The 144179-nt window shown below is 35.5% G+C and overlaps 2 protein-coding genes and 2 long non-coding RNA genes across 7 annotated transcripts in view; 3 read left to right on the top strand and 1 right to left on the bottom strand.

The window, feature by feature from the left end:
- The window catches only part of pcdh17 (protocadherin 17), a 147296-nt gene extending 128845 nt beyond the window's left edge, over positions 1-18451 (top strand). The window contains exon 5 of one of the 3 annotated variants that reach the window (XM_087272540.1): positions 16238-18451. In XM_087272540.1, coding sequence (XP_087128666.1) covers positions 16238-16938 — 701 coding nt within the window. In that variant the 3' untranslated portion in view covers positions 16939-18451. 3 annotated transcript variants of the gene reach the window in all.
- On the bottom strand, positions 18068-23208 carry LOC148679636 (uncharacterized). Its single transcript, XR_015944904.1, has 3 exons — positions 22322-23208; positions 19791-20847; positions 18068-19466 (listed from the first exon to the last, which is right to left on the bottom strand). It is a non-coding gene; the product is annotated as an uncharacterized LOC148679636 (long non-coding RNA).
- Positions 23209-29894: 6686 nt separating this feature from the next.
- On the top strand, positions 29895-103838 carry LOC141376633 (uncharacterized). Of its 2 annotated transcripts, none has more exons than XR_015502761.1 (3): positions 29895-30130; positions 54885-54969; positions 103703-103838. It is a non-coding gene; the product is annotated as an uncharacterized LOC141376633 (long non-coding RNA). The 2 variants fall into 2 exon arrangements; XR_015502760.1 differs by lacking the exon at positions 103703-103838 and adding an exon at positions 56206-56436.
- A 27375-nt stretch (positions 103839-131213) lies between these two features.
- Positions 131214-140215, top strand: LOC147841824 (uncharacterized). Its single transcript, XM_087273934.1, has 2 exons — positions 131214-131282; positions 136814-140215. Exon 2 carries the CDS (start codon positions 136945-136947, stop codon positions 140041-140043), a length of 3099 nt encoding a protein of 1032 aa, XP_087130060.1. The 5' UTR covers positions 131214-131282; positions 136814-136944; the 3' UTR covers positions 140044-140215.
- Positions 140216-144179: the final 3964 nt, after the last annotated feature.

The raw sequence follows: 144179 nt of genomic DNA, 5'->3' as shown, positions 1-144179 counted from the left end.
GATTCAGAGCACTCACACTTGTCAAACAAACAAGGAAATGGAGGCCAAACTTGCCTGGGCATGGTTTGGAGACCCTAGTGAGAGTAAACTCTAACTTAATCGATTTGTGTTGGGACAACATGAAGGAATTGTGCGGAATCCAGCATTGTTTACACTCAGAGTTTGTTTTTCAGACTTTGACATTTCCTGTTTGTACAACATACTTATTTAAATTAAGCTGAAACAACACAATTCTTGAGTTTTTTAGTAGTCCCAACACAAATTGATTATGTGTAACCCAGCATTTTTTACAGATTTTGTAAGCTTTGTTTACTTGAGCGAAATATCCACAGAGCTAGAACATTTACACAGAGCTATTTTGAACTCTGACTGTGGCATGCCGGAAGGGGAGTGAAAAACAGTGAGGCTTTTTTTTTTTTTTGGCTCATGTTGAAAATTCAGTGCATCCTAATTAGTATTATTACTGTATATAGTGTGAGCTCAAACTGAAGTATGTGTATTGTCAACTAAAGTGACAGATCAAAGATGCTGAGATGTGAGATGCCTTTTTTTTCACTGCTGAAGAGCCTGACGATGCAGGTGAATCATTTGGGAAGCTTTTAGAAACTAGTCGTCAGCCAGAAAAACACGTAAACACACTCAGGGTGAATCGCAAAAGCACACTAAACTATACAGCATGTAATAGAGCTAATTCCACCCCATATAAATCCACACTGGAACACTTACACAACCGAGTTCGCTTTTGTTGAAAACCCCGACATCCAACAATCTATAAAAGCAGCCCCGGCCCTCCACCCCCAAAGTCTCTTTTAAGTGTGTGTTGTGAAGGTTAGCACATTCTCTTTGAAAGGCCAACAGATCTTTCCCCCGCAGGTGAGCGCTAAGGCCCGTAAGCCCCGCGTAGAGCTCCTGCTGCGCCAGGAGAAAAACATCTCTCACCGAGCTCTCTCCTTCTCTTCTCTTCATGCACTTTTGTCTCATTTCGCCAAGTTCCGTCTTCAAGGAGGTCCTCGTGTGAATGGCCATTGATTGGGCTTTGTGTGTTTGTTTGGACTCGTCTCCTTCGGCGAGTTACCCTGAGGCCTCGGCTTACAGCAACTTAACCAGGCATTAGCTGCCTGCTGCTCAGCTGAGAATGCATAATGAAAAGCAGCGTTTGATCGAAAGACATTTGTCCTTGGCTTAGTTAAAGCGTCTCTGCGTTCCCTTGGCGTTTCTCAGGAGGCTTGTCGATGAGCCTCCCTGGAGTCCATTGGTATTTGCTGCAATACCAGCCCTCCCAACTGGTCTGAACTTCAGAAAAACAGCATAGGTGCACAAAAAAAGACTCCAAAAGAAGGTTTTCGCAATAATGCTCTATACTCTTAAAACTTGTTTCTTTAGTCTGAATCTGCTAAGAACTGTCCACCCAAAGGTTTATTTTAGAAACCAACATTGGTTATTTTTTGGCACAACAGTGAACTGAAAATTTCTACAGGGAGCCAACAATATATCTTCTTTGGCATCACTGTGGACCCCCTTAGGCAGGGTTTTCAATCTTTTAGGACACATGCCCCCCAAGTTTGTCCAATTTCAATAAAAGCGTAGCATTAATTACATTGAAACATATATGTATACAGCTTTCCTGATTCAGTGTGATGGCTGAGCCTGTTTCTGTGAGGACAACATGCAAATCAGTGGTTGGATTTCTGACGTGACTAACCGTAAATCATCTTCCATTGTCAATAAGCATGAGCCATAGCACACTTGCTTTTGATGGATGTGCATATAGAAAATGCTGCTTCGCAAAACTAAGTTTACAGAGCCCTCACAAGTGTGGGTGAGTTGAACACTGAGGACGTTTACATAGACACCAATACTTTAATATGATTTTAATATGATTAAGACAATACTCCACGTATTTAAGAGTCCACGTAAACACCTGAAAACAAAAGCCTTTGAAAACAGTGATGTTATTTGCATGCTTAATACGTGTTGAGCAAACTGAGGATTTACTTCACATTACAAGCAGAAATGGAGACACATCTTGACAAATAGACACAGAAGAGCACCAAGCCACCGGTGGCACGTTGTCACTTCTGGGTCACTATTAATACTGTTTACTAACAAGGTGACAGCGCAAAATACTGGCCTGACATATGCAGTACAGCATTTTTGCCCCTTTTCACAGATATAGTATGTGTAAATATGGATAATTTTTGAAACATTTTTTTAAAATGCAAAAAAGAAAAAGAAATGTTTTAGTTTTGGCTAGATCATCGTGATATAAACGTATCCAAAATGGTTCTTTTAAAAACTGTTTGCAAAATAGTTAGACTTTTAGAGGCCTTATTTTTTAGGACTGTGAAACCTTTCACACCAGACTGCATAATGTGAACAACCTTAAAGGACCATGAAACCCCCCTCTTTTGACCGAAGTGTCTGTACTTCACTAGCATATTCGAGCTACATCACCGATTTTGATCCCACCCCAAAAATTATTTTAAACCCGGAAGATGGAAATAGCTGAGAAAAGCTCAAAATTATCCACTATTAAAGCCAACAGGTACTAACGTCATCTTAACTGATGCTAAACACACACAAATCTGTTAAAATCTCAAAAAAAAAAAAAGAACTCCAAGGTGTCCTGAACCCTTTAATCCAAAATGTGTTCTAATGTGTTTTCTAACTATAAAGAACTTTTTTGTTAAATGGAAAGATTCCATAAACGTTAATAAGTTCTTCAGGGAATTATCAATGCTAGTAAGCAAGCTTTCATTGGCATATATTATTGTCGAATATTAAACCTGAGCAGAAGTGAGAGATTTATGGTGAAATAAACATGCTCACAGGTGCGGCATCAGTCTGTCATGAGGCCTCGAGGCCTGTTTCGGCTGCCCTTTAAGGTATGAGGCTGACAACACACACGCACACACACACACACACTTAGAACACACACACACACACAACTGCGCCTCAGTCTGCCGGGGCACAGGTGTGAGGCTCTGATGCTGCCCTGCTCACGCTGAGCAGACCAATCACACTGTCCACACTGAGCCTGTGTTGATCCTCACTCCACTGAGACTGTGGTCTGTCATGTGCCCTCACTCAACATCACCCCCAACATCACACCTGTCCAAATAGTACACTTCACTCATCACATGCACCACTACATGTCAGCATCTTATTTTATGTTTGATGTGACGCTCTAAAGAGTATTGGCTTTTTACTATTCATTTTAATTCATTTGATAATTTATTTATGCATTTTATTTTCATTCATATTGTCATAAAAAGGGGAGAGTTTATTATAGTTTTATAGTTTCATTAATATTGAAAGTGGTATACACCTTATACTTAAATTTGATTGTGAAACATCTTCAATGATGATCAGTTATAAAAGCCTTTAATATTACTGTGGTATATTTGAATATAAATATGACATTTATTTATTGTATTATTATTATTATTATTGTTGTTGTTGTTGTTGTTGTTATTATTTTAACTTTATTAAATCTAATTTAGTTTTATTTATTTATTTGTTAATTTATTTATTTATTTATTTGTTTGTTTGTTTGTTTGTTTGTTTGTTTGTTTGTTTGTTTATTATTATTATTATTATTATTATTATTATTTATTTTGATTTATAATTATTAATATTGTCAATTATTATTGCTATTATTATTAATATTTTTTATGCATTTTTGTTGTCCATAATATAACAATGTAAACATGTTTAATAATGTTTCTTGTTATAGTTGTATGATCTTTTATTTGTTTATTTTATTTTATGCTTTGTGTGCATTGTCATACAAATAATGAATAATAGATACTTAAATATTTAAAACCAAAAATTTAATTTGGCCATGATGCATTATTATTGATCATTCAATTATCTGTATTAACCACACTGGTAGCTTTAATGATTAAATATTTTATTTTATTTTATTTTATTCTATTCTATTTTATTCTATTTTATTTTATTTTAGCCCTTATCCCCTATGATTTTAATTGACTGCTTCCTTTTGCCTGTTGGCCTGATGTTGTTTCTTAATTATGACATGAAGGCAGATGTATTAATGTTATCTTGGACTTTCAGCCAATGTTGGTTTTGCGCCTGCTGGTGGCGTACAGCAGATTGAGAGATTGCGATGTTGGCACTGACCATTGTGAACCAAGCAAAGCAGGAAGCACTGAAAAAGCAGGCACTGAAAAACGACTTGCTAATAAAAGATTTGGCAGGAGGTCTTAATGCACCGAGTCAGAATATACTATCTGTTTCTCTTTCCGTCTCCTTCATTCTCCTTCCCAGCTGGAGAATCAAATAGGGCAACCAGACACCCAAATTCTTCTGGAGTGAGAAAAGACATAACGGCTGGCATTTGAAAGCTTTCTCTTTAACTGTGAGCATGAGGTGTTTGTTAAATGGCTTCAAACTCTTAAGTGGCCTGAATTCTCCCTGCTGTCTCCTTTCAGGCTCAAAGGGAAGTTTCTCTGGGTCAGAATGAATTGAGGGTGAGGACGAGGAGCATGTTCATTATGTCTGTGCTCATTAGACTGGCAAGACAGCATTCAGTGTTCTGAACTGGGCCATCCTAGCTCAAACTAATGTGGTCAGTCACAATGTTTAATGGCAAGATTTTAGACGAATAGTCAGTGGTAAATTCATGAGTCTGAGAGGATAGCAGTGAGCAATTAAGTCTATTTGTTTAAAAAAAAAAAAAAAAAAAAAGGATTGAAAAATAATTTCAATGACATCCTTTATGCCATGATCACCAGCCATCTAGCCAGGGCGGATCCCTGGAAAACTACACACCTGTCAATTTACATTGACATTTAAATTGACAGTTCTTTCACGTGGAAAACACACATAGAATGAGTTTTTTTCTTGTTTACACCAGAGATTGTATTTTTTACAGAGGTTACTTCTCTTTGGAGTTAACAAGAAGCTTATGATGTTGTTTTATAAAGCTTATCTTAAAAGCATTGGCAGGTATGACATCACAGCGTGGTTTGACAACCTATCTGTACAGTGTAAATCTGATGCACCTCTTAAAGACTTAAAGAGGTGGAAAGAATTCTAAATGATCCAACTCATTTTTTTTTTGTATCTAAATTATGAACTGCTTCCCTCTGGTAGTTTATCTTAATTATCATTATAATTATTGTACTTACGGTATTTTGTATTGTTTTTGTTGTTTGTTTTTATATATGTCTGCAGCAATATGGTGATGACCATAACAAATTTCCTGTTAAGGACAATAAAGTTTACTTACTTACTTAGTTACTTACTGAACTACAACTCCCATCATGCACATCACTCACACACCTGGCCCAGATTCCAGATTCAGTCAAGCCTGGAGCCTCCTTCAAGGACAGGAGTGAGCAGGTGAACTCATATATAAACTCGAATATAAACACAGCAGACAGACACATTGATGCCGAGTCTTGGTTACTGTAAGTGAAGTGCATGATGGGATCTGAAGTTCAAGCGACAGATTTGTAGTTCTTCAGCAAATCTGCAAATTCTAGATTACTGGTGATTATGACACCATATTAAAGAAAAATGGCAAAAATAAATATAATAAAATATACATTTTCTAAAGTAATTAGATACTCTTCCTAAAGTCAGTAAATCCACTGCCTTAAAGGCAAAAGCTGACTTTTTTTGAGTTGAGTTTTTTTAAACATATTTCCTTTTTTTAGACCATTTTAAGCAACAAGATCACTGTAAATTCATCTAAGGCCATATATACTTGCAAAAGAAAAGAAAGTTTTACAAACCAAAAATTAATTATAATAAAAAATAAATAAATAAATGCAAATCTCCAAAAATGCAGGTTCGGGCCTGTCTTAAATGCCCAAGTTCCCTTGACTCTTGACTCTTGTCAAATCAGGGTCAAAAACTGAAACTCAAAAAAGCAAATAAAAAGAAAAGTATTATTGCTTTTGACTGGACTTTTTTTGTAAAGGCAATGCTCTATATGCTCTCTCTCTCTCTCTCTCTCTCTCTCTCTCTCTCTCTCTCTCTCTATATATATATATATATATATATATATATATATATATATATATATATATATATATATATACATATATATATATATATACATATATATATATACATATATATATATATATATATATATATATATATATATATATATATATATATATATATATATAGCTTTTTTATTGCTTTTTATGTTTTTTGTTTGCAAATTTATTTTTTTATTTCTCAAAACTTAGTTTTCCTTTTGCCGTTCTTTATTTTTGTTAACAAAATTCATTTTTACTTCTCAAAAAAAATTACTTTGCAATTTTTGGAGATTTGCATTAATTATTTTATAAAAATGTTTTTTTGCTTAATACCTAGTTTTTTGTTTGCACAACTCTTTAATTTTGCAAGTATATATGGCCCTAGATTGACTCCATAGATTGCTCACTTTTTAAGTGGAGTCAAATAATCACTTTAAAAACTAATGGGTTTATTCAAGTTTATTTTTTAAGTAAATTCAACCAATTGCTTTTTGCAGTGTAGAGGTAAGAAACTGATGTAATATGTATAAATTTATGACATTAATTAAACTATATTGCATAACTGAAGTTATGATGACATTTTATAACGTGATTGTTAGTCAAATATAAGCATTTTTGGCAATCTTTATTTCTCATATCCATGATCCCAATGCATTTTAATGATTTCAATATACACAGTCACCTCTACAATCTAATTGCTAACAGCGTGATATTAATTCCAGGATTATAATGAAAATATCATTGGAAAGTGAGAGGTTGTGCTAATATTGTGAATAGATCAAAACCTTAAGGCATTGTTAAGCAAGCCATGCCGTATCTACAATCCTTTCAGGCGTGACTATAGTCACAATATATGACATCTCAGCTCCTTTTTTTCCCAGGGAAGTAGTGAATATGTAATGAGCTGACCTTCTGTTAGGACTGTCACTTAAATGTGGCGTTGTTTCGGGTATGCTGCATTGCCTTCGGGACTTCCGCAAAGTAAAATGAGATTTGTCATACACACATCATTAGCTTGATGAGCGGTGTGCTAGCAGAAGTCTCGCATTTTCAGACTCAAGTCTATGGATCCCGTAAATGGTGCACAGATACGGAGATTCTGCTTGCGATAATAATTGGACAGTTGATTTGACATTCTTGCAGAGCAGCCGATGAGCTGACCATTGAGCCATTCGATATAAAGATTTGTGCGTGAACTGTCAGAAAAAACACAGGCATGTCACACAATACGGTTATAATGAAGTGTCCCCATAACAGCTTGTAACCTTGTGAGCTGACTTTGCGTGAGGAGTGTTGGGGGTGGCAATAATTCACACTGTGCCTCCTGCTTCGGATCATCACCTGCCTCTTGTGAGGTCAAAATATGTCTTTTGAACACACACACACACATAAAAGGAACATCTGAGATACATTTGTGGACAAAGAAAGAAGAAAGCTATGGACGAATATTTGATTCTGAATCGGGCCTAAAATCGAATCGGTGCTCTGGTTTTCCCCACAGTCCAAAAACATGCACTATAGGTGAATTATATGATCTAAAATGGCTGTAGTGGATGAGTGTGTTTGAATGCCAGAGTGAGTGGGTGTTTCCCAGGGCTGGATTGCAGCTGGAATGACATAAAACATACTGAAATAGTTGGCGGTTCATTCCACTGGTGGCCCCTAATAAATAAGAGACTAACCTTAAGGAAAATGAATGAATGTTTGCATACAGTATTTGGAGGTCATCAAATTGGCATATCAATGCATAGAGCAGATTGATAGGCTTCTGAATAGGGCCTATGACTGATACACTCTCAGAAATAAAGGTATGCAAGTTGTCACTGGGGTGGTACCTTTCCAAAAGGTACAAATTTGTACCTTAAAGGTCCATATTAATACTTCAAGGGTACATATTAGTTCCTAGAAGGTACAAAAGTGTTCCTATTGAAAAATTTTAGGGACTAATATATTCTTTTGAGGTACCAATATGGACCCTTTAAGTACAAATGTGTACCTTTTAAAAAGGTACCACACCAGTGACAGCTCGTGTACCTTTATTTCTGAGAGTGTAGGGGTATTGTTAGTTATGTATGAACTTTTTGCATTTGGAGGGTCTTCAAGAACTTCTTCCTGACCTGAGGAGATCATACAGTTGATCATACAGTCATTCAGAAAACAGACCCTTGCGTGAACTGTCAGGAAATACAAGCCAGTCATACAATACAGTTATATAAAAGTGTCCCCAAAACAGCTTGTAACCTTGTGTGCTGACTGTGCGAGGAGCGTTGGGGGTGGCAATAATTCACACCGTGCCTCCTGCTTCAGATCTGGCGTCGAATTAGTGGCCTCAGTCGGTGTCACATGTCTTATTGTTAGTCATGGCGACCCTGCCAAGACTCAAGGTCACCTGTTTCACCCAGGCATGAATAATCTATTGAAGGATTGGTTCCTCCTCACTGGTTGCATGGAGATGTGTCAGCGTGGATTATTTATGCTTTATTGTGCCTCCATTCAACAAGCAGTTGGTCGTGAACATGCTGGAGAAGGCAAGTCTGGTTTGCTTGCTTCCTTTGCTTGGCTACATATTTCAGTTGTTTGTTTCAACTTGATGTGCTGTTTGAAAGGTTTGGGGTTGGTATGGTTTGTAGATGATTTTGATGAAATGAAACATTTTATGTTCAACTAGGCAGCTTTTCTCATGGGAAAAATACAGTAAAACAGTGAAATATTATCATCATTCAAAACAACAGAGCTCTTTTTTGATGGATTTAAGGGCTGCGCAATTAATTGAAATTCAGTTTCGATTTCAATTTTAGCTCCTAATGATTATGTAAAAACGTTAATTGAGATGAAATAATAATGAAATAATATTCCATACATTAGTTGCTCTGCAAAGCTCAGTTTCACATGAAAATTACTAAAAGCATGTGCTGATATGTAACTTTTGTAGCACGGCATGCTATCATTTGTTGACGAACATTCAAATCATTCATGTTTTGAAAAGCGCGAAAGAAATCGCATGCTGCTATGTATATGCACTCAGACTCAGAGATGAGCAGAACACACGTCTATTCATCCTAATAAGAGCACTTTAATAGTCAAATACATGCAAATTTGGGTCAAAACGCAGTGTTCAGTGATTATTCACATTAACCCTCATTTATTTAATAAACAAACGAGTTGAGGATCAAAGGACATGTGAAAGTGAAACCATAAATCAGAACCGTACTGTTCTTAAAGTGACAGCACGCAATATTCCTGCTGCCGACTGTTTTTATCATTAATCAAACAACAAAAGGACAAAATCACTCACTGCTCTTGACTGAACGTCTCTTGTAGCTATAATTAAAGTTTTTTTCTTACAGGGAAGATGCTTAAAGCACAGCTTGTTTTATATTTTTATTCTATTATATTTATTTCCCTTTCCTTATTTACAGGGAGGAAAAAACCTGTAAATACAGTTGAATTATTAGCCCTCCTGTATTATTAGCGGCCCTTTTTCCTTTAATTTCTGTTTAATGGAGAGAAGATTTTTTAACACATTTCTAAACATAATAGATTTAAAAACTCATTTCTAATAACTGATTTATTTTATCCTTGCCATCATGGCAGCATGTAATTTTGACTACATATTTTTCAAGATACTAGTATTCAGCTTAAGGTGCAATTTAAAGGCTTAATTGGGTTAATTATGCAAGTTGGGGTAATTAGGCAAGTCATTGCATAACAGTAGTTACTTCTGCAGATATTCAAAAAATATAGATATTGCTTAAAAGGGCTAATAATATTGATCTTAAAATAGTTTTTTTTAAGCCTGCTTTTATTCTAGCCAAAATAAAACAAATAAGACTTTCTCTAGAAGAAAAAAAATATTATAGGAAATACTGCAAAAAATTCCTAAATCTGTTTTTGAAATATTTATAAAAAAAAAGCAGGAAGGCTAATAATTTTGACTTCAACTGTATATTGTTTTAAATAATCATGATTACAATTATGACCAAAAATAATTGTGATTATGTTTTTTAATCCCATAATCGAGCAACCCTGACGGATTTTAAAATTCTAAAAAAAAAAATTAATTTAATCCAGTCTGTAAATAGTTGAAAATTATTATATTTTTAAGAAAAGCTGAAATGTGTTCAAGTGCACATAGTTTATTAAAATACACTTGTATATAATAAACAGTGTTGCCACCTTTTCAGACCCCCCTAGCGACAAATTTTCAAAAAAGCGACTAGCGATGAATCTAAAGACTTTTGTGGCTGTTATTTGAGGTTTTTGTAGACCCTCGTGTGTCTGTACTGTACCATTCATACTCTTCTCCACAAGCCTCGGGTGATGGCGTCTGCCCCTCTCCCACTTCAGAGCAACCGACAGCAAATGATTTAACACCGCGAGTGTGAGGTATTTCCCTGGTACAGTCAAATCGATCTGCATCTTCTTTGTTTTATATTCAACAATTTCATTTGACCGTTTATTCTTTTCTTATTCACAATCACAGATATCTTATTTAGAGTTTCATGAATTTATCTGAGTTTATTGTGTCTGAGAGATTACTGCAAATTCACTACACATCTATACTGATATACTGTATTTAGACGGTATTGAATTTAGCTCAATTGACATGCATACATAAAGCATAGTGCAAAAATAAATACCCCTTTATTAACCACAGGCTGTTAAATAAACAGAAACAGTTGGACATAATGACGTCAGTAATATGCAAATTGACGTATGACATAATCTAGCGACATTTAGCAACGTTTTAGACAGAGCTTAGCGCCTTTCCAATGAAAATAGTCGGCAACACTGATAATAATTATCTAGCTTTTGATCAATTTAATTCTCCCTTGCTGACTTAATATAGTCCTTTATTTAGACCACTGACAGTTTGTTTTGCTAGTCTTGTGTCTAAAGGTGAAATGGAAGTGTGAAATAGAAAGATATTCCTGCACAGACACTGTTTAGCATGCAAACCCACGCTTTATGTTTAGAGAAGATAAACAGCTGCAAAAAATAGTGAAAGCAGCTCACATTCAAAACCTGCACTGATCTGACGAGGACACTGTGTGTGTATGTGTGTGTGTGTGGATCTCATTATTTAAAGTGGACAGCATGTTCTTCCTCACCTTGTCACGCATGCTAGTTTGTGCCACTCAGGACCAGCCCTTGTCTTCCTCTCACACAACACAAGAGCACCACATGCTAAATGTCAAGCTCCCTCTTTCCCCTCTTATATGGTACTTGTCCCTGTCCTCTCACACTCTTGTTAAAAGCGTCCCCGAAGACGAAGCAGCATGCTGACCCTCCAAATATGCAAAGCAGATTTAATATATAGCACAAAACCATATATGTACCCCTAGGTTTGATCTTAGGCCCAATCGTGTATGACTTTCTTTCTGATTAGTCAAAATGTAGCCTGCTGAATCTCCAAATATGCACACATATTTTAAACACACCCCAGAACAACTGGTGTACCCCTAGGTTTGGTTTTAAATCCAACTTTCTTGTATGGCTTTCCTTTCTCTCTGTCCACAGATGCACCACAGATGTCTGTGTGTGAGTGTGTGTGTGTGTTCAAATGACATATTTTGACCTCAGGAGAGGCAGGTGCAGTGTACCGTTACCATTGAGAATGGGTAGGGGAGTTGGAAAACTTTTTTCAAGGTTAACAGAAACCCCACAGACCAGAAACAAACCGAAGGAAACCCCAGAGATAGGCTTTTGTTGGCCAGACACACACACACACACACACACACACACACAGTGAAATCTGGAACAATAGGGATTCTGGAGCCGAGTTGCAGAGGATCATTTTTCATGACATGGCTTGGCCTTTAGCAGAGAAACATCTGAAAGAGCAATTTAAAATATGATTAATGATGATAATAAGGTCAAGTGGTCATCATTTATACACGCCTGGCCTTGAAGAAAGAAAACCGATTGGCTACAACACTGCAAAAGTAAACACCGATATCAATTTAACTATGAACACTTTAGCGCAGAGAATTGATGCACTTTTACTGAATAAGCAGAAGGATCTGTAGTCTGAATATCCTGATTGTGTTTCGATGCGCGTTGTAAATGTCATCCATGGAAAATAAGTACATCTGTCTGAAAAATAATGCTCACAAACGTTAACTGGCTTTATGAATTACCGTGTCCTATTGTTTATTTCAGTGAAAGGGAAAAAAGAAGCAATGCGAAATATAGTAGATCATTGTAAAACATCTTATGATCAATTAGTCCTAAAAGTGTATGTTTTAGGTTACTGTAACTTATTAAACTAAGCTAATCGTGTTCTAAGTTACACAAGCTGTTTTAAGTCACTTTAACATAATATAAGTTCAGTGGACTCATAAAGTTGATTTGTTCAACTTAAAATGTAGGACAACCAGGATTTTTTTCAGTGCATGATTTTAGCGTAATAGAAAAAGTGGACCTTATAAAGAAAAAACTTCGATCTTATTTTTGCTGATAAATAAATAAATAAATAAAACTAAATATAAATAAATAAAACTAAATATGAACAAATAACTAAATAATAAATAAAAATAAAATAAAAATAAAAAGTAAACAAATAAATGGAAAATAAATAAATAAATATAAATAAGAATAGTAAAAAATGAATAAATAAAATAGAAAAATAATGAATAAATAAAATAGAAAAATTAATAAATAATGGAAAATAAACAAATGAATAAATACTATATAAATAAAAAAGTAATAATAAATAAATAATGGAAAAATAAATAAATAATTGAAAATAAATAAATAAATGGAAAATAAATAAATAAATAATAAATAAATTAAAGAATAAATAAATAAATAAATTAAAGAATAATGGAAAATAAATAAACAAATAAATAAAAGGAACATAAATAAATGGAAAATAAATAAATAAATAAATAAATAATAAGAAAAATAAAAAAATAATATAATAAATAATGTAAATAGCAATGCTAAATAGAGGGAAAAGAGGCAAATGTACAAAAAGGATAATTTCACTTGATCATGAAGCATTTGAGGGGAAGGAGAGATTAATAGCGTTCAGGAAATCTATAAGTTAAATGCAGCTCATCTCTCTGTTGATGCTAGAGCTGTTTCCTGATCTCATCTGTTATTCCAAAACACTTTTTGGGGTCTTAAACGAGCGAGTGATGACTGCTAGATTATTGAAAATGTTTCTTCTCATAAATTCATGAGGTTGTTTGTGTTTCCTTGTTTTGCTCTCCCAAAAGACAGACATCATCAAACAATTAAATATAGATGGAAGACTTCTGTTTGTTCTGCTCAAATCACTGCCCTTCTCTCGTCGAACGCACATAGAACCGATGGCACGGGTCCCGGTGTGTGAGGTCTGTGCATGTTTGTGACCCGGGTCTCAGCTTTACCTGAGCTCTTTTATATTCACAGGACAGCAGCTGTGCTTTCCTGTTCGCCTTGTTTTTTTTTTAAACTTTCATTTTTCATGTTTTCCCTTTTGTTCTTTTTTTTTTCCTCTCTTTCTTTCATTTCCCATTTTAAAATACATTATTTTTTTATCCTCTCTACAATCCTGCACCCATTTGACACACCATCAGTACAGCCCACAATAATCCAAAATGTGGTTTCTTCTGAGCTGAGATGAAAGGAGGGAAGACGCACACACACATACACGCACACACACTAGACTCTTGGCTCTGTGATATGGCAGGGCTGCTTTGGGATAGCTTCAAAGCCCAGTGACATAAATTTATGATTGCAGCGCCACACTTTTTGCCAAAACTGAGCTGTTGTTGTTCTGCTCAGAGGAAGGGTGAGGATGTATTATAGAATGCATGAGCATGATGGAAGAGAACGGGGTAATTCTCTGCCATCTTTTTGATCATGTTCATAGAAAACTCACTTATTTAGCCAGATAGCTTCCATTCTCTTCTGTGAGAGCCTGAAGCATGAGTTTATATAATGTAGGATGTTGGGTAAGTTTCTGATGTTTCACAAAAGTTCTTTCTTTTATCATTCAATTTCCTTCAGCTTTGTCATAAGATGTTAATATTAGGTTAGATTTACGTTGCCAGCATCTATAAGGACAATGGTATTATAACGTCCAATAACAATGTTATATGACGTTGATATTTGGTTGGTTTATGGTTGATATCTGGTGTTCGTCAGGTATGGCAACCAAAATCCAATGCCTAATAGACGTCATATTGGTAACATCCACACAATGTCAAGCTGTAACATCATTAGATGTTGATATTTGGTTGATTTTTGGTTGTGTTGGAAAGTGATCAAAGTCCAACGTCTGTCTGACATTGAGTTCTGACATCAACAGATTTTCATTTCCTATCAAAAAGCAATGTCCCCACGACGTTGGGGTGCAACGTCAATCTGACGTCCTGTTGACATTCTGTGCCTGTTGGGTTTATTTATCAGTAGTCGCCATAGCAGAGAAAACCCAGCGTATGCCCTTCCAGCTGCAGCTCAATACTGGGAAACACTTATACACACTCACATTCACACACATACATTATGTCCAATTTAGCTTGTTCAATTCACCTGTAGCGCATGTCTTTGGACTGTGGGGGAAACCGGAGCACCCGGAAGAAACCCAAACAAACACGGGGAGATCATGCAAACTCTACATAGAAATGCCAGTCGGGAATTGAACCTGTGGCTTTCTTGCTTTGAGGTGATAGTGCTAACCACTGAGCCACCATGCCGCCCTTTCTTCCTATCATTTAAAATGAATGTAAAAAGCCCACTTTCCTACTTTGTTGTAGTTTTGTTTTTATACGTTATTTTTTTAATGGCAATACTGAATCTTTATTATTTATAAATCATAAGTATTTAGTGTCATGTGATCTTTTAGAAATCAGTCTAATTTTTTATTATCATTATTATTATTTGGAGCTCAAGAAACATTTAAAAGTATTACTATCAATTTTAAAAATAATGAATATTTTGAGGAAATGGTTCTAGTTTTCAGGCTTATCAGATAAAACTAAGTTTTTACTGTCACTTTTGAGCTTAATGTGTTCTTGCTGAATTGAAAACATTACTGACCAAAATTTTTGATTAGAAGTCTATATTTATAATAATAATAATAATAATAATAATAATAATAATAATAATAATAATAATAATAGCCACAATAAAGTTTGATTAAGTCTTTATGAGTGGTTCAGTAAAAGCACCATCATTTGTATAAACACAAGTCATTTGAATGTAGTGGGATGATAACAGATTTCAAGGTATATCGCGGTTTGGAAAAGTCAAGGTTTTTAACTGCCAACGTTATCTGCTATATACTGTTAAGGTATATGTGAGATTTTACATTTACTTCAACAGTATCTCCAGCAGAAAAGATATCCAAAAATGCTGTTTTAAATTCTAAAGAAATATGTGTTTATGAAACTAATAAAGACAGCAGAAGTGAATGAATTATTTAAATTATATAGCCTGACATGTTTACTGCACTAAAGTATTTTAAAAGTTTCTCAAAATATAATATATTGTGTTCATAGGGGAAAATGTTTTTGTTTTTTTTACCCAGACATTAAAAAAAAAAAAAAAAATATATATATATATATATATATATATATATATATATATATATATATATATATATATATATATATATATATATATATTTTTTTTTTTTATGTCTGGGTAAAAAAACAATAACATTTCCCCCTATGAACACAATACATATATATATATATATACATATACATATATATATATATATATATATATATATATATATATATATATATATATATATATATATATATATATATATATATATAGCAGTAATCATCATACTGTCAAACTGATATTTTTATCCAAAGTTATCATACCGTCAGAATCCTCTAACAGCCCATCTATTTGAATGTAAATCAGTTTACTCCTTTTGTTGTGTGCGCATGTCTTTTATACTCGCCAATTTCAATTTAGACTGCAGGCTAGCATTCTCAACTTGGATAAATTTGGATTTTGTTTGAAGCGGCTCTGGTGATTCAGCTCAGCTGAAAATGGTGCAGAAAACACTGACTCAAGTGTTACGTTATGTCAAGCTGTTTTGCACTGATTACAGATTTATTCATTTGAGACAAATAATCTTTCATTTTGTGTCAAATGGGATGAAACACCTTTAATTTGTGACTCTTTCCCTAAATTGATTATTCAGAATTAGTCAGATTTTTATTGCTGAAATTCCAGCTAAATTAATCAGTTTCTCTTTCTCTTTCCAGAAGAGGATTGTTTGAACTGCACGGAGGAGTGTCGAGTGCTGGGTCACTCGGACCGTTGTTGGATGCCTCAGTTTCCCGCAGGCGCCGGAGGAGCAGGAACTCCCCAAGCCGAGGGTTCGGACTACCGCACCAACCTCTTCGTCCCTGCTGGCATGGAGGCGGTCGCTGTGGAGACTGAGACTTACGAAACGGTTTGCAACCCCAATGGAAAAAAAACTTTCTGCACATTCGGAAAGGAGCGCCGGGACCATACCATCCTGGTGGCCAACGTTAAACCCTATCTAAAGACTAAACGTGCCCTCAGCCCGCTCTTGCAGGAGGTCCCATCTGCCTCATGTAGCCCTACCAAAGGCTGCAGTACAGGATCCCCGTGCTCTTCGGCCAAAGGCATGGGCGACGGAGCCGAAGGCAAACCCAGCACTAGTCACTACGGACCCCCAGATGGACAGTACATTTCCCCAAACAAGCAGAACAAAGAGCAGGGCTACTCCACACTGCCTCCTTCTGATCCCGTGGCTAAAGTCCTGGCTGAAGCCCGTTCGCGGATCAGCCAGGAGACAGCGGTGGAGATGGACTGCGTCTTAGAGCAGGGTGGAGGAGAGATGGGACGGAGCACCATGGACGCAGACCAGGTGGTCAGAGACATCGACAAACTCCTGCAGGATTGTCGGGGAAATGAAAACACCCCCATCAGAAAATAAAACGCACTTTGAGCAAAAGGAAACATGGACCAAGTCGAGACGCTCTCCGAGAGAGTGCGAGTGGAAATCGGGACATATTTCAAGGACAAAAAAAAAAACATGCGTACTTGAAGACCTGGACAAATAAACATAAGGAGCAAAAAAACTGTTTGCTTTTGTTCGTCCGGACGCCGTGTTGTGTTTTGGGGGCAAGGGAGTTTCTTTTGGAGTTGCAGAAGGTGCTGCTTCTGGCTTCTTGTGAGCTTTTTCTTCTTCTTCAAGTGCCCACCAGCTTCAAACTCTTTCCTAAAGTGACGTCTTTCTGTCACTGACCCATAGATGGAGCGTCCCATCCTTCTCCTCCAGGGACTTATGAAGGGGAAGGGGTGGACGAAATATGGTTTGTTCTGACAATCGCTAGTCAAATGGGTTTGGGGTGCGTCGGACACCCAGAATTGTTGGACCACATCAAGACAGAGACTCTCTCTTTAACTTTTATTGGCTTTGTAATATCAGCATAAGAAGTGCAAACGATATCAGCAAACTCTTAAGTGGGTGTGAATCTTTCGGGTGGGTGGGGAGGGTTGATTATGAAATGTAACCATTCTTCACCTGTCATTTCTAGTCACGTGTAAAACTGTGTCCTCTCCCCATGTATACGTACATATGGAACATTCCAGAACGGTGAACCTGTTACTCTCACTTATTGGTCCTCTGTGATCATCTGTCTTCAGCTTTTCATTACTTTTAAAGTGACTCTCCACGTGTCCGACGTTAAGTTATAACAGTCACTCTCTTGTATATTAGGGACATTTTTCCTCAACTGTGAAAAGATATATCTATATATACATATAGATAAATATATATATAAATATATGAACTTATGTATAGTGTCCAGATAACAATGAAAATATTTATACATTTTGTAAAAAAAAACAAAGGTGGAAAAACTTTAATCTCAGAAAAAAAGGAGGGTGCGCACAGGATGAAAATGCAGTTGAAGATATTTATTAAACTGCAAAGGACACTGTTTCGATTTTCGATCAACAACGATGACAAAAAAAAAAAAGATTTTAAAAAAGGAAATGTCCCTTCACATTGTCACTTATACACAATATCATTTTAATGTGCAAAATGTATCCAATTTAATGTGTTTACATCAAAACAACATATTTTTATTGATTTTTCTGCAGTTTCTGTGCATTTGAGCCAAATTGTTACGTGTACAAGAGCTATATTGTGTATTTTATTAAATTAATATATGGTTGTGTTGTAATATACATGGGCTTATATTGTACTTGGCAACTGATGCCTTAGTAGTCTTCAAACTCTATGAGTTTAATTTCCATTCGGTTTCATTCTTGGTTCACTTTTCCGCTCTCGCTTTCTGCTTCGCCTCGCTGCTGTGCATTTGGACAGGTTATGTTGTTTTAAACACGTGTTGGAAAAGACTGCTTACATGACATGTTCACTACTTGCTGAGCAACTTGTTTTTGTCTACAAGAAAACTAAAAAACAGCCACACACGACTAAAGTTTGTGTAATTTCTTTTTACAATACAAAGATTGTTTATGGGCAGCTCATTTTACGAAAAATGTCCATTGTTTGGGTTCATGGATATTTTCCAGTGATATTTTTAAGTGATGTGACAGCCATGCAATTATTGAATTAATACCCTGCTCAAAGCAAGATGAGCAGAAATTAGGTGGTTAATTTGGTGCCGTGACCCATATGGGGGTTAATGTAATAGGAGTTGTGCAGATAAATACTACAGGCTAAGGTATTTAACATCATTGGTAGTGGAAAAACACAGATTCAACTTCCACTAAAAATGGGACATGTTAAACAGAAGGGTTAAATTGGTGCCATGACCCAGACGGGAGTAAAATATAGGGTAAGTGAAAGTAGTAGGAGTTTTCTAAGTAAATACTAAAGGCTGAGGTCTTTAACATCACAGATACTGCACAAACGAATATTCAACTTTCACTGAAATTGGCACGGGTTGAACGGATGGGTTAAATTGGTGCCGTGACCCGGAGGGGAGTAAGATTTAGGTGTAGGTGAATGTAATAGAAGTTATTAACATCATAAGTAATGTGCCAACAAAAATTAAACTACCACTCAAAATGGGACAGGTTGAACATATGGGTTAAATTATTGTCATGACCCAGATGGGAGTGAGATTTAGGAGTAGGTAAATAAATCATACGTTGCACTGATAAATACTACAGACTAAGATCTTTAACATCTTAGGTAGTGGAAAAACACAGATTCAACCTCCATTTAAAGTTAGACAGGTTGAACAGATGGGTTAAATTGGTGCCGTGACCCAAATGGGAGTGAGATTTTGGAGTTGGTGAATGTAATAGGATTTATGCGAGTAAATACTACAGGCTGAGGTCTTTAACATCATAGGTACTGTTCAAACGAATATTCAACTTTCACTCAAAATGCCACAAGTTGAACATATGGGTTAAAGTGGTGCCGTGACCCGGATAGGGGTGAGATTTAGGTGGTGGTGAATTAAAGAGGAGTTGAAAAGATAAATACTACAGACTAAGATATTTTATTTCTTAGGTAGTGGGAAAACACAGATTCAACTTCCACTCAAAATGGGACAGGTTAAACAGATTGATTAAATTGGTGATGTGACCAGGATGAGAGTGAAATATAGGGTAAGTGAAAATAGTAGGAGTTTTCTGAGTAAATACTAAAGGCTGAGGTCTTTAACATCATAGGTACTGTTCAAACGAATATTCAACTTTCAGTCAAAATGCCACAAGTTGAACATATGGGTTAAAGTGGTGCCGTGACCCAGATAGGAGTGAGGTTTAGGTGGTGGTGAATTAAACAGGAGTTGAAAAGATAAATACTACAGACTAAGATATTTAATTTTTAAGGTAGTGGGAAAACACAGATTCAACTTCCACTCAAAATGGGACAGGTTAAACAGATTGATTAAATTAGTGATGTGACCAGGATGAGAGTGAGATTTAACAAAGAAGAATAAATACTTTTTAAGATTAAAAATTAATTATACTTAGGATTAGCATTTCTCACTCATGATCTGCTCTGTGTGTTGTTTTCGTATTTTCAACCTAAAACAAAAGAGGCTTCGAATATAGAGCAATTAAATCTTTTGAAACAACCTTTAGAGTCTTTTCTATGCCAAACAGTTCATTTGTAGCAGTATTGGTAGCTTTATTCATCCAGTTTAGCTTATAATGCTCATAATGACCCTGTGCACTATTCTCATATCACGGAAAATGAGAATATAAACAGTGAATATATGAATATATATACGTCTGTATATTTATGTTATTAGAATGGTGCCCTGCCTACACAGTGTACTTTGGGATTTGATCTAAACCCAGGCGCAGCAATTTAATGAAATAGCAGTCCTCATAAACGAACTCCAGTTATATGTTATGTTTCCAAAGTTTTGCCGCATTGTGACTAAAATGAGCTGCCACAATCACAAAAGAAGCAGAAGAAACCCAAGGGGAAGAAAACTATTTTCATGATCGGCTATTTATGTCATCAGAAAGCGTTGGCCCGCGGTGTGCGTTAAACACAGGTCGCCCTGCACAACTTCCACAGGGAGCCGGGGAAAAAAAAACACCTCTCTCATCTCCCGTAAAGACACAATCGCGTCTGTTCTGTTATTTATTTATTTGTTCCTTTATTTATTTATTTATGCATTGTTCTGTTTTGTGCTTCAAAGGAGGCACTTCCAGACTTTCTCCTTTCTTTATTTGCATCCATTCTTTAGTTTCCACTCCGTGAGTTTATCAGTAAGAGAAAAAGAGACGGCAAAAAAAGTAGTTTGTTGTGAGAAAGTGAAAGAGACACACTGTGTTCATATCTAAATTAGTTTTTTTTTTTTTCAAACGTGGTGATGAGTTTGACATGCCGACACACTTGACACAACTGCAACAAATAACAATACACAGCGCAGCGGTTGCGTCTCAGATCTGGCTGTGGTGTGTGACACAAGCACCTTTTATTTTCTGCAAGCCGATTCTCCTTGATCAGCGCACTGCCACGGTTCAGTCTGTTTCATTTACACCAACAACGCCTTCAAGAGACATCGAGGTTCTTAAGAGTGCTTTAGCCTCAAGCCACACAGATTGAAATAACTTCCCTGCTTGTCGCTCTTCTCAGTTTTCTTCTTTCTTATATCTTTGGTTATGATTAAATGTTTAGTTAATCTAAACCTAATTACGTTTATCTGTTCTGTCTGTCTCTCTCTGTGTGTGTACATGTTTATGTGGTTTGCAAGGGCTTGTATAATGAGGATGACCTAGTTGTACTCTCTTAAGGTTGTTTACAAGGACATGACTTGTGTACTCTTCATTCAAATGCTTTACATCATACTTAACGGGCTCTTCTGAAGTTAACCACAGGTTTCTTGTTAGGGTTGTGTTAAGGCAGGGGTGTCCAAACACGGTCTTGGAGGGTTGGTGTCCTGCAGATTTTAGCTCCAACTTGCCTCAATACACCGGCAAGGATGTTTCTAGAAAGCCTAGTAAGAGCTTGATTAGCTAGCACAGGTGGGTCTGATTAGGGTTGAAACTAAACTTTAAAGGACACCGGCCCCCCAGGACTGAGTTTGGTAACCCCTGGGTTAAGGAGTATAGGGGTGGCTATAGGCCCATATAAGGCCCGTGTATTGTATCACCTGCTTCAAATGTTATCACTCGAATAAATGGGTTATCAGTGGTTATCAGATGATAGATATGGGCCAGTAGGGGCCTTCTGTGGGTTGGGGTATACGTTAATAAAATACAATTATTGGAAAATTTAATAAATAATTCTCGTTAACTTCCGGCCACAGCCATATGTGATCTATAGCTGATGAACCATGTGGATGGATGATAACAACCTTCTGAGCCTACAAATAGGTGCAGAAGGGCCCTACTGGCCCATATCTATCAGCTGATAACCATTTAAAACGGTCAATTAATCAAGTGATAACATTTGAATTGGCTGGTTGTATAGTATAAAAAATATTACGCCTATGGAGAGTCCTTGTAAACCATATACACCAATGCAAACTCATGGCAATTCGCAACTTTTTGCTTTAGTGGCTAATTCGGATGAATTCACATGATCTAATTCGTACAATTTAGTGCGATTTGCTCATCACCCAATGACGGTTTGGGGTGGGGTTGGGTGCTACGCCTCCTTTATAAAATCGTACATTTTCATACGAATTTGTACCAATTAGCCATTAAACTGACAAAACGTAAAATACTTACGTTTCCTCGTAAGATCAGGCTGTATATACAGTAGTCAACATTTGAAGTCTATCAAAAAGGATTTTAAGACAAAAGTGGGTCTTGTTGAAGAGTTTTCGGAGAATATTGAATAACCATTTTGATCCACTTTAAATGTTGACTACTGTATGTGTGTGTGTGTTGTAAAAGGCATCTCTAAAGACAATTCAGAATGCTGAACCTCTAAATATGCAAAGCAGATTTAATATACTGTATACTTAGCACAATACCATAAGTGTACCTTAAGGTTCGGTATTAAGCCCAATTCTAAAAATGAACTTTCGTGCGCAGCTTTTTCTCTGATTTGTCTGTATAGATCCACTAACCTGCTAAACCTCCAATTATGCAACCATACTTCAAATACACCCCAGAACAACAGGTGTACAGCAAGGTTTGGTTTTAAATCCATATCAGAACTCAACGTTCTTGCATGGCTTTCCTTACTCTCTGTCCACAGATGCACCACAAATTTTTTTGTCAGGTTTCTTGAGCCAAATTAGAGGTAAGTCATGACAAATACTTCTATAGAAATAACCAAGAGCTGCAAGTCCAAGGGTGAAGAGAAGAGAAAGGAAAATCCATTTTAAAAAGCAAAATAAGAAAAGTATTTGCTGTACTCTACGATGATACAATACAGTACATTTGAAATGCTATAAATAAATGAAAAAAATTAAGTCAGTTACCATTTTACAATTTAGTCTTTCCTGCAATTCTTGTGAGAAAACTTTATTTTGATGAGATGTAGAAAAAAAAGTTCATAATCGCAAGATATGAACTTAAAGTCAGAATTCCAAGATGCAACGTTAGAATTCTAAGGAGAATTTCAAAGTTGCTAAATAAATGTCAGAACTGCATTTAGAGAGAATATAAAGATTTAAAATAAAACTCTTGATTGCAAGATTTTAATCGAAGTCTGCACAGCAATATATGAAAGTCAGACATGCATAATACTAAATTAATGCAATATTAGAATTCGAAGGAGAAAATGTTAAACTTGCAAGAAAATTCAATTCGGAAAAAAAAACTGACGTTCAAAATGCAAAATAAAAGTAAGAACTGCAAGATAAAAACTGAACTTAGAAAAAATGTAAAGATAAAAGTCTTGATTGCAAGATTTTAATCAAATCTAAACCGCAATGTGTAAAAATCAAACATGTAAAATACAAAATAAAAGTCAGAATTCCAAAATGCAGCATTAGAATTCTAAAGAGAAAATTGAAAGTTACAAGAAAACTAAATTTGGAAAAAAACTTTCAAGATTCAAATTAAAAGTCAGAACTGTAAGAAAAACTGAATTTAAACGGAATATAAAAATAAAAGTATCAATTGCAAATTTTTTATCAAAGTCTGAACTGCAATTGATAAAAGTCAGAATTAGTTGGACAAAATTCTGAAGTTGCATGATGAAAACTCAAATAAAAAAAAAAAACTCACACTTGCAAGATCTAGATAAAAGTCAGAACTGCAAGATAAAAGCTGAATTTGGACAAAATATAAAGATAAAAGTCTTAATTGCAAGATTTTAATTAAAGTCTGAATGGCAATATATAAAAGTCAGACATTTAAAATACAAAATAAAAGTCATAATTCCAAGACATAAATTAAAAGTCAGCATTATGAGATATAAACTATGAATAATGAAAAAACAACTCAGAATTGTTAGATGTAAAGTCAGCATTAAAAGATACAAATTCTGTATATAATGTCTCCCACAATGCAATGCACCTTGATGAGCAGCAACTGACATTATGTAATTGCGCTTCCAAATGTCAAAACAGTTCGACACTAAATTGGATTAAAATGCAATACGTTTCTTTTTTTCCTAAAGATAATTGTCTGTTATAATTGTCAAGTTTAATATAATATATATTGTCTGTATATTATATTAAACATGCGACATGACAAGTTATGTGGCATACTAATTTTGAATGCTTCACATAATTCTCTGAGTAGTATACAATATTAATATTTTGCAATGCTAGTACAGTTTTTCTTAATTACAATAGCCACAGTTATGTGTTGCTGGTTACCTGAGACACAAAAATTAGCATCAACGGCTGTACATGCAACGCTTCAGTCTCTGAAATGGAAGGCAGGCTTTATTATAGCAGCCTTGTGAGCTATTTGCTGTCTAATGGACTATAAGTTGCTGAGGTCAACACATAGTTTGAGATCCAGCATAAAGCAGTTTCCTCATTATTGTCTAATTACACTCAGTAGGCATGGAGAGAGATTGATTGCAGTATTAGTGAACAGGGATATTTCTGGATATCAAAGTCTAATGCGTAAATCCGTAATTGAATGAGGCTTCATAAGTTAGTCAGCTTTTCTTGTCTTGCAATTCTGGGATAATTGGCAAAAGCTGAGTTTAATAGCAGTCAGAATTGTAAGATGTAAACTATTACCTCAGAGTTAAATGGGGAAAAATGTCAAATAAATCAATAAAACTGTAAGATATAAATTAGGAAATCTGAGAATAAAGGGAAAAAGTCCAAATTAAGACATATAAACTGGTCATAATTGCGAGATATAAACTAAAGTTAGATTTAATTTTAACTTCAATATATACAAAATAATTACGAATTGCAGAACATAAATTAATGAAGAATACTGAGGATAAAATAAAAGTCTGCTCTTGTCAGATATAAATTCAGTATTCCGAGGGGGGAAAGGGCAGAATTGTGAGCTATAAAATAAGTCTAAATTTGTCAGATAAATTCAGAATTCTGAGAGAGAAAAAATGCAGAATTGAGAGATATAAAATAAAAGTGTGAATTTGAGGTAAACTCAGAATTCTGAGAAACAAGGCTAAAATGCGAGATATAAAATAAAGGTCTGAATCTGTCAGAGGTAAACTCTGAACAGGCTATATGCACAGTGTTTTTCAGCCAATACATTCAGTTAAATAGACATAAGCATCCATTTGGTTGTTAAAGCATAAAAAGATATGAAAGATCGTTTAAATGTAGGCACCGTCAGTAGCACCATAGCGCAGAAATTCCATTTGGTAAAATTAATTTCCATATTTTGAAGACATGGAGCGGAAAAATAATTTAATGCAGAGCTTCTGGTTTGGTTTAATACCCACTTTATATTGTATCTTAGCCAGGCAGTGAAGATCGCTGTTTTTTTGTTTTTTTTTAAGAAATCAGGGGCCTCATGTATTAACGCTGCGTACGCACAAAAACTTTGCGTACGCCAGGTTTCACACTCAGAATCGCACACGTTTGGATTTACTAACAATGAACTGAACGTGGGAATGTGCGCAGCTCCACGCCAGCTCTATGGCTGGCGTACGCACATTTTTTGTGCGTGTCTGTTTTATTTCCATTGGCGACTCCTAGAGGCAGTTGTGTTAAATTGCTCTCTACAAAGTGTCTGAGCCTTGCAAAGGCAGCTGTATAAGACGGGTTCATCTAGCAGGTATATAAGGTTTCCATACCATACAGTTGACCAGCTAAACCTTAAAGCACAATTTGCAGCGGTCGCCTGTTTTCCCAATGTAATCTGAGCTATCTACTGCACGCACATTTCTATAAAGACACTATCTGAAGATGAATTTGCATACGTGAATCAGAAACATTTCCATTCAATAAATGTGCAAATAAAATATGATGCACAGACTTATTAATTATTCCTACTTGTCTTTCTCGTGATAAAAAGTAGGCAAAATCTGATATGTAGCGGGGGAAAAAAGAGGAAAGAGTTCATCAGACGCTGGATTCGAACCTAGTTCATGCTCGAACATGTCAAAACATGATGACATGCGTCTTATGAGCACGCCACTGAGACTATTGTGGGAGCTGCAACATTTTACACCTATAAACCACACTATTTCTTTTCTAATTCACTCAGTGCGATGTTCAGACCCAACTGTGTTAACCGCATCAGCTAAACTCTCCCACTCAATCTTTTTCTTTTGTTGTTAATTCCGGAGAACAAACTTGCAAATAACACCGCTTTTCTCCGGTCTACCTCCGAAAGGAGCACCTACAATTCACATTCTGTTCAAAGTTTCTCTTTTTGCTTGCTTTTGCCATTGCATTTGGTTTTGCCAAAGTAGAGTCATTTGCATATTCATACGGGGGAGGAGGCAGGGAGGGGTTTTGTGCTCGTGCATGTTACGCTCAGTTTCACGTTCATTCAGATTTACAAATGAATATGCGTGAGATTCGGCGTACGCAGTGTTTCATCCATCTGAATTTTTTTCTGCGTACGCACATTTACAGCGTTGTGCATACGCAATGTTTTAGTATGATTTCCACCCAAGTCTTCGTACATGAGGCCCCAGATCTTAAAAGCTGTGATTTTGTATGGGATGACAATTAACCAAAAGCCCTGAGGCTGGCAGACTGAAGATAAAAAAAAGTCTGTGTGCATATACCCCATTGTCAGATATAAAAGAAAAGTCTGAATTTGTTAGAGGGAAATTCTGAACTGAGTAAAAAACAGCTGAATTGTAAGATGTAAAGGAAAAGTCTGAATTTGACAGATGTAAAATAAACTCTGAATAAAAAGGCAGAATTGTGAGATATAGAATAAAAGTCTGAATTTGTCAGGCACAAACTAAAAATTCTAAGTTAAAAAAAGCAGAATTTCGAGATATAAGTTGAAAGTCTGAATTTTTTGCGAAATAAATTAAGAATTCTGAGTAAAAATGCATAATTTTGAGGTTTAAAAAAAAGTTTGAATTTGTCAGAGGTAAATTCAGAATTCTGAGAGAAAAAAGGCAGAATTGGGAGATAGATAAAAGTCGGAATTTGTTAGACGTAGACTCAGAATTATGAGGGGGAAAGGGCAGAATTGGGAGATATTAAAATAAAAGTCTATTTGTCAGACAAACTAAAAATTCTGAGGAAAATAAGGTTGAATTGCAAGATATAGATTAAAAGCTTGAATTTGTCAAAGGTAAACTCAAAATTTTGAGTAAAAAAAATGCTAAATTGCAAGCTATAAAATAAAAGTCAGAATTTTTTTCATATTTAAACTAAATTCTGACTAAAAAAATCTGAATTGTGGGATATAATGCAACAATCAAGAATTGTAAAATATAAAAATAAAAATTATGAGAAATAAATTTGAAATTTACTGTGTGTAAACTACACTCATTCGGGGAAATCTGAATTAAACTATTTAAAAATGATAATAATAATAAAATTCTAAAAAGAGAATTCTTAAGGGCGTCACACACCGGATCCACCGCAACATGGCGTGCACATGACAGTTAAAAGTATCACACACCAAATGCGCACATTAGCATGATATTTAACATGGAACTGTTCAGATGGCGCTCTGTGGCTCGGCAGAAATATGAACAGTGTCCTGAGTCGTGGCTGGACAGCCAACCGAATTGCGGTGCCGGTGTGTGTACCCTGATAGAAGCCTATGTTAAGAATTCTGAAATGTATGGTGCTGCATGGCGCGACCTGCTTTAGGGGAAGAAATCTCAACAGACAACATACAAAAATGATTGAGCTGCTACTGTCATCAGTTGAATCATGCTTAAACACAAAATCTCTTTGTTTTATGCCATCACTACATAACAAAGAAATGCTTTTTTTGTTACAATCATCAAACAATGAGGTTTAATATATATATATATATATATATATATATATATATATATATATATATATATATATATATATATATATATATATATATATATATATAAAATATTACTCATTTTATCAATTCTCTCGTCATTCTTACCCTCCTCTTGTACACTGCTGCTGTAGCTCTTTTTTTGTCTCAAGAGCATGGCTGATATCTTTAAAGTTTAGCTTCAGGCTAATGATTGCTAATTTATCTCATTAGTTGACATTGGCAGCTCTCAGAGAGATGAAAGCGCAGAAGTAGCCGTCAGGCAGGAGTGTGTGGATGATCTGAATCACAGTTCAGCAGCTCCAGGCTCCCGGCCAGAGGAACCTACAGGCAGCTTTACATATCAGAGCAGCTTTACTAAAATCACACACAAGGGCTAAAACGTAAACATCATTCCTCTTTGCATAATGTGGAGTATTTTTTTTTTTTGGCTCAATATGGAAGTTTGTTATTGGTTTCTGGTTCCAGGTACACAGGGGGAAAAAGCAAACTTTTTAAAGATTTTAAGGAAAAGAAACTTACAAATTTTGGTCTATACATACAGCTCCTGTCTACATTCAAGGCAAAAGTGAAAAACTTTGGGAATATATATATTTTTTTTAATTATTCTATGTGGAAATCAATGTAAATATAATACAATTTAATAAAGTAAATAAAAATAAAAATAAATAATCAATTAACAAATCAAATTTTAAATCAATCAACTTACATGTAGATCTTTTTTTAAAGATTTCATATTTATTTTTATGTCCTTACTCTTCAATGTGGAAGTGTGCTCGTTTTTGCGATTGTTTTAGAACTTCCGATTGACAGTGGCCTCTGAATTCTTAATCCGGGCCTGCTAAGGCCACATACCTGGAATTGCGTTGCACCCCAAATCTTTCCACCCCTGATTTTATTATATTCTTTCCTGCTACATTAATACTGTTTAATATTTGTTCTACTCTTTTCTAGCAATATTTGGCAAATAAATATGAAATAAATCTTTGGGTCTGCTTAAATTAAATATTTTAAAATTCCCTTTTGTGAATGATTCAGATTTCAGAAATGTATAAAACTGTTTATTTAAAAACCTAGTTTTCCCACTTTGGGATTATTTGCAAAGGGTCAGAAAATAATTACAGCTTAATTAATTCAACTCAGTCGCCCCTTGAAATAAAGCACAGAAGTAAGGAATGCTTCCTGCATCTTAACCAATTAACGACTTCATGAAAATGCACAATACATGGTATAATATTTATTCCCTTTGTTTAAATAATGTTGGGCAGAAATTCATTTGCATTCCTAATCTTCTAGTCACTTAAATTTGCAGCTGCATTTCATGTGCGTTCCTTTTTGTTTGTATATATATCAGCAGCTTGAGGGCAGGTATTAATTAATGAGAGGGAGGATTTGGGGAGAAATAAAGTGTGGTCTTTTGCACAATGTTTTTGGTTGCCAAGCTCATTTAGCTGCAAGCTTTTCTCAGGGTGCCTGTCTGCTGTAAGCTCTGTAGACAGACCCCGAGCTATGGCTTAAACACTGGGCCAACTAACAAGCATCACTTGCTGAACTGCTTAACTTTACAAGTCATTAACAACCTAGCAGATTTGCAGAGTTTATTTAAATAAGATAAAGTCTTATTAGTAATCCACTGTGAGGTTCACACAAGCACAGGCTTGGCTTGGCAAAGGAGCACTTGCAGGCATGTAAAAGAGGCAAGATTAATCTCATGGTAGCCTACACACAAGAAAAAAATCAAGAAAGCATCAATCGTTACACACTGAAAAACAATATTCATAATATTACATTTATTTTCGTTTTTTTAAGGTGAGTGGTTGCAAACAATATGGGCTGAATTTTAGGAAACTAGTTTAATTTAGAAATGTTCAACTTGTTTTTATTATTATTTTATTTAAATGCAGCCCGTATAAATTGTTTGCAACCCCTAAAAATGTAAATATAATTAATCATTTTTTTAAAGCACCATTTTGGGCAATTATATTCTTGATAAACAAGTTGCTTTCGTCATTGTGAGTGAGAAACAAACTGATGGGGTGAAAAAAAAAAACTTGTTTCAAGTCACGTGATTGTAATGACGCGCGAAATTCAGATAGAGGAAAGGACATAGAAACTGAATGGAAGACTAGAGCAAAGTCCGCATTGTTGCGATGTAGAGCATATTGTCCGGGAGTAGCTTTTTTTATCATGTCAATTAACCCAGCTACATTCGAGGCTATGCCGCGCCTCTCGTTAACGGTTGTTTACTCTACTACTCCGCCTAAACGCCACACATGGATTATTGCAAAACAAGATGGAGACGTCATTGCAGCTTATTGATTGCACGGCAGGTAAGTTAGATGTTCGTCTGGATTTTGTTTAAGTCTGGTTTGTTTGTAGTAGACCTATCTGATTTTTTTAAATATGATTCGGAATTTTAGGATTTTTAAAAATATATTAGATAATATAATATTGAGGTAAAGTTTACACATTCGCACATTCGTTCAGTGACAACTTGACATGTTTACTATGGTAATTACTTTGAATATTCGGACTGAAATCACATGTAATTATGACTTCAAAACAACAGAAGCACTATTTTGACCGTGAACAATGTTGCACTTTGACATTCATTGGATGCTAATATGCTTTCACTATTTAGAGTTCTGAAAATAGGCTATATTATTAAGGAGAAATTCAGAATGTCAATTAAAAGAAAAAAAAACTATATATATATATAGATTATATATATATATATATATATATATATATATATATATATATATATATATATATATATATATTATTATATATATATTATTATGATGTATTAGAGCTGATGTATTAAATTTATTAATCACAATCAAAACAAATTATGAATGTATATTATATTTAACTATATTTGAGAACATTTTTATTTTATAAAAGGTAAAAACAGCGAATATGTAAATTTGGAATTCTAAGGAAAAAATACATTTTGAAAGAACCGAAAAATTATGACCATATTGAAAAAAATGTTAAGACTTTTGAGAATTGTTTACAATTTAGAGGAAATGGTGTAACATTCTACAACATTCTGTGAAAAAATAATAATTCTGTGAATAAACATAATTCTGGCAACGCGGTGGCACAGTGGGTAGCACATTTGCCTCACAGCAAGAAGTTTACTGGTTTGAGCCTTTACTGGGTCAGATGGCATTTCTGTGTGGAGTTTGCATGTTCTCCCCGTGTTCGCATTGGTTTCCTCCGGGTGGTCCGGTTTCCCCCACAAATCCAAATTAAAGACGTGGTATTGGGTAGGCTAAAATTGACTGTAGTGAGTGTGTGTGTGTGTGTGTGTGTGTGTGTGTGTGTGTGTGTGTGTGTGTGTGTGTGTGTGTGTGTGTGTGTGTGTGAATGAGTGTGTATGGATGTTTCCCAGTGATGGGTTGCAGCTGGAAGGGCATCCGCTGGCGCTGCGTTAAACAAATGCTGGATAAGTTGTCTGTTCATTCCACTGTGGCGACTCCAGATTAATAAAGGGATTAAGCTGAATAGAAAACGATTCATAAACATAATTCTGAAAAGCAATGACAGCTCACAAAAATATAGCATCAATAACTTACAACCAGACCCACACGGAATCTGTGTGCTCAGAATTCTGGAGATTTTTAGCCCATCGTTTATTCTGTTTTTTTTACTTGTTTAAATATGTGTAAATTTATATTTATTCAGTAACATTATTGACTATTATAAAATTATTCATATGATTTATTTACAATACTGTTTGTAAAGTAATATTTTCTCTCTTTTAGTAGAGAAATTAAATGAGAGACTAGTTTTGTTTACCAAATAAAATGGATCTAATTGGATTTGCATTTTAAACATTAAATACAAGTTTAAAAGTATTACTTTTTAGTTCATATTTTAAGGTCATTCCGCATATAAAATACAAAGTCACTGTGAGATAAACGTCTAAAATGTAGTCAAAAACATACTCCTACCATAATAATCACGTCAGTCTGAAAATAAAATAAATGTGGGCAACTAATACGCAGTGAATAAAACGTTTTCAGTCAAAAATGCCATGACACAGCAACCACTACAGTGACTATCAGGAAACAATGGTGTCAGCTTTATAAAGGACGACCAGAATAACCTTGTTTTGCACTAAGGTGACACGCCACACCATGAAGATGCTAACACAGGAAGAAACTGTAGCCACTTGGCGAAAAACGCATGTCATCAAACAGCCGTAACAGAAGCAGCGGAAATCCGACACGCCTCACTGTGAGCGAATGACAATCTGCATTCATGGCCTTTTCTGCTTCATGCTCCGCTGAGGCCTTGATTAAACCAGATGAGGAAAAGTGTCCTTTGACAAGAACTGTGCCTTGTTTTGCTGTAGGCATTTTAATGATATCTCTACAGGCGTCAGAACAAACCAACAGCAGATCAGAAATGGACAACAACGGCAAAAAAAAAAGTTCCAATTACCAATATCACATCATTGCACGGCAGCCATGTTGTTTTTTATTGGATTAAGTGAAATGTCAGGCGGCTAATTAGAGAAGTGGAACGGGTGGAGGAGGAGCGTCATATTTCCCAACATTACATTCAAAAGGTTAATCTCCAAACCCTTCGAAAATATTGTAGCCTGAGCGTTAAGTGCATTATCTGTCTGTCTCTGCTTGTCTGTCTCTCTGCTTTCTTTAGAAAGTGCCTTCCGTTAAATACATACCTGATATCTCTCTCGTTCTGCTATACAAGATAAACATGTGCTTTAGTGGTTATGGGAGAGCATATGCATTTAGGGAAAGAATAGTTAAATGGATTTCATAGATTTATTTCACATGCTGCTTTTATATTAGCATTAGTAATTTCTTTTTTCTTTCTTTCTTTCTTTCTTTCTTTCTTTCTTTCTTTCTTTCACTTCTGTTTTTTACTGTTCTGTTCTTCAGTCATTTGAGAATTACAATAGTGTACAAAAAAACTCTGCTGTGCTTCCATTACCCTTCAAATTGCAAACTCAAAATATGACTAATGGAAATGCTTGAATTTCTAGAAAAAACAACTTCCATTTAACACAAAAATGCTTTTACGCATAGGAGGTTTTTCAGGGAATTTAAAAATGGAATATTTTACAAAACAACAGTTTATTTTTTATTTTTTATTTAACAGTCATGCAAAGTTCTACAAAAAATTAACCCAGAAATATGTTTTAAACGTGCTAACAGTGTGCTTCTAGTTCTGCAGTCACATACACATTTAGGACCAAATTTGGACACAAATTGGCTTTTCACGCTGCATTTTACACTTACCTGACGTTCAGAATCCTGCTTTTAACCCCAAGTTAAAGAATGTTCATTCATTCATTCATTTTCTTTTTTGGCTTAGTCAAGCATAATATATTATCCAGCATATGTTTTACGCAGCAGATGCCCTTCCATCCACAGCCCAACACTGGGAAACACCCATACACACTCATCCACACACATACACTACAGCTAATTTAGCTTATTCAATTTACCTATACCACGTCTTTGGACTGTGGGGGAAACCAGAGCACCCGGAGGAAACCCACGCCAAGATGGGGAGAACATGCAAACTCCTCACAGAAATGCCAACTGACCCAGCTGAGGCTCAAGCCAGCAACCTTTTTGCTGTGAGGTGACTGTGCTACCCACTGTGGCACCTTGACGCCCCTTTAAAGAATGTTTTAAACTTTAAATAAGCATTGCTTTTATAACCTGGGGTTATGAACTTGCAGTGCCAAAAATATTCAGTGTAAAATGAGGCATTGCTTTAATGTTATAGCTTGAAGATTCAATGCAAATGACAACCAATTGCATGCTTCATATTCATATGATTAAGATCACAAAAACACTGTATTTTTATAAAAAGCTGTGTCAAAATGTCAAATGTATCATTTTAAAGTGAAGAACAGACCATTTAATTATTACCTTACTGTCAAAACAGTATTATATATTACAGTCAGTAAAGGATATGCGGTAATGAAGCTAGTTGCAGAGTTTATCCAATTAGTAACAATCCATCCAACTTACTTGCATTTTGGATATGCGTACAAAAAAAAACTATTGATGTACATGCTGCAAGTTTTGAAAACGCACATAAAAACAAATGCGCATAACTGAGTAGGATAAACTTTTTTTATTCTATAAGAAAAGATGCACATAAACTACAATGGAAACACTTTCAACGAACAAATTCCAGTATGTGCATTTAAATAATCATGTGATTTGGTTATAAGAGATCATGTGATGTTAAAAATGTGTGGGAATGAACAAACCAGCAGGCTGAGCACATTGTAAAGCATCTGAAATGCTGTTTTGGTCATTCTAAAATACTAGAACCATCTCAGTATTAGTGTTATTATATTATTAATTACCTCCAGAATCAAGAGTGTCTGTGTGTCTCACACCTTCAAACGCCAAAACGCATTCATTGCATGTCAGTGTTTGCCTTCTGATGCGCAAGTCGTTTATTAAATAAAGAAAAGATTCACACAGTTTCTCATACTGCGGCAAATTCCACTTTTCCTTTTGATATTTGTTGCCAGTTAATCAGGAAGTGACAATTTTGTTCTCTTTGACTCATTAGATGGAAACGCTGCTTTATTCACACGTCTTTTATGCCATATTCCAGTTTTGCACACATTTATATGCATCTTTAGATGGAAACAGCTACTGACACCGACGATTCAATTAAGGACATAAATTTAGTCTTTTTTTTCCAGCACGGTGCTGGGTTGCGGCTGGAGGATATCTGCATTAAACATATGCCAGAGTAGTTGGTGGTACATTCCGCCATGGTGACCCCTGATAAGTCCGTGACTAAGCTAAAGGAAAATTATTGCATGAATGAAGCTAGGCTTTAGGTAGGTAAAGTCTGAAAATAAAGTTAAAGAATACCCAGCATTCATTGTTATCCCTGGCTAAATTTTGAGCACTGTGACATGTAAGGGTAATCCAGGATTAAATTTACCTGAGCTTCTAGAATGACCCAGGGAATGAGAAAAACCATAAAGTTGCTTTCTTTCTCAGCAAAGTGGCATCTTTTGAATCTGTCCATCTTTGAATCGATTTATCAGCTAAATGATGTGCGCTTGCTATGATAGGAGGCAAAAGCTGTGAACCTGAGGGCTGTTATGACTCCCGTCTCCACCCAGTCACTCAACACACACACACCAGCCATCCGTGACAAACAGGGTGTGCTCCCGTGCCACCCCAGGCTCCTATTTTTTATGTCTTTGTTTTACAGACTATAAACGACAGCGCACAGACACACACATCTGCTCAGTAAAAGATGCTCTCTTTCCTAACAAAGCAGCAGTCAGAACATAATGAGTCCTGACAAGTCCATAGATGTGAAGAATCGCATATGCCAGAGAAAATGAAAAGGTCAGTAAGCAGTGAGGAAACTTAATATGAAGTAGACATATGAATACCATCCAAAGAATTATTGCCATTAGCAAAGACCAGCAACGCCGACACACACCGCCAAAGGAGGGCTTTGGTTAATGTGACTTGTACTTCTGAGTGTCACTCTTTATTGAAACTCTGAAAAAAAGAGCAAAACGAGAGCCTGTGATATTCTAACAATAATTCTGAACAGAAGAGCAGTGTGTTAAATTAAATAGCACATCCATGATGCAAATCTCCCATTCCACCATATACCAAATGTGCTCTATTGGATTGAGTTCTGGTGAATGTGGAGGCCAGTGAACTCATTTTCATATTCAAGATACCAGTCTGAGATGATTTAAGCTCTATTAAATTGGGCGTTATCTTGCAAACTATTGGTATATTATAATATGAAACACAAATTTCGTTCAAAGCACATACACACTAATGGAATTCTGAGAGTAGGGTTGGGTCGATAGACGATCCCATCGTCCATCACTGATGGCTGATAGACATCACGATGCTAAGCCGGCATCACCATCCTCCACCCTGCCCCCGTCGCAGTAACCCGCTTGCAAAAAATACACACTTAGGCCTTGTTTACACTAATAAGTCTTAGTTTTAAAATAGCATTTTAGAACGAAAGTGATCCAAGTCCACATTGGTCAACATAGCCCAACCCTACCTGAGAGTTGATCATTTATATTTCTCTTATCTATATTTCTTCTTATTCCAAGACACCCAAGACCTAATATAAAGTAGAAAGAAATCAAACTTAAATGAGGACTATATTAAGTCTCAAGGGAACCTCCACCTTGTCCTACATACTTGCATGGAGCTCTATTTTAACAAGCAATTTGCAGAAAATATGCACACGCTCATCAAATGATTACTCACCACATCACCTGAGGATAGATTATTGATGTGGTAATGCCAGAAGCACTTATATCATTATGAAACACATCTGGTACATGTTTATTTTGGCGATGTTACTGATATGAATTGGCACAGAGGCTCAGCCATGATTTACCGGTGTGGAAGTGGAGGTACAGTGGAACAGGTGGAGGTGTCATTTTTCATGCTGCGCTTTGTTCTGAGCACCAGCCAATGTGAGAACATTCCTCACCGGAATTAATAGTCTGTGGTCCTGGAGACCAAATGGAAGAAAAGCAAGAAGGTGGGGAGATAAATGGGGATGACAAACTTGAAGAGTTCACCCCCTCGAAAAACAAAATAAATACAAAGTTTTAAAAGTTAAAAGTGGTACATTAGTTTGGTGTGGGGAGCAAAGCAAACCACAATGTAAGTTAGTCACTAATATAAACTCACAAGCCTCTTTGGTAGTTGTCTCTTGATATTCATTTAGGTGCTGGTAATTTCTTCAGAGATCTCTTTTGACATGATGAAATCACTTGCTGCAGATTTGTCAGTGATCCTTCAGTTCGAATCTCGTGTTTCACCGCATCCCAAAGATGCTCTATTGGATTGAGTCTGGTGACTGGAGGCCATTTGATCTAGTGAACTTACTGTCATGTGCGAGAAACTACAGCTTTGTGATATGATGCGCTATCCTGCTTGACGTAACCAATCCAAGATGAGTATACTGGTCAAAAAACAATGGCCAAAAACAACAAAACCCAGATGCACAGTTGAATTTTTACTCAACTGGTACTCAAATGTGGCAAGAAAATGACTCCTAAAACCTTGAAATGATACAAGGCAAGATGGATCCTTGCTTTCATTCTGATTACACCAAAATCTGACACCACTGTCCAGATGTTGCAACAGAAATTGAGACTCAAGAAGACCATGCAAACTTTCCCGCTCTTAAATTATCCAGGTGTGGTGAGCCTGTGAGAATTGTATCCTCCTGACTGGAGTCTTCTGTCCTCTTCTGCTGCTGTAGCTCATCTGCTTCAAGGTTGGAAGCATTCAGAGAGATGTTACTTTAGACTATCAGGCTTTAATGAGTGGTTATTTGACTTACATTTTTTTCTTCTATCAATCTAAACCAGTCTAGTCAGTCTACTCAAACCTCAGGCAGCGTCAAGGTATTTTCACCCACAGAACTGCCGCTCTTTTTCAGCCCATTCTCTGTAAACTATACGCCTGTTTGTGAAAATCCTTGTAGATCAACAGCTTTTAAAACATGCAGATGAGCCCACTGGGCAAATTTGCCACATTCAAAGTCACTTAAGGGGCAATGATCATTCATGCTCTCTGAGGATCTACAACTGACAAACTCTTATGCCGAGTTCAGACAGCGCAATTTTCAAAGTAGTGGCATCACAGAAGTTTTCACACTGCATGACTATCTGAGGTAGCATTTCGTTGCTGTTTGTTTACATTGCAAGATGGATCTGCAACAAGGGGTTTCACCCTGCATGACTTTACAATATGAAGAATTGCTGACAACTTTGTCTTGATATGCAAACTAAATCTCACAACTTCTACCCCAATCTCCCGCTGGCCTGCAGATACCATACTAGTATATGATGCTGCTCTCTGCATTTCACATTGGGGGTTTTACGTTTGTTTTTGACATGTCTTATCAGGTTTGTTGTGTTAAATGTAGCCTTTTCCTTTCCACCTCTTGGAGTGCAAAGTTTACATATCTCACATTGTTGGCAATGGCACTATTGTTGTGATCAACTTTATAATACCTCCAGACGGCAGACATACTTGTGCTTTTCGCTTTAAGCTGCCTTTTTGTTCTTTTGCTTTTACCAATAGCGTCTCTGCAACAAAGTGATGTCATGCCGCATACATTGCTGTTTCTGTGTGAAGTCAAGAAAGAAGTCTAACTCTGTGCCACTGCATAACTATAGATGTTTTAAAAAAATAATGAGAATATAATATATATATATATATATATATACACACACATATTTATTTGAATCCCAATCAGGAAGTAACGTCCAATTCCAATCGAGTCTGAAACCACGTGATTGGACCCGATTTCCAAACACATGATCTGGATATCCCTAGTATCGGGGCTATTGTTTTTTTGGTTAGACCACCAGTATCTAGATAGCCTGCCAGGCACGCTGTTGATAAATTTTGGTAGCCTGACTGAAAAAAACATTAGTTTCGGAACTTCGAGCTACCAGATTTTGCGAGCCCTGTTTAACATGCCAAATATCTCGCAGGTACCGGTGACTCATCTGCGATTCTTTCAATCACATCTTTGATGGTTCATACTGTGTGATTGTCTTGTCATACTGTGTGATTTGTCTGATTTCAGGCATTTGTCGACGATTTTTCAAAACCTGTCGGGAGTCAAAATTGGAGCTAAAATCATGCAGAACTCGGCATTACTGAAGCTTTACTGAAGCAGCAGCAACCCGCTCGCAAAAAATACAAACAGCCCTGTTTACACTAATACGTCTTAGTTTTAAAATAGCATTTTAGAACAAAAACAAACTACGTCCACACTGGCGTTTCATCTAGCATTTCTGAAAAGCCCTCCTTCCACACTACACCGCTTAAAACGCACATCACATGACCACACACACACTTGCACAGTCTGAGCTCCAGGTGTTTTGAGAACAAAACCCCAGAGAGCAGTGGACGTCGCAGTTTATCAAGGATCTACCACTACCACTGCGTCTCACTATAGTTGTTAAACATTATATTTAATTAATCTTGTCTCTATCTAATGATTTTTCAGTTTTTTTTAATATATCAGATGTGTTACAGCATCAGTACACTGTTTCAGTCTTTGGCTGTAGCGCTTGTACTTAGTAATTTTAGCAAAAACCTCAGATACTGTGGGTTGGTTGCTGTTGGTCGTGCACATTTTTTACCAACCAAGTTTGTTAATGCCATTAAAAGGACATAGATTACTCTGCATACTTATGCCAGAATCCTGTGGTAAAAGTGATTGACAGGTGAAAATGTTTGTGTGTAACTTTATCTTTATTTATTTATGATTTGGTTATGGGTAAAACAAAGACCATGCGGGTCAGGTAGTTGAAACGGTAGGCTACAAATAATTGATTTGCTATGAATGAATGAAATATTAAAAAATAATTAATTCATCAACGCCTACAACGACGATACCACCATCCATCGCAATGTTTGACATTAGACATCGTACGATGCCAAATTGGTCGACATCGCCCAACCCTACTCTAAATTACCTTCCTTCCCCATTCTGAGGCATGGTTCTATCTTCAGGAGATTTTGTTGAACACATCTTCATGACTAAATTGCTTCTGAAATACTGTAAGCAGTTCATTTAAAAAAAAATGCAGACTTGGGAAATTTAAGTTCAAATGTATGCCAGAAATATTGCATATCAACAACGTAGGGACAGAAACTTGTGAATACAACAGTTTGACTGTCATTCATAAAATGCAAACCCACAGCGTAGTTGCATCTTCATCAATGATCCGAGCAGGGTAACCTGTCGCACCTTGCACACACATACTCACCCTTTCTAATTTCCCTTCTGGCACCAATATCTGGAATGCAAATTGAAGACGCATAATCACATTTAAATTAATACTTACTGCATTCTGCTCCCCCCCCCCTTTTTCCCATTTAAACTTTGTGTTGACACTTGCGCTGCTCTCCAGGAGACCACATCCTGAGACATCTAATTAAGTTTGCTTTGTTATGGAACGCAAAGGCAAACAACAACACAAGGTAATTAAAGCCCCCCATCACCACTCTTTTGTTTTGGCCCAAGTGACCCGCTATGAGGCCTTGACGGGATTTTAATTCTCTTTATCTCGGGACGCCGGCATTTCGCGTCTCGGCAAACGGGCTGACATGGTAGCTGTCACCCCTCGGAGGAGATTCTAGCCTGGCACGACACTGCTGACAGCACGATGTCTGTGGTAATTAGGAAGATTGGGCCGCGTACTGCACACATCAGCATGCAGCATTCACTGCGTGTCAGACGTACGGGACGAGCAATGCCCGAAATGATCCACTCATGGTAAAGCACTTGACAGAGACAGCACACATTATGGCAGAACTTTCTTTCACACTTTAACTCCAAGATCGACCTGTAATTATACAAATGGTGAAAGCAGTGTTGTAAGTGTCAATGCGAGTTTGATGACAGTGATGGGCTGATTTGTGTTAAGTAGGGAAGGCTAAGGTCAACAATTTTTATCTAGATTTATAATATAAAATTAAGGGTTTGTATAAAATAAACACATTATATTAAATCTCACAGAGGCTTCATTTATTTTCTTAATAATATGGTAATTAGTTATGTTTTATGTATATATTATAACAAAAATTATAACAAAAACAGCCATATTTTATTTTGTAACAATTATACATTATATTATTTTAATGTATTATTAATAGGGGTGTAACGATACACTCAGCTCACGATACAATGTGTATCACGATATAATGTTCACGATTCGATATGTATCACGATGTTTGGAATAAAAAAAAAATTAATTAAGCTGAAATGCAATTTTTTTTTAAAAAAAATGTAATTACCAAGTAAACTATTTTTTTATGTATTTCTTTTGTTTCAACTTGTTAAACTGAACCTTTTTTAAGAAAATAAATTAAACAAGACTGTCTCTGGAAAATAAAACAATTTAAAAACTTCTTATAAAATATTATTGAAATGATTCAATTCAATTGATTTTAACAGTAAGAGCTTAAATCTTTGCTTGGTCAAAAAAAAAAAATGGATGGCTGTCTTCATGTTGGGCATGATGAGTGACAGGGTGGCCGTCTTTTCATTATACAGGACAGCCGTGGCTTTTTTCAGCAGTTTAGGCAGGTTTACTATTTCTTCGGTGTTGCTGATGTCGGCGCTATCAAGTGTATCATGTTGACGTGCATTTTTGTGTACCTCTGTACTCAAAAGAGTTAATGCTCGCCGTAATCATAACTCTAAAAGGCGATATGATTATTTAAATAATGTGCAAGCTTTCGGTTTCATTTCCACTGCTGTTCATACTTCCCACGCGGCTCCTGAACGATCACTCTGTTCCACAAACTGAATGTTGTTTACTACTTTATTACCTGTTAGTCACAACCTGCAGGTTCTATCATAGTCCGCCCTCTGTAGTAACAGCTCACGGTCAGCTTACGTCATGTGTGATTTTGCGGCCGCCAATAAATCATTATATGAAGACAGAATGATATTTTAGGGTGAATTGTACCTTATAAATACAGTATGTGACTCTTTCAACACCATTAGGAGGTATCCATGTCGCTGTGCAAAGTATGTAAATCACTGTGAAGACTTTAAAACTTAGGATGTTTGACCCAGTATGCGTGTCAAAAAGCGGACGAGTCTAAAGCAATGACTGTACAACCGAAATGTTGCCAGACGTCTGATTTTGAGAGGATGGGCCATCCTCTATTTCAACTCCACTCATCTTGGTCTGCTAACATTACTGCTGCTGCAATCTGAACTCACATGCGACGGCAGGTGGAACGTAGCTCACGTGCAAACAGCTCAACTAATAAGAGAAAACGGACGTCATATCGTAATAAAATCGTCATAACGCCACGATGCATATTGTGACATTTTTGCATCCCAATAAATCGTACAACGATAAATCGTTACACCCCTAATTATTAAACATTATAATTAAAGTATATCAATTAAATATTAATAAATATTATTTATATTAACTTTTGATTTCTGAAATAATTATTACTTTTACTTTTACATTACTACATTACTTTTTAAAATTTTAAACACCATTTTAAGGTCAAAATTATTAGTCCCTTTAAGCTATATATATTTTCGATAACCATCATTATACTTAATTACCCTAACATGCCTAGTTTAACATAATTAACCTAGTTTAGCCTGAAAATGTTACTTCAAACTGTATAGAAGTGTCTTGAAAAATATCTAGTCAAATATTGTTTACTGTCATCATGGCTAATAATTCAGGGGGGCTAATAATTTTGACTTCAACTGTATACATTTTAACATCGATATCGCAATGTGTGTCCGCAATAGTCACATCACAGGATATTAAATGTTGAATTGGGATTATAGTTGATCAGCACAACAGTTGAGAATACATGAGATTTGTGGAGTCATTGCAAAGTGTATAATCATAACACACTGAACGTTTATTATTAGCATGTGCTTTAAAGGGATTTCAAGTGAATTTAAAGCATTCGGAAAAAAATAAATAAAAATTATTTCTTTAAAGAATTATTTTATTTAATACAGTGAAGACTATACATATTATCTCATTATTCAATTTCCATACCTTAATACTAATGACTCTCCGAAAAAGAACATAAAGCACTGTTTATTTTTTCTTTGCTCTATTGTAATCATTTTTGCTTGCAGTTTGTTTATTATTTTAAACTTGATTCACCCCCTCACAAAATCACCCTAATCAATCTAAACAAATTATTTATTTCCAAATGAAGCTATTTAAGCCATCTGGTGAAATTGCATTCATATCTCAATATATTTTGCAGAAAAGCTAAATATTTCTATGTCAGATTTTTCCAATATTATATTTATAGAATTACTCATAATAAACAATTAACTTGATACTTTAAAACAAAAAAAAAAAACTGTAATATTGTGAAATCATATTCATATTACCATTGCGATAAAACATTTTGGGCGAGGCAGTGGCGCAGTAGGTAGTGCTGTCGCCTCACAGCAAGAAGGTCGCTAGGTTGGCGGTTCGAACCTCGGCTCAGATGGCGTTTCTGTGAGGAGTTTGCATTTTCTCCCTGCCTTGGCGTGGGTTTCCTCCGGGTGGTCCAGTTTCCCCCACATTCCAAAGACATGCGGTACAGGAGAATTGGGTAGGCTAAATTGTCCGTAGTGTATCAGTGTGTGTGTGAATGTTTGTGTGGATGTTTCCCAGAGATGGGTTGCGGCTGAAAGGGCATCCGCTGCGTAAAAACTTGCTGGATGGGTTGGCGGTTCATTCCACTGTGGCAACCCCGGATTAATAAAGGGACTAAGCCGACAAGAAAATGAATGAATAAAACATATTTTTGCTTAACTAGACATAAAATGTTAAGTTTTTAAATTAAAATAACATTTTAATCGAACATATTTTATTATCATCATCATGTGTATCTGGTGTTAAATGAAGTGGTGCCAGTGAGATGGGCTGGGGGCACCCAACTTGTGGTCTGTGTTTTTTCGCTAATGACCCAGTAAAGGGATGGGGACTCTGTGCTCAGTGAGCGCCGTCTTTTGGATGAGATGTTAAACTGAAGTCCCCACTCTCTGTGGTCGTAAAAAATTCCAGGGTGTTCTTCGAAAAAGAGTAGGGGTTTCACCCCAGCATCCTGGCCAAAATTTGCCAATTGGCCTTTAACCATCCCCATATTATCATTGGCTTCATCACTCTGTCTCCTCTCAGTCAATCAGCTGATGTGTTGTGTGCGGTGGTATGGCTGCCGTCACGTCATCCAGGTGGATGCTGCACACTGGTGGTGAATGAGGAGACTAAGAAAATGAAAAGCTTTTATATTAAAAATAGCATTTTAATTAATCATATATTATTATCATATATCTAATATGACCATATTATGTTTTGATCATAACAGCAATACCATGTAGTTTAAGTAAAATGAACCATGACTCACTATAAATAAACATAATAACACATAATGTACTTTTTTTCCAACTCCTCAAACCATTTTTACCAACATTTTTATAATGCAACACAAGCAAGGCAATGAACAGGAAAAAAAAGCAATAATGAATATAAAAAGCTGGCTCAACACTTCTGGGATTAGACTGCTCAACAATGGTAACACACAATGCAATATTATACACAGATCTAGATCCTCAGCTAACAAATAATACACCTCTAAAACAGTTCCACATAAAGGTGCTCTGAAAATTACCCCTTTTTTGCATCAACTCTGAGAAGTATAAAACACAGGTAATGAAAATTGCTAAGTTAATTGTCCTTGTAAGACTAATGCGTCGGCTAAAGTGCATCGACTAAAGTGCAATTTTTAGTTTGACAAAGTTCTTTAGAGCTACTTTTGCAATAGAATTCTAATCAACCCTCATGGTTGTATTAAAGTGTCTGAGTCACCATCCTCGGATACATTTCCCTCTCTCTTCATATTACCAATAAACTTTCTGCCTATTTGAGGCTTGCGACCGAAACACAGAAATGCTAACAAAGCTGATTAAGCACGGCACAATGTCTCTGGTCTGATTGGTGGACCACCGCTCTCTGAAAGCTCCCGTGATGACAATGAAAGGCAAAACGAATTGATGAGACAGGCCAGCCTGAGCCCCGGTGGACCCACTATCAAAGCAAATCAGCAGGAGACAAACACAGAGACAAAGTGATGCTAAGCTAACGGTCTATGAACACCGATACAACTACCACCAAAAACAGCAGTTGGGAAAGGATGTTTCTGGTGTAAATGAATGCCGGTGACTGGGTAAACATTAGATCCTAATAAAACCCTGCATGGTTGACTTTCCCTCTTCAGTCAATACAGGAGATAGAACCAGCTGCCAATTTGCTATATGGATTCCTAAACTTAAGTATTAAAGGGATAGTTCACTCAAAACTGAAAGTTCTGTTCATTTACAAATTAATTTTCTCACACTTGACTTGTTCCAAACCTGATTGGCCTTCTTTGTTTTGTAGAATCCTAAAGAAGATATTTTGACGAATGCTGGAAACTTTTAGCCACTCACTTCCATAGTATTTGTTTATCTACTATGGGAGTCAGTGGTTACCGGTTTTCAGCTTTCTTCAGAATATCTTCTTTACTGTTCAACAGAATAAAAAGAAACTTATAAAGTTTTGGAAATGAAATAAAAAACATTCCAAAATGTAGACTAAAACATGAGTGTTATTTTAAGTTTCTCTTATGACCAAAGGCTGCATGAGCACAAACTAAGGATGGGTACTGTAAACTGTGACATAAAATATGAAGAAATAGATCATTAACATAACACAAGCAGTGCAGTTTCAGCGTATGAGCAGAATTGTAAGTGATCTTGATTTCACACAACAATTCCGTGACTTGAAAGCTAACATGCTGGATTGTTTCAACTCACTCTTGGGTCATATACACTCACCGGCCACTTTATTAGGTACACCTAACTAGTACTGGTTTTGACTTCCTTGTGCCTTCAGAATTGCCTTAATCTCATAGATTTAACAAGGTACTGAAAATATTTCTCAGAGATTTTTGACCATATTTGACGTGATGCTGCAGATTTGTTGGCTACACATTTATGGTGCAAATCTCCCATTCCACCACATCCCAAATTTGCTCTATTGGATTGAGATCTGGTGACTGTGGAGGCCATTTGAGTACAGTGAAATCATTGTCATGTTCAAGAAACCAGTCTGATATGATTCACACTTTTTGACCCTCGAATGTCACAGCAGAAATTGAGACTCCGCAGATCAGGCAATATTTTTTTCAATCTTCTATTGTCCAATTCTGGAGAGCCTGTGCAAATTGTAGCCTCGGTTTCCTGTTCTTTGCTGCCTGGAGTGGCAGCCAATGTGGTTTTCCGCTGCTGTAGCCCATCTGCCTCAAGGTTTGACATTTTGTGTGTTCAGAGATGCTCTTTTGCATACCTTGGTTGTAACGAGTGCTTACTTGAGTTACTTTTGCCTTTCTATCAACTCGAACCAGTCCGTCCATTCTCATCTGATCTCTGGCATCAACAAGGCATTTGCACCCACAAAAACTGCTGCTCACTGGATATTTTCTCTTTTTCTGACCATTTTCTGTAAACCCTAGAAATACTTGTAAGTGAAAATCCCAGCAAATGCTCAGGCCAGCCTGTCTGACACTAACCACCATGCCTTATTTAAAGTCACTTAAATCACCTTTCTTCCTCATTCTGATGCTCAGTTTGAACTGCAGCAGATCATCTTGATCATGTCCGCATCCAATTTATTGAGTTGCTGCCATGTGATTGGCTAATTAGGAATTTGCTTTAACGAGCAGTTGGACAATTGTACCTGATAAAGTGGCTGGTGATTGTATTAAATGTAACTAAAGAATAACTAAATATATCTGCTTCAAAAACTTTAATTTCATTCATTCATTCATTCCTTAGTCTCTGATTTATCAAATGTTGCCACAGTGGAATGAACCGCCAACTATCCCAGCGTATGTTTTATGCAGTGGATGCCCTTCCAGCCGCAACCCTATACTGGGAAAAAGACTTTAATTTTGTAAATAGTATATTATAATAATAAAATTAATAATAATATAAATATAATAATTCATTTATAATATTAAATAGATAATGGATAACCTGCTCTTGTAATTATGTTTTAAAAGGAATAAAAGTTCACATTTAGCTGTCACGATGAAAAAAAAAAAAAAAAAAGTTTTTTCTAGTTGGAGGTTTTGTCTTGTTTCTAGTCCAAATATCTAAAAACATTTAATTCAAAAAGAATTTTCTATACAAGTAAAAAAATAATTGTTTTTAGAAATGCCAAGTCAAAAATTGAATTTTTTCCTTGAGACAATCAAAATAATCTGCCTGGGGTGAGTAAAATATTCTTGTTTTTGGTTTGAATTGAGATTGTTAAAAATTTTAATGTTCAGACTAGAAACAAGACAAAAACTTTTAATTAAGGACAATATTATTTTGCATATTACCTGCCACTGGGTTGTGGCTTGAAGGGCATCTGCTAAATAAAACGTATGCCTGAATATAAAGTGGTTCATTCCACTGTGGCAACTCCTAATGATTATTAAGCCAAAGGATATAAGTGAGTGATATTTTTCTAGAGCATTCTAACCAGAAACGGTGTTACATTTTAGCTCCTTTTTAGGGGTACGGAGAAAAAGGTAACAAAAAAAAAAAAAAAAAAAATAGAATTAATTAGGATAAAAAAAAAATTTTAATGATCAAATTTTAATTTGATCGAATTAATAATAAATTAATATTTCATAATGTGGGTGGAGAATCTCCTTTTTCTTTATCCCAGATGTAACAAATGGTATTAAACCTGCATATTTGAAGAGTTCTTTAAAAAAAGAGTAAAAGCCATGTTTATCCAAGCTGATAGATTTGTGCTAACAGACAAGTTCCGGCAGTGTACAGGAGGATAAAAAGAGTCTTTGAAGGTTGAGAACCTGGATCATGTTCGTGTTGGTGTTAAGCTATGTTTGTGGCCAACACTGATCAGGATTTGACTGACAGCCGCGCAAAGGAACGTCTGTGATCGGTTGCAAAACACAATGTGTCTCAGTGGCTCGTGCCGATCGGGTTACATGTGCTACATCTTTCTCTCTTCCTCCCCCCTCTGCTCCTGTTGATGCTTCGTGTCAACGGAAAACTCAGGCCATTTAATCCACAAGCTCTATCGCCTCAGACAGGCAGTATTGTTGTTTGGCGAATAAATCTGATATGAAACTCAATCATCAGGCATCTGATAACTCGGAGCGCCGGTCATGCGATCACCTCTATGCCGCTGGAACTATTTTAGTGCTCTTTCATTCATCACAGAAGAAATGCATAATGCATCCCGCCAAAAGAGCGAGCAAATTATAACTTGAGTGATCTTCGAGGAGGTTTGTATGATCTAAAACCTCCTCATTAGAGCCAGGACTTCAACCCTCCAAGCATAAAAGAGCCCCTTTCTTCATTACCATCAATGCGGTTATCAAACGCCCTCTGAGGTGGGTTCATGTCTGATCATTGAGATCAGATTTTTGGATAATGATTTCATCCATTTTGGAGTCTCGCAGTGTTGATAATTCAGAGTCGAAATATATAAATACCTCCCAACCCAGATGGTAGACCATGCTGCCTTTTGAACTGTTCAATTTGCGTGTTTTTTTGCCTGTGCCATGGGTAGGAGGGCTACAGCTGGTGCAGGGTGAGGAAGAGGGAAGTATGTACATGTAATAGAGAGAGAGAGAGAGAGAGAGAGAGAGAGACAGACAGAGTCAAAAAATGAAGAGCTGGATGTGTGTGTGGGATTTGTAGACCACATCAGAGCCTGATGGTCTTTCGCAGAGATACTGGAGCAGAAAATTATCTCATGTGTTGGGCCACATTGCTAGAGCAGGAGGTCTGTTCTGATCCTCTGAAAGACAAAAAAACAAGGCCAAAGACTGTTATAATTAAAGATTTAACATTTGATGATAAAGGATTCCATCTGTCCATCTGGTTTGCATTATTTAAAACATCTTCACAAGGAATTTGCAATTACACACACAAACACAAAGGAAAAATGGAAACTTGATGGAATATACAAACATTCTTATAATGCTTTTAAAATTTCTATTTTTGGTTGGATTATTTTAATCCAGTTTTAAAATATATTATCTGTATTTTAAAGAAATGTTTACATTTTAGGTTGATTAATTACTACTTCACGTGTGCTAGAATTTTAGGTCACATTTTATTTTGATGGTCCGTTTGTTGAATTTAAGTTACATTGCATCTACATGCCAACTTAGTGAAGTTTATATATAAACTCATTTCAAGAGGAGCACGAGCTTATGAATGATAGCAGCTGGTCCCTTATTAGCTAATCATATAACTTTAAATAATAGGGCTAAGCGATATAGGCAAAATATCATATCCCAGTATATTTAGGAGGAAGGACGATATACGATATATAGCTGGTATTTTCCCATGAATGATTACTTGAGAGTTAACGTCTTTTTTTAAACATTTTTTTGAACAAAATATAATTCAAACACAAAGGTTTCCCCTCCCTGTTTACGAATAAAGAGCTACACAAAAAATAACAGCTGCACAATATCTTTAATAAATAAAATACAGTATAGGTTTTTCTCCTGCTTAAAACTGTTACACAACATTTCAAATTATATATATATATATATATATATATATATATATATATATATACACATTCATATATATATATATATATATATATATATATATATATATATATATATATATATATATATATATATATATATATATATATACATATATATATATATATATATATATATATATATATATATATACATATATATATATATATACATATATATATATATATATATATATATATATATATATATATATATATACATATATATATATATATACATATATATATACATATATATATATACATATACATATATATATATACATACATATATATATATATATATATATATATATATATATATATATATATACATATATATATATATATATATATATATATATATATATATATATATATATATATATATATATATTTATATATATATATATATATATATATATATATATATGTATATGTATATATATATATATACATATATATATATATACATATATATATATATATACATATACATATATATATATATACATACATATATATACATACATATATATATATATATATATATATATATATATATATATATATATATACATATATATATATATATATATATATATATATATATATACATATATATATATATATATATATATATATATATATATATATATATATATATATATATATATATATATATATATATATATATTTATATATATATAAAATCTTTGATAAATAAATACAGTGCAGGTTTGTTTTTTTTTCCTACTTAACACTATACACAGCACTACTGTGCTGTTGTGCAAATAACAAAGTAAACAGAACCATAGAAAACATGTTGTCAGAGATAAAAAAAGAACGCTCTTAAATAGTAACGCAACAAAAAAGTGTCGTATAGAAATGAGCCACACTGAATGTAAATATGAAACAGTATTTTGTCACATTGTGTTTTTATAATTAATCCTGTATAACACAGTTGTGTTATTTTCTAAACAAGAATTAAATCAGCTGTATGTTTTTTAGTTACACATTTACATGTATGTATTCTGTAGAATTAACATTTATGAATGTTCCTAGCAAATCTAATAAATGTTGGAGACATACTCGTTACATAAACACACTAAATCACACTTCAGCAGTGTTTATTTGAGAGTGCACAAGAAGATCTGCGCTTGAGCAGCTTATATTTTAAGGCGTGCAATCGTTTTTGTGCAGGAGCAAGGAAATCAGTGCACAACCAAGGAGATCCGTATGCTTGTATTACATAAATGCAATCTTGATTTACCATACTGCGCTCACGACATTTGTCATTGAAATAATGCCATAGGTAGTTGGTAGATCTGTGTAAAAAAAGGCCTGCCGCCACAGTTTAAAAAGATCCTAGAGGAAACACTGACTCGATATACTGCCTAGCCCTAATAAATAACCAGAGTATCTTACCTTTGCCATCTTCGTCTTGAAGAATCCCCCCTTCCGCCCCTACTCCTCCCCTTTTCTTGTTAGGGCAGTATGGAGGCCCAATGGCTAGCATCATTGCCTCATAGCAAGAATGTCACTGGCTCAGATCTTTACCTGGTAAAATCTGAACCTCTGTGTGGAGTTTGCATGTTCTCCCAATGTTTGCGTCCGGGCTCTATATATGGCTTCGCCACTCTGTCTCCACCAATTAGTTGGTGTATGGTGTAAAATCTGGCACAATATGGCTGCCGTCGTGTCATGCGGGTGGATGGTGCATGGTTTGTGGATGAGGACATGACACCCCCCCCCCCCCCCCATTGTGTAAAGTGCTTTGAGTGTCCAGAAAAGTGCAATAGCAATGTAAAAAATTATTATTATTATTATTATTATTATTATTATTATTATTATTATTATTATTATTATTATGAACAACATTTGGAAATTTTTTTGGAAAACAGGAGTTCTAATGATTTTGACTTGAACTGTACAGTACATAGTAGTGCACTTCTATATTTTCTGTGCACTTCATTAGATTGTAATAAAAAATAACCCTTATAATCTTTGATAAAATACCATATTATACTCTCCCCCCCATTGAAACAACTTTTTTTCTTTACTTCTGGTCACATGGAACGCCTTTAGGGTGGGGCTATCAAGGCGTCTCATTTCCGCTCTGCCTTCATCCATTCATCAATCTTCTTTCATTTTGTAAGCACCTGTCCAATGGATTCACAAAATAAATCGAGCACCAGCCTACATTTTTCTCCTCATTTCAGTACCATTTCAATTGGATGTATGTCACGCAATGGGAATAAAGAACAATCTTTTTTAACTTCTGTTTCATATCGACTTTAAACACAAAAATGCTTGCTGGAAAGGCATTGCACAAGTAAACTTAACTTGCACCAGTCCTGAGTGTGATATTGAATACAGTAGCAGAGCAGAATGGTTTGTGTTGGAATTGGTGATGAAGAGGGGAAAGCTGGGATGTGCTTGGCCCACTGAGCTCCACATTATGGATGTGTCCACGGCTGTGAGGCTGCATGTCTCCGTGACAGCTTTCTCTCTCTCCGCCGAGTTGCATTAGAAAGCCTGTTCTGCGTTCAGCTCCAGGACGGCCAATGCATTATGAACACCGCAGATCTAACCGAAGAGGAGAGAAGGGTGTTTGTCATATGTAGGACTGGTTATCCTTGCAAGCGTAGAGAAGAGCACTCTGCTGTGAGCTACGAAACACGGCGCCGTCGTAAATACTGCAGACGGAGGCTTTGTCATTCCCGGGTGCCGGAGTCACATTGCCTGAGACTTGGCAATATGCCTGTTGGCTCTATGGTGACAGCGCCATATATTGTGATGTATTGTTGTAAATGTTTAAACGCATTCGCGTCTAAGCTGGCAGAATTGCGCTGTAATGTAATTCCTTACAAGCTATAGGGAGGAAATAGTTGTGCTGTGACGTTTTTCGCGAATGTGATCGATTGTATTCCGCTTACAGGTGATTGATGTGCACGAGCAGAGCCTTCTGTATTACTGTGCATAATTTAGCCCGTTTGCTCTGTTGATAGAGTAAAGCTTTCAACCAGGAGATGGACGTTATCTGGGCGCCCAGTTTTCACAGTCGTTTATAGTGGCCTGTCGATAATATTATTTATAAAACTATGTGCAGGATAAAATAAATAAATAAATGAAATGCAGAACTCCGTACAACTCATTCATGTTTTCCCAACATAAACCAATTAAGGTAACAAATTTAAGTGGATTGAACCCAACAATTAAGTTTCCCAAAAACATCTAGAATTTCCTAAAAACCTCTAGTTTAAGCTCATTTTAAATAAGTAGTTTGAACAAGCAACAAAAATATATATTTTTTTGAGTGTGTGACTGCAATTATTAGTATTTTAATATTACAACAAATGTTGTTATTAATATTATGACATACAATAACATTAAAACAACATATATTTTCTATATTTCAATTAGCCTATCCCTAACCCTATTAGTTTTTACTTTTTTACTTTATATCTGAATATTATTCATATCAATATTACAAATCAAAATTAGCAATACATGTATTAGCAGTACATATTATAGAGTAGCTTGTCAAATTTTTAACTGTTTGGATGGATGAAAAAATATTTCTAAAAAAAAGAAGGTGTTTACACTTGAATCCAAATGAGCTGCTGCTTTTAGAAGAGGGTGGAGCCTTTGCTCTATTTTGACAGAAACAACCAAAGACTTCGGAAAGAGCAAAACAAACTTAACTCACAAATTACCAGTAGTGTATTAAGGCCTTCCAAGTTTAAACTGGAGTCAGGTGAGCATTTTTAGGATCAAGCTATTGACTAAGACATAGCTAACTTTAGCATGTTAATAAACATTTCAAGAGTTCAGACTTAGCTGATGATTGATAATAAAGCGTGTTTGGCATGCAGAATATCCTCAAGCCCTAGGGCTCCCTCCCGGTTAAGTGGCGAGAGGGCAGTTTGAGCTCAGGTAGGTCTTGAGAATTCCCATGAGTGTGAATGTGTTAGGAATAGCTAATAGATATAGCAGGCTAAGGGTTTGTATTATGATACCACTTTGGATCAGTCAATTTATTATATGGTATGTCTTTGGATGATGGGAGGAAACTTCACACAGAAACACCGACTGGCTTGGTATTGGCTCGAACCAGTTGCGTTCTTGCTGTGAGGCAACATTGCTAACCACTGGGACATCAGTAGACGTGGGAGGAGAAGGGGTGGAAGGGGGGATTCTTCAAGACGAAGACGTATTTATAATGAGTTTGTATTCATCTGATTGGTGCAATATATGAAGCAGATGCGGGACCAGCTGTGATCAATCATAAGCATGTGACAACCTCTAAATTTATAAACAAACAGCAAATTAGAAAAACTTATTAAAATATGCAAATACATACTTGTTCAGAACATAACTGTTAAAGGTTTGTTCAGCTAAACATGAAAGTGACCTCAAAATGTACACTCCCTTATATCAATATAAACCTTTATGAAATTCTTTATTTCTGTTGAACACGAAAAAAAGCTGATGTCAATGGACCATTGACAACATTGACTTTCAATGTGTAATAATTGAGTCTGGCAACGGACGTGCGGTTCCATGTGCAGTTTATTACTGAGTAGTCGTGCAGGCAACGGTCAAAAGCAGGAGCATAAATAAAATACAAAATATGAAAAGTAAGCACAGGCAAATGGCTAGGCTAGGCAGCAAAAATTCAAACACGGTAAACAAGCAAAAGGTCAAAAACACTGGAAGACTAGACAAGGGGGAAAAATGCTTAATGTTAGCAGGTAAACAAGACTCAGCAACGTGTACGTGAAAGTGAGTGGTGTATATATAGTCCATATAATCAGTGAAGATGAGTTTCAGTGTCTCTGTGTGAGTGGATTATTGTCAGCTGTGGCAGAAGTTGGTGAGTGCAAAGAGTTCTGGGAGTTGTAGTTTGGTAGGAGCACCGGAAGTAATCTCCAGCAGAGAAAACACCGCTGGCTATCACAACACAATGGGTGCCAGCTACCAGCATTTTTTAAAATTGTCTTACTTTGTGTTTAACAGAAAAAAAAAAGAAACTCGAACTCGGGTTTGGAACAAGCGGAGAGTAACTGATGAAAACATTTTCACTTTTGAACTATTCCTGAAAATATGAACCATTGTTATCCTTCAGAAACAGTAATGAACGCACCCTCATTGCTGAGGCAGTTTGGCGTAAAATGTTTTCTGCATATACGTAACACTTGACTAACACTATTCAGCACATTTCCATAAAAACTGAATTCATCCGCAATGTTTTAAGCAGCTCAGATGTTGGGAGTCTGTGGAGAGTTTTATCTTCAATGGTTTATCCAGCAAGAGAGTATTTATGTAATGTGTTTTTTTTTTTTTCCTATCACAGAAATTGTAAAGCTCCAGCTGCTAGAGCGAGTGGACAGAAATGCTGTCTTCTGCAGTGATACTATCAGTGTAAATGTGCAGATCAGGGAATGGTAATATGATAATTAGTTCTCCTTTCTACATCAGAAACAACGTAAAATCTCAGCTGCATGTTTTGCCACATTCTTGCAGAAAAAAATCTTACCACAACAAAGTTATTGGGTTTTCATTTTTCATATTTTCTGGGTTGCTAGATGCAGCAGGGACCTGATTATAACATACAAACATAGAACATTTCAGAGTTCTCAATAATAATAATAATAATAATAATAATAATAATAATAATAATAATAATAATTAAAAAATTACAATTAAAAAAATGTTTCTTTCATCTAAACATTAATATTAACGATAATAAAAATATCAGTTTAACTCATCCTTAACCTTAATATTTATAGTAGAATTGCACTGATATAGTGACACTGTCTTGATGTTTTTAAAGAACGATTGACTGTACAGGTCACTGATGGGCATGAGTAATATTGTGCATAACATAGCCTGTTTTTTTACATTCATAGAGTAAGCTTTCCACCAGAAGATGGACGTTATCTGAGCACCCAGTTCCTGCGATGGTTTGAAGTCGACTGCTTACAGTACAAGCAGGTGAGTCACTGTTAAAAAACCTGAGCTAAAGCTAACAAGCGTAGCACAAAGTGTCACAAAGTTTTGATGCGATGATCTGCCTGCCAGGCCTCTACGTTTGTTTACATGCGACTTGAAAATCCTCCTTATACCAGGAAGCCACCCAGTGCGTATGTTTGAATGAAAAATAACTTGTGCCCCTCTAAAATATTTGATTTGCATAAAAGCTTTCATTTAGCGCCGATGAACGCGGGAGGCGAGCGGGAGATTAGAGCAGTTCATTTGTCACATTAAGAAGAATTACGTGTGTTTGTGTCACTGAGCAGAAGGAAAGCGAGAGTTAAGCGTTGAGGAAAGAAACGACTGTGTTTGAATGAAATACAGTAGCAGCATGGGCAAAACAAATAAAGCAATAAAACGAGTAAACCGAAAACAAACAAATGATGAATACATTTGAGCCGGGAAGAACTGAAATGACAAGAGTAGCAGTATTAAGAAGATTTCAGGGGCTAATAAATGAGGGTGCTAAATGGTGGCTAAAAAGACAAGCAAATCTAAATAAAGCCTAATTTATGTGGAGGAGAAAAAGTTAATAAAGGTGCCATTTGTACATTTTTGACTCCTCTAAAGCATAAAAAATACTGTAAATATGCAATATGCAGATGTTTAAGACATCAGTGAACATTTTTGTTTATCTAAAAAACTATGGTGAAGTCAGATATTCTGCTTTGAAAATGTCCATTACATGTCTTAAAATATTCTAGGGTCTTTAAAAAGGCATTGAAATTACCTTTAGGATTTCTGCATTTACCCTGCACCCATACACTCTTGTATTCACACACTCATACACTTTGCCCAATTTAGCTTTTATACAATTCTTAATTGAATTATTATTAAATTCCAAAATAAAAAAAGGTATATAGTGGACACATTTATATATTTATATATATTTATATAAATAAATATATTCACATGAGGAAACTTATGCCAATCACTGGACTTATTTTAATTTATATAAAATTATTATTATTTGTATTTTGCTGTAGTTGTACAAAAACATTTACACACACCACTTCACCGAAACCATTCTAATACATTTGATAGAACCTTAACCAAAAACCTGATAAATTATTATTTTTTCCTTCTGTTGCATGGTCAGTGATGCATGTTTGTGTGTGTGTGTGTGTGTGTGTGTGTGTGTGTGTGTTTCTGATTAAAATGATTAATGAACAAACACACAACACTGGCGTCCTGCAGAACGGCAGACGTTTGAACAGATGATTGCTCTGACATTGACGGATGGAAGACAAACGTGTTTAATGTTCCAGGTTCAGACGAATCTACAATGCCCTTATTAGAGACTGCAAGGATGCCGCTCATCTTTTTACAGCGATGCAATTTATTTTTATTTTTTTTAATGGGGAGCACAAATGGAGAGAGAAATCCTTGTCCTTTTGTGTTGAATTAAAAAAAAAAATGCCGATTCAATCACCTCCCTCTTTGGCTTTTTGCTCTCTGGCCCATGGTGGGTGGAAAAAAGCAAGTTTTTGTGCACCTGGTTGGCATTTTCCTTCATTTCTCCAGCGTGGATGAAGGTCAGATGAATGCGACCGCTGCGCAGAGGTAGCTCGACATGGTTTGGTAGAGTGAACTTGATTTCGGAAAGACTTGCTGGACTTGGCTTTTGTTGCTTTATGTCTGGAGCCCTTGCCGCTAAACACAGGGGAGGGACAGGGCACGACAGGACCAGGGCCTTTGTGATTTTGTGGACAGAGCGACCCACAATTTAACAAGCAATGTCTTTCTTTTATGGGCCTGAAATTCACAGCACTGTATCAAATGGTGGCTCCTCAAACTGTGGCCTCCCGCTAAGATAACACACTCGCTGCTAAATGTATCTCTGTGCTCCATCAAAACTGTTGCAATCATATTTTTGTAATGTCTGGAAGTGTTTAAATGATGCTCAGCATGTCATCGCACGTTTGTATATTGCTAAACACTGAAGATGATACAAGTCGATGCAAGCAAGTTAGTTTTACTGTGTTTTGATACCTTACAGATGGACGGCTAAAATTACAGTGGCACAATGTGGAAATTGGAATCATTTACTCTAGATATGAAAAAGCAAATCAGATTTTGCATTAAACAGATTCTGTTTCAGAATTTCAATTGAATCAACTTTAGGATTTTACTGTAGACATAAAAACAAGAGCAAAAGAAAAGCAACAAAAGGAAAAAAATCTTGTCTTCACAGCGACCAATGTAAATAAATAGAAAAAAAAAATTACTTGAAGATATTGTGACAAGTATATTTACTGTACGGCAGAAAAATACTTGTCCATGTAATAGTAGTAATTAGGCCTGTCACATTCATTCATTCATTTTCTTGTCGGCTTAGTCCCCTTATTAATCCAGGGTCACCACAGCGGAATGAACCGCCAACTTATCCAGCAAGTTTTTTTTACGCGGCAGATGCCATTCCAGCCGCAACCCATCTCTGGGAAACATCCACAAACATTCACACACGCACACACACTCATACTCATACACTACGGACAAATAGCCTACCCAATTCACCTGTACCGCATGTCTTTGGACTGTTGGGGAAACTGGAGCACCCGAAGGAAACCCACGCGAACGCAGGGAGAACATGCAAACACACAGAAACACCAACTGAGCCGAGGCTCGAACCAGCAACCTTCTTGCTGTGAGGCGACAGCACTACCTACTGCACCACTGCTTTGCTGCCTGTCACATTAATCAATTTATCGACTTATCATGCAACACTTGGACCTGACCTTAATCATTTTAGGTGTGTGAATATATATTTACAAATATTGCACTCTTGCACTGGCCTAACTATGGAAAATTGGTTGCTCCTTGTGCTACCTAGATATTGCGTAAAGCACAGAAATGTTTTTTACATTTTTTTTATGAAAAGGCGGCATTTGCTGCTGCAGCATATCGTGTGACTGCACGTGACAAATTGCAGCATTGCGTGTGAAGAAATGCACAATTCAGTGGCTACACCTGTAAATAACAATAAGGATAAAAAGTTGTTTTGTACCTTGAAAGCATTTTAGGAGTATTTCCATTATAATACTGTTGTACAATCAGTGGCTTTTCATGATTGCAAAATGACAATAATATTGTTTATCGCAGCAGTTTCTGTGACAATATATCACATTACAAAAATTATTTATTGTGACAGGTAGGGTTGTAACGGTATGAATTTTTTACGGTATGATAATCGTCTAAAACAATACCACGGTTTGACGGTTTCGCGGTATACGGTATGTTACAAATGTTACAAAATAATAGAACGGTGAAGCAAATTTGACTTTTTCCAAATAATTTTTAGTTACTATAAACAACACCACTTACAATGAACAAATAAAAAAATAAGAAAATAATAAATAATGTGTCAAAGTCCAAATAAAGTCCAAATAAACATGGTGCAAATCCTCAGTAAAAAAAATAGATATAAATATTTACTATACTATAAATAGTTACATAACGAAACTAGATTCAATATGGAACATCCTTAGGTTTTATGTGCCAACATGGATATGGTTGCCTGTGGATATGGATTTGGATATGGTTGTCTGCAATGCAGACAAACAGCTGCACCTTCATTTGCGTCTTTTGAAAACAGCAAGAGCAGCAGTTCGTCTTTGCTGTGTCACTGTTTTGTCATGTTTCTGTGCTGCTGTGCATGCAAAAGTACTTAGTATGAGAATCATTTCATGCAAAACTTTTTTTTTGCGTTTTATTTAGCCGCACATAAATGTATGCCTATCTCTCATTCTGTGTTGTTCAAAAAGCTCATTGTTTGGTCCACAAACAAAAGCGAAACCTATGCTTATTGGTTGTGATATAGCGAGTTTGAACCAAGTGTGCCGCAAGCCTGCGTTTGAGTGAAGGACCGTTAGATCGCCCCCTGGGGGCTGGCTGCAGTACAAGTCATAAAGCCCGCCTCCTCCGTGTTAATGAAGGAGACTTGAGCCCAAATAAAAAAAATGATTACACTTGCAATAAAATGTCCCGAAAGATGGTTCTGGTCGATTAAGGCACTGGTTTTTGTGCTGAAATAGGTGCAGATCTTCATTTTTGTAAACAGTTTGTTTTTAGCAGTAATTTAATGCTGGGCGTGTCATCGTGATTGACAGCTGTGATTGACAGTTTCTCAAAGCAGCGCGTCTGAGCTTCGGCAGGAGACTGAAGTGTTATTATTTGATTTCTATGTTATTTCACCATGACAAAATGAGTTCAGCAGTAAACTATAGTTTCTGACATACATGATCCTGGTGGAACACTGTTTATTCGCTAAGGTCAGGGCTTTTTTCGGGCTTTATTAGTTTGCTGATACACGCCTAACCACCCAGATGGCAAATACACTCGGACCAGTTCGGCTAGATTCTCGCCTGCCGGAGACTTACCCCTCAGAGCTCAGACTGACTACCTCTGCTACCCTCAAGGCGTTCAATGGGAAAAGGGGCTGTCGCGTCGTCCATATTTTTTACAGTCATTGGTTTGAACCAATCTGGGCATGGAGGAGGGACAATGCATCAATGTATCATGTCTGGTTTGTCCGGAGACACAGTGACGAGCGTTTCTTTGTCAAATCAGCGTGGTCAAATTTTGATGACGTAACCGCACTGATTCCGGAGCCTCTGAAAGTCCGCGTGTTATGTGATACAGCACTGGAAAGCTGAGATTCTCTTCTTTATGCCAATGTTTGAATTGTATGAATCGGATCAGCGGATCAAAAGTTATTAAACATTTAAAAGCAATACTTATTTAATAATGTCTCGGTCTTTAAGGGTTAAAACCGTTGATATGCAATTGTTCATGGTATGATAATTGTGCACGTTCAAATCGTGGTAGATCGTCATACCGGTATATTGTTACAACCCTAGTGACAGGTCTAGTAGTAATGAAACCTAATGAAATACTGCATTTACAAAATTGTTAAAGTGAAGAAATATATTTTTCATAAGTTACTATTATTGTTTTTCTTTCTTTTTTTCGTTTTTTTGCTAAACTCTTAAGGTAATGTTACATTTTAGTACAGTTTTTCAATTTCTTTTAATTACATATGTTATGAATATCACAATGAATGTCAAAACATAAAAAAAAAAAAACTAATACTAATCAGGACCACAATGTGGAAATTGGAAAACTAGTTATTAAAAAGGATTGATTTTGCCTGAAGCAGATTGTGTATCAGAATTTCAGATTAGTTAATCGACATTAGGATTTTACTTGATACAAAAAAAAAACAAAAAAAAAAAACAATGTCTTCTCATTAACCAGTCAAAATAAAAGTTTGGTTCAACTTGAAAGAATTGTGACTACTTGCAGTACTGTTCTGCAAAAAATACTTGCCCAAGTACTAGTAATTATAAAAAGCTTAAGGAAATATTTACAAACACTTTCTTTCCTTTCTTTTTTTTATGTATTTGAGGTAAAATAAAATCTAAAAATATTTATTCGTTTTTTGCTAAACTCTTAAGTTATTGTTGAATTTAATAATTGCAATGATAACTGCATGTGAGTTTTGACTAACACAATATTAGCAAGTTGACATAACAGATTTATATATATATATATATATATATATATATATATATATATATATATATATATATATATATATATATATATATATATATATATATATAGGAATTCTTTTTTAAATATTTCCCAAATGATGTTTAGCAGAGCAAGGAAATTTTAATTTTTTAAAACCATTTTAGGGTCAAAATTATTAGCCATTATAAAGCATTTTTTTTCTACAGAACAAACCATCATTATACAATAACTTGCCTAACTATCCTAACCTGCGTAGTTAACCTAATTAACCTAATTAGGCCTTTAAATGTCACTTTAAGCTGTATAGAAGCGTCTTGAAAAATATCTAGTAAAATATTATTTACTGTCATCATGGCAAAGATAAAATGAATCAGTTATTACAAATGAGCTTTTAAAAACTATTAAGTATAGAAATGTGCTGAAAAAATCTTCTCCATTAAACAGAAATTGGAAATAAAATAAACGGGGGGTTAATAATTCAGAGGGGCTAATAAGTTTGACTTCAACTGTATATTCTATTTTTCATCAATAGCACACACAAAAAAAACTTTGAACATTTGAATTTGTGTATTTGCCAATCATTCTGTGTATTAAAAGTTAAATATAATTTATATTTTTACACTTATCTCATTATTTAATGAATACATTTTTTTTTTTTATTTGCCTTCACATTTCTTTTTCAATGGAAGAAATTCTGCTGCTCAAGGACTGCAAATACAAGACAAAAGAAAATCACACTTATGGAAAAAGTAATACTGTGCGTTTCATTTTTAGATTGAATAAGTTTATTCCAAAGATTAGCAAACCAGAACACAAAAATGTGTGTGAAATGTCCTGAAGCAAAGGTAGAAGCATTATCGCTTAATTTGGGAACAACAACCACAATGAAAACTTTTTGTTGTGGTAAACAATTTTGCTTTCCACAGACAAACATTTACACCTAAGCCTGAAGCAAGACTCTTTAACGCTTCCAAATTTTACTCTTTAATTTAGCAGTGCAAATAAATGCTGATATGCGGGTGGTGGTGAGCCTCCTCTAGACTGCAAATTGCCTTGCTGATGTGCATTTATAAGTGTGCGAATTGCTGCGGTTTTCCATTCTGATGTGTGACAGTAAAATAATGGGATTGTCTCACCTGTTTTAATGCCCAGAATGCTGAAAACACCTTGAGGGGTGGTACGTGCCAAGATCACATTGATCCATCACCCCTTATAAAAATAAAACAAAAATCATAAACCATTTTAAACACCGTTTTCTTACACTGCATATTATTTATTGCTTCATACCTCATTGGCCGTGGTTGATGACATAGCAGTAACTTGACATCTTTTTTAACCCCGTGTCTTCTTTCTGTCCGAGGGTGAAACTGTGTGAGAATGAAAGGCTTTTGCGCGTCTGCCAGAAGTGTTTCGCTGGAGCAGCTGGAGGTGTTTGAGAGAGAAGCGTTTTGGCTCGTCCTTGCTTGAGCAGCATATGGCAGCTGGCCCGCACCTGTAAGCCTTGACCTCCGCTTTCAGACTCAGTGGACAAACACTTACCGCTATATACAGCACATTAGAGCACTGGCGATCCCAGGCTGGAAACCCAAGAGTTCAAACCGCTGAAGGAGTGATCCAAGAACTGGATGAATGCTGGGTTTCTCTCTAGCCAGTGTGACCTTGAGTGAAAAGAGAAATCGTACTGTAAGGCAGTGTTTCTCAACCACATTCCTTGGGGACCACCAGTTCTGCACATTTTCCATGTTTCCTTAGCCAAACACACCTGATTGAGATTATAGGCTCATTAGCAGAGACTAAAAGACCTGTAAGGGGTGTTACAAAGGAGACATTCAATTTAAATCAATTCCTCTTTATTTCTATAGTGCTTTTACAGTGTAGATTGTGTCAAAGAAGCTTAACATAGAAGTTCTAGTAAATTGAAACTGTCGGGTCAATTTTCAGAGTTGAAGTTCAGTTTAGTTCAGTTCAGTACGGTTTATTTTCACTGCTGAAAGTCCAAACACCGAAGAGCAAATCCATCGATAGGCAGCTCAACAAGTCCCAAACCAAGCAAGCCAGTGGTGACAGTAGCGAGGAACACAACTTCACCAATTGACAAAAGTGAAGGAAAGAAAAACCTTGAGAGAGACCAGGCTCAGTTGGGCTTGACCATTTCTCCTCTGGCCAAACTTCTTGTGCAGAGCTGCACTCTAGGCACTGAAGGCTGGAGAAAGCTGGATGTCCATCATGTTGTTGGACATGTAGTGTTGGTGGTTCTCCAGGAACGTGGTTGAGAAACACTGCTGTAACCAAAGCTCTGGGATTGATTCTGATTGGTCAGTTTAAGTGTCACGCAGGTTTTGAAGATTAAAGTGCACAAAAAGTCAAGATATTTGCTTTCTTAACCCTTGTGTGCTGTTATTGATGTTTTCATTCACTCTGGGGTGATTTTGTGTCTTAATTTGGCCACAACTTTCTCTGCATTTCTGCCAATGAAATGATTTTTGGTGACATCTTATTTTGATGCATATTTTGGGAAAATGTTTTGACATTTTTCAAAATATTCAGCAGTATACTCTGGTAAAAGTTAGTATCCTTTTGTTATGTTTGGGGCAGTTTTTGCCCCATCGACATCTAGTATAATAACATTTTTTTTGACTGCGAAGCCATGACACCATATAATCATGCATTCTTGATTGTTGCAGGATTTACCTGTTGAGAAGAGGTAAAAAATCAACAAGCTTGAATTAAGTAATTTTACAGTTTTGGAGCTTTGTTTGATTAGAGTTGAAACACTGAAGTCACATGGAATGCTTTGATAATCCTTTTTTTTTTTTTTTTTACTCGAAATGTCCCTGAACTACTGCTGTATGTGGAGGATGAGAGAGAGAGAGAGAGAGCTCTTGGATTTCATCTAAAATATCTTATTTTGTTTTCCAAAGATAAATAAAGGTCTCATGCAATTGAAAAGACGATAGGGCAAGTGATTTGAGAGTGGGAATGGTCATTTTTGGTGAACTAATTTCTGATTATCTCTCATACTTTGATTCTGAATGGATAAAATAAGTCGACAGCAAATGTATGAGTATATGTACGCAAAACATTTGCATAATGTTAGCTTATGGTCTTTACAGTATACTTTGACCTGTCTTGCATAGAAAGACACAAAGTCCAATCACTTAATATGATGAACAGATTTAATTTAGGTATTAAATCACATTCTAAGTTTGACCACTGGGCAGTGTTTACAGAAACTTCAGCTGAAGCTTTAGGGGGAACAAACAATAAGCTTAGTTTTTGCGTATCCCAAGATATATTTGAGCTTACACATGAACCAGTGAGGGTTGTTCTCACACAGCAAGCAGGATAAGCTCGTGTTAATTCTTATAAATAATAAATGTCTTATATAAATCACATGCACAAACACACGCAAATAAATGAATGAATAAATAAATAAATACATTATATATTATATTAATTTTGTTTATTTCATTATTTGATCAATTTCTTTATATATTTGTTTGTTTCTTATTCATTTATTTATTCTTCTCAGTGGATAGAATTTAAATGGAGAGATTGGAAAATTTCAAATATCTACATTTAATAGATGAATACATTTTTATTTTATTTATCTAATTTTATTTATTTTATTTGATTGATTTGATTGATTTGATTTGTTTGTTTTTATTCATTAATTTATTTTTTATTTTATTTTTTTATTTATTCCTCTGAGTGGATATAATTTAAATGGGGTGTTTGGAAAATTACAAATGTCTACATTTTAATTCAATAAATACTTTATTTTTATCCTATTTATTTATTCGTCTGAGCGGATAAAATTTAAATGGATAGATTAAAAAAATTACAAATCTACGTTTTTATTCAGAAGATGAACACATTTCTCATGGGTTTTGGAATGAAATTAGAGTGATTAAATGGCGATCAGAGTTTAATTCTGGTGTGAAGTAAACCTTTAACCAAAAATATGAATTCAATCAGTTTCAACAAACATTTATTTATCGAGCAGTTGTGCATACACAGCGAATGTAAACTAATTAGAAAACTTCTTCTAAAGGGAAATCAGATGCACTGAGATTAATTTGTGTCTGTGAAACTCCCTTTAACACCAACCAAAAAATAATAATATTTTGGCATCTTCTACAGTGTTGTTATGCTATATTTTCTGAATTAGATTTGCATGCATTCGTCATACAGTGGAATTGTTTTAAAGATTCCTGTTGGGCTGCCAAATCAATACATAAATCAGACAGAAAGAGAAAGAGAGGAATAAATCAAATCAGAAAGAGAGAGAAAGAGAGGAATAAATCATAAATTAGAAAAAGAGAAATGCACAGTTTAGCAACAACAATTCTTGGAAAAGAAATGCCAAGCCTAGATTTGATGCAGTGTACAATATGAAAATGTGGAGTTTATGTTTTGGCAAGTGTTCCCTTCATCATTTTTTTTTTTTCACATTCATTTCATTGAGCTTTTCTGTGGTGTGGCGCCAGCCTTTGTGCCCCATGTGACCCCAATGCCATATTAGTGAGTTTCACAAAAGCAAAGCAAAGCTGGGAAGTTCACAAGTGCCAATGACCCATGTCAAAGCTGGTTTGTGTTCTTGTAGACTCTTGTAATGGCACAACATTTCTCTTTTTTGTTTTTGTTATTTATTTTCTTGTGCACTAAAATCTTAAACAGTAAAGGCTTGGCTCCTTTGGCTTGCCAAAATGATTTATAAGTTGCTCGTCTCTAACAATCTCAGCGTCTGTGCTCTGCATCTGCCACCAGTCCCCGGCATGCTGTACACAAAGTCAACGGAGGTTGCTTATGAATATCAATTCATTAAAACATATCACACTATAGAAGCAGACATATCTATTTCTGGCGGATAATATCATCTCATGACTCAAAGTGTAATTAAAATTAGAGTTTCTCATGTCTCTGCGTGTGCAGAGATGTCTTTCCCAGTAATAGCAGTGGTGGATTAAGTAAAAGTATAGAGATAACCTAAAAACATATCACTCCAGTTACAATATGAAGTCCTCTTCAATTTGACTTGATTCAGAGTACACAAGTAACACACTTAAACACCTATTAATGAATTTTTATTTATTTTGGAAGAAAAATTTTCATACTAAAACTTCTTATAACCATACTCATAATGAATAATAATCTGAATGTGTAAGAACATGAAAATATCAATAAACAAAAAACAATTGTCGCATAACAAGAAAACAATTTTAAAAAGATGTGAAATATGTAAACATTTTGAGAATAACACAGCCATATTACAGCACCTGGGAAAACATACAAGCGTTATTTTTTATTTGTTTAGTTATTTATATATGCTTATTAAAAAATTATCCCTGTGTCCGTGTGGGTTTCCTTCAGGTGCTCCCGTTTTTCCCACAAGTCCAAAATTATGTGGTATAGGAATTTTCTAAGCTAAATTGTAAATAGTGTATGTGTGTGAATCAGTGTGTATGAATGTTTTTCCAGTGATTGATTGCAGCTGGAAGAGCATCCGCTGCATAAAACGTATGCTGGATAACTTGACGGTTCATTCCGCTGTGGCTATCCCTGATTAATAAAGGGACTAAATCGGAAAAAAAAAAAAAAAGAATATTTCATTAAAAAAAATTACTCTGTTGATACGATAATGCATATGGGCATGTCTATATTCAAGTAATTGATTTGCACAGCTCCACCCTTTTACAGAAGACTTAAATATGATACTATTGAATAACTCCTAAAATAATTCACTCGCAACTTCCATTTAAAAATTAGCATTCATGCACACTAAATAATAATGGATCTCCTGTTTTTGATTACCTTTGAATCATTGTAGAATTTCAGTGAATCATAATGTCAACAACACTGCAATATGGTGGCCTTGATTGTTCTCACACCAAAGTGCCCTTAAGAGGACGATATGCCCTGTTTGGATCATTTGAATTAGGCTGTTGCTGACCCCAAAACATATTTAACAGTATCTGTCTTATTTATTATTCACATAAGTGAATCGTTCTGAACAATTTGTGAACCATTTTAATACGGACTGACAAAAATGACAGGATTCACACTGTTAGATCTTGCTGCAAAAACACCTCGTATATTACCACATACATTCTTTACAGTTCACTGCTGTAATAAACACTGTGGGTAATTTTAAATCTTTTACAGTAACTTACTGTATATTATGAATTTGCGGTATTCTACTGTAATCAAGGTATTCAAGTATTGCTACTGTAGTTGAGAGAATTGAGAGAATTGTTGAAAAATGCATTAACATTTTGTATCACAAAATGAATTTAAAATAGATTGATGAATGAAAATTATTTATATAAACCATTTAAAATGGATATAATAACAATAAATAATAATAATAAAATACTGTTGAATGGGATTTTGTCTCTTAAAAAATTTAAATTTATTAAATTCAATAGTAAGTACTAATACAAAAACAAATGGTTTTGTACTACTAGTGTAAAATGTAAGTAAATTACAGTAAAAGTACTGTAAAATTGTCATACCGTAAAATTCAAATGAGTTAAAGGTCATTTTACCATAGAAAGAAGTCGAGATATCGCTATTTTACTGTAAAATGAAATTGCGGTAAGGCCCTACTACTGTAAAACAAATTTACATGTAAGTTACTGTAAATTGGGCAGTTGTGATTAACTAACTGGCAGCACTGATCCCACTAAGTTACCGCAAGACACTGCAGCTCATTCACAACTATTGTTTTGGAATGTAGTGAAGTAAAAGTTTCCTAAAATAAGAAAAAGTATTACCTAAAAAAATGTGTGTGAAACAAAAATTTACCTTGTTTATTTTTGCTAGCACACTGTTATTCTTAACTTGAAAAATTAATGAGCGCTAGTTAATTATTTTGCTAATCTACAATCAAAAGTCTGACTATCCGCATTTGGAGTGACAGTTCTTCTGTTGATGGCTATCATAGCAGCTGGATATCAATAACCTTAACCATGCTTCTCTTACCATTTGCTATGACAGAATTACGCACATGACCGCCCTCTACTAAATATTCAATTTAAGTTGGAAGCACATTAACATACTTAAAAAATCTTGTCAACTTCCAGTTCATGCAGACTTTAAATACAGTAGTAAAGTAAAACCATTTCTGTTGACCACAGAATAATAGTAAGTACAGTATAGGATGACGCACTGTAATTACCCTTTAGTCTTTTGGGGTTAATTCCTGTATACGCCCTTGATGCAGGCAGATGAGGAAATGTACTGACCCTGCCGAGTGCCCTCTACCCTGGTCAAAGTGATTACCCACAATGCACCGGCTGGCGCGATCTCTGGGCCATCTGTGTGTGGCAGTGGCTCCTGTCCAGATGTGACACGATGAAGGGATTGGGGGAGGTTGAAGGTGCAGGGCGTCAGGACGAATGGGCTGTGTGGATGCGAGAGAGAGCAGGTCCGGCTGGAGCAGCTGGTCGTTTCCGTGTGTATGAGAATTAACCCAAGCAGCCACCCGGTTTCTGATATGGGCACACAGAAAGAGACACCTTGGTCGAGGGTAAATGGGACATTGTTGGGTAAAACACATAGGTACTTTCTAACATGCAAATAGTTCATATAGTTTTATAAAGTTTCAATCATCCAGATCTGTAAAGCAAGTGCACAGTCTTAAGGCTCTTTGGTGCATTTTGAAAATGGAAAAAAAAGAAGAATCATTGTTTGTATCCATTTAATAATAATAATAATAATAATAATAATAATGATACATTTTAATGAAACATTAACAGTAACTATAATAACAAATAATTGTCAAGCATATGCAAGACAAGTGTAACTTAATTATATACATTATTTTTTGCATATCTTGTAAAAATTTACCCCAAAGAAGCACAACAATAATTAATAGTATTATAAATCTGCTCAATTCCTATACAAATACTCATTAAACCATGAAAATATAGTAATAGTAATCATAACAATAATATTAATAACAATTATAACAATCCTCCCTGAGCAGTATAGAGTCCCCGTCAGTATACTGGGGCATTAGGACCCACACAGACAGCAGGTTGGGTGCCCCCTGCTGGCCTCACTAATACAACTTCCGGCAGCAACCTAGCTTTCTCATGTGGTCTCCCATCCAGGTACTGACCGGGCACAGCCCTGCTTAGCTTCAGTGGTTGACCATGTGAGAGTTGAAGAGAGCCAGCTGCCGGCATTACTGGCCTTGTACCGTTCCAATGACTTTTGGCCACACCTCACTCATCACAATGCTAAAGAGCACCAAATTTAGATTCTTCCTCATAACATCACACAACACATTTTTGTTTAACATTACATCTTTATGCACTTTTTACTTACTAAAGTATGACGGAGGCAAAAGGTCGTCTGTTTCAAGACTTTCCTCTTTTCATTTCGGCCAGTTCTGCAGACAGTCTCTCAGCAGTGTCACGCCTGACTACACTTCTAGAAAAGGCATCTGTTTGGTTGTGTTAGTCTTTGACAGGGGGACTTCTCAGGTGCATCTAATGGCCGTATCTAATAGCCAAGCGAACAAAGAGACGACCAGTTTATTACACTAACAGCATTATCTGTATATCTGGGCAAAGCGCGGCTGTAAATCAGCTCCAGTGCTTTTACTCTCTCCCTGTGACACTTTAAATTCACCATGACAAACGCCTCAAATATGTGCCTTAATATTCTACGCCTCCCCTTGGAAGACTTCATGTCATTCCGTCCCCGTCTAAACACACTTAAGACAAATGCCTCCAATAAAAGCAAGCTTTACAACAGTTAGCATGGCTGCTCTTAAAGTTTGGAGCTTCTTAAAAAATGATCAGCTAAACTTTAATATATGTCAAGTTTTTCCAAAGCGAGAAGCAGCGAAACATGGCTCTCAGCGACGAGGCTCGCATATAAAGCCGCGAGACAGAGGGGAGTAAAAGTGATGCTATTTGAGCCCGTTTTTATGATTCTGTACTTTGTGATTTATAGCAGAGCTCTTCCTCATAAGTGTTGAGTGTGTAATGTCAGCGAGATATATTGTTGGTGGAGCGAGAAAGTTTTTCTCAGGTTGTTGGGATTTTATATCTTTCCCATTTTGATGGACGATTATAGAAAAAGGCGGCAGGTTGCGCTATAAATCAGGGCTCAGTCAATGAGCGGAGCAGGTCCGCCGTTTATGTTTACTAATTCTCCAGGTGATGTCGTAAAGAAGGAGCGTTCAATGTCATCAGGGACCATAAAAATGGCAATGGAGGACGCCACTGTTTGTCTCTTTCTCTCCTCCTCCTGGCGCGATTGGTGCTGCATATCTAACAGTGCCCATGAGTAGAAACTTCTTAAAGCGCCTTTTTATGAACCTGTAACTCCCAGACTAGCTTATTCATACTGATGAATACACAGCTTTCATAAGCTTTCTGATTTTCTTTCTCGCCTCATATTCCACAATGAAATTGTTTACAGAGGACGCGGGATGCTTAGTTGTTGTGCTGTGTTACGTTAATAAATGTGTTTTGGGATTAGAAAGAAAAAAGACATAAACAAAGAGGTGTTGGGATGTTGCCAAGAATTTAGCATTATTAATGGTACTTAATTGGAGATTATCTGTATTTAAAACCTTCACAAAAACATAGTAGGGCATTAATAGGCTAGATAAATCATTGCAAAATGTTTTAAAGTGTTCGTATTTATTGATTTATTTTTCTTTCAAAGGCTTAATGTTTAAATGTTTGGGGTCAATAGGATTTGTAAATGCTTTAAAATAAGCTTATTTTGCTCATCAAAGCTGCATTTATTTCTTTAAAAATACAATTTAACAAATGCCGCCTTGATTAACCGAATAAAGTCTCTCTAAGCCCCTCCTTTTTGCTCTGCTCCAATCTGTTTTTATAAAGCATGTTTAAAAGCAACCATTGTTGACCAAAGTGCTTTGCAAAGTCAGGAAAAAAAATAAAAAAAAAATAAAAAATCTTATTAAAAAAAAACTGAACACGAAGTCAATGCTAAAGTAAGTGTGTCTTAAGCATTGATATTAACAGTGTAAGCATTTCTTATACAAGTTGGCAAAAGACTCGGCCAACTTTTTTCTTTAAAACCCCTGGTTTAGATCATCACATTTCACAGCAGCCAGTTCAGCTTTCATGGACTTGAATGCAGACTTTGAATAGAGAAACAATTTTCAAACAGTTAGCACGACATCAGTTCTCCAAATATTGCCAAAATCCTCAAACTTTGGCAAAGTGGATTAGATTGTCAGCACAGAAAACAGCTTCTTCTCAACATGTCAACAGCATGAACCCAAAGTGTTCCAGGCCTCAGCGACAACTACATGTTTGAAGGTCAAAGCAGGCATTGTTCATGGACAGCAAATAAAGACCAAAAGCTGTCAAAGCAAATTGTTACAAATTCGTGAATAGACGGATGTAGAGTGAATCAGTCTTTCTAACAATGCATATAAGATCGAGAACATTCAGCCATGTATATAGGGCACTGTATAGAGGGACATGACACTAAAGAAGCTCCAGTCCTACTGTACCTAATGCCTTTCTATACAGATTATATAATGCAAAACACCAAGTGAATGAGGATTAATTGTCTGTACTTTTCAGATTGCCCTCACAGATCAGTATTTGATTAGCGCTTCAGTGATCCTGTACAATAAGGTTGCATACATTTAGCATCAATTAGCATGTTCGCACGGGCCCCTGCAGCATGGGTTAACCGCTCATCTTCTCATAATTAGCTCTCTCTTGTTATGAGGAGTCTCCACAGAGCCCAGCATAAGCACATGGCTCTTACTAAACCCTCTGTGGAAATCGTTCCTATCATTATATACATATATGAGATTAAATGACAAATGGAGCAGCTCACTTATGAGAAATCGGGTTCTATTGGGAAAAGAAAATCATGGGTTCTTCTTATGATTATATACATGTGATTTAGTGACAAATGGAGCTTGTCACTTTTAAGTCAGTGGAAGAATTTAAATTGGGGAAAAAAGTATATGTTCTGGCGATTATATGCATACTTGCAGCTAAGTGACAAATGGAGCTGTTTGGCGATGAGCAAAGCATCGAAAAAATCATGTTTTACTGGGGTAAAATTAGAAACATAATTTTCTAATTTTTAGGATGCCCTGATTAGGATTTTTGCAGCCAATACCAAGTACCGATTACTGGTGATCACCCGATACTGAGTACCGATTCTGATGCTTTAAGCTTTATAATCCATTAAACACATTTTCCCTCTTAAGCATAATACTTAGGTGAAGCTTTCTCCTTACATATAAGAATAAATGAAAGATGCTGCATATGATCGCTTAACAGGGTATCTGCGGGGTCTTATAAAGTCTTAAAATGTCTTAAATTTAAAAAAAAAGATTTTAGGCCTTAAAAAGTCTTAAATCCACTGAAATTTTGTGTTGTAGGTCTTGAATCATTTTAAATGAGTCTTAATTTTCCTATGTCCAAGTAAAGCTATACCCTATTGGGCTAACACCCTATCACTAACAATATATTTCAAAAAAAAAACTTTTAAGAAATGCTTATTTATTAACTCCACTTACTTTTTAATATGGTTTATTGTCTTCCTTACAATAACATTTGTTTTTAATGATTTTAAGGTTTTAACTTGGCCATTAAAAATATTTCGTGTTTAGTCTTGTGTAAGTCTGAAAGTTTAGTCGGTATGGTCTTAAAATGGTCTTTAAAAAGTCTTAACCCTTTAATTTCACTTGATTAAACCTGTAGAAACCCTGCTTAAACATGTCTCTTATAATCATTTAGTGTGGACATGTCATGGTCAGAAGCAGCTTTACAGAAATTAATCAATTAAAAAGATATAAATATTGGTAAGAAAAACAACTAACTAACAAAGAAATTTGGAAACATTGCAAATAATGAAAGAAGAATTAAACATTTCTCAATTAAGAAAAAGTTTGGAGTTCATGTTTGATGCATAAGAAATGAAAATGCACACCTATCAATACATACTTGTATATTGCAGTAAGTATATTACAATAAGGTAGGTTATATTATTAAATATTCAAGTTTTTTAAAAAAAATACCGTTTTATTATTTGGTTAAAATGTGCAGCTAGGTTTTAGTGAACTGGCAATATTGTCAAGAACACAGAACGTTCAGTTCTTATTTGTAAAAAGGTCTAAATGCATGCAAGACCATTGCAATATTTTGCTCTGTTTTGTCTGGTTTCTTTGCATGTAAACTCGTAAACAAACACCTGAGAACAGTTCATCAGATTGGCGAGTACCGATCTAGTCATAAAATGAGATTATCGGCCGATCGATTGGACCATGACTAGTGATTGCCTTAAACATTTCCCACCTTAAATATAGGAAGATAAGTTCCTTGCATTATGACATGCAGAACATTCAGTGTGTTCTGTCAAAATGTGGTGTCAAAAACCAAGTCCATCTATTACAAACTGCATGCACACATAGCACAGAATACACTGCAGAAATAATGAGTATGGAAGTACACTTTAACAAGTGGAAATGCAGTAAAACATACACTGCCTGTCCAAAAAATAAAAGTTACCACCTGTATTTAACTTAGCCGAAAAGGATAGAGCCTCGCATTGGATAATATCTGCATGGATGATTATGTTACATAATAAAGAACTCAAGGCAATGTTTGATAGGGAAATTAAAAGCATTTCCACATGCACAATGCAAAGGGAACTCAAGGGATTGGGACTAGCTGTGTAGGCTCAAGAAATCCAATTTTCAGTGAGGCTGATCATAAAAAAGCTTAAATTTGCGTGATAACAATGTTTAGCTCTAAAGCAATGGAAGACGATCACCTGGTCTGATGAGTCCAGATAATTACCCGGTAAAGTTTAGATTGGATATGTGGCTGAACAGAAGTATGATGCACACATCAATATAGCAGCATTTTATTTATGACACTTTATGACAATAATTCATATTTTTACGGTTTTGTGATGGTTGGGTTTAGGGTTGGGGTGGGGTTAGGCATTAAAAACACAATTTATTGGGTAATTTAATAAATAGCATAAATAATAGACTGTACAACTACTGTTTCTACATTACTGTGATGGTTGGGTTTAGGGTTGGGATCGGGGTAGATGTTATTAAAATACAATGAAATCTTTTCACAAGCCTGTTGTGATGTGTTTAACGGTCATTGGCATCTTAACTGTTTTAAAATTTTTAGTATTTTTATTTTTAAAAATGTATGAACAATTATATGTATTTATGTAGGATATCATCTTTGCTTCAAATCAAAAAAACAAATTACTGCTTGTTTGAGGGGTTTCTAAGGCACCGTTTATGGGACAGGACAGCAAATTGAACATAGTTTTTTTTCTCTGGTCTTACCCAATTTTTTTCTTTTTCTGAAAGTCTTTATAACATCATCATGGAGTTTTTTTTTTATTATTATTTGAACAAATAAATATAAAAAATAAAAATAAATAATTAAATAAATATATATATATATATTTATTTGTTATATTCTCCCATTCTCTGCGCTCTTAAGTTTTCCCAACCATGATGACTTCTGCTACTGAAAAATCTGGCAGTGTGAAAAGAGTCTATAAATAGGAAATGTAATAAATAATATCAATATTTCTCGTAACTTCCTGTCGCAACCATATCCAATCTAGCAGCAACCAATTTACCCATGCACCATCTTGCCTAGCCCCTACTATTCAAGCCTGTGGGGGCAGTGCTATGATCTGGAGATGCAGCAATTGGTCAGGTTGAAGTTCAGTAAAGTTTTGTGCAAAATGGATGAGCTTAGCTAACTACATAAATACACTAAATGACCAGGTTATTGAATCAATGGATGTTTTCATCTCTGATGGTCTTCAGTCTTTTTTTTTAAGATGACCATGACAGGATTCTTCAGGCTCAAATTGTGAAAAAACAGTTCAGCGAGCATGAGAGATCATTTTTACGGATGGATTGGCCACCATAGAGTCCAGACCTTAACCATATTGAAAATCTTTTGGGATGTTCTGGAGAAAATGATGCAACTCTGGACAGGAATAAATGTTGTGACATTGCAGATACATATTGAATCAATGCCACAAGAGATGTGTGCCATACTCAAAGCTAAAGGTGATTTAGTAAAATATCAGTGTGTGTGACAGGCAGTGTATTATAAAAGCTTCTCAGGTGGCAACTTTTGCATGTGACTTTTATAGCCGTCCCAAATTCTAATGAATATGTACCACTAGTTTCCTCGTCTGTAACAGTGTCATTGCACAATGTATGGTGGTGTACTGACATATTCACGAGCCAACTCTACAGATTGTATTATAAAGACAACAGATAATTGGTTGGGAAAAAAATGTGTGAAATCACATTTTCAACAATGCCCCATTTTACCATTTTTTATTAACTCTCCCAGCATGACTGTGTGTGTGTGTGTGTGTGTGTGTGTGTGTGTGTGTGTGTGTGTGTGTTTTCTTGGATATACTCATCCTTAGAAAGAACACTGAGAATATAGGCTTGCTTCTTTCATCCTGTCGGCGAACAAAGAGCTATTTAAGAGTCAATGCATTTAATTGTGTGTCTTGTCGAAACGGAGGCAGTGTTAAGAAATGTTGGTGTGCATGTGTAGGAGTTTGTGTGAGCGTGTTTGTTTTCAGTCACTTTGAATTATAATGTTATCAAGGGAGAGCACTTGAAAACAAGGCCATCAGCTCAGATTTCGAAAGCAAAAGGGAAGCGTTTATCACGCCGCCATGTGATCGACATCCAGTGTTTTTACTCTGTCAATATGCTTAGTAGCTTGAGGAAGAAGTGTCATTCGTTTTCGGGTTGTCTTCATGCTTTCAGCAGAAGGCCGTTTGTGTGACAGTTCATTCAGAGGAGGACATGCGTTTCTCTAGTGGACATTCATTGTGGCCCGTGCTTAAAGTGACGGATTCGCTTTAAATGGCTCCCTGCCACTTACGTTGCAACAGATAAGTCACTGTTTGCTTTCATGGGGTAAAGCCGAAATCTCTTTTATGTGTATGTTTTCATTAATGCACTGGGACACTTAGACCCAGTGACAACCCATAGGGTTGAGAGGCCCAATGCGTGATAAAAAAAATTGAGAAGAAAGCACAAAAAAAAAAAAAAATATATATATATATATATATATATATATATATATATATATATATATATATATATATATATATATATTTAAGTGTATAAATTGTTATTAACTGTAACATATTTAACCTATAATACATACAGTTGAAGTCAGAATTATTAGCCCCCCTGAATTATCAGCTCCCTGTTTATTTTTTCCCCAATATCTGTTTGACAGAGAGATTCTTTCAACATATTTCTAAACATAATAGTTTAAATTACTAATTTCCAAGAACTGATTTATTTTATCTTTGCCATGATGACAGTACATTTTATTTTACTAGATATTTTTTCAAGACACTTCTATAAAGCTTAAAATGACATTTAAAGGCTTAACTAGATTAATTAGGTTAACTAGGCAGGTTAGGATAATTAGGGAAGTTATTGTATATTGATGGTTTGTTCCGTAGAGTCAGACTATCTGAAAAAAAATAGCTTAAAGGGGCTAATAAAACTGCTTTTATTCTTGCCGAAATAAAACAAATAAGACTCTCCGGAAGAAAAAAATATTATAAGGCATACTGTGAAAATTTGATTGATCTGTTATACATCATTTGGGAAATATTTAAAAAAGAGAAAAATTCAAAGGGGGTGAAGAATTCTGACATCAACTGTATGTAAAAATATTTACAGATTTAAACAAATCTGACAGAACAAAGCCAAAAACACTCATTTAAAAAAAATATATATATACACGTATGACATACAAATTAAACGTGAATAAAAAGCTTTTTTTTTTTTTTTTGTAAATGAATAACACAAATATATGCATAAATAACTAGAAATGCAGGACACAATGTAGCTTGTTTTTACACACAGATTTACACAAACAAAACTTTGCATTAGATGTTGGACAGTGGGTAACATTCAATTTTGACCAAATGAGGGGGAAACCTGCTTTTTTTTTTTTGTTTTTTTTTTTTCAGAATAATTAGATGATTTTTTTTTCTTAAACATGCTGAGTTTGGCCTATTTTCTCTCTCATATCACACAAGTGTTTCTGTGATCAATGGGCATCGTTGTATTTGCTGAAACAAGTCTTAATACTACACTACTAAATAATGTCTTATGCATAGCAGAACATACCTTTTACTTTGAGCTTGCTTTTCTTCCTTTTTCGGCTCCGGAAAGAGGCTGTTTGGTTTGGACGCCATTTTATTTAAAATAAAAATTTGATTAAAAATAGCAATGAGACTTGTGATGTTATATTACTTCAGACTTTAAGACATTTTTTCATTTAGAGAGATATCTGTGTAAAAAAATGTCATTCTAGTTCACCCAATAACCGATCGCAGGAGGTGTTTTGCCAAATGGAGTATGGTACTGCTAATATTTTCACCTTTATTCATGTTGTTGTGTATTTATTATCGTTTTCAGCTATTCGTCATGTATGAATTATACAGAGCTATTCTTTTAATGAAATGTGGAGGATATTTTTTTCTCACGGTTGTTGTGAATAAATTGTATCGCATTTAATGGTGTTTGTGCATTGTGCATTGCTCATTGTTAATGATTTAAACGTTCACTCTCATCCTTGCACTTAAGTTCACAGTAAATATAATATAAAAGCAGCATTTGTGGAGCCCTAGGCGATCGCCTGTATTGCACTGCTTAGACCGTATACAAATATAGTTCATTATATCACCTAAATGTAATATTACACACTAGGGAACTGCATTCTCACTAAGATTAATAAGTATATGATAATATGTTTAGGGGCTTGTGATAAAAAAATAGCAGCAAAATAAAAGTTGCCCCAATACAAAATTACGGTCACACTTTACAATAAGGTTCATTAGTTAATGTTAATTAATGCATTTACTAACATGAACAAACAATGAACAAAACATTTACTACTGTATTTATTAATGTGAGTAAATGTTAGTTAATGAAAATACAGTTGTTCATTGTTAGTTCATGTTAACTCATGGTGCATTAACTAATGTTAAGAAGCATGGACTTGGATGTTAATAATGCATTAGTAAATGTTCAATTATGATTGATAAATGCTGTACAAGTGATGTTCCTGGTTAGTTCATGTTAGTAAATGCATTAAGTAATGAACCTTATTGTAAAGTGTTGCCAAAATTACATTAAACAATAATTACATTGAGACGTTATTATTTTAATTTCACAACTTTTAAGTTTTGCACAACTGTTTTGACTGTCTTTTTTTATTTTTTGTCATAATTTTCCAACCGTACCCTTTGATGAGATCTTTTTTGAAAAATGCAGATTATACAGTTAACGTACAGTGTAGAAAATAAGTAAGGAATGTCATATTTTTTTTGTTTTGTTTTTTCCTGGGAATAATATTTCTAAAAGAGCTGTTGACATGGATTTGAACCAGATGTTGGTAAAAACCCAAACAATACAAAAAAATAATTATAATAAATGAATAAATAAATAAATAAATAAATAAATAAATAAATAAATAAATAAATAAATAAATAAATAAAATAAAAATCTGAAAAAAAATGTGTTATAATAATGTCAAAAGGAGAAAGTATTACTTTTTACTTTTTGAACGACTGAAACGGTTTTATAAAAAGCTTTTTATTTTTATTTTTTGGTAATGTCCGTTTAAAGATTCCTCTCATATGGAGAATGAAGTATGAGTCTCATCTATCAAATCTAATCTTTACTTTGTATTTCCAATTGGATTCAAGTCAGGTGATTGGCTGGGCCCTTCTAAAGCTTGATTTTCTTCCTCTAAAAGCATTTGAGTGTTTCCTTAGCTGTGTTTTTGACCACTGTCTTGCTGAAATGTTCACTCTGGATTTATCTTCATCATCCTGAAAATGTAGATGTTGGATTGAAGCAGCTAATATTAATTTTACAATGATGAAGGGCAGAGGATTGCTGAAGAATAGTTAGAGATTTTAGGTGCTGCCAGGGCTTTCCCAGTCTTTCTACACACCCCTTCCTTCATGTGTTCAATACTTTTCACCTGAGTAATTTCATTTTAATCAAATTTGTGAACTAATAAGATTTGTTCTCTTTGCATATATGGATTTCTTTGGCTGGTACCAACATCCAGGGAAAATATCAAGCCAACAGCACCTTTAGATATATGCTTTCTGAGAGTAATGGTGATGGGTTTAATGCTTATTTTTCCCTACTCTAGATGTAAAATTCACAATGGTATACAATAATTACATAATGATAAACACTGATATTACTGTGTTATTACCAATATGTAAAAAAAATACATATTTCAATACAAGTTTTAGCACCTTTTTTTATATACCGTTTTTCATATAATCTCAAATCTAACGTTAATCTATCATGTAATGTTAAATTTAATTTGTCCAATTAAATTTGATTTACACAATAAATTTTCCAAAATAAACAAAGCCTAAAACATCACAGCAATTCATCCAGTAATTATTTACACCATTTTCCTTCTCCCTTCTTTTGTACATTTCTAAACAACCTTTATTTGTGTGACAAAACATATTAAAGCCATTTAATATGTATACCATTAAAATTAGTATACCATTAAAATCTGAGACATGACATACAAAAAAAAAAAAAAAAAAATCTCTGTTAGTACAATAAGTCCACAGCTTCAGCATCCAGATGGTTTCATTAATGCCTCAGATCGGTATGATCTCTGTTCTAAGGTCAGCACACAGTCAGATCAATGACTCAGTCTTGCTCTCAGACCAGTCTTTTGTCATAAAGTAATAAATCAGTTGTACCGAAATGCTTCCACGCTTTCATTTCATTCTGTCACACGGCCGAAAAGGCTGTGAAAGGGGTGCAGAGTTTGGCATTGATCTCCTGCCAGAGCTCTCGGCCACCATGACTAGGCGGCTTTCAGGAAAGATGTCGTGAAGAGCTCAGTCTCAAATCCGAAATGTCTGGGGTTGCTTGAGCACAGAAAACTCTGTCTGTAAGGCAGGTCTCATTATTTGTGAACTAGTGTTTAGATTTGCTCTGGGGATTTGTTCACTCGCTGCAACTAAAAGACACTGTTTTCCAGACTGACGGTGTGAAGCAGGAAACTGTTTAAAGGCCTTACAAAGATATTGAGCCTTGATTTATCTCTCATGTTGGAGTGCATATACTGTATGAGAAAAAAGTGACATCCAGGACCTTAAGGACATAAATATGCCCATTGAAACCAATTAAAACTACAATATTTAATCGCAGTGCATTTTGAGCCAAGCATTATGCATTCTTTGTTAATAGACTTTCATTTTGTTGGCAAAGATTCAACATTTTAAGTATTTACAAAAATAAATGAACTTTTATGGCACTTTTTTTCCATTGTTTTCTCACATTTCACATACAGAGCAAAATGCTATTGTTTCCTGCTTTTCAGTACCAAATGTATTAAATGTATGTAATTAAAATTATGTGGGTGTATTGGTATGGACATCAGTTTACTTATCATTTAAAATGTAATTTATTTATTTATTTATTATAATAAATTAGCAGTGGTATTATGCATACAAACTGTAAATATGTAATCAAAATAACTGCATTTTTTATCAGTTATCATTACAACTAGTCAGGAATTTTAAACAATTCTGTCATGACTCTTGTTTCAACTCAGTTGGAGTTTCTTTCTTCCGTTTCTTTATCAAAATTCTTAAGTTTTTTTTTTTTTTTTGGAGGGGGGCAACATGTCAATTTATTATTTTTATTATTATTATTATTATTATTATTGTTGTTGTTGTTGTTGTTGTTGTTATTATTATTATTGTTATTATTATTATAATAACTTTTTTATGTTCAATTTAAATTTGTAAAAACTAATAATTATCTTAATTCCTTCATTTTGTCCCAACACAAATCCATTTTGAGCACCTGAAGGAAACTCACATGAACACGGGGAAACTCATGCAAACATGCAAACTCAGCACAGAAATGCCAACTTATCCAGTCAGGACTCGAACCAGCGAAACTTCTTGCTGTGAGGCAATAGCGCTAACCACTGAGCTGTCATGTCGCCCCAACATTTTTTTTTACAGTTTATTTCTTTGCTCTAGTATGGTAGTCAGTGGTTCCTTTTTTTTTTAAACATATTCTTAAGGACACTCTTATCTCAATTTTTGGAATTGAGTAAACTTGAGCAATGCATTTGAGTAAAAAAATGCCACATACAAATTGGGTAAAACATGGACTAACCCAAAGGTTGGGTTAAATTTGGTACAGTTAATTTAAATTAACCTAGCAGTTAAGTTTGTCCCTATTACATCCAAAATTGGGATGAAATTACCCAGTATTATTTAGAGTGATAATGAGTAAAAATTATTTTGGGTGAATTATCACTTTTCATTTTATTTTTTTTGTACGAGAATTAAAAAAAAAAGTAAATTAATAAATCTACTAAAGTATTAATATTAAACAGTTAAAGCAATGCATTAAGAATGAATGAAAAAGAATTAATAGAATTAAAAATTTAATTCGTAGAATTAAATACCGTACACAGCAGCCTCTGGTGGATTTGCGAAAACTAAAATGGGAAAAAAAACGTCCCTCCTGGGACATATTTGGCGCCGTCTAGGAATGTATATAGGGGTATATATTCAGATTGAGCCTTGGTTGTCATTATGTGATAAACAAAGCATACTAAATTCTACCAATGAGATCGTAGACAAATTCATTTGAATTAGCCATTAAATCAAAAAGTTACGAATTGCCATGAGATTGTGTTGACTAAATTTGAATAACTGACACCATTTAAATTGAAACATTTAATTTCAGTTTTTTTGTATCTTAACAATAAAACAAACAAATAAACAAAAAATTTGATTTTTACACTAAATGTGAAATGACCATCTCCATCACTCTCCCTCTTTTCTCAGATAGGATGGTTGGCAAAATCAAAGATTACCATGGGCCAACTTTGGCCCACAAGTCCTGTTTTGGGCAACTCTGCTCTAGAACTTTCTATTTATTAAAGAATCTTGAGGGGAAAAAAGCATATTTGCAAGTGTTTTTGTTGTTGTTTTCTTCTTAATCATAGAAGCAGATATCGAAAAGTATGCAAGGCAGTTTAATGTCTTCCATCTTCATTCAGACATATTACTCCTGTCTTTGTTATGTGACAATGTACACTTCTGATTCACCTCTGTCGGTGGTTTCCAAGGTGATCTATCATGTGTTCCATAAATGGTCTTGTTTGTGTGAATTTTCCACTGCTGCCTGCACTCATTATGCTCAGTGTTTTCAAAACAATCATTTAACAAAGATACGTTGTTTTTTTCACAGCTCACAGTAAATCTCATGCTTTAATTGTACAGATTAAATATAGAAAAAAACCTCACCAAGTATGTGTTGCATTCCAGCTTTCCACACCACCAAAGGAGCACACAAACCAGTCAGAATAACGAGAGTTGCTTTATCGCATGTCAGACAGTTTGTTATGTAAATATCTGCTTGTGACCTACATGTCTTTAAAGCTTATATTTCAAGCGTGGTTCGAGCTCTGCTAAAAGTGTTTTTTTTTTTTCTTTTTTACTCCCCGCAATTGCAGAGGAAACTTCAAACAAACATCTCAACTCGCTTTTTTCCCCATCAGCCGCAGCACTCATTTCCTCAGAGCAAAACACAGCTAAATATTTTGTCTCCAAAAGAGCAAATTTACATACTGTTTTGGAGGTAATGGAGCAAAAAGCTCGACGCGCTCACACACAGACAGTGACTGAAATGAACTATTAGCCGTTTTCTGTTGACGCGGCCATACCTCATTTGCGTTGCATTGCGTAATTGTGTTTCATGCATATATATATATTTCCCCCCTGCTTATTTTACACTAACTGGGAAGCTTTAATGAAGAAATGCCGTCTTTCTCTTAGCAGAAAAGGGAGTTTGGGAACTCAAAGGTGGGAGGATGGAGACTGAGAGGAAAATAAACTCCGGCTTACGCTAGTGCATTTATGTGGGTTTGGCAAACTAATTGAATGTACTTTCGTTTTTGTGATTGAGGGTTTTATGATCTAGAGGCAAAGCGGAGTCTGCCAGTGCAGTTCTGGCTCCAGAGACTCCGTCTAATCAAAATGGGTTTGGTGGCATAGCCCTTCAGCACCGCGATATCTCAACAGACACTCGTGGGTTTAAGCCATCTGCCCTCAATAATACACCCACCACACGCGAGCTAAAGCTCAGCGACTATACCGCATTACTGCACACCAACAGCCGCTTTAGAGTTTAAAGGCACAGAAAAAGTCCAAACCCCAACAGACCAGCTCGGAGCTTTTGATATAAAAGGGAAGCCTTGAAATTGAAATGCGAGGGAATGGAGGATTATATTGCGGGGAAATGCTTTGTCAACATGAGCAAAGTTACACCGCGGTTCTTTGATGAGCCTAGGTAAGTCTGGAGGAAACCAGACATTTAAGACATCAAGATCTTCTGATCTGGGCCAAAAAAGTTATTTAAATGATTTTTTATTTTTATTTTTTGAAAAGTGATATAAATGGGAGCAAAATATTAGTTAGTAAAAGACTACTTTATTGTATTAGTAAGATTGTAATAAACAATAAAATGTAATACAGAATACAATTAAAAGAATACAATGGTAGTCAAAAGAATGGAATAATTAATAGTTTTAATGTTATTTAATTTATTGAATAAGTATATATATATATATATATATATATATATATATATATATATATATATATATATATATATATATATATATATATGATTTTACTCTATTAAGAGTTTGGTTAATACAATTAATAATAAAAATATTAATATTATTATTATTTGTAATCATATTATTATTATTATTATTATTATTAGTAGTAGTAGTGATTATATTATTAATAATAATATTACTACTACTACTACTACTACTACTAATAATAATAATAATAATAATAATAATTATTATTATTATTATTATTATTATTATTATTATTATTATTATTGTTGTTGTTGTTGTTGTTGTTATTATTGTAGTTATACATATTATAAAATACATAGTATGTACATATTATAAAATAAATATTATTCATATAATAATAATAATAATAATAATAATAATAATAATAATAATAATAATAATAATAATAATAATAGTTGTTATTATTGTTAATGGTTGCTATGTTTTAATTCTTAAAGGGCACCTATTTTGTCCCCTTTTTAAGATTTAATGTAAGCCTTTGTGTCTCCAGAATGTGTTTTTAAAGTTTTAGCTGAAAATAGCGTCAGATTATTTATTAATACTTTCAGAATCTACTCATTTTGGTGTCTGACTACACTGGACTTTAAATGCAAACGAGCGGCTTTTCCTCGCCCACCGTTATCACGTGCATGTCTGCTTCTTATCATGCGTTGCGTCAGATAAACAGCAGTCAGTGACTGCTATTTACTTGATATATATATTTGATATATTTGTGGAGGAGTTTATTTAAACTTTTCTGAAATGATGAGTCTCACAAATTTTGTTTGCAATACACACACACACACACACAGACACATTCACAGATATTAGCGTTTACTGACACCATGCAGCCGTGGTGATTGTAGCAGTTAAATTACATAACAATTTTACTGTCTTTATTACAAAAATGCTCTGTTTTAAAAACATTTTAAGCTTATAAAACTTATAAACACCACAGAGAGTTGGAACAAACATTTTAATCATTTAAAAAGAAAGTTCTGTAGACGTGCAAATTATAGAAACGTGGCATCTGTCAATCAATTCAATGGGCGGAGAAAACTGCACTCCTACGTCAAGTTGTGGTGGGCCTTAAAATCACTGGGATTTGGGTCCTATTGACAGGAAAAAGAAAAAAAAAAGAGACTTGTTGGATTTAAATCACTCCAATATGACTGTGGACACTCTATACACACAGACAGTCCTGTCCAACCAGGTCACAAAAGTAGATTTTTATCATAGATGCCCTTTAATGTTTTTGTGGAGCATATATATGATTTTTTTCAGGAGTAAAATTTAAAAGAAAACATTTTAATAAAAAAACTTAATAAATGCCTGCATTCACTTTTATGAATAAAAAAATTAATATATGAATGAGTCTGTGTTTAACATTGATGTTGAATAAGTTCTAATAAAATGTACTTTTAATGATGACTTTTGAACTGTGGCATTTGCACAAAATGATAAAGCACAGAAATGTCCAAAATCCAACAGATCATCATAAAAGCTTTTGATATAAAAGGGGAGTCTTGAAATTGAAATGTGAGAGGATGAAGGATCGTATTGCAGGAAAAGCTTTGTCAACATGAGCACATTTAATTTGTATTTATTTATTTTTTGATGAGCCTGTGTAAAAAAAAAAAAAAAAAAAACGGGAACCCATTTGATGGGAAAGACCCTCCGATGTACTTTTAAGACTGACCATGTTAGTACTTTGCTTCAGAAATATAAAAGAGTGAACAGATTTTTGGAAATCTGACGTCCTGTGGTGTGACATGCTGTACTTCATCTCCATAAGAATTTTGTTCTCGGTTTTATAATGAATTTACATGCATTTTTGATAATCTCATATGAAATTAAAAGATCAGAAGGAATATCTGCTTTAGTTAATAATGTTTTTGAAGGTAAAGGGTAATTTAAATGTCAACATAAGGATCGGCTTAATTAAAGTTATATTAATGAAAACAATACAAAAAATCTATAAAAACATGCACTGGTAGTCAAAATTTTGGAGTATATATTTTGTATTTTATGCTTTTAAGGTTTTTGAAAGAAGTCTTATTTTAAAAAAATATATTTATTATGTTAATTGAGAGATTATTATTATTATTATTCCATAAATAAATTTTGCAGATTTGCCATAACAGAAATTCATTTTATTTTAACGTATATTCAAATAAAAATATTAATTAAACAGTGATGAAATTTCACATTTAAATGTCATATAGCAAACACTTTTCTCCCATGCGTTTGAGCCAAATCGAAAAGCTCTCCGCCTGCTCTGCCTCAAATGCACCCAGAGAAGTATAGCACTATAAGTACAGCAAATTACTGTGTACCCACAGTATATCCACAAATACACATATATTTACGTACACTCCAAGAGTTGAGAGCATGCCAGACTACACATAATTGTGAAACGGGCCATTGTGTGTATGTGATTTCAAAATTACAGCACCATGTCTCTGATTACCTCCTTATACAGCAGAGATCACAGCCTGTGTGTCCTTAAGATCTGTTGTGAGTTTTTTTTCTTTCTCCTCCTCCTCTCTCAGCGGTGTATTGAGTCTGTGTTGTTGGCATTGTTTCGGAGTCGTGCCCATCACCTTCTGTAGCACCAGATGTGCTGTCCTGGAGGCCTGCCAACCCTATTGTGTTGGCACGGGGGGGGTCTGATGGGAAACTGTACGTGTGTGACCACAAAGGTACATTGGAAAGTGTACATTTGCTTAATGTACTGAAGTTTGGTCATTTTTAAATGTACAGTTGTGCAACTGATTATTCGAAAACACAAACAACACAGTTTGATTGAAAGTATTTATGCAAAAAGGCTATTTTCCATGCAAGTTGTTGTCTGTTTTTGGAAATTTGTTTTTTGTAAGGATTTCGAACAATGTTTTAAAAAATGTATTTATTTAATCACACAATAATTGAAACATTAATTAATTAATAAGAAAAAATATGAAAAATGTAAATACATAAATATAATCTAAAATATTATTTATGTAATTCTGATCTAAAAATAAATATATAAGTATTTGTTAAATATTAATTGTAAAGTTTTCAGAAAATCAGATAGGGTTGTTGGTATTAAGTATTGGGAATTAAAGGTGCAGTAGGTAATCGTCTTCAAAAAGTTTTTTGTTGTGCTGGTTAAAAGTCTTTTCACATTCTAATAGTAATGATTAATGTAAATGATCTTAATGTATTATATGTATTTTTTATATCCTGGGTGAGGCATAAGACTAAAATATGTTCATCCAATTAAAAATTGTCAAGCCAATAATTTCTATAATTTTGATAAGTAGCCCAAACCGTCTGTCAACAAACGTAGATTTGTACAACTGCACACCCCTTCACGCGGTTTCACGCTAAAAACAAATGCTGCTGAATAAAAACTTTTAAAAATCCTTAATCAATATTGGTTTAACTTTTGCACACCCGAGAAAGGATGACACCATGGCTGAAGTATTTCTTTTTGACAGGTAATATTTTATTGGTTTTATTTCGATTGTTAGATTATCAGACTTATCTAAACCAGCAAATCCATCTGTTGTGAAAATTATTCTGATAATTGGTACTGGACGCTTTATTTATGCTTTGTGTGTGCACATTTCCTGTTTCCCTTTGCGGCATCAGAAGACTACCGACACACGTGTGTGGGGAAGGACACATCCTCTCACGCAGATGCAAGATACACACACACTTTTCAGTCTGCTGCTGTCTGCTTGGTGTTTACAAAAGAGACTAGAAAAATTGTGAAGCTCTACATTATATTTATTATTATTATTATTATTAATAATAATAATATTATTAGGTTTGTTATAATTTTTTTTTTTATTGAAATGGCCAAATGTTGACTGTGGAAAGTTAAATGTGCTGGCATGTTATTTGCCTAATTAATGACAATAAACTACTGTTTTAATTTAAAAATTGACCTGATTCCTATTTTTTTCTAATGATATATGATGTAATAAATTTGTATTTTAAAAAAAGTGTTTTTTTAATATATTTCTACATTTTTCTAAATCTTTAGGAAATATTTTTGGTACCTCAGCTAGTGTGGTAATGATGACCATTCTACTAGTTAATCCAGCTAAAAAAATAAATAAATAAAACACTGCCTAATATGTCGCATAAATTTAGTATTTAAACCTCATAATTAAATAGAAAATTTAGTGAATAACTGCAAAGTCTACTTTTTAAGAAAAAAATAAATAAACACCGCTTTCACCAGGCTGGCGATGGGCATGCACTGTATGTTGTATATGCTGGCTTTACATGTTTCTGTTCAGGGGCGGGATGATACAGGTAACTCACAATTCAATTCTGTGGCGATAATGATAATATCACGATTCGCGATATCTATGATATTCAATAGATTGTAAGAAATTTTATCAATGAAATATCACAATGTTTGTGACTGAACAAGAAAAAAATACCCATAACAAGGAAATCTTATGCATTTATTAATGCCAACATTTCCAACATTGTGCAAAGAAAAATGCATTTGCATAATAACTCACTGCCTCCTGGTCTTAAATGTAAACACTGTACAACTAGACAGATAAAAGTGCATGAACAGTAAAAAACTGTGTAAACTATGTATATATTTTATCTTTGCAAAGCAGTTTTTGCAGATTGCATTGTTTTTATTCATCTTTCTGTCAACTATCTCGTAAAACCCGAAGTGTCTCCACAGTTTAGAGTGGAAACTAGCAGGTGGGTCTTTGATTTCTTTTTCATTATTTTCCTCCATTCTTCTCACTATTTTTTTTCCAGCGCTTCTTCTCTGTTGTTGTTAGTTAACTTGTGTTCTTCTGGCCGCTGCTTCCGCCACTTTACCCCTATTTACTCAAACTGCACCCCCCGCAAACAGAATGGTAGATATTTGGTAGTGACAGTGACACTGACAACGCGTAAATTAATAATTTTGTGTAATAAAATATCGACATTGGTCATTAGTGTATTGATTATTTATTGTGACAGAAAGCACAACAATATATTGCAATATCGATTTTTTTTCCCACCCCTATTTCTGTTTAATGCAGTCAGCTGGTCTGGGTAAACTAAAAACAAATATCTCCACAGCAGAATAGTCAAATGCTTTATTCTACAATACAGTACATTTGTAATGCTCATTTAAAATTTTTTTTTTGCGCAAAGCATTTCACTCAGTATTTAAATACCACCAAGAAATGCCTACATGGCACCCTGTATGTTGGTGACATTAACAAGCTGTTTTAGGGTGCTTTCACACCTGCCTTATTTAGTTCGGTTGAATCGCACTAGAGTTCGTTTTTCCTCTTGGTGCGGTTCGTTTGGGCAGGTGTAAATGCAGCAATTGTACTCGAGTGCGCACTAAAAGCGGACCAAAAAAGCGAACCGAGACCTGCTTGAAGAGGTTTTCTCGGTACGCTTTCAAACGAACCCTAAAGTGGTTTGTTTGTTGTGAGTATATGATCCGAACTAAAACAGACCTAACTGCAAAAAGTACTGCGCCTTTTGAAGTAATCCAGCTGCCGTAGGCCGATGCGCTGTGCATTATCGGATATGGAGGAAAAATATTTGTTGACAGCGCTTTAACAATAGAGAGAGAGAGAGAGAGATAAATAAAGCACCTAAAATGTGAAATGTCGAAATGTGAGAGAGAGAGAGAAAGAGAGGGAAAACATTACCTGATGGATCGTTGGTAATATTTCTGCAAGATGACCATGTCGCAGTTTAGCTAAATTAATTCACGCCTCCTCCTGAAGTGACGTGTGATGCATTAAAACATTGCTTTCTAGCTATAGCCGCACTTCATTTTTTAAATGTATAGTTTGTCTAAAGCAGGGATACAATCAGTCAGCGCAGTCTTTCCTCCATAGTGAAAAGCGACATTATGTGTCTGCCGGTTTTTTATTACTTGCGAGAGTTTTATTGGCATTTTCCCGCACGTGAATTCTGACCAATCGATAAGCAGTTTAGTAGCTTTGTTCAATAACATCCGGCCAATGAGAGATGTGGATTTTGTCAGATGAGTGCATTTTGGTCCTTTTCAACTGGTTCGGACCAAAGCCAGCAGTGAGGTGTGAAAACGACTCAAAGACTGCAGAAAATGCAACAGTGTATCATTTATTGCCCTTGGTCCAGACCTAATGAAGCAAACCACAGATGTGAAAGCACCCTTAATGATGTCTAAAAACACATTTGAAATTCTTCAAATACACCTTGGTATACTATGGTAGTATTGGGCTTCGTAGTGTTGTGGGTGTACAACTTTTTTTTTTTTTTTTTTTTTTCGGTTTGGTTTGAATGTCATTACACCCATAACTTTAAAGCTTAATTACTTTTACAATTTTCAGGAACATGAAAATGACAAAAAAAAAATAATTTATCCACAAAATGATCAAAGATCAAAATCATGCGCCACACTTTTCAGCCATTGCCTTATTTGCAGAATTCCTCACAGACTTGTGTGCTTCTAAACACAACATACAGAGGAGTGCAAATAAACGGCACTATCAGCAAGCACAAATCGTTATTAGTAAATTCCTACATTTCACAGTCCGGGTGGCGCGCGTTCACAATCGTGGACACAAGTTGAAATACAAATCATCTCATGCACTAGAGGACACATGCAATTCCATTACATGCAGATACACTGGCGAAGGATGTGCACCAATGAACACAGTCTCCATCCCTCCCTCTCTGTCACACTCACACACACACACACACACACACACACACACACACTCATCCTTTGATGAGTTAAATCCTTTGCTGTTGCAGTCCCTGAGGAGGAAAGTGGAAGTGTGTGTCCTAAATGATTGGCCTATTTGTGCAGAAAAACAGATTCTTTCATTTGCCTAACTCGTTCATGGTGCTTTGTTGTTGTGTCAGCTTTAATTTGGATCTGTAAACAGGTTAACTCCGACTCTCTGCCTCTTTCTCTCGCCATTGACTAAGTACGCCACACCACCTAATTAAGTCTTAAATGGTCAACCCTATACTTTCTCCATTTTATGAACGGTAATTAACCTTTAACATTCAAGCTCTCTCTCTCGCTTTCATCTGCTTATGTTCATTGGGGAATCTGCTGAAATGACTGTGATGTTTATTGCTCTCAAATCACTGCTCAACAGCTCAGCATGAAATACATAAAAGTGACTATATATAGCATTTGCTTTTACGCTAATGTTTCCTTTATGAATTTTTTATTAGCTTGGTTTAATATTGGTTATATGTGCGTTCACATGGGGTGGCTCAGTGGTTAGCACTGTCGCCTCACAGCAAGAAAGTCGCTGGTTCAAGTCCCGGCTGGGCCAGTTGACATTTCTGTGTGAAGTTTGCATGTTCTCCCCGTGTTCGTGTGGGTTTCCTTCGGGTGCTTCGCTTTCTCCCACAGTCCAAACACATGTGCTATTAGTGAATTGGGTAAACAAAATTGGCCGTAGAATGTATGAGTATGTGTGTGTGAATGCGAGAGTGTATGGGTGTTTCCCAGTACTGGGTTGCGACTGGAAGGGCATTCGCTGTATAAAACATATGCTGAAATAGTTGGCGGTTCATTCCACTGTGGATACCTCTAATAAATAAGGCACTAAGCTTAAGAAAAATGAATAAACGAATGCATGTTCACTTAAAACAGGGGTGTCTGAACTCGGTCCTGGAGGGCTGGTGTCCTTTATCTCCAACTTGCCTCAACACACCTGCCATGAAGTTTCTTGTATATCTGGTAAGAGCTTGATTAGCTGGTTCGGGTGTGTTTGATTAGGGTTGGAGCTAAGCTCTACCAGGACACCGGCCCTTCAAGACTGTATATAATCCTCGAACGCAATGTGGCCTGTTTCCTTAAAACAATATAATGACTACATCTGTTAAAGGGATAGTTTGCCAGTAAAAAAAAAAAGAAAAAGTTAATTTACTTACCCTAAATCATTAGATTTTTTAAATTTCTAGTCAATGGCTATTTGCTGTCAATACAATCTGCAAAGTCAATACAAAATTTGTACCTATGGTTTCTGATCATATTCTAAGCCAGGAGTGCCCAAACTTTTTCTTGTTAAGGGCCAAAAACAAAACTTCACTGCAGGTTGTGGGTCGAAGGTAAATATGCAAAACTCTAGTACATTAAAAAAAATTCCTAATTTTATTCCTAACGTTTAAAAATAGCCAGAAAACATTGCTTTAAATTAAACTAATTAAATTAAACTAATGCTGCAAAATAAAAATATACATAATAAATTTGTCATGTCATTTTCATTAGCTTATCCGGGGCCAGCATTCTTAGGAAAGAACTCCAGACATCCCCCACCCCAGACACTTCTTCCAGCTCCTCTGGGGGAATCCCGAGGAGTTCCCAGGCCAGCTGAGAGACATAGTCCCTCCATCGTGTCCTGGGTCTTCCCTGAGGCCTTCTTCCAGTGAGAGATGCCTGGAACACCTCTCTAGTTAGGAGTCCTGGAGGCATCCGAAACAGATGCCCGAGCTACCTCAGCTGACTTCTCTCGATGCGGAGCAGCAGCTCTACTCTGAGCTCCTCCCGGGTGACAGAGCTCCTTACCCTGTATATAAGGGTGCACGCTGCCACCCTGCGAAGCAAACTCATTTCGGCTGCTTGTATCCAAGAACTTGTGCTTTCGGTCATAACCCAAAGCTCATGAGCATAAGTGAGAGTAGGAACGTAGATTGACCGTAGATTGCCTTTCGGCTCAGCTCCTTTTTCTTTGAACCAAACTCCTACTCTGTTCATACAGGGACGAGACCCTTGCTTAACAGAGCACCTCTAACCCCACACTCCCACAGCACCCTCCACTGAATGCCTTGAGGGATAAGGCCAAATGCCTTCTTCAAGTCCACAAAACACATATGGACTGGTTGGGCATACTCCCATTAACCCTCGAGTACTCTGGTGAGGGTATTGTGAGCTGGTATTGTGTGCCACGGCCCGGGCGAAAATCGCATTGTTCCTCCTAGAACCTAGGTTCAACCATTGGCTGGATCATAGACTGACATAAACTTTCCCAGATAGGCTGAGGAGTGTGAGTCCCCCTATAGTTAGAGCACACCCTTAGGTCCCCCTTCTTAAAAATGGGAACCACTACCCCAGTTGCCCAGTGCAAGGGGTACTTTCCCCAACCTCCATGCGACATCGTAGAGACGTGTCAGCAAAGACGGCACCACAATATCCAGTGACTTAAGACACACAGTGTGAATCTCTTCCACCCCTGCTGCTTTGCCACTATTAAGCTTGCATACTACCTTAACTATAATGAATTTGTTACAGTAAAAACCTCAACAATCCCATTAATAACACAATGCAGTTCAATGGTGAATACACTAAACTGCAACCCCCATTGTTCTCTATCTGTCGGCCCCATTATCCGCCTCTTCTCAAATGGGACGGTGGGCCATATTAAAGGTTAACCTGGGCCAACTTTGGCCTGCGGGCCCTACTTTGGGCATCTCTGCTCTAAAAATATTGTTATGAAGCAAAGCAATCTATGATCTCTATAACATTACATTAACATTACATTAACATATAACATTACAACATAGAACTCGACTGCACCAAACAATTTTAAATAAGCATATCATTTTTCATTTTTTTTTTGGTTTCGATTGGGTCATAAATCATGGATTCATTTGCAAAAATAATTCAAAATGGTAAAAACAAAATGAGCCAAAGATAGCTGTGATATATGAGACTACAACAAAAGGCCAAGGAGTTGTGAGTGATTTCACTTTTCTTTTTTTTTTCTTTTAGTTTTTTTTTTTTTTATTGATGTAGTGTCCCTTTTGGCCTATTACGGTGAGTCTTTGGCAGCAATTCTAAATACACCAAAAGTGGTTTGTGATTTACAGTATGCACTTACATTTCAAGTCATTTCATAGCTTTGTGTGTGGAACATTTAAGTCAGACTAAATAGTTAATTAATGGAACTATTATGAAATTATTAGAAAACCTGGAATCTCTTCGATAAAAGTCCTCTAAAATAAATGTTCTCTGCCTATAAGTGGATTTTGTCTCCTCACCTATTCCTTCTAGTAGACCCCCTGGAGACCAGTCGGCCCACCTTCAGCAGCACATAAATCACACATTTCATTAAAGGCTACAGTACAGAAAAATACACTTTTTACACACAAAAACACCCAGATGTATAGGATGAGTGGGCAGACATATGGCTTTAGTCACTGTGTGTATTTTGGTTCCTCTCTCCAGCCTTGAGAAGACAGCGACAGCTTGATGGAGATCCTGTTTTTTTTTGATGCATGACCACACTTTCATTAACCGCTTCTGTCAGAAATGGTTTGGGCGAATGTCATCTGCACCAGAATGGAATGTAGAGTGTCTTTCTCAGGTTGCCAGATTGATGGACAGACTTTTTGGCACTTGCTGGTAAAATTAGCATAGGTTGTGCATCTGTGTAGTGCAGAAACAGTGGGTGTAGAATACAGAGAATGAGAAACAGAGGATGACAGCTGCCATTACATGTAAACTTTTTTAAATGCAACCTTTACCAGTGAATTGGGTTTCACTGTGCCAATATTTGTGCATGAAATCTGAATCTGAATTTATTTTAAAATCATATACACTCAAAAACAAATGGACCAAAAAAAGAAAAAAGAAAAAGAAAAAAAGTTAAGATAAAGGTAAGACAGTAATACTTGGAGATACCAAGCTGTTTGCATTTTCATTGAGAAATATAAAATCTAACATTTAATTAGTAATTTGGGGCTGCAATTCTGATATGGTGATTCATCTTTTAAGCATCATCAAATGATTTGCATTTTTAGTAATCCTCAAAGTATGTTGTAGATAAACTGTTGGTATACTGAATAGGTGTCTTGAAAAAAAACATGGTAAAAATGTTCAATCAGAAAATACACTTAAAGGGCACCTATGATGAAAAGCATCTTTTCGAAGGTGTTTGAACAGAACTGTATGTAAGTATAGCGTGTCCATATTCACATTGGAGTGATAGAAACACAACAAGTTTTTTTTTTAACTTACTAATGTTAAAATAGGATCCAAACCCCTCCCATTTTGAGGCCCATCACAACGTGACATAGGAGTGCAGTTTTCCCCATCCACCTTGTTTGTAATAAAGACAGTAAAATCACTGTAATTCATCACCACAGCAGCAGGGCAGTACAATTATAAACGCTTCAATCCCAGTTCATGGACAGAAATCAGGTTTATTTTGTACATTGTCATAACAAATATCCATACAGCTGTGGAAAATAACATGTATCCTGTCACATTTGCAGTGAAAAACAATGCAAAGTTAAACATATGTATGAGAGTTTGTGTGTGTTTGCGCATTCACAAATTCTGTAACAATGTATGTGACTCATCATTGCAGAAAGGCTTGAATTAACTTAATAACAAATAAATCAAATAACACATAGCATCTGCTTCATTCTTGTCTGTCACTGTATCCTTTATCTATGCAAGACACAGCAGGTAATGTCTCTGAAGTGGTAATGGTGGATAAGGAGAACCAACTCTTTTGCATTAAAGGCACAGGCAACAAAAACAGCAATGACCTACAAGCTCACATTTCTCACATACAGAAAGGTATAATACATAATCTGAGCTGAAACTTTACAGACACACACTGGAGACACAAAAGACTTGTATTTAATCTTAAAAAAGGGTAAAAAATTAATAAATAAGGGTAATAAATAAATAAGGGTAATAAATCTGCCCTTTAAAGCAGATTTATACTTTATTTGTTTTGATGCTTGAAATCTAGTTTCATCTTTAGATCAATTTATTATTTAAATCAAAACTATGTATTGATACTTCAAAATTGATTAATTTTCTATTTCCTTTTCATTCACTTCACATCTGAATAACATTATTAGTGAATGAAACCCAATGTTCACAGCCGACGATGCTTCCATAATGCCATGAATTATGGAATTCATTATCCCTGCAGGCTAAAAAAAAACTATTCAGTAAGACAATAGAGGGAGTGCCAAGGAGGACAATTCTACTGTTTACCATCGTCCAATAGCATTCCCATTCTCACAAAGCAGCCAGTTGACCCTTGAAAATAAATAAAACATTAATGCTGACTTAAAAAATGACAATAATTCCCAGCTCACTTAGCCAATTTGTTGAAAACTCTTTTGCTCAATTCATGGCTCACCTCAGAATAATCCGTCTCAGCATTTTCCTAAAAACTATATAAAATACAAGATAAAAAAAGCAAACAGCAGACAGCTATTAGCCTACCCCGGAGACTTCCGTTGATACGGGTAAAATAATTCACCCCCCATGCTACACGGAGCGTTTTAAAGGGATTTAATTTTTTTCACTACTTTAAGTATGACAAGTCTATTTTTCATGCCTTTGTCTCGCCTCACACCGGACTGTGTTTTCCTCTTTAGAAGGCTTGTTATTGTGTTTAAGGAATCACCTGGGGAAAAGAAAAGCCTCTCCAGTCGGAGCTGGAGGTGATTGTTCTTTAACAAACCCCATTCCTTCACCCCATCTGTTACTTGTACCTGCACCAATCCTCTCATATCTGTTCCTCCTCCTCCATCTCTCTCATTCCCTCTCACATCACACACTCAGAAGCAACAATTGCTGACCATCCATCTTCCGGCACAGTGAATAAGTTTGTGTTTATATGCTCAGCTCCCTGTGTTCACATCGCCTGGAAGTGCTTTCATTACGGCGTGCAGCTTGGGGCCTTGACGCTGCTCTCCGTTGTCTCGGCCAATCTTCATCTCTCCACCTCCGTCTCCCGGGAATCCTCAGGCCTCAGGTCGTCGTTTTAATCCCATTCCTTATTTCCGACTCAGTGAGATCGCAGACAGCGGGGTCATCCGTAGCCTGTTCTACATTCCCAACTTACTAAAAACCGCTGATCCACGGTCAGACCTGACCTGTCAAACCTGTATGCGGCCTCTCATGCTTTATATAACGTACGTGGCAGCGTGAAGGGGCTTAATGGCTCCTCTCTAACATGCTTTTAATAACATGCTTAAGAAGTCAGAACAAAGAGAAATTACATGCTCAAAGAGCTCAATGCAGGCGTTAATGCATTTTCTTAGCCTTGTAATGTGCTTAATGAATAGCTTGCCTTCCGCTCTTCAAGCACATTATGTTGAAGTGTTTTCCTTTTTTTGGGATACATTTGTTAGCAGTGAAGGTTATTTATGTGTTGCTTGAAAGTTATGCATTTGATGGTGTTATGTTTTGTTGGATTTGTTGCTCATTATTTAGTTTTTTTTCCCCTCAATTGATCTTACAGTTTTCTTCCTCATACTTGGGATTGAAAAGTGGCCTCCTTATCCCTGCTGACTCTTTGCTGGGATGACATTTCACCCTGGATCGATGGTAGTTGTCGTTCCCAGGTTCTCTTGAGACCTCACCAGCTCAAGAGGAGTGACCGGAAGGCAGCACCTGCAAATCCTGTAGGGTTAGCTTGGGTCAAGAGGCCAAAAAAGCCTATTGTCAGAAGTCATGGGTCAAAAAAACTGTTACAGTGTTGGGGGGAATAGCCTCACTTGGCACTTTTGGTGATTTGCAGAAGATTGGACCATCTTGTCCTTTTTGTTGCTTGATTTGTTTGGGCTGCACAGCAGCATTTTTCTTTAAAAAGCACTGTAATACTTATGGCATGATGAGAAAAGCAAGTCTGCGAACACTAAGCATGTTGAATCTGGCCAAATTCCTATTTAAACCTGGGGTTTTCATGTGTATCCTTTGCCCACTTTCAGTCACTTTTTTTAAGCAAATGTTGTAATTTTTTCACATCTAATTTTGCGTAGATTTATGGAATTAGGTGGCACAGTGGGTAGCACAACCACCTCACAGCAAGAACATTGCTGGTTCAAGCCTCGGATAGGCCAGTTGGCACAGTTCCCCACAAGTCCAAATACATGAGCTGTAGGTGAATTGGGTTAGAGAAAAAAAGATGAATAAATAAACAAATTTAATATAATTTATACTTAAACATACTCAATGTATACATACTCAATTGTTTCGTAAATTTTTGTAAATGTAGTTAAAATAAAATACTAAGTAAATTTAAAAGAGGTGAATTAACTGCACTATTTAAAAGTCAGTTAATTAACAGTTTTTTATATATTTACTGTTGTGAATTACATTATGGTACGTTGATGTCTGCTTTGTCAACTTTTGGTGGGGAAAATACAACTCTACAATTTAACAAAGTGACTTTTATTGACATTTTCGTTCATTCATTTTCTTATTGGCTTTGTCCCCTTATTAATCTGGGGTCGCCACAGCGGAATGAACAGCTAACTGATCCAGCATATGTTTTACGCAGCGAATGCCCTTCCAGCTGCAACCCATCTCTGGGAAACATCCATACACACTCATACACTACGGACAATTTAGCCTACCTAATTCACCTGTACCACATGTCTTTGGACTGTGGGGGAAACTGGAGCACCCGGAGGAAACCCACGCAAACGCAGGGGGAACATGTAAACTCCAGACAGAAACGCCAACTGACCCAGCCGAGGATCGAACCAGCGACCTTCTTGCTGTGAGGCGACAGCACTACCTACTACACCACTGCGTTGCCTTATTGACATTTTAGTGGATTAAAATAATATAATATGTAAGAAATTAATATAAAGAAAAACAAGTATTTAAAATAACAGAAAATGTACTGGCTATCACGATCACCAGTGATCTAACCTGTGCAGATCCTGGAGAACCACACATCTGCCACACTAATGAACTACAACTCCCATCATTCACCTCAAGGTTATAAGTAAATCATGAACGAGATAAAATACAAACATAAATCACAAAATATGTAAAAATATGTAGATATGGCTAATTTATGGATATATATTTTTTTACATTATAGGCCTATTTGTTAAAATAAAGCAAATATATCCTACTACTTTTTTTCTTCAAGAGTACATTTGAACATGCAGTGTATAGATCATTGTAAACTCGTTTAACAAATAATCAAATATTAAACATTTAAATAAATCTTATATTAAAAAAAAAGATTGACTAGTTATGATCAATATCATAGATACCATTCATATATATTTAATGTGTTTGCTTTTCCTTTTGCTCGTTATCCGCATAACATGGATTTATTCATTGAGTAGTACTATGTGTTAAAGTTCCAGACGTCATAACAGCAGCTCATTCCTGGTATGAATGGGCCTTTAGAGAGTAAAAGAGATGCTTGCTTTACAGTTTGCTATGCTTATATCTCAAATAGTTGCTGCCGAAACTTCATTTTCCATCTCCAGAAATGTATTAAAGTAAATATTACCAGCTCCCTCGTGGATTTCATGTTTGCACATGCATATCAAACAGAAGTAAAGTGTCCACCTCTATATTAAGCCTTCGCACAGAGCAGTAAGTGAATTGGCTAGCAGGAAATGGCAGGTGACATTTGGAGAACTGCCCAGAACGTTTAAATATATCACACTTGCAGCTCAGCCGTTGAACTATTAACTGGACTTTAGAGCAAGGAAAAAAGGTTTTCTTAAAGGAAGAGCTAATGTTCTATCGCTGTTCACCTCTGGTTAATAGGTCTGGGCCTGGGTTTAAGCACCGTCGCTAAAAGCAAAAGGTCACTGTTCTCATGATTCAAGTGAAAGGAAAGATGGATTAAACCCAGAAGAGAGCTAACATCCTCTGTCTGTTTTAAAGTGACATTTCACACAAAGACGAAAAGTCTCATCATTTATTTTTCACTTATATACATGTCAGAGATTTGCATTTATTTAAATGTGGCATTGACTATTTCACTGTAATTGTTTGTATTTATTTTTATTTTTTTAATTGCAGTATTTGTAAGGATTAAATGTAAAAAAATACATTGATGGTAAAAAATGGGTTCCACACAATCCCTTTCTGTCATCCCAATGCAAATTAAGTTCACTTAATGTTTTTTTTTTTTTTTTTACAGTTTTAAGTTTATTAAACATAAAACAATTAAGTTGTCCCCCCAAAAAAGTCAAGAATTGTTTTGTTTCAGCATTTCAAATATGTTGTTTGAACCAGCAGCAGTGGTGGATTTCGGCATAGGCAATGGCAATCCCAAAATAAAGAAGTTGGGGGCCTTTCACATTTGGTGTCTTTGTCACACTCAAGTTTATTATTATCTTTGTGAAACCGAAACAACTCAGGTGAAAGTAAATTGATGCATGTGTACAGAAAACCATCCCGCACACCTCACACTTGCTGCTCCTGGTGTGAATCACATTTGTTTCAATAGAATCTCTCTGAAATTCGTAACTTTTTGTTCCAGTGGCTAATTCGTATGAATTTGTACGATCCCATTTGTACAATTTAGCTCAATCCACCAATTTTGCTCAATCCACCAATGATTGATTGACTTTAGGGGTGGGGTTTGGTACCACGCCTCCTTTTTGAAATTGTACGTTTTCTTTTGACTGAATTAGCCACTAAACTGACAAAGCATGAATTACTTTTCCTCATAAGATCAAGTTGGTTGTTTATATGCATGTCGATAAAATACGCCCCAGCTCATTCGCCGTTAAACCGGAGTAAAAGCCTTTTATGCAGAGGTGTTGGCATACATCTAGTTTTGTGATAAGCGACAAGCTAAAGTTGATGTATGATGAAATATGATGATGGTTTTATTTTGACTAAGCATGGCTATGACGCAAAAAGGATAGATAATGAGTCAGAGAGGTAAGACTTAACATTAATTCTCGTCTACGAGAGCCCAGTAGAGCACCTCTGGGTTTGGGTTAACTTTAATGGGCTATATGGCGATATAATCGAGGACTTTGCAGCAAAAAAGGTTCAGATGTAGTGATATATTAGTAAAATTTCAGTTTGTTTGTATGCTGTATAAATTGTTTGTTTGCATGTGTTCCAATGGGAAAAAAAGTCAACCACTTAGGGCGCACTCACATTAGATACAGTTGCCTTGAACTATGCCAAAGTGCAATTGTGTCCCCCCCCCATCCCCCCCCCCCCCTAAGCCTGCACTCGCATTTCATTTTTACCTACTGGACCTGAGCACGCTTACATCATCGATGATGCAACAGTTCAGTTTAACAGAAAGAGAACCGCTCTAGCTCAGCACAGTGGAGGTTGCTTCAGTTATATTGTTTTGTATTATTTTTAGTTGTTTGAGATGCAGTGACACACAGAACTGTTTGCAGAACAGATCAATTGTGTTCATTGAAATATAAGAATGATTAATAAATCTATATAAAACAGTCCCCTAAAAGTGATGTTGCGCCTTCAGTTTTGGCCTCAGGCGCACTTTGCACTCACACTACAAGCGTACTGCGCCAAAGCCCAGGTGAACCGCTCTGGCACACCTCTTCCAACCGGACATTTCTTTCCCTACAGAACATAATGTGTTACATATATATATATATATATTTTTTTTTTTTCTGTAATTATTTGTAAAATGTACAACCAATTTCTAAATAAAAACAGTTTGCAATCCAAATTATTGAACCTCCTTTGATTTTTTTATTTTTTTTTTCTTTTTAAAATATTTCACAAATGATGTTCAACAGAGCAAGGACATTTTCACAGTATGTCTGATAATACTTGTTCAGGAAAAAGTCTTATTTGTTTTATTTTGGCTAGAATAAAAGCAGTTTTATTAACATTTTTTTAAAAACATTTTAAGGTCAAAATTATTAGCCCCTTTAAGCTATATATTTTTTTCAATGGTCTACAGAACAAACCATCAGAGCAACAATAACTTGCCTAATTACCCTGTCCTGGTTAACCTAATAAACTCTTTAAAGGTCACTTTAAGCTGTATAAAAGTGTCTTGAACATATCAAGTCAAATATTATTTACTGTCATTATGGTTAAAGATGAAATAAATCAGTTATTAGAAATGTGTTGAAATCTTCTCTCCTTTAAACAAAAAATAAACTGGGGCTAATAATTCAGGGAGTTAAATAATTCTAACTGTAAATCTATATTTAAAAAAAAAATTACAATTTAATTTCTGCACAACTCAATACAGATATTTTAATGAATGCACGCGCAATCGTTGCTATAATGAAAGTTCCATCCTGAGGATCCTTTTTTGCATGATAGCTCTAAAATAAAAACTGGCAGCATTTCAAACCGTTCACACACAACACATTTTTGCATTTACACATACAAAGACACATGCTAGTGGAATGAAAATAAATGCCTAAAGGTCTAGAGATATATTTTTGAACTTCTCTATAGCACTGTATTTTTAGAATGCTGTACGATGTGTTGCAAAATATGCGAGATGTGAATGTGTCTCTCTAACATGTTTACGTTGAAAAACTATGGAAACGCTCAGTGACATGTATTGGGTGTTAGATTAGACCTGTGAAGTTGGCTTAATAAAAATGCATATGGGGAGCAGAGTTCGAAAATGTAAGCACATTTTGTTCTCTTTCATTTAGTCTACGTGTCTGATTTTGACATTTTTATGGTGTTTTTTGATATTTTAATGCAACGATCAGTAGGGACATGCTGTGAGAGCGGATATATGCAAAGGTATTCATACCCTTGTTGTACAAAAACGATTTAGCGATTGCGAAACCACAGTTGCATTTTTACAAACCTTTTAAATTGGTCACGTAACAGGTTTGTTTATTTAATATGCTTGTGCATCACTTCTAATCTTGAGGTTTACAAGATTTTGACATCAAAAACATAATTTAAACATAAGCTATTTTCTGTCCCGTTTTGACCCCATTCATCAAGAAACCCGGAATAGCTTGACAGATTTTACACTCAGAAGTTAATGGTACGATTGGCTGACAGATCGCATATTTAAACATTTTAGAAAGTTAGAAATAACAGCTGTGTGACTTATGCATACATATTTGAATAGTTCAAGATGCAAAAACCTCAAATGCTGTCTTAATGTTCTTCTAAAATGAGCATATTTACCAGGCTCCTGAGTGTAGGTTCAGTAATTTCACATTAAGTTTTTTTCATGATGTTCAAAGTGAAATAAATCAACATAACCAAAGGAGGCTGAGAATAATGCTCATCATTTTTCATGGATATTTCTGATGGTTTTTGCATCTGAACTCTTCATTTATCAGACTACATCCTTCATAGATGCATGCTGCTGTGATTTAGATAAAAAAATGCATAAATGTGAACGTAAAATTCACATCAAACTATAACATAACAAAAATAATATCAGTTACTATTAGGGCTGCACTATTAATCATATTATTATCACGATAACGGTATTTGTGGCCCACGATCAATAATTAAGTATTGTCGCGATTTTACAGTATAAAGACCAAGCGTTAGTTTAATGGGTGGAGTTCACAGATTGGACCGCATCACAAGCATGAGGTGATTGTGTCTAGATTGCAGGTTTGTTTTCAATCAATCTGATGCAAATGTTATTATTTACAAGAAAATACAATGTTATAAAAGTTCAGATCAATTAAACTCACTTTATTTAAAGACTAGCCTATTTTATGCATTAAATAATGAAATAGATAACTCATTTTTCTTTTAAAATAATAAAGCATATTAAAAAAATCTAATTTGCTGAAGAAAAATGACAGGAACTTTGCAAAAGAAAAAGATTAAACATCTCAGGACTGTTAAAAAAGCATTCTTCTTTAATAAATTATTTGACGGAGTTCTTCAGCAGCGCGTCCAGCTGTTTATGAATGAGGAGGCGGAGAGAATACACTGTTCAATTTCACCTCAAGATATTTAAATAAAAATTTACACTGTTCAGCACAATCAAAAAGTTACTCTTGTTGGTTGCAGCCGGGATGCATAATGAAGCTAACAGGCTGTTCTTTTAATGTCATGTTGGTCGTGACACCCTGCTTTATAACTTATTACTTTATTACAAACACTTAGCTTTGCCATCGTTCTACATGTAGCCACTCTTTTGAGCACATCTTGCGGTCCATCTCTAAACAAATGTTTAGATTATTATAAAAGGTGCTCTCCCGCGGCGAAGTTCCTGGCAGAGTAGCAAGTGAAAAAAGATGTTCATGCAAAAATTAGACAAGAGGAATCAAAATTTAAATTATATAACAAGTATCCAATTCTTAATCCAAGTATCTAATCCTCGCCCAGTTTTTATTATGTTTATATATATATATATATATATATATATATATATATATATATATATATATATATATATATATATATATATATATATATTTGTGGCTGTGTAGTTTAATAAGAATATAGTTACTATTGTACACAAATATGATGCATCTGAAAGACAGCAATCACCAGCAGTTGCCTCAGCATAAAGTCCCAAATTAAATGTTCTGGAGCGGGTTTCGTGATTGGCTGTCCCTTGCGATATCCACAGAGGGCCAGCAGAAGTGGAGTCCTTTGTAGTTGGGCTGTTATAAAGCCTATTCCAGAGCATCTGCGGTTTCTGGGCAAATATCTAACAGGGCTACTGTGAGCTATTCTCCTTCATTTCTGTCCATTATTTATATGACAGGATTTCATTCGTTGCCACGGAGCAGAGTCGCTGTACCTTGAAACCCCGTTGGGATTCCCGGTGTTAGGCATGAGAGCAAGGACAGCTAGTCAGTCGGCTTCCCCCTGGAGGCTCCGAACCTCCAAACGAACTGCTTCCTCTTCCAGCTGGGAGGAAAACGGATGGTGATGGAAGGCCTTGAACAGTCCTTGTCTTTCCTGGCAGGCGTTGCCTCAACAGTTCAATGGGTTTTTGTTTCTCAAAACTCATTGTTCGAGAACCGTCATGTTAAAAGGTATGGCTATAAATATATGCGAGTTAAAATCATTCCAGAAAGGTCACAAATTGATAATTGAGGCTCATTCTGTGAAGCCTTAAGGCCTGATTTGCCCTATTTCTTTTACTCATCTTCAAGACGCAACTGGTACCGGGACCTCCATTTCATAGAAGGAGGTTATCGAACATGGCTGGCCCTCTCTCCTCGTTCTTGAGGGAATACAAAGTGCAGGGTGTTTTCAATGCTATGTAGGTCTAGGTGATTAAAAAACCCTTTAATTGAAGCTCTGCCACTCTTTTTCTTCCGTTTTCCCACTAAAATGTCCATTTTAAATTACTCCCTTGTTACCGTTCTCTGTCTCACCTTTGGCAGAGGAATTGAAATTTTCACAGCTGCATTTGCCATCATCATTTGCAAAAATGGCATCAAGAAAGAGTGAAAATCAATGGATACCAGGGGCATATCCTTCTCTTACTCTCCAATACCGAGTTCACAGCTTTAATTTCTGCTCTAATAGCTACAAAATAGTGTGGATTTATGTTAAAAAAGAACTTTTGCTCTTTACAAGTTTCCACCTTCAAACCAAACATACGACCTCAGACAACAAATCTAAATATGGTCTGGCATAAGTGTCTCAACAGCACATCTCATAATGTTTAAACATTAGACGATGGATCTGAACTTTTGTGGTTTAATGAACAGATTTGACCACATGACCGCATACACAACAAGAAAACCCTCTACAAAACCCACTGATTATGATCAAAGTCACAGTTAGCATATACATCCATCCATTTCCATTTAATGTTCTTGCTTTCACACATATATATTTTTTTTTAATTTCTTTTTTATTGGTCTTTAACAAGATCATACATAGTAGTGTACAATACAACATAGGAAAAATTAAAGATTGTCTTAGTTTTCTTATTTTCCTACTCTCCCCTCTAAACAAAATGTTTGAATTATAAACGAACATATCCTCTGAGGAAAAAAATAATAGTAAAAATGAAAGAAAAATTAATAGTAATAATAATAATTGAGAAAGTTTACAAAAAAATAAATTAATTAAAATAAAATATATTTACTGTGTATTAGAGCTGATTTGGACTGAACAGGGTAAGCCTTTGATATAGTCTAAAACAGGATTCCAGGTCTTGTAAAAAGATTTGAGAAATCCTGCATGTAAACATCTTAATTTTTAAAGTTTTATGCAGCTAAAGATTTCTCGTATCCACATGTAATGTGATGTAGGAATTACCTGTTTCCATTTGATAAGAATGGCTCATCTAGCTAAAAGAGTAAAAAAAGCAATAACTTGGCGAGCTGCAACAGTCAAGTCAACTCTCAGAAATGCAAAAAAGGGCTGTCAAGAGGTTAGGGTCTCGATTCATAATAATAACTTTATTAAGTGTATCGAAAACACTGGACCAGAAATTTGTCAATTGCTTTCCCACACATTTCTAAACCGCATAACATCAATTTGTTCATTTAACAGTAGAGCTGCACAATATTGAAAAAAAAAAAAAAAAACTTATTCTGGTATTTAGTTTTTCTGTAATATATATTGCAATATGAATACAATTTCACTAGATTACTTGAATAACTGTGATTGTAAATAATTCATAATTTAAGATTGCCAGGGAGGATTTGGAAGGTGAACGAATCTGCATAAAAAATAATAAAAAATTACAAGTAAAACAATAGTGCAAAATTATTAACTAAATAAACAGTAAATCAATTTTAAGATAACACCATATAGTCTACATTGTGCTAATATATATAATTAATGTTCAACCTGCAAACGTTATCATTTCTTGTGCTCAGATGGCTTAAATTCACTTCAAATACTTACTCAATTACAGGCCTTAAAACTAACGCAAATTTGAATTGACTATTGCAGATGCACACATTGCGATATCGACGCTGAAATAATATATCATGCAGCCCTGTTCAACAGTACTACTAACCAACTGTAACTGTTCTGACGCAACTAGTAGACCTCTGTTTTGTAGGAGTTGTTTATCAAACTTGGCTTCCGTTCTCTCCTCAACCATGAGGGAATATGATTTTCTTTGCTCTGTAGGTCTAGGTGTTTAAAACAGCGCCTTAATTGAAACTTCGCCAAGGACTTTTTACTTGCACTCTCCATTATGATCTCCTTCTTAAATCCCTCCCTAGTTACCAATCTCTATCGCACCTTTGACAGAGGAATTGAAGTTTTCACACCTGATTTTGCCATCATCATTTGCAAAAATGACATCGAGAAGGAGTGAAAACTAATGGATTCTGGCACTGTCTGACTTGAGTGCTTCAACAACACGCCTCATAATGTTTTAAAATTAGGTGAGCATATAGACACTAGGGACAATTTAGCTTACCCAATTCACCTATACCGCATGTCTTTGGACTTGTAGGGGAAACCAGAGCATCTGGTGGAAAGCCACACGAACACAGGGAGAACATGCAACAGACTCGCCCCCCACCCCCCAACTTTTATTTTAAGTGAAGTTTTTTAAACTAATTTCGAGAAGAGCATGTGATAGGATTGACTACAGCTGATCCCTATCACTAATCACTAGCTAGCCAATCGGATCACTCTAAATTTAATATAAATATCCAGCTTCAATTCTCATCTTCGTTTTGAAAACCCCCCCAATCCATCCCTTCTCCCTCCCCATCAATTCTAAGTTCGGGTGACATGGTGGCTCAGTGGCTAGCACTGTTGCCCCACAGCAAGGGGGTTGTTGCTTCAAACACTAGCTGAGCAAGTTGACACTCTCTGTGCGGAGTTTGCATGTTCTCCCCGTTCGCGTGGGTTTTCCTCGGGTACTCCGGTTACCTCCCACACTCATGCAACAAAAGTTAAAGTCACAAGCACTTACTACAAACTGGTGCAGTTAGAGGTCTATTTTTGTGACGTTATCAAGAACTATCATTTCTTTTTAATATGAAGATATTTTCTTTTAAATCTAAATGTATATTTTCCACCCATGGGTTGCTTAATAAACACTTCCTCGCCTGAGTAGAGAAAATGAAAGCACATAAGCACCAAGGAAAATCAGATTCTCAAGACAAAATAATGACATATTAAAAAAAATAGCAAATATATGACAGAGGTTTGTCATACAACATTAACAGTGAAGCATTAATGAAATCCTTATTTTCCTCAGAGTGGAACAAATCATCCACCTGCACAGCTGAGTAATAAACGGGCACAATCAAAAAAATAATTAGTATTTTTTTCTTGGAAAAAAAATGCTTATTGAACAAATTTTGTTTGCTGTAATTTAAATCTTAATTTTTATATGTTTGAAAAATGTATTTTTTGTTGGTCATTTATCCAATAGAGAAACAAGAATGATGAACAACATCTGAGGTGACGTGCCAGAGGTGACATCTGAGGTGACAAAACCAGTCCGCTAAATGCTTTAGCGCCAAAGCACAAACTGGTTTGGTAAATAAAATACAATCCAGCCTAAATAAAGTTAAAGTAAATATTCACAGTTTCAGAGACATTTATATCGAACTGTTTTCATTGTTAATGGTAAAAATCATCCATTGCCAATAAGTTTCAATTTAATTAGTTTAATCAAGTAATTTGATTAAGAAAGACAGGCTTTTACAATGTATTAGCAGCACTGACAGTGTTTCTAGATTACCTCGGAAGAACAAAGAGGTCCGAAGGCTGAGAAAACTCAGAAACTTGTTGTGAGAATAGAGATGTCTACATATTTGTGCCAGTAAAAAAATTAAAACATGCCAGAAAAATTAAACATGCCAGACTTTCTGCGATGGTGTCGTGAGGCGTCGCAGACATTGTACCGGTTGTTGTGAACTATGCCACATTACACAAGAAGAAACAGTTTAATCTTGTGTCACAGATTACAAAATTGTGTAATCTGACTGGGGCTTAACTCCATAGAATTGACTTTTCCACAATTTTTTAAGCCACGTAAACATGAATTTGTTCATTCAACCATGCTTGTATCCACTTGTAACTTGTGATGCAACTGGTACCAGAACCTCCTTTTTGTATTTAATCGAACATGGCTGCTACTCTCTCCTCAACCATGAGGGAATGCGTTTTCATTGCTATGTAGGTCTAGGTGATTAAAACGAAGCCTTAATTGAAACTTCGCCAAGGACTTTTTCCTTGCCTTTCCCTACTAAGATCTCCTTTTTTAAAATCACTCCCTAGTTACCGTTCTCTCCCTCACCTTTGACAGAGGAATTGAAGTTCTCACACCTGCATTTGCCATCATCATTTGCACAAATGGCATTAAGACAGAGCGAAAATGAATGGAGACCAGGGGCATATCCTTCTTTCGCCCTCCCTCCTTCTCTCACCTTCTGCTCTGATATCCTCCGCATGCGGAAAATGCCAGAGAGCATCTCGTGGGCTTTCTGTATCTAACCCAAATCCTTCACTTTGCTTGAGAAATGGCTGGCTGAGCCCGGCCCAAGAGACCAGTCTGCCCTGCGCCAGCATCGGTTTACTTATTAAATATAAGATCTCCCGCTTTCTTTTTATTTTTTTTTCTCACTCTCTCCATCTTTCCCTCCATCCCTCAGTATCCTCTCCGTCTCAGAGGCTGCACCAGAGCTCCCTGGGAGTTTAGAGCCAGCGTTTGTTTGAAGAGCAGTAGAGAGGAGCGTCATCCAGGGAGGTTTACAGAGAAGGGGGGCTTGTGGAAGCTGGTCACCCAGGCTGGATGGATGTTCTGTCAGCCTGCTTCTGTGATGTGCCGCCCTATCTGAAAGGCCCTGATGGGGAGATAGAAAGACTATCAACTGGCTGGAGCTTCAAAGTCCAACTAGCTGGTCTGATCCTCAAGACGAGGCCAGATATGTGAAGGAGAGAATAGGATGTATGATGTGACAAATGGAAATGACAAAGAGGAAGAGGTGGGTGTGTTAATGGGGTGGTTCAGGAAAAATGTATATATATACAGTTGAAGTTAGAATTATAAGCCCCCTATATTTTTTCCCTGATTTCTTTTTAACAGAGGGCAGATTTTTTCCAACACATTTGTAAACATAATTGTAATAACTAGTACATATTAACTGATTACTTTTATCTTAGCCATGTTGACGGTACATAATATTTTACAAAATATTTTTCAAAATACTAGTATTCAGCTTAAAGTGTAACTATGTTATTTAGGCAAGTTAGAGTAGTTAGGCTAGTCATTGTATAACAGGTTTGTTCTTTAGACAATCAGGGAAAAAAATATTGCTTAATAAGTGGGAGTTTGGACCCTCTGGGGCGGCGCTTGGTGATTTAAAAAAGTGAAATAAATTTTATTCTACTATTAGAATTACAATATTTTAACTATAACCCAGAGAAGATAAAAATAGTAGTTTTTAAAAATAAAATAACAAACACACTCTGTTCGCATACTGTTTAAAAACTAATCCTAATGAGTGCTGTGAACCTAATCAATTTGAGTAAACTTGAGCACAGTAAAACCCAATAAATAATGAAAACTCAAACCAACTGAGTACTGTAAACCCAATAAGTTAAGGCAACTCAAACTGATTGCCAAAAACCATTTGAGTTAAAAAACTATTCTGTATGAGTACTGTGAACTTACTCCATTTAACTTTTACTCCATTTGAAGTAATGAGGTATTTAATTAACTAAAATTTCTGACACCTTTATGGCAATCAAATACATAAAAAATAATTGCGGGCCACAACTGAACATTAAAGATGATTTCTGATTAGCAGCCTCCAAAATTAAAACCAAAAATAAACTTGTGCTGAAAACATTGTGTCCACCAGTCTCTTTAGTTGAGGTTAATATTAAATTAAACAAATCAATAAATGACTATAAAATGATATGGTTGTTAGACTGTTGCAGTTTTTTGTGTTGTCAATATGCTAGTGTTTCTATAGGCCTATTGTATGAGCAACATTACTGTATGTATTACCACTTAAGATAAATTTGGGGGTCACAAGTCACTTCAATGTTATTTTAGGTATCACAGGCTGAAAAGTTTGGGAAGCCCTGCTGTACACAATCTGAAAACAAATAGGGAGATAATATATATATATATATATATATATATATATATATATATATATATATATATATATATATATATATATATATATATATAATGTAATAAATATTTAATATATAATAAATATTAATTTCCTGTTGAAATAAACCAAATACGACCTACTCCAGAAGAAAAAAATAGTATTGCAAATACTGTGGGAAATATCTTGCACTGTTAAACATCATTTGGGAAATATTTCAAAAATAAAAGCTAAATTCACAGAAGAGCTAATAATTCTGACTTCAACTGTATATATTGTCTTTCATAATTTATTAATTGCCATGATTTAGGTGTCATGATTTTGGTGTTTTATTACTCCCTTGATCACACAATAGATGGAGAGTGGATTTGTCCATTAAACGTGTCATGAAAGTGGACCACTATATTTCAAATCTCCTTTGTTTGTGAATTATTCAAAACGATCAAAAACAACAAAAACTTTAATGTCAAAGTTTCACATTTAGAAATGAAATGAGAATTCTGTAAATTCCATATTGACTCCGAAAGATGAAGGATTGAAAAATTAGAATGTAGGTGTGAAATAGTTAAATTAACTACCTTTAAAAATTATCAATTAAATTAAATTAAATTAAATTAAATTAAATTAAATTTAAAAAACAGGGTTTTTTAACATTTCACCTCAGGATTTTTGTTGTTTTTGTTTATACAGTGACTTTTTAATTTTATGGAACATGGACATGTTGTTTTCGAAGTGCATATCAGAATACATTTATGTATGCATGTATGTATGTATTCATGTATGTATTCATGTATGTATGTATGCATGTATGTATGTATGTATGTATGTTTGTATGTTTGTACTGTATGTCCGATGAAATATTGCAGTAATTTAAATAAAAATACTTTTTGTTATTTTGTCAAATAAAAATACTTTAAAATACTTTAAAAATACTTTAAAAATACTTTTTTTGGTTAATAAATTATTCACACTTTAATTTATATAATTTTAATTATATAATTAATATAACATTTTAAAATATATATTTTAAAGAAATGACCGATAATAAAAAAATCCTAATAAAAGAATCTAATTAAAGAATATTTTAGCCCTGTCAAAAAAAAAAAAAAAAAAAATCATCCAATAAAAAAAGACCTCTCACACCTGTGGAACTCCAGTATTCTTCCACATAGAACGATTCCCTCACATGCACAAGCAGAAAAGACAGAGGTTGCAGGCTTTCATTCCTCCCCCATTGTCCTCAACAGAGGCCAAAGTTCACTGTGGTGACAAATGCATTGAGGCATCAACTGAGCTCTTTCTCCATCGACTCTCTTCTCCATTTTTTTCCCCTCCCTGGCACTCGGGTGTCTTTCCATCCCCACAGAAAGACGTCAGACACTCAGTCAATTAGGCACAGATGGCGAGATTACAGCGAGAGAGAGAAGGGTGAGAGGGGCCTGTGTTAAACGCTGAGGAACACACACACCAGACAGGAGAAACAGCACTGCGGGGACAATTCAACACAAGAAAACGAGAGAAAGAAAAAGAGAGGGAGAAGGACAGGGTCATAGGGGCTGTGTGAGAAGGAAAAAAAAAGAGAGAAGTGCCTCATTGAATATTGAGAAGGGCTGCTATTCCCTGCTTTTCGGAGGCATGGCCTTGTTGTACAGCTACAGATGTAGATGCACTAAATGGATTGTTGTGATAAGAGACTCAAGTGATTCAGGAATAGAAAACAGCAACCTAATTCACACTGAAAATATGGTTCTTCAGATGCACGCATGGGTCTGATATTATAAAGAAATTATCCTGATTGAACTGTATTTAGAACACACTACAGACAGTAGTCAGAATATGTCTGTTTATACATAGATAAATTGGGTTTGCTTTAAAGGGCATCTATGATGAAAATCATCCTTTGGTAGCTGTTTAGACAGAAATGTGTGTAGGTATAGTGTGTCCACAGTCATGTTGGAGTGATATAATAACACTACGTCTCTTTTTTTTTTAATTTCCTGACGTTAAAATATGATCCAAATACCTCCTATTTTGAGGCCCACTGCTACCTGATGCAGGAGTTCAGTTTCCGCACCCATCAAATTGATTGACAGCTACGTATTAACATGCTTCCACAGTAACCTGTATAATCTTATCAACAAGACAGAATATGTGGAAAGCAACTGGGATTAAACAATCTGTTCAGCTCTCTGTGATCATCAATCATAATCAAATGTGATCAAGAGTGAGTTTTACAAGTTTAAAACGTTTTTAAAACAGTGCATGTTTGTGATGAATTACATCAATTTTACCGTTTTCATCATCACAGCTGCATGTCAGTAAAATTATAAAAGATGACGCTTCAATCCCGGTTTGTGGACTTAATTCAGATTTATTTTGTACAGTAACATAACAGATTTATCTTGTCACATTCGCTGTGCAATAGTACAAAGTTAAATGCATGCGCTGTGTGTGTATGTATCAATTTTGTATGTGCGTGAATATTGTAACAACAATGTGTGTGACTCATTGTTGCAGAAAGGCTTGATTTAAATCCTCAACAAATCCACCAAATAATCATTGGGAAAGTTCTTACTGTTGTTTTTCTCACAAATGTTACTCGAGATCTGCTCCCTTCATGTATATCACTGTGCTGTTTGTCTGACACAGCCGAGCTGGAGATTGAGGCACAGTCTTACTAGGGAAAACAAGCATTAAAGGCACAGGTCACAAAAACAGCTACATTGTGTTCAGAGCAGAAAAGTCCAACATTCTGAAAGGTACAATAAATAATCTGATGGGTGTTTTGAGCTGAAACTACACACACGCACAAAAATAAACACACATATTCTGGAGACACAAAAAAAAAAAAAAAGGGGGGGGGGGTAAAATAGGTGCCCTTTAATGCATGTGCAATGGAAATATGAACTTAAAAGAAAAAACAATGTTATGTTTGATTGCAAAATTGCAAAATTAAAAAGATATTTAATAATGATAAAATAAAAATAATAATAATAATAATGATAATAAATTCTTTTATAAACATAAAAATAATTTATATATGCTGTATGTATGTATGTGTGTGTGTGTGTGTGTGTGTGTGTGTGCGTGCGTGTATATATATATATATATATATATATATATATATATATATATATATATATATATATATATATATATATATATAATCTAATATGTATTTAATTATAATAATACTTATTATTAGCATTAGTATTAGTATTGTTCTTGTGTGCTCTTGTTTAGGTTTTTATCCACGCTGGGTTGATTTTAAATCGTTAACTTAATTGATTTTTGACATATTTTGGGAAAATGCTTTGAAATAAAAAAAAAAGCTCAACAATAAACTGTGAAAATTACACATTGTAGAAAAAATTACAAACTTCTCAACAAGAAAAAGCAACAAAAATCAAGAATGCATTATTATAGGATTTGCAATGAAAGAAAAAAAGTTGTTAATGGAGATCAATGGGGCAAAATCAGCCATAAAAATAGTAAAAGGGTATAGTCTTATTTTATATATAATTATATATTTATTTATAATTATTATTTAATTCCAAAAGAAAAAGAGGCAAATCTCTTGTAAAATGTAAAATATACTCATTATATTTCATGTTGAGCCACTTTAGAGACATCAGAGGCAGCAGCAAATTACAGAAGAAATGAGAATCACCAAAAATATCTCTAAGCAGATTTATAAATAGGTGCAGTCTATATATACGTTTTTAAAACTGCATAAATACTCACCATCAAAGCAAAGTATTTTTAAGTGGTATTTGTATGACTTGTGTATTTCATCATCCTATGTCCCCTGTAGAGATATTAGAAATTGCAGTGCCTATAGTACTGTAAGTGACAGCCAGAAGAGTGGATTAAACGGTGGAGAGAGTAGAGGGAGAGAGAGAAAATGGTGTCCTAGATTAGGACGGTCGAGCATTTGGAAAGTGTCTGATTCATCGAGCTTGAAGTGCAGGGAAGGTTAAGTGAGATTTAGAAGGTATGTGTATGTGCTTTATGTATCTCTCTGTGTGTGTGTGTATGTGTGTGTGTGTGTGTGTGTGTGTGTGTGTGTGTGTGTGTGTGTGCGTGTGCGTGTGCGTGTGCGTGTGCGTGTGCGTGTGCGTGTGCGTGTGCGTGTGCGTGTGCGTGTGTGTGTGTGTGTGTGAGAGAGAGAGAGAGAGAGAGTCCCATCATTCTTCGAGGTTTGCACCGGGCCACCAGGACGCAATTAACCCAGCGAGAAATGTATTTATTCATGCCTTTGAGCCACACTGAGCTCCACACTAGGGTGAGTCAGCAGCCATCATCCACACACACAAACCACGCATTTATACGTGCAGTAAATAAGCAGAGTGAAACAAAATATCAGTTTAAGTGTGGCATTAGTGAGTGTATGCTCACCGCCCGTTACAGTTATTTCGAAAGCGCCCAACGTCCAATTGTTTAATGCTTGACCTGGAGCGATTTTGCACACACACAACTGTTGCTTCTGGGTGCCCTAAGCAAAAAATTTTGAGGGATTAAAACCCTTACTTTGATTTTTTTTGTTTTGCTTTAGAAGAGTTTCATTGTGAGTAAACAACAGAGAGTATGGTAATCCAATAAAAGAAGAGGAAATTACAAATGATGGGAAGAAATTAAAAAACAAAATTAAATTTGATGAATTCAACATATCAAAAATAATAGCAAGAAACTAATTCAAGTAATCAAGTCCCACACTTTAACACACTTAACAGTATTATACATTGCATCCGGCAAGTATACATAGCGCTTCACTTTTCCACATTTATTTATGTTAAAGCCTTATTACAAAATGGATTAAATGAATTTAATTTCTCAAAATTCTTTTCAAAAAGCCTTTTTGAAATTGTTGCAAATTTATTAAAAATAAAAAACTGAAAAATCACATGTACAGAAGTATTCATGTGAAACTCTAAACTGAGCTATATACAGTTGAAGTCAGAATTATTAGCCCCCCTGTATTATTAGCGCCCTTGTTTATTTTTTTCCCCAATTTCTGTTTAATAGAGGGAAGATTGTTTCAGCACATTTCTAAACATAATAGTTTTAAAAACTTATTTCTAATAACTAATTTTATCTTTGTCATGATGACAGTAAATAATATTTTGCTTGATATTTTTCAAGACACTTCTATGCAGCTTAAAGTGACATTAAAAGGCTTAACTAGGTTAATAAGGTGAACTAGGCAGGTTAGGGTAATTAGGCAAGTTATTGTATGATGATGGTTTGTTCTGTAAACTATCGAAAAAAAAATTAGCTTAATGGGGCTAATAATTATGTCCCAAAAATGTTTTTAAAAAAATTAATAACTACTTTTATTCTTGCCGAAATAAAACAAATAAGACTTTCTCCAGAAGAAAAAATATTATCCGACATAATGTGAAAATGTCAATGCTCTGTTAAACATCATTTGGGAAATATTTAAAAAAGAAAATAAAAATGAAAAGGGGGCTAATAATTCTGACTTCAACTGTATATATATATATATATATATATATATATATATATATATATATATATATATATATATATATATACATACACACATGTTAAAAAATAATGTTTAAACGTTATATTTTTATTGGTTAACAATGGGAATGACTTATATTTATTCTATTAAACAGCAGTTCCTTTAGTTATCCGCTAGTTACCATTAGTAAGGTTAAAATTGGGATAATGTTGATACTTGCCACTTGTTTTTTTCTGTTTGTAGCTGGAATTATGGTATATGTTGCAAAGTAAATTCGATGTACAGCGTGCATAGCATTATTAAACTATTTTTGTTGACATCTTGGAATTAAAACATAGACTAAACTTGAGGCCGGGTGACCTTGTCCGATAAACTCACTGCACAGACAGCGTGACTGTCCTTCTCAGACCTACAGAAAGCCATGGCGTGACGGCAGTATAAACTCACACGTCTTCCTTGAGTCATCATTGCAAGATAGGCGTGAATCCTGTTTATTATCATTTGACGGTAACTGAGGAACGCTGCCAAATGTAGCAAGGTAAGAGTAAGGATTTTCCCTAATAATTTACTTAAGTAAGAGTTAAAGTACACATTTTTAAGTGTAATCAAAAAGTACACATTACCCAACAATTTTACTCAAGTAAATGTAACAAAGTAAATGTAATTCTTTACTACCCACCTCTGTTTGAACCTTTATTTCTGAGTATGTACAGTGTAATATCTAGATTTTCTTTAAAAGGCACATATATGTCACTTTAAGGCAAAATGCACAAACAAATGTCTACTTATGTTTATTCAAACATTCATTCATTTTCTTGTCGGCTTAATCCCTTTATTAATCCGGGGTCACCACAGCGGAATGAACCGCCAACTTATCCAGCAAGTTTTTACGCAGCAGATGCCCTTCCAGCCGCAACCCATCTCTGGGAAACATCTACACACTCACATACTCATACACTACGGACAATTTAGCCTACCTAATTCACCTGTACCGCATGTCTTTGGACTGTGGGGAAACCGGAGCACCCGGAGGAAACCGACGCGGAGGCAGAGAGAACATGCAAACTCCACACAGAAATGCCAACTGAGCTGAGGTTCGAACCAGCGACCTTCTTGCTGTGAGGCGACAGCACTACCTACTGCTCCACTGCATCGTCCTGTTTATGCCCATTTCAGACATTATTAAAATGTCTTTAATAATTATTATATGATTTAAGTGTCTATTTACTGCATCGGTTTGAGCTCATTCGACAATCACATGACATGAATTGACTGATTTGAAAGTTGTTGATAGCGCATGGTTTTAATTGAAAAGAACAGAATACAGCTGTAACTATAATCATATCATCTTATTTCCTTATTATCGTTGGAAGCTAAAATATTTGTACAGAATCTCTTGCACTGCCCTATCCGTTGTATATCTTCCTTTACACTAAGGGGAGCCCCTGCTGGTTTGTAGGCCCTACGCAACTTATATGCTTTGAGTATAGGGAGGATGGGCTCTGCACACATGCATACGTGCTCACACGCAAGCACCATAGCAAACACCAGGCTGACAATACCTCATCTATGTTCACACGGACACGGCGCGGGAGTCTGGGGAGGAAACTCAGCAGCGGAGAAAAGCAGAACTGACAGAATGAAGAGGCCCTAGCAGGAAAACATCAGTAGAGAAGTCATCCCAATGCACGGCAGCAGAGCAGTTCCCATGGTGCACCGCAGGCAGCCTATCTCTGGGGCTGGAGGCAGGTAATAGGAAGCTGTAATGATAAAGACGGGGAGAGAAGCCACAGGAGCATCTTCCATTCAGCTCTTTTCTCTGAGAGAGGGAGGGAGGAGAGAGAGAGAGGGATGAGGGGAGGAGAAAAGACTTTCTATCAGAGGCCGACTTCCATTTGAAAGCTGTGAGTTCGGCAATCTGTGCTCTGGATGAAGTGAGAATGCTGAACATGAGAAGAGAAAGAAGAGAGAGGGAAGTGGGTGTGATTGCAATACAAACGCCGACTTAAGACTAGCAATGGGAAACGATTATCTGGATACGTTCTTTTAAAATGGAATTTTACATTCCAGGTCCCTTCCAGTTTCTGGGAGGTTATAGTAAGCTATTTCAAAGAGGAACTTGGTGCGGTGCGGCTGTTCAGATGATTTTTTGCAGCCGATACAGAGTACAGATTCCTTGTCATGGTAATCGGCTGATATTAAGTACTGTTTCTAATGCTTCAAGCTTTATAATGCATTGAGCACATTTTCCCTCTAAGTATGAACCTTAAGAGAAGATCTTGCCTTATCTAACAGAATAAATGAAGGATGCTGCCTAAAATACCTTAAACACGTCTCTTATAACCATTTAGGTGTTCAATCACTCTCGTCGCCATGATTTCCCAGTATTTTTATTTTTTTTTAGAAATTTTTGCAGATCACTGGGCCGGTATCCCTTCACAGAACTAGACACTTGTTGAAAATCTTACTCCTCTCCCAGGTGGGGGACTCTTGGCCCCACCTACATTCAACTTTGTTAACAAGTCGACTAATTACAAATCACTCAATTTGAGCAATTTGAAGAATTATATGGCTAGCTAACTCATTAGTAAGCACACTTAGAATCTTCACGGTTATACCATTAGTTTTTAATTTTTTTTTACTCATATAAATGTGTAATTATATATTTATTCATATTTTATTTTAGCAATATTATTGTCTAATATGCAACTGTTTATATGATTTATTTACTGTACAGTTTGTAAGGTAATAGTCTTTTCATAGATATATAAGAGACTTACTTTGTGGTTCTAGTTAGATTTGAATAATTTTTTCACGAAGTCCCTTATTTATCAGGGGTTGCCACTGCGGAACGAACCACCAACTATTCCAGCATATGTTTTACACAGTGCATGCCCTTTCAGCTGCAACCCAGTACTGGGAAACACCTGTACACTCTCATTTACACACACACTCATACACTACGGTAAATTTTGTTTACCAAATCCACACAAAGCAACGTGAAGCAGATGCTTTACAAAAGTTGCGTGTAAAGCATAAACACGTCAAACTTCATGACATATTTAAAGGCCTATGGAATCAACTTTAAAGGCAGAGGAAAGTCTCTGAAAGCTTGCAACATCATCTGGCACTTTTAATAAGTACGTACTTAGACACCAATCCTCCGATTTTAATATGATTAAGACAATACTAATTTTAATAGGCACCAAAAAACATGCTCATATCACTATTTTTAGCAACCCATCATTGGCTTTCTGCTAATTTTAGAATTCAGTTCAAGATTTTACTTGATGTTTTTTATGCAAATTCCTCGGTCACGACTTAAACTGTAAGGAGATAGAGCCTTTGCAGTCGCTGCTTCACGTTTGTGGAACCAGCTGCCACTGGACATTACGAGTGCTTCACTCTCTATTTTTAAGTCCAGACTTCTATTGCCTTACCAGGCTTTTAATCTGTATTGTTGCTGTAATACTATTCTTATTATTCCTTCTATTGTTATTTTACTGTTTCAGAATGAGTGATATGGTTTTGTTTAGCACTTTGTTCAGTGCCAAACTGAAGTTAAATGTGCTTTATAAATAAACTTTACTTACTTACTAAAAGTCTAGACTACCATGTAACAGTGATTTTTGATTACCTTAAAGGACCACAGACACCTGCATCGTGTAATGCGGAGGGTTTTCGCGTCTTTGCATGCAGTATCAAATTCCTTTAAAAGAGCACTCTTCCACCAGTCCTTACTGAAATGGAATGAATGAAATGGAAACTGCAGTTAAAGTTGAAAAATTAAAAATGAAACACCTGCAGTTACATGAAAATCTGGAAGAAACATTGATAGTGTGGTGACGCAATGACGTTAATCGATCTGTATATATCAATAACATCTATAACTAGGTGTTATATCTATAACATCTATAACAATCTTTAACTATCTAAAACGTGTGAGACAGGATCATGAAAGGAACATTCAAAAAGCAACTCATGTAATCACCTTGATCATATTATTGTCTTATTCAAATTAAGGCAAATCATTAGATTACTGATAACCATGTAAACATAGTCACAAGCCCCAACCCTAGAAAAAAGTTCAGTATTTTGATGACAGCCTTTCCACAGGTTAGTAGTAAGCTAATGTAATTTCATAATGCAAATCTTTAATTCATGCTAACCAATAAATGATCAAAGGAAATATATTAATGTAATTCAAATATATAAAATATGAGTTGATGTTTACTTTAAACTTTAATTATATTGTTCTATTAAAATAATTTTTTGAAAGATTTTGTCAAATAAAAGATTTTTCTAGAGTCATCCACCATAATTTCAACCCAGGCTCATTCTGAAAACGTAGTCCCGCGGGAGGTGCGTATTTGTGCAGTTTTTGTTTTAGCGAATCCGTGAGAGGCCGCTGTGCGCGCTTTTTCGTATCTCGAACGTCTCTCGCGAGTGCCTTTTGCGCCCACACTGTTCTTGCGTCAACCCACCGGAGGCCGCTGTCTGACTGACCGAATGATTGACTGCGCGACCGGCCAATCGGCTGACCCACCCTCCTCCTTCCCTGAACCCAACCAGTTTTACCGATTGACTCGCCCGCCCGCTCACTTCCCTAAACCCGAGCAACGATTTAGAAAAGCCGTCTAGAAAAAGAAAAGCCCTCGTCTGTTTTTTTTTTTCTACCACTTTTTCGGATTTCACCGCGTTCTCACCCTGTTATGAACTCGTTCGCTTTATTTTTTGGATTCTGTTTTTGTCTTATCTGCCTTCTGGAACCGCTCTTCCCCGGACTCGAACCCGGACGCCTTTGTCAGCTCCTCCCCTCTGCACCTGAAGTCCGCTGACGCACACGATGAGCTGACCGGACAAACTGACTGCAGCGGGAAAGCCTTCCACACGGAGGTAAGTGGTCAGCCGGCAAGCACGAAAGGGAACGGCGTCACACCACCCCGTAGCGTTCACTTAAAAAACTTAAATGCAGCCACACGTACCTCCTGGGACTTATTTCGCCATCTCCAGAAACGTCCGCTGGACTACGTTTTCAGAATGAGCCTGGCTTGCATAATTTTGTGGCTCAGAAGTATCTGTTCAGGTACCGTTTTGGCACCGGTACCGTTTTAAAACTATCAATTTAGCATTGTTATCGCAATACCCCAAACCCTACTCGTCGCATGTGTAAAAAAACATATTGATATCATTTTTGTATCTTTTGTTTTCTGCAGGAACAAATCACACACTGAAACAGCATGAGGATCTTTAAATGAGGGCATTTTGTGAGTAAACAATGGCAGAATTTTCATTTTTGTGGGCGAACCTTCCCTTTAGCAGACATTATGAAAATCACTGAATTCAAAACACGATTCAGTCCTTGACTCCCAACCCTACTTGAGGGGGAGGGGGAAAATATAACAGCACGTCGGCTGATTGGCATTATCGATGCTAATTGATGAATGTTGGGGATTTGTAACTACGGCTCGTAACTAAGCACTCTTGGATATGGCCCATCCGTATGCAAAGCATTCTGGAGGCTAAATTGAATCACATTACATACAAGACAGACAGTGCCTCGCGGGCTACGGCGGCAGATGAGATCGTAAAGCTTAATTTCCATGAGACTGCATGCGTTTAAGGAGATCTGGCATCCAAACTTCATATTTATTCATCGAAACATGGAGACTTGAGCACTTAACAAGCTTTTCTCTCTTCCTCTGTTAAACCCATCAGGGCCTCTTGACGGTACAGCAGGTGTTTATGTATTTTGCCTCTTTTTTTCTCTAACAAGGGAGGAGGAAAGAAGCAGAGAAAACACTTCCTTGTTGCTTTCTGACTTCGTCTTAATAGTTTCCCATCTGCCATGGAAGCCGCCCGCTCTCTGTTTGGCCATTCTCTGGTATCTTTAGGATTTTAATCCGGTTTGGCACTGCTGATAGGTGGCCCAATCCACTTTTCTTCGCATGGTGACCAGAATATCGATCTACGGTCAGCAACGCAGCCCTCACACGCTCCATCTCACCACTGACCCCCACCGGCAGGATCAGGAGAAGAAGTCAAACCGACCGATCAAGCGTGAGTCTTGGAAAGGCTGAAGGGATATTGGCTGATCGTATATTTGACAGGCTGAGCAATGAAGCGTTTAATTACGTCAGTTATTCATGCTCTCTCTGTGCCGAGGGCCAAAGCCGGTGTCTGGCAGGCTCCGCAGATGATTTTTTATTTTATTTTTTATTTTAGAAATTTGGGCAGAAAAAAAGTTTCCTACATGCTTGTGAAACACGGCTCTTTTCATACGCACTGTGGATAAAACATTACATTTTGTGTGCAGCGTATCAGTGGAAATTATGGTTCTACGAAATATGAAATTATGCTTTTTGCCTTTCCAAGTTGAGATTTTTCTCCACCATCATAGGCACTTGTAAACATCTTCCTTTTATACCACACAAAATAGCTCAGTCACTCATAAAAAAACTCATCTCCTCAGCCTCGCGGTCATATTCTGTGTGCTATCATCGTTTGGAGAGCAAGCAAAGCGCACAAACATGTAATATTGTCAATTCTAACAAATGCAAGAATAGTGTCTAGCGGTATGATGGCTCTCTTGCACTTCAAATCCATCTACAATTTATTTATTTATTTTAGAATATTTTTCATGAGCTAAAAAGCTGGTGGATTTTTCTTTGTTCATTTGTTGTAGTTTTTTTTTTTTTTTTTTGGTGGTGGGGGTTATACCCTACTTCAAAATTAATGCAGTTTAAAAATAACTACTTCTGCTGTACTTTGGCATGTTCTTGTAGTCTTACTAAAATTATATGAGGATGAATTATAAGCCCTTCTTTTATTGTATTTTTTTATAGATCCCAAACGGTTATTAACAGCAAGAGTTTTTGGTAACACTTTATTACTACACACTGTGAACCAATTATTAAGCATGAGTGTTACGACCCCCTAGTTCGAGTCGCAACATAAAAGAGTTTGGACAACAAAATATTATATATGCAACTTATTTATTACACAAACTAAAATAGAACAACAAATCAACAAACAAACAAATGTCTAGGGGAAAATAAAGAAAATAACCAAGTTTAACTACACATATAAATAATGGTAAACAAAACCATAAGGTTGCAGAAATCAAGAGACGGTCTTGACACGAGGACGGCCCGTAGCCACACCGTCCTCCTGAAGCTAGCACACACTGGCATTTATATGCTTAAAATCAGTTGGTGAGCCACCAGGCACCCAATCAGGATCTGCCACATCCATACTGAAATCCGGGGTTCGTCACAATGAGCAAGTAGTGAGTTCATTATCTGTTAAGCATTAACTCTACATTAATGCATGTTAGTAAGCAAGTTATACGTGAAGCTACAATTGCTCTATTTTTTTAACGTTATGAGCATATTTATAATATGCTTAATAATTGTTATAATTAGTAGTTATAAACTGCTCACTAACGTTTATTAATGTAGAGTTAATGCTTATCGAATATTGAACTCACTGGATGCCAATGCTTAATACATGATTCATAGTGTGTAGTTATTAGTGTTACCGGATTTTCTATTTCCTATAAAACTGAAACCGTGAAAACAGTTTAATGAATTGTTTTGGCGCTGAAGCATATACTACAGCAGACTTGTTTAGAAGCGCTTCACCTCAGATGTTATTCGTTCTTCTTGAAATTCATTGCAAAAAGAAACCAAAAAAATTTCAAAAAAATAAAAATGTATATATAAAGTGTATATATTTTTTGTTTGTTCCTGTGGATGATGTTTTGCTGCCGTGGAAAATAAGGATTTAATTAATGATCCACTGTTGTAAACGTCTGTCATATATTTGCTGCATTTTTAATATGGCATTATTTTAAAGATTATGTTTTGAGCATCTGATTTCTCCTCTGTGATTATGTCCTTTATAAAGGCTGGTTATTTTACAGTCGATGAGGGACAATAGTGGTAGCCTATTACAGATTTCAAAAAAGAAAATATCTGAATATTAAAAAGGAAACATAATCCTATCAATGCCATAACAAATGCCCTTAAATAATGCAGCCTGTAGTTTACAGCAAGCATCAAGTGTTCATTGAGATTGTTGTCTGTCATATCTTTCGTCTGTCTTTTCGTGGGGGTTTTCTCGTAAGGCAGGGCTTTTTAAAATGATGACATGAAACTTTGCTGGGTAGTTGCGCTGGCGTACCAACACTTGTTTGGGTCTGTATATTTCTTAGCATCTTCATAAGGGTGGTGTTGTTTTAAATGATGATAGAGGTTTGTGGTGTTGCTTTTGATGGCACAAGTCGTCTGAGCAGTTTGCAGTGCACGTTGCTCTGTTTTGTGTCAGACTGCAAAAAACTAAGTAGCTCCAGACTGAAGTTTAGTGACGTTTCTTGTCAACAATGTTTGTGACTGTGAACTTTTTTACCTTGTTTTTTTTTTTGCTCCTCCAAGTGCAACTAACACTGAATGGCTGTACACTTGTACTTAAAGAGGCATCTGGAAGTGCAGGCTGCAAAAATGCCTGCGCAGCCTTACACATAGTGCGTAAATATTATCAAACAGTAATTGAACTATCATCATCATTTTATCTAAACAAAATATATGTTGTGATAATTATTGTTATCAAATTATCACCCAGCCCTACTTACTGATTTTCTTTCGAATGCAACTCAGAGATGTTTTAGTAGGAATGACTATTATTTACCTAATTTCTGCAGATTAAATTTAAGAATAAAGCATAATCTTTTACTTTCTTTGCTTAAGAGATCTTGGTTGAACAATAATTATATTTTTTATCCAGAAATATAAAGTTTTTCAGTCATAATCTTGCATTCCTATCAAAACACAAAGCAATATAAGGGCTGACCTTACTAATAATACGACACTCACTCCTTCACTATCTGTCCCTTTCAAATCTCAAGCGCACATACATTTAATAGAACACCTTGGGGGAGTGAGTCTTTGGGCTCTTATGAGGGCAGATACACATCACGATGTCCTATAAGATTAAAAGCTAAGTGCCAAACACAGTCTCATGATAATGAATGTGCGCTCCTTTATTAAGCTTTATTCAGCCCATTCTCTGGCAGAAAGACAGCCGCTTCATCTACTAATATCACGTCTTCTCAGTTCAGGTCACTCGGGTCACTTTCCAATGAAATTGCTGCTCAGGTTTAATTCTGAAATCTTATATTATCTATTGAAGTGAGCGAGGGAAAGATTGAGAGTAAATGGGGTGGGTTTTCATCTATTTTCTGCAATAACAAAGCAGATCAGAGATAAAAAAAAAATTCTTAAAAGAAATTAAAGAGGTTTCATGTGAATGCTCAAATGCATTAATTTGTATCACTGTTATTGGAGGTAATTCATCTAACGCTCTGTAAAAGGCTATTATTTGTCCATTCCTGCTTTTCATATGCAATTACAAAGTCTCACTGCTGCAGATTCCACTGTGTTGAACATTTATACTGAAATCAAATAAAAGACAAAAACATAAAATAAATAAACAAATAAAATTGTAAAAATAAAATAAATTGTAAAAATAAAATTTAAATATAAAATTAAAAATAAAAGGCTATTATTTGTCCATTTCTGCTTTTCATGTGCAATTACAAAGACTCACTGCTGCAGATTCAACTGTGTAAAACACTTGTACTGAAATAAATAAAATACAAGAAAATACCAAAATAATTTTTAGATAAAATAAATTGTTAAAATACAAATAAAATATAAAATTGAAATAAAGGTTATTATTTGTTCATTCCTGCTTTTCATATGCGATTACAAAGACTCACTTCTGCATATTCGACAGTGTTGAACATTTCTACTGTAATAAATAAAATACAAAAAAAATAATTAAAATAAAATGTAATACTTTGTCAATATATATAACATTAAATGAAAAAATAAAATAAAAAGCTAGTATTTATCCATTCCTGCCTTTGCAATTACAAAGACTCACTTCTGTAGATTGGACTGTTGAACATTTATACTCAAATAAAATAAATAAAAAAATAACATAAAAAGGTTAAATAAAATTAAATAATTTGTAAAAAATAATAATAATAAAGCTATTATTTGTCTATTTCTGCTTTCCATGTGCAATTACAAAAAAATGAAACAATTAATAATTATTTTTAAAATAATTTTAAATAAAATAAAAAAAAAATTAAAAATTGTAAATAAAAATAAAAGTTAAATACTAAAAATAACAAAATATGAAATAAAACACAAAAAATAACATAAAATAAAAAATTAATTAATTCATTCATTTTTTTTCGGCTAGTCCCTTTATTAATCAGGGGTCACGACAGCGGAATGAACCGCCAACTTATTCAACATGTGTTTTACGCAGCGGTTGGCCTTCCAGCAACAACCCAGTACTGGTAAACAGCCATACACACCCATTCAGACACATACACTACGGAAAATTTATTGAATTCAATTCACCTATATAGCGCATGTCTTTGCACTTGTGGTGAAAACCAGAGCACCCGGAGGAAACCAACACAGGGAGAATATGCAAACTCCACACAGAAATGCCAACTGACCCAGCTGGGGCTCAAAACAGAGATCTTTTTGCTGTGAGGCGACAAAGCTACCCACTACGCCTCCATAAAATAAACATTTTAAATAAAATAAAATAATTTGTAAAAATAAAATAAAATATAAAATTAGAAATGTGATAAAAATACCAAATTTAAATAATTCTAATAGTAAAATTGGATTTTAAACATAGTTTTTAAGCATAGTCATTCACCAAAATGTTCACTTTGGTCACAAGTATTTTAACAGAAAATATATGTTGAAAATGTAGGTTTAACTGCACATTGTTATCTAAAACCCCAAAACTAATTTTTTTTATTATTATTATTTTGTTTGTTTGTTTGTTTATTTTATCATTTACATTTTTTTGCGGCCACAAACATTTATTGATTTAGTGATTTTCCTTCGGCTTTGTAATTTCAGATGTTGCCACAGTGGAATGAACCGCCAACTATTCCAGCACATGTTTTTGCAGCTGATTTCCTTCCAGCCACAACCCAGTACTGGGAAACATGACTACAAACATTTGCATTACAAAAAAGTATGTAGTATATAGTGACAGATATACTATCACTGTTCATTCGGTCCCTGTGACAAAAAAAACACAGCAGAGTCTGAACATGAGCATCACAGAGAGCCAAATATACACAGACCCTGCCATGAGCTCTTGCAACCCCTTCTTCAATCCAGGCTTTTGTTCTGTTCAGCATCTGCGTTTGTACGGCTTCACTGAGCCTGTTTCTGAGTGCCAGCTAATGGAGGAGGCTGAGGGACCAAATACGTTACAAAAATAAACCCCAATGTTACAGGCTAAACACAACCGTGTCAATGTTTCACACTTAGTTGCTGGGGGAAAACTGTTTTGTTTTGTTGATGTTTTTTTTTTTTCTCTCTGAAAACGTGAAAATGAGAGTGTGAGTCGAGCTCCAACAGCTGTGAGCTTTACTAATGGCTTAGAGCATCTATTTGTGCAGATAGGCTTTCTTCTTTTGTTTGTCTTTCTGGGTTGTACATTGTTAAAAATGTCTGTATCTAAGATTTAGTCTCACATTTGATCTTAATTTTTAAAGAGTTGTAATGCAGTGGGAAAATTCTTTGTTGGGTATCCCACAAATCTTAAATAAGTGACTTACAATTATCACTGAATAAACCTGAATACTTTAGAGATCCGGTGAACATTACACTTGATTTTTTTTTTCAACAGCCAAATGTTTGACTTATTCAAATACTAATTTCATCACTCATTGGACGACTAAATAAAAGCACTGCCCACATCTAGCTGCAGTGCACAACTGTGACTGACCTAGCTCTTTTAGAGACAAAAATACAAAGATTGTCCAATCCCATTACTCTGAATTAGAGGACATTCAGTATTGTGAAAAAGCCCTACCTTTTTTAGAAAAAGAGCCAATGACTGTGTGGTAAAGTTGGCAGCAGCCAGTAGGGGCTTGGTTTGTCATAGCAACCGTCAAGATGCATTTTAATTGGCCTGATGTTTAAGGTGTTTCTGAATTAAAATTTAGCTGTAATTAATACTTTCCCAGTCCTGGGTTGGAGCTGGTGGGGCGTCCGCTGTGTAAACATATGTTGGATAGGTTGCCATTTCATTCCGCTGTGGCGACTCCTGATGAATAAAGTGACTAAGCCGAAGGAAAATAAATGAATGAATAATTATTATGTATGTTCTATAGATCATAGGGAGAAGTATGAAATTCTTTTTTATTTTTATTTATAAATTCTCTCCTCTAATAAGAAAATAAAAATGATCATAAATGAGGTCATATGGCTATTTTTTTGCCTACTGTTTTTTTAGATACTATGAATTTTGACATACAACTTGACTCATGTACTGTTTTTCACATAGCATGAAAGACATTTCCGTTTTTCTCCTTAAAAAGGGAAATGTAAAACTTTAATTTCATTTCATTTTTACTAAAACTGATGTTTGCACCCTACGGTATTTTTCTAAAAGGTTTTTTTTTTTTTTGTTATCCCTAACAGGTCCTTAAATGTATGTGGTAATACCTAAAGATTTGTAGAGATTTGTACTTCATGTCTTAAAGGTACAAAAGTTAAGCTTAAAGGTACAAAACTATACCCTAATGGTACAGTACCAGTGTGCAGCTGTAAAGTATAGAAATGTACCTTTTGAAAAGATACACCCCAGTGAGAGATTTAATATATACACTATCCTAACAAAAGTCTTATCGCCTATACAAGTTTTAGGAACAACAAATAATAACTCAACTTCTAGTTGATCATTTGGTATCAGAAGTGGCTTATATGAAAGGCGAAGGCCTCTAGATTATGCTTATTTTACCAAATAAAATATGATCATGTCTTGATTTTTAATTATTTAATTAGGACAGTAAGGTCTGACTTTGCTTACACAATCGTCTTGTCACTTAACAGAAATAATGTACAGTATAGAATATAAAGTCATGGTGCAGTGGAAACAATAATATTGTGTATGACTCCCCTGAGCTTGGACGACTGCATCCATACATCTCTGCAATGACGCAATTAACTAATTAATAAAGTCATGGAGTGACAAAGAAAGCGTTCTTCCAGGACTCCCAGAGTTCATCAAGATTCTTTGGATTTATCTTCAATGCCTCTTCTCAATAATGTTTATGTCTGGTGACTGGGCTGACCAATCCTGGAGCACCTTTACCATCTTTGCTTTCAGGAACTTTTGATGTGGAGGCTGAAGTTATGAGAAGGAGCACTATCCTGCTTAAGAGTTTGCCCTCTCCTGTGGTTTGTAATGTAATGGGCAGCACAAATGTCTTGACACCTCAGGCTGTTGATGTTGCCATCTACTCTGCAGATCTCTCGCACACCCCTATACTGAATGTAACCCCAAACTATGATTTTTCCTTCACCAAACTTGACTGATTTCTGTGACAATTTTGGGTCGACGAGGGTTTCAATAGGTCTTCTGCAGTATTTGTGATGATTGAGATGCAGTTCAACAGATGATTCATGTTATTTATATATATATATATATATATATATATATATATATATATATATATATATATATATATATATAAGAAAAGATAAGTATACCTATGTTAACGATGTTGTAGCTCACAGTTATCTTTAAAAGATTAGAAATTAGCATTAACAATTTTGGGGTTTAAATTTTAAACTAAAAGTGATTTACCTAATTATTGAATATTACAAAATAGCATCACTGTTAAGAAAGCTCAACTGCAGCTTTATAATTGAAAACTTTAAAAATCAGTGCTCCAAGCTATTATATTTCCTTATTTTTCCATAACAACAAACAAAATACATTTACTTAAAATCAAATCTTCGACCAGCGCCTTTTGCTTCTTATTTTCCACTCACGTTTCTTACCATCTCTCACTGCTTCTATCTCCTATCTGACTATTTCTCCACGCCATCCCTGAATAAAAATGAAGAGCGCATCCGCGGCTGCTCTGACGCTCTCACCATCTGTCCAGGGGCTCAGATTTACACCCCAATATCTTCATAACTCACACACAAATGCACAGAGCGCCACACAAGCCCAGAGAGCAGCCAATGACATCTGAAGGTCTTGGGCTTTAGCTTCAGGGCTTGATGATTTGAGTGACTGATGTGTGTTTTAAACGCCAGCACAATGAACTCGCCACTAATAGAAAGAGAGACTGAAGGAGAGGATGGCAGGAAGGAAAGAACGGGGAATGCTAAGAAGAAAGTGTGTGTGTGTGTGTGTGTGTGTAATGGTTATGTTTGGAACAGGATGCTACACTTCTATTTTTTATTGTGAAATTATTAATATGAGATCATTTTAAAAATATATTTATTCATTTTCCTTCAACTTAGTCCCTTATTTATTAGAGGTCGCCACAGCGGAATGAACTGCCAACTATTGCAGCATGTGTTTTACATAGCGGATGCCCTTCCAACTGCAATCCAGTACTAAGAAACACGCGCACACACACAGACCCACTATAGGGACTCTAATAGGACTGGATATCCATTCATTTTCTTAGTCCCTTTATTAATCCGGGGTCGCCACAGCGGAATGAACCGCCAACTTATCCAGCAAGTTTTTATGCAGTGGATGCCCTTCCAGGCGTTACCCATCTCTGGGAAACATCCGCGCACACATTCACACACACACACTCATACACTACGGACAATTTAGCCTACCCAATTCACCTGTACCGCATGTCTTTGGACTGTGGGGGAAACCGGAGCACCCAGAGGAAACCCACGCGATGGCAGGGAGAACATGCAAACTTCACACAGAAACGCCAACTGAGCCGAGATTAGAACCAGCGACCCAGCGACCTTCTTGCTGTGAGGCAATAGCACTACCTGCGCCACTGCCTCACCCGGATAGTAATATATATATATATATATATTTATATATATATATATATATATATATATATATATATATATATATTATTTTTAAATGTTTGATCTCTGAATCATACTTTTCACAAACAAATGACTCTTTTGAACTGGTTCTTTTACATAAAATTCTAAATTGAGTAGCTTTGTGTGTTTTTGTGTGCGTGTGTTAAAAATGTTGCAAAACTTCGACATAAGCTTTATTAAATGTGGAAAAGCTTGTTTATCCCTTCATGACCTCTCAGTTAGATTACTGTAATGTGTTATAAGGTGGTTGCCCTCTAGACCTTATTAATAAATTTCAATTGGTTCAAAATGCAGCTACTATAGTGAACAAATAAGTATGAACATATTACTCCCATTCTATCATCATTGCATTGGTTCCCTATTAAACATTGTATACATTTAAAAAATCTTATTGACTACTCATAAAGCCCTGAACGGCTTAGCTCCCCAGCATTTGCAGGAGCTTCTGGTGTATTACAACCCTTCTTGTGTACTATGCTCAGTTCATTCTTGACAATTCTTTATTTCTAGAATTTCAAAATTTACATTTATATTACACCGAACTAAACTAAACTGAACTTCAACTCTAAATCCTGGACTGAAGCAGTTTTAATTTACTAGAACGTCTATGTTAATCTGCTTTGACACAATCTACACTGTAAAAGCGCTATAGAAATTGAGATTAATTAAAGTGTGTGTTTGTGTGTGAGCGTAAATCTGCAATGTACAGAATTAGGGAAGTTCAGTTCCCAAACAAAACAAATGACTCTTATGAACTGGTTCTTTTAAGTGACATTCTAAATTATGTAAAGTGTGTACGCAGAAGGAGCCCAATGTGAAACAATTCAAGTGATGTGCCTAATTGCAACGCTGAAAACTGCGGTTAAGGACACCTCCGTGAAGTTGGCACCCCATAAAAACAAATAATCCCCAAAACTATGCCATTCGTTTGTGCTACGTTTGTGCTGATTTGTGCCGCAAAAACGAACGTTTGTGCTGGTTTGGGGTCTGAGATATTAAGCATTATTTTTTTAACCGTGTGACGTCACTCTCCACCCCATGTTGCGCAATTGACTTCAAAACAGCACGGGTCGTTTGTGCTCGGTTTGTGCTGGTTTGTGCCGTTAAAACGAACACGGTATCTGTTTTCCTCTTTTAGATATAAGCAAAATATTTCGGGAGCCGTGACGTCACTCTCCACCCCATTTCCTCCAAATTGCACAAAACTGGTATCATTCGTTTGTGCTGGGTTTGTGCTGGTTTGTGCCGTTAAAATAAACACTTTATCTATTTTCGTTGTTTAGATATAATCAAAATATTTCGGGAGCCGTGACGTCATTCTCCACCCCATGTTGTCTAAATCACACCAAACTGGTCTCATTCGTTTGTGCTCGGTTTGTGCTGGTTTGTGCCGTTAAAATAAACACTTTATCTATTTTTATTGTTTAGATATTGCCTTATCAAAACATTTCGGGAGCCGTGACGTCACTCTCCACCCCAGGTTGTTTAAATTGCACAAAACAGGTGTCATTTGTTAGTGCTGGATTTGTGCTGGTTTGTGCCGTTAAAATAAACACTTTATCTATGTTTATTGATTAGATATTGCCTAATCAAAACATTTCGGGAGCCGCGATGTCATTCAGCGCCCCATTATTTCCTCTAAATTGCACAAAACAGGTGTCATATGTTAGTGCTGGATTTGTGCTGGTTAGTGCAATAACAATTAACACTTTATCTATTTTTATTGATTAGATATTGCCTTATCAAAACATTTCGGGAGCCGAGATGTCATTCAGCGCCCCATTATTTCCTCTAAATTGCACAAAACAGGTGTCATATGTTAGTGCTGGATTTGTGCTGGTTTGTGCAATAACAATTAAGACTTTATCTATGTTTATTGATTAGATATTGCCTAATTAAAACATTTCGGGAGCCGCAACGTCACACAGCGCCCCATTATTTCCTCTAAAATGCACAAAACAGGTGACATTCTTTAGTGCTGGATTTGTGCTGGTTTATGCCATTAAAATAAACACTTTATCTGTTTGTATTGTTTAGATATTGCCTAATCAAAACACTTTGGGAGCCGCGACGTAACTCTATATTGCACCAAACAGGTGTCATTCAGTTGTGCTGGTTGTGCCGTTAATAAACACTTTATCTGTTTTCCTTGTTTGGATTTAACCAAAATATTTGGTTAGATTTGTGCTGGTTTGTGCCATGAAAATGAACAACATATATTTATATTTGTGCACATATGTTACTTTCGTTTGCTCACAAATTGTGCTCGTTTGTGCTGCAAAAATATTATGTGTAAAAAAAATAATATCAGATCATTAAGAGGTCTCTCCACCCCAGTTGCTACATATTTACTAAAAGAGTCTCGTTTGTGTGCGTTTCATTTGTGCTGGATTGTACCTGAAAGTTTCGTTAGTGTTGCTTCTTTTATTAAAATATTGAATGAAAGATAATGATATCAGCTACCCGCATATTTTAAAATATTTAAATTTGTTTGTGCTGATAGAAATTTTGTTTAAGATGCTTTTTTTTTTAGATAGCCTAGGCCAAGGTTATCCTGAGATCTTTTTATTATTAGAAAAAGCATGAAGGATGCGAACATAATTTTGACATATTTATTCCAAGTAAAAGGGCTTGGCCAATATAAAGATAATTGGCTACAACCCTGCTACTTATCTACTTCGTTTTAGTCTCATATGAGTAGCCAGCATGCTTAACGATAGGGGAAAAAAATAATTTCAAAAAAATATAAATAATTTTTATTAATTTTATTTATTAATTTTATAAAAATGTATTAATATACATTTTGTTTTACCTGTTTAACCATGCAGCGATTTTCTCTTAAATACTCTTATCATCTGGTCGTCCATATTAGGCTGCTTTCGTATTTAAACTAGCAGCCTAAACTTTTCTGTTGTGGTAGGTAGGCCTACCACTTATGATTAAGTAAAGCAGCTTTAGTGGACTTATTTAGTCAATATTTATTTTATGGGGAAAAATAGATTATAACACATGCAAACACATAGGCTCTGCGTTTTCTACAGATAAGTTTTGGTTTTCGTGATTGTGTTGTTTGTCATACAGTAAAAGAACAATGTCCAAATGGCAATAAAATAACAATAAATAATTGATTAATTAATTACAATTAATAATAATAATGATAACAATAACAACAATCATATAAAATATTTACATTCACTTAATTGGTAAACACTGTGCGTTTTTATCACGGGCTGTAGGATGTTATTTTGACCATTTTGATTTGGTTTAATAAAAGATAAACATGTAATATTTTGTCACATTTTAGTTATCCTTAGTTATCTTCTTATTATTGTCATTATTATTAATATTATTATATTTATTTTATATTTAATAACTTGTAGACTCTTTAAACAATGAGGAAATAATTAAACTTTTTTAATTCAAGGCCCAGACAGCTTGTTTTGTAATTTAATGCCGGCTATAGGCTACCACCAGAAGGACGGTTATACGGCGTGTTGTGATGTCGGCCGTCACCGGAGAAAATTAATTTAAACTTTAAAACTTTAATTTTTTGGACTTTTGTTTGAAAGCTTTAGTGGCACTGTAGCTGTCCAAGGTACTGTTGTATAATTTAAATTATAGCCTATATATGCACCAATAAACAAGTCGAATGAATGAATGAATGAATGAATGAATGAATGAATGAATGAATGAATGAAATATAGATTCTTAAATGTTGATATTGTTTTTGCTAATAAAAAATAACAAATGTTTAATAAAAACAAAATGAGCAATTTTTAATATTTATACAATTCAGTTAAATATAAGCTGGACATTTTTGAGGACATGTAATTTCTCTGTGATCTTTAATATATACTGGGTAGCTATATTTTCTAAAATCTCAACCAGGAATTGCTTTAATATGAATATGCTTTACATCCTGATATGCTGTTGTTTCATTTTCATTTTTATTCAACTTGAAAAAAATCGGTATTTAATGTTTGAATACTAAAATGAATAGCAGCCATTGTTTAAATGGTTATTTTACCAACAAAATGTATATTTTATATTTTTATCAACTTTTGATATAAAACCTCTGTGTAATTTATTGATTGTTAAAAATGAAATAATTTAAGTGCTATATTTTTTATTAGTGAAAGTGCACGCTTACTTTGCCCAAGGCCTGTCAAAAAATATATTTCTGCCACTATAATACAAATGCACTATTATTGTTTTATTATCATTGTTTATTTTTCTGTAATGTATAAAATTTTTGATACATTTATTTCCCCTCCAATCATTTTCATTTATCACGTTAAATTTTGGTCATTTTCCCTCCAAATAAAATTGATTTGCTGTCTTGCCTGGTTTAGCACGGAATGTGAGCCTAACAGTTCAGCATACAAAAGGGTCCGAACGATTGGAAAAGCGGCTTTTAAAGAGACAAACTATATGCGAAATTTGTTTCAAAAAGATATTTTTTTTCCAAAAAAAATATCCGAATTATATTTTAATTTGAGGCCAACTGTGCGGGTGGATGATTTCCAGTCAGTGGAAAGTAGGCCTATGAATTTAATATGCCTCATATTGTATCACAATCTTCTGTCATATATTTGCAATTTTTTAAATATGTCATAACACAAATGAGACTATTTTAGTAAATATGTAGCAACTGGGGTGGAGAGACCTCTTAATGATCTGATATTATTTTTTTTACACATAATATTTTTGCAGCACAAACGAGCACAATTTGTGAGCAAACGAAAGTAACATATGTGCACAAATATAAATATCTGTTGTTCATTTTCATGGCACAAACCAGCACAAATCTAACCAAATATTTTGGTTAAATCCAAACAAGGAAAACAGATAAAGTGTTTATTAACGGCACAACCAGCACAACTGAATGACACCTGTTTGGTGCAATATAGAGTTACGTCGCGGCTCCCAAAGTGTTTTGATTAGGCAATATCTAAACAATACAAACAGATAAAGTGTTTATTTTAATTGCATAAACCAGCAAAAATCCAGCACTAAAGAATGTCACCTGTTTCGTGCATTTTTTTTTTTTTTATTAAAGCGTTCAACAAGAGTACAAAAATATACAGAAAAGGTACAAAACCTTTAACAACAAGGGTAGAGAACAGAACAAAACAAAATGACAAACTAAAGAATATGCCAGGGGAAATATAAATTACAAAAAGCACTTTAAATTTAAAGCAAGGTCACAGTGATGTTTACAAGATCACATACAATACAGTCATCTATTATAAAAAAGAGAGAATATTGTAAGATTCACATAGTGTTACGGATTTTAAAGCTTTACCTGTTTTGTGCATTTTAGACAACCTGGGGTGGAGAGTGACGTCACGGCTCCCGAAATGTTTTGATAAGGCAATATCTAAACAATAAAAATAGATAAAGTGTTAATTGTTATTGCACAAACCAGCACAAATCCAGCACTAACATATGACACCTGTTTTGTGCAATTTAGAGGAAATAATGGGGCGCTGAATGACATCGCGGCTCCCGAAATGTTTTAATTAGGCAATATCTAATCAATAAACATAGATAAAGTGTTAATTGTTATTGCACTAACCAGCACAAATCCAGCACTAACATATGACACCTGTTTTGTGCAATTTAGAGGAAATAATGGGGCGCTGAATGACATCGCGGCTCCCGAAATGTTTTGATTAGGCAATATCTAATCAATAAACATAGATAAAGTGTTTATTTTAACGGCACAAACCAGCACAAATCCAGCACTAACAAATGACACCTGTTTTGTGCAATTTAAACAACCTGGGGTGGAGAGTGACGTCACGGCTCCCGAAATGTTTTGATAAGGCAATATCTAAACAATAAAAATAGATAAAGTGTTTATTTTAACGGCACAAACCAGCACAAACCGAGCACAAACGAATGAGACCAGTTTGGTGTGATTTAGACAACATGGGGTGGAGAATGACGTCACGGCTCCCGAAATATTTTGATTATATCTAAACAACGAAAATAGATAAAGTGTTTATTTTAACGGCACAAACCAGCACAAACCCAGCACAAACGAATGATACCAGTTTTGTGCAATTTGGAGGAAATGGGGTGGAGAGTGACGTCACGGCTCCCGAAATATTTTGCTTATATCTAAAAGAGGAAAACAGATACCGTGTTCGTTTTAACGGCACAAACCAGCACAAACCGAGCACAAACGACCCGTGCTGTTTTGAAGTCAATTGCGCAACATGGGGTGGAGAGTGACGTCACACGGTTAAAAAAATAATGCTTAATATCTCAGACCCCAAACCAGCACAAACGTTCGTTTTTGCGGCACAAATCAGCACAAACGTAGCACAAACGAATGGCATAGTTTTGGGGATTATTTGTTTTTATGGGGTGCCAACTTCACGGAGGTGTTAAGGACGCCATAAGAAGCGGCAAGATTTACACCCGCGGACGAAACGCTTTTCCTAAAAGAAATCACACAGCCGCTAACTTAACACACTTTGAACAATATACCCGTCCGCTCTCTGAACAGGAATGGATGTGTTTTCAGGCACAAGAAAAGGAGTTCAGAGAAACTCTGGACGTGAAATTAATGAGCGATAAACAAGTCATATTCTTTACCGGTAAAGATCCGCGTCATTGGACAAAATTAATATCCATCCTCTGTGGAGTATATTATAAGAACGGAACTTACACAATAGTGCACAGAGACGGACGGCCACTAGGCCTGCCTTTGTTGAAATATACAGCGAGAATTCTGAGAAAATTCCCTCTTTGTGGAGCATTCCCATTCGAATTTGAACAGCACACACTCACTGAATGGATAGATCACCAGCTGCGCTACATACGGAAAATTATTCAACCAGCGCTCAACAGAGCGACAAAATCCAGCAGAGCGAGAGAGTCAACTGAGGTGAGCCAAAATGAGCTCGTTTATCTCTGGAAACATCGTAGAGGTAAAGCCATTGACATCATCTTAAATAATAGTACTCACCCGATTCCTCCTCCTGCCATAAGTGATCTGTCTAAGGTATATGAATACTATGTTAAGAAGTGTGGACCGAGGCAGCAGCATCACCAGCGCGACAGCCCCCCATGGTGTGGCATCCTTGGCCCGGTTGATATCAACACACAGCCCAGAATTTCCAACTTCACCACAAATGAAATCACAGAAGTGCTTCTCAGCCTTCCCAACAACAAGGCTTGTGGAGCTGACGGGGTAACTTATGAAGTGCTTAAAGCAACAAAACACTTTACAGCAACGACGCTAACACAGATTTTCAATGTCTGCTTAATCAATGGAAAAGTTCCTGATTTGTGGAAAGGAGCCATCATCCACAGGATTCCCAAGAAAGACAACATTCCGGAAGACCCCTCCACCTGGAGGGATATATCACTGCTGCCCTCCATTTACAAGGTATTTATGAAATGCATTGTAAATCGTATTCTGCCTTGGCTTGTGGATTCTGGTATACTATCAACAAAGCAAAAAGCATATATAGAGAGGCAAGGAATGAACGAACATGTCTTCTGTTTGAAGACTGCTATTGATGACTTTAAACACGAGTCCTCACGCTTTTTTGCTGTGTTTCTTGACTTTCGGGATGCTTTTGGGTCTTTACCTCATAGTGAAATGATTCGCTCTCTTGAAGAGATTAAACTGCCAGAGCAGTACAGACTCATAATTAAGGATGTATATGAGAAATCCTTTATACAAGTAATGTGCGGACAGCAATTGACAAAACCCATAAAGCTTACAGTTGGAATTAAAACAGGCTGTCCTTGGAGCGCAGTGAATTTTATTCTAGCATTAAACCAATGGCTGAAATGGATCTGCCTCCTCGCCCCGCCCGATGTCATATCTCCGAATCCCGTCCAAGCCTACGCAGATGACGTCGTCTTAGTGTCAAGAGAGGAAAATGTCATTACCAATATGTTGTCAGACACTGACCGCTTTCTGCAGTGGTCTGGACTCGAGGTGAAGAACAGCAAGTGTGCAGTGTTTTATGAACGCCGATCCGGCGGCAACAGGTGGTACAGAGCCAAATATGACCATCCACCTGTGTTCACAATCTCAGGAAATGCGATCAGAGTTTATGCCAGACATGAGACTTATAGTTACCTTGGACATAAATTTAACGTAGCTGGAGAATGGCAAGAACAACTGAATGAAATCTGCAATGAATATTTTAGCAGACTGGACAAAATAGATCGCTGTCCCCTACCAGCCTGTCTAAAACTTCAAGCAGTTCGTGAGATCGCTCTCTCCAAAATACAACATCTGTTTGCTAACGTACACATCTCAAAGAAAGCTTTAAAGCAAATGAATGATAAGGCTGTGCAGCTGGCGCGAAAATGGCTATGTCTTAATACACACACGACAAGAAGTATTTTATTCACTAATAAAACAGAGGGCGGACTCGGGTTTCCCAATATCGAGTGGATCTACACAGCTACTAGGATAAACCATCTATTGCACATGTTGAACAGCGATGACCCGACAGTACAAAGGCTAGCCCGGAGCTCACTCCTTCTGGATCTGGGTAAACGCAAGGTGCCATATGCAGCTGAAGGAGAACCAAGTTTCTTAGGATTCAGAAAGAAACTCAATGGTAGGCTAGATACAGCGTCTGTGGGATTTGGAGTGCGCTCAGACTGGCCGGACCTGAATGACTTGTGCAGCAGCAATAACATACAGCTGAGCTGGAGGAACACGAGCGGACAGCAGGTGAAAGTCAGCGATGAGGCGATCATGGACATTGATAACACATCTGCTAAAGCAACTTTAGATAATGGTGGAGAAAAGAAGGAGCTGAAGGGCAGGACGTGCAGATATGAGATTCTCCAGCACTTTTACACACAGCAGCGCAGTTACTGGACTCATCTGCGGCTGCAGGGCAAACTGGCCTGCCTGCAGAGCGCGGATCACACAGTCTCACACACTGCGCTACACAACCCCGCTATTGACCACACTATTCTTAAGTTTGTCATTAGAGCTCGTTTACAAACACTTCCTACAAAGTTTAATCTGTCCGTGTGGTACCCGAAACACCACGAGCCCTTCTGCTTATTACATAGCGATAGAACGGTGGAATCAACAGCGCACATAATGAACGGCTGCCCCGCGTTCAGAGGCATGTACATCACACGTCACGATCGCATTGTGAACATCACAGCTAAAGAGGTGGACAGAGTCAGTGTGCACAGTGCACTATACACTAACAAGACTGTACGAATGAACTGGTTTCCATCACTGAGCAGTAATGCACATGTTCTGAGTGCTGTCATTAGAGATTTTCCAAACACTCCTGATATTGTTGTTGTGAATGAAGTACTGAAAAACATTCTGATTATGGAAGTAGGTTGTTGTTTTGACTCATACATGGATCTGTGCTATTCAGAAAAAATGCTGAAATATCAACCATTAGTGAATGCTCTGAAAGTGTGTGGCTACAACACAAAGTTGGTGGTTTTAATTTACGGTAGCCTTGGGCATGTTCATAAACTGTGTGTGAGAGGACTACAAATTGCCGGACTCAGTAAAAAAAACTCTAAACAAATTGCAAAGTATTGTTCTGTATCTGCAATAATAGGCAGTCTTCATGTGTGGAGAAGACGATGCCATCTCTATCCTTAATCCATTTACTTAATACTGCACGTAGAATGGATTGAGTGTCTAGTGCCACGCAAAAGATCATCAATGGTTGCATGCTGCTTTTATTGTGAAACATTATGGGCTCCTTACGATTATTTGGATGCTGTGTTGTTTTAATAGTATTAGTCATTCCAAATAAAATGAATCAAATGTGTGTGTGTGTGTGTGTGTGTGTGTGTGTGTGTGTGTGTGTGTGTGTGTGTGTGTGTGTGTGTGTGTGTCTGTGTGTGTCTGTGTGTGTCTGTGTGTGGGGGTGCGTGTGTGTGTGCGCACGTGCGTGTGCGAGTGCGAGTGCGCGCGTTCGTGTGCGCGTGCGCATGCATGCATGTGTGTGAATTTGCATGAATCTGTGCTTTACAATGGTCTAATTGCCAAACAATTGATTTATATGAATTAGGTCTTTTAAATGAATCAGCAAAAAATAGTGCTTATCAATAAAGTCTAGTTCAAAATTAAATGACTTATTTTGTTTGGTTTTATTTAATAAATCAGCCATACATAAAACGGTCAGTGAAATAATATAATAAATAAAATACAGTTGGTGATCAAATGGCTTGATGTTCACTTGTTGATACTTGGATCTAATTATCATTATATGTATGAGCAATATCACACGAGTAGCGGTGCCATATGGCTGTATTTTGGCACTGGTCAAAGGTGTGCGTTGGCTTGAGGCCGCAGGCTGAGTGCTTTAGTGCCCCACCAGTGATGATATACAGCCATATTGCCCTGCTACTCATGTGATATTGTGCTCATACAACAGTTTGATGACAATCACGTATATAAAATAAAAAAATCAAACATGAGAGTCTAAAAACCCTTTTGTAAAATGAACTACTTTCTTCCACCACTCATACACATCCTCAGCTGACGGTCAGAACAGCAGAAACTATCGATTTAGAGCTTGTATTTGAATGATTCCCTAGCATAATGTCTAAAATGACGGGCTGATGGTGGCCAATGCACTGAATTCGATGCTTCGAAATGATAAATAGTTTAAAATAGGCACTATCCTTGTAATAACTGCATAGTTGCAATCTAAACAACTACATTCTAGACTAAAAAATTGTCAAAAGTACATTGTTGTCCAACAGCAGCAATGTTTAGCAAACTCTGGAATGTGCTCTGCTTGTCTCTGTACAGAACAGAAGACAGAACTGTTTTATTTCTCTCTCTCTCTCTCTCTCTCTCTCTCTCTCTCTCTCTCTCTCTATATATATATATATATATATATATATATATATATATATATATATATATATATAACAATTCTTATAATATGATTCTCTTTAGTGTGTAAACAACTAAACAACACACAGTAAGTGAAATCCCGTACCCAAACCATGTGCCGACTACTCTGATGAACTGGATTACTTTAGAAAAACAACATGCTTTTATGACATAAGTTTGTTATTAATAGTCAACAAGTTAGTAATTTATGAATACAACAAAATTTAAAAATCCACTAATGCCTTTTTATTCATTAGTTCCAGGAAAGGAACATTTTAATATACAGTATAAAAATAGGCTATGTACAGAACAGCACACACTATATATAGACATATGGAAGGATAGATAGAATGAGATATCAAGTCATAAAAAGAAACAGTAGGAGGTTGAGTGCAGAGAAGAGGTATATATATAAAAAAAAAGTTTTCTCCATCTGAGATGAGCAACATTTGGTGGAGAGATGAAGATTGTTAAGATGGGCAGAGGATGTGACTTTCTATCTCTGGTCTGATTATAGAGCTATCGGAAATGTGCTGGGGAATTGTGTTCTGTCTGTGCTCAAGGCTTAAGCACTTGTCAATTTCATTCCTCTACGGCAAACGATTACTTACAGACCCCTCCGACAGCAAGCTAATGGGCTCCTCAGATCTTGGCAGAGATTAGATGGTAGGACATTGCAAGAGATGGAGCAGAGACTGAGAGGACATTTTTAAGGGAAATTACGCAAATGACCTTGCTCTACTTATCATTGCGCTCCTTGCCAGGAATATAGATGCTCTCCTTGAAAATTACAAATGATCGGAAACTCACTTGAACCCTGAATTCTGGTGTATTTGTGATTTCCTAGAGGCAAAAATACAAAAAAAAAAAAAAAAAGTAAAACAGTTTTTTCGGCTTATTTTAAGCATAAGCTTCATGCAAGCGGTGCCTCTCCTGCCTAAAACAGTGGTGCATGCAGCTCTATCATATGCTATATGCACCTGGTGAGTTAACTGGACTTTATAAGTTAACTGTACAACTCAGTGGGACCAAATCATGTCATCTGCATATGTATGTTTCTAATAAAAGTTGATTAAGTTGCATTCATGTAGAGTCATTCCTGCCAATAACATAGCTGAGCAGCATGTAATGTATGCACTGGCTAAGTTGAAGGTAAAACACAGTGGGACCAAATCATGTCAGCTGCTTATAAATAGGCTTATTACACGTTAAAGCAGTTTCTCAAGGAAAAAAAAAAAGTTATAAAAAGAAATAAACAAAAAGAAGTAAATGAATGAATAAATACATACATACATGCATAGATACATACATAAATGCATAAATAAATGAATCCATGAATGAATGAATGAATAAATAAATGTGTGAATACTTACTAAAATAAATAAGTGAATGATTAAATGAATGAATGAATGAACAAATATATCAATCGATAGATAAAAGTAAATGAATGAATAAATTTATGAATAAATAATTTAAAGTAACTAAATAAATGAATTAATTAATTAATTAATAAATGTTTAAAATAATAAATAATAAATAAAAGTAAATTGATGAACTAATAAATGAATAAGTCAATGAATAAATAAATAAGTTCAAAAATGATTAAATGAATAAATAAAAGAAATTAATGAATGAATGTATGAATAATAAATATACATACATTAATAAATAAATAAATTAATAAATGAATGAATAAATACATGAATAAATACATTAATAAATAAATAAAACTTAATGAATGAATAAATAAATAGATACATAAATAAATAAATAGAAACAGAAAACAGTCATTGGGAAAATAAACTAAGAATGTTTTAATAGAAATATTCCCAATAAAAGTATTGGGCTGCTTTATAGTCAGTTAATTAATGAACAAATTTTAATATAATGATCATTAACATTTTTTTTAATAAATGCATAAAAAATAACAAATAAATAATACTAAATTATATATATATATATATATATATATATATATATATATATATATATATATATATATATATATATATATATATATATATATATATATATATATATATATATTCTATGATGTTTTAGTCATTTTTGTGTGCCTCTGTTTCTCATATTCACACCAATAACCAAACCGATTCTTCTAGTACAATCTAAAAGCACCATATACTACTTTATTTCTGCAACAGAGTTTAAACTACACCTTAGCATTTAGTAAAAAGCATGAATAATAATAATAATAATAGTTACATTCTCTGTAACAAGCACTAAAACACCTTGGAGCTATGGCAGTAGTCTCAAAAGAGCAGCATTACTAGATTAGATGACCAGAAATCATGTTATTTAGCTAAAATGAGTGCAGCGCTGTTGGCTACCCAAAGATCTGGAAGTGGATTAAGAGAAGCCCTGCACCCTTTTTATTTATTGAATTGCATGTTGTTTTCAGTGCTTCACTTAGATTACCACCACAAGAATGGAGTCTTTCCCGTCGACCTGGTCATAAATAGTGAACTGCGTCCTCTGAGCTGTAAATGCTCAAGGTTACAGATGTTGCATGCAGGAGGCACACTGTAATACAGAAAACTCAATGAATGCAGCGGCATCATGTATTACGTAATCTAAAGGTATTTTATTTTAAAAATTAAAGCATAATGCAATGAAACCAGAGACTGAATGCAAGTGTATGATAAGGTGATAAATGCACGAATTGCAGCACATGTTGTTAAGGTGTGTTTTATGACAGCGTCTATTGCAGTTTCATTTAATATATTCAGTGTTTTATTATGTACAATAAATAAACTCACTGGCCACTTTATTAGGTACATCTGTCCAACTGCTTGTTAATGCAAATCTCTAATCAACCAATCACATGGCAGCAATTCAATGCATTTAGGCATTTAGACATGGTTAAGATG

The sequence above is a fragment of the Danio rerio genome, chromosome 11 (assembly GCF_052040795.2).
Source record: "Danio rerio strain M-AB ecotype USA chromosome 11, GRCz13ab, whole genome shotgun sequence".
Classification (NCBI taxonomy): domain Eukaryota; kingdom Metazoa; phylum Chordata; class Actinopteri; order Cypriniformes; family Danionidae; genus Danio; species Danio rerio.
This window is presented reverse-complemented; position numbering and strand designations above follow the sequence as displayed.

Bases quoted from the DNA above. Each gene is read 5' to 3' on its own strand.
- LOC147841824 (XM_087273934.1), top strand. From the start codon at position 136,945: ATGTGTTTTCAGGCACAAGAAAAGGAGTTCAGAGAAACTCTGGACGTG.